At 49.5% G+C, this 143331-nt stretch overlaps 2 protein-coding genes and 2 non-coding genes across 4 annotated transcripts in view; 2 read left to right on the top strand and 2 right to left on the bottom strand.

Moving 5' to 3' along the window:
• Nucleotides 1-3184: 3184 nt before the first annotated feature.
• On the bottom strand, nt 3185-111823 carry SYNE3 (spectrin repeat containing nuclear envelope family member 3). The gene is made up of 18 exons (NM_001205869.2): nt 111788-111823; nt 64535-64692; nt 58804-58976; nt 57226-57535; nt 47308-47469; nt 44791-45138; nt 41746-41882; nt 38925-39099; nt 33804-33986; nt 32547-32690; nt 31555-31689; nt 29242-29403; nt 28910-29082; nt 28342-28474; nt 26042-26203; nt 21392-21541; nt 19579-19617; nt 3185-5596 (listed from the first exon to the last, which is right to left on the bottom strand). The coding sequence occupies exons 2-18, from the start codon at nt 64676-64678 to the stop codon at nt 5396-5398; spliced, it is 2931 nt and encodes a 976-aa protein (NP_001192798.1). The 5' UTR covers nt 64679-64692; nt 111788-111823; the 3' UTR covers nt 3185-5395.
• Nucleotides 111824-118519: 6696 nt separating this feature from the next.
• TRNAC-GCA (transfer RNA cysteine (anticodon GCA)) lies at nt 118520-118591 on the top strand. The gene has a single exon. It is a non-coding gene; the product is annotated as a tRNA-Cys (tRNA).
• Nucleotides 118592-132654: 14063 nt separating this feature from the next.
• Nucleotides 132655-132928, bottom strand: LOC112443325 (small Cajal body-specific RNA 13). The gene has a single exon (XR_003031662.1). It is a non-coding gene; the product is annotated as a small Cajal body-specific RNA 13 (non-coding RNA).
• A 1174-nt stretch (nt 132929-134102) lies between these two features.
• Nucleotides 134103-143331, top strand: part of GLRX5 (glutaredoxin 5) — a 9923-nt gene continuing 694 nt past the window's right edge. Inside the window, 1 exon segment of the mRNA NM_001100303.1 lies at nt 134103-134471. Coding sequence (NP_001093773.1) covers nt 134174-134471 — 298 coding nt within the window. The 5' untranslated portion in view covers nt 134103-134173.

Below are 143331 nucleotides of genomic sequence, written 5' to 3' on the forward strand. Positions count from 1 at the left end.
CATTTGGGAAGCCCTTCAACTAGCTAACCAGCTACCAAAGCAGCAGCAACCCAGGCCTGCCAAGGAAAGAAAAGCAGTTGAGGCTGAAGAGGAGATGCCTGGAGCCCATCATCCATGGTGCAAGTCCCAGCTCGACCACTCGCCCACTAGCTGGTTGCTTTTAGGGAGACTGCTAACCCTCTCTGTTCTCTGGTTTCATCACCTAAAAACAAGACCAGGACTTCATGCCATGGGCTTTTGGAAGAAGTCAGGGTCCGCTTGCAGGCCCTGTTTGTTTCTTCCCTCTCAGTTCCATCAGAACAGGAAGAAGGGCTGCCTCCCTGAGCTCTGGTTGCCGAGCTCAGAAGTAAACTTTCCTGAAAGGAAGCCTGGGGCCTTTTGGGAAAACTGAGGTCCCTCTGTAGGATTCCTGGCCCCCATCTGGACAAGGTGCTTGGGTACCAACCTGTAAGCAGCTGTCCTGTTACCATGACAACCAAAAGGCAGGCACTGAAGGATGCTGAATAGGCTGACTATTCTCAAAGGCTCTGGGTGCTCTGCCTGATCTGTTTTTAGATGGTGAGCTTTTTTCTTTTTAACTTCTTAAAAATGATTTCCACTTTTTCTCACTTTGACAAACAGGAGGCCTTTCTCTTATAATTGAAACTAAGAAGTGATGGTCTAAGTCTTCTGAATCTGCCCCTCTGCTGGAGGCGCCGTGGGCTCCATCAGGCGGATGCTGGGAGCCACCTGGGCTGTGTGTCCTCCCAAGTTCTCTTTTGGGGGCTTAGCTGGAAAATGGGCGGGGGGAAGCCTGGAAAAGCTCAGAAAGCTTCTCTTTTCAGAATGTGTCCCCAGGAGTAACTCATGTTCCAGAAGAAATTGAAGGAACTATAAATTTCCTGGGCTGAATTCAAACACAAAAGTGTTAAAAAGCTTATCCCTGGGTCTACACAGACAGGATGGGGTGGGGGTTAGGGGACTGCCTTTGCACACACTCTGGTCAAGAAGGGCACTTGATTTATTTGCAAGAAAGTGGGTCTAGAAGTGTCCTGAGTACAGAGGGAAAAGCTATGATGCCTTCCAAAGGGGGAGGGACTCGAAGGACTCAGGGACCCCCATCACCTGGGGAGGCAGGTAGGGGGCAGTGTTGATAAGGTCATTCTCACCCCTCAGTGATGAATGCCCCTGAGTTCTGTTGAGAGTGTGAAACCAAGACACAGAGGGTCAAGATGACTAGGCAGAGACACCTAAGTGATACCCCAATCCACTCAACCCCTCCTTCTTGCTAAGAGCTGCCCGTTTTGTTGGGGGGATGTATTTCCAGACTCCTTGCAAATGTCAAGGAACCATGTCACATGGTTCTGATCTATGAGATGTAACAGAAGTGTCTGGATGGGGCTTCTGGGAAAGCTCCTGAAAATTTTCTAGCCAGCTCATTCTCCTTCTTCCAATTGGAATCCAGATGAAAAAATCTGGAGGTAGAGCAAGCATATTGGGCCATGAGGTAATCATAAGGGAAATAAAAGAGAGCCTCAGAAACCTTGTTTCTGACATCTCTGAACTGAGGAAATGATACCAACAGCTGCCCACCTCTTGACTTCTCACGATGAGGGATGAGCAATATCCCCTGATTTAAGTGCAAGTTGGTAGAAGAGGTTCTGACGTTTATGGCTGACTCTAGAGATTCTGCCTCAAGACAGAAGCCCACCATCATCTTCCCAGAATATCCAACATTGCAAGTAGGGATGGGATGTTCCGGGGTTAATTTCCCCTTTTACCAGGGGCTGCTGGGACATGGCAGGTGACTTACCAAAGGTCACAATCTCTTAACACCAGAGCTCCAGCTCCACCTTGCTCAGCACTGAGCAGGGTCACTCTGTCACTCAGTGGGTGCAGAGATCTATCCTCACCTCTTGAACGAATTCTCTGAATTCACTGGGTGAGGAGGAGCTGTCAGGACCTCAGTTTTCTCATCTGTAAAATGGGCAAAAAGTTGGACCAAGACAGTCTATACCAACACTGGCAATCTAGCATTCCCTACTCTATCTGCTTTTCTGAAAAGTCCTGTGTGATAATTCAGCCCATCACCTGCTTTCTGGGGTTAGTTTGTCTCCCCTAGGGGCTGGACAAAAGGGAAGTGATTGGGGACACCCTAATTTTAAAATTAAAAAGGAGGCCAGAATTGAGAGTTTTCTGAGGGCACTAGGATTGGGTACAAGGATGTCAAACGGGTTTTTCTCACATGACAAATGTGAGTGATTGGCAGCAGCTGCCTGGACTGGTTTTGAGAAGGACTGTGAAGACCTCTGAGGTCCTTGGGGAGGGGAAGGGCTTGCTGGTCGATTATTGATGTCTGCCGTGGATGCAGTCATGGGGGCAGATGCCCATGTGTTTCATGCTGAACCTGCACCCATCGCTCACAGCCACATGCCCTCTCCTCTGTTGCTGACCCAGACAGGTGACAATCCTATTGGAGTGAGAGGAACAGGCGGAGCCCCAACCCTGGTAGCTGAGTTCCCACGAGAGAAGAAATTAGGGCACAGTCCTGACTGGGCCAGAGATGTGAGAGGCTTGCTGGAGATCACTGTGCTGCCCCAGTGGGACACACAGATAACAGACCCTCAAAGGAAGCCGCGGATTCACAGAGCAGGCAGGGACCCCTCCCCGCCCCACCCGCACCGCCCAGATAAGGCCACCCTGGGGCAGGGAGCCCGGCATCAGGTGATCGAGAGACAGCTCAGGAGGGCAGGGGCAGCTTTGATCAGGATCCCCTGTGTTTCTGTCTTCCTTCCCCTCCCCTTCCCTCCCCCACTTCTTCTTCATCTTCCTCGTCTCTCTCTCCCCGCCCCCCTCTCTCCATCATTTTGTCTCTCTCTCTCTCTCTCTCCCTCTTTCTCTCTTTCTCCCTTCCTCTCTCCCTGTCTCTGTCTCTCACACACATTGCACATGTGCACACACACACAACACACAGACACACACCACTGGACTGGGCAGTGAACTTGACACGTCTTACCACCTCTCATCCTCCAGGGGACAGACAAAAATACATGCATGAAGGTCCCACCGTGACACCTTCTCAAAAGGCACGTGAAAGCTCTTTGAGGTTGGTCCTCAGGAAGCTAGAACATCATAAAATTCATAATTATCTGCACCTACTTTTAAACAAAAGAGATAACACTTGAGAAGCACCAGTACACAATGGTTATGTCATATCACAACTGTCTTTATATGAAAGTAATGAAAATATCAATTCTCCTTTTTTTTTTAAAAAAAAAAAGTTATGCAAACAAGCTCTATGGTATCAAAGTTTAAAAAATATATGTTCATTTCCTCCCGCCAGCCCACACATTACAGATTCTCCCTCCCTGATACGTAGGACACGTGACCCAACTGAATTCATGTCACTCAAGCCTGTTTGAAGTTACAGATTTGGTGGGGCACGACAGTGAGCCGGGCACCACCCAGAGGCAACAGTGACCAGGATCGGCTCTGGCCTTAGCCGCCGCCACTGTGTGGCTCTGGGTAAGTTACTTCCCCTCTCTGGGTCTCCACCTGCATGGAGATGTTCAAAGGCCCCGCCACAGTCAACCCAGTCAGGATCTGGGCTCAGTCGCCTGGGCCGGAGGTCTTGGTTCACGCAGCCCCAGATTTTCCAGGAAAGCCGCCACCCATGGAGAATGGCCTTGTGGCTTGGTCTCTGAACATCTGGAGGAAAGCTCACTTTATACATCAGCCTGGAGGTCTCCTCTCTGTGACCCTGCTTTCCTGCCCTGTGAGTGTCCAGCTCTTCCCAGTTCTGCGAGGCCCAGAGGGCAGTGTGGGGGAGGGGGGCACAGTGCTGGGGGCCTGGACCCTCCGGGGTCTTCAGCTTCCCCTCTGTTTAAAGGCCTTTCTGCGTCTGTGACACTGGTTTCAAAGGCCTGAAGAATCCCCTCTTGGTCTCCTATGCATAGCCGAACAGACAAAATCAATTGGTAAAGAATGGTCACTAAGCATTTTTTAAAAAGGAAACTTTAGTGTTGATTTGGGGAAAATAGGATCCAGTGATGAAACACAGGAACCATTCCAGAACTCCCTGGGGAGGAAGGGATGTATTGGGTTGACCCAAAAGTTCGTTTGGTTTTTCCATAAGATGTTACAGACAACCCAAATGAACTTTTTGGCCAATGCAATATTTCCAGCCTCAAGGCCCAGGTGGCTCATGGGCCCGACTGCCAAGCGCTTGCAGAGAGGGCTTGGTTTGGGGCATCTGGACCCTGGGTCCCTTGTGGGCACCTGTGTGGGACATTCATGGCCCAGAGGACCCAGCTCTCTCCAAAGTCCCTTCTGGAAGGAGGAGAGAGCCCTCCAGACTGGCTGAGCTCTGCGGATGACCCCTCCTCTCTGTCTTGGACCCCCCATCTCTGGTCCCTGGTGGGTCAGATGCTTCCCTCTGTCCCTTCAGCCGGAGCCGTAGATGATGAAAAACTCAGCCTCGGCGCCATGGAGGTAACACATCTTTCCGGCACTGTCAGCCACTTGGGTGCTACAGACATTGTGCTTATCCTTCCACGTGGGAATCTTGACAATAAGCTCCTTCTCCTTCATTTTATTCCCAAGCAGAGCAGAGAACATGGGCAGCATGACCTAACCGTTCCCTGAGGACTCAGACCACGGACCTTTCTCACTGGTCTGGGCTATTCAGGCTCCCCGAAGTCCCCCTTCTGCTGTGCTTTGCTTAGCTCCGGGTGTGCTCCTTGGAGTTCTTCTTTCCTCCATTAATTTCACTCTCACTTGCCATGTTTCACTGCTGCTCCTGGGCCAGCCCCGAATCAGCCCTTTCTCTGCTTCTCACCCACAGCGTCTAGTCTGCAGTCACTCTGAAGCCTAGAGGAGCACGGCTGTCCTGACTGTACCTAGACCAAGAGTCAGTGGGCTCTGAGCGAGGGCCAACGCCATTCTTCCGTGTCGACGGCTCAGAGACCTCTTCACGAACATCTGGACATCGGGCTTGGTTTCTGGATAGGAGATGGCCATACAAGCGACATGTTCTTGTCCCTGCTTTCCAGGGCTGACTGTAGACCAAGGCCAAAATGCTACAAGATCCCATCGGACAAAAACACTGTTGGGAATTTTCCCAATGACAAATAGAGGTCATATGTGAAATGATACATACTGAGCATTTACATACAGAGCATATAAAAGAAATGGCTATGCATTATCCCCTCAGTCACACGTAGTACACATTTAGTATAAATAGACTGAGACAACACTGTATAAAAAAGTAATTTTGTTCTGAGAACATCGATATAGTATTTACATGGATGCAGCCCAGAGGGCTCTGGCCTGCCTCTGTTTCCAGGTCCCCCAGGCTGGGGCAACTGGAATTTTGGAGAAGAGCATCCCCCGAGTGCCCCCGGTGGGGCGAAGGGGGCTAGGTGGGTGGGGGCCCGTCGTAGCGGAGCATGAGCGTGAGGGAGCGGGCGAAGTTGTTGGCCAGGAAGCAGCTGCGGTTCTCTTCCCCGACCGGGAGCAGGAAGAGCAGCAGCAGGAAGAGCAGCAGCAGCAGCTGCAGGGGGAGCGCCACGCAGCATACCTTCCGGCAGAGCGAGCTGAGCCCTCGCCAGCGCGCGGCCTGCAAAATCAGAGCAGAAGACGTGAGCGGGCTCGGGGCTCCGCAAGGGAGGCGAGGGGCCGGGAGGGCCCCCGGGCGACATGAGGAGCCACACTGGCTCCGGGCTGACTCTCCAGCTGCACCCGGCCTCAGTTTTCCCATCTGTGAAGTGGGGCTAATGTCTGTTCTCCCAGAAACAAAGATCTCCAGTTTTCTCAAACCACTCAAGGCAAGAGAGGAAGAGGATAAAACAGTTACAGGCTTTGTCCGTTGTCACATTAATCTTTGCCTGGTTTATAAGAATCCTGGGTGTGAATCTGAAAAAGGTCATTCAACCTCACTAAACTTCAGATTTCTCCTCTATAAATAGGAGGAATAATGGCACCTACCTGACAGAGTTGTAGTGAGGATTCAATGAAACCGAGCCTGGCACATAGTAGGGACTCAAAGCTGCTGCCGTGATTATTATGCATCATTACTATCGTCACCATCTTTGGTGTGTGTGTTTGGCCAGTGGGGTGAAGCTACCATCTGCGGGGTTATGACTAAAGACCTCTGTGTCAGAATCCCTCCCAGGCAAGACCATACAGCAGCCCTGCAGGGGCCCAGTTGGCCTCGGATAGCCAGTGCCCCTCTGGGCTCACCATGTGCCCCAATGCAGAGCCCCCCTGTTCCCAGGAAAAACGGGTTGCTGGTGAAAGGAGGCTGTCCCCCTCATCTGTTACACAAGACACATTCAAGGGGGGAAAAGTCAGCTCTTAACACAAAAGTTCGAAAAAAGAACAATAAAAAAACACAAAAATTATTGCCACTATCTAGGTCACAGTCACCACCATCCCCACCATCATCACCATGATGATCACCATCATCACCATGACCACCAGCAGCACCGTCGCTGCCACCCATCACTGTGTTCTCCATCATCACTTTCTTCATCTTCCTCTCCCTCTTCCTTCTTCTTTTCCTCCCTCTCCTTGCTCCTCATCACCATCTTCATCATCAACACCCTCACATGTCCAAATACCTAATGAGCTTCTTTGCGGCAACATCCGTGAAAGCAGCCAAAGAATATTTCCCAAGTTCTCAAGGGACTGGCTGAGTTGCAGCTTCATGGGCATGCAGGGCCAACAGCTGTCCACTCAAAGTGGAGGCCCCACCGTCAAGGGACAGCATGGTGCAGGGCAGAGGCCCAGCTCTCAGGAACTTGGCCATCTAGGCTCCAGTGCACACTGTCCCACAATAGCTATGTGCCTTTGGGCAAGTCAGTAACTTCTCTGAGCCTCAGCTTCCTTCTCTGCAAAATGGGGATCAAACACCTACCTCTATTTTCCAGGTTTTGGCGAGGATGCAAAGTATAATTACACACCAATTAAAAAGTATATATGCTCTTATGACTAGTACTATTATTATAGAATATATCTACTAGCTCCGTGAGGAACCAAAGAGTCATTTTCCAGGGTACCAAGTCAAGTGATGATGATGATGGTACTGATGATGGTCACGAGGAGGAGGATGATGATGATGGTGACGACAGTGACGGTGAGGGTGCTGATGGCACGTGTGTTGATATCGGTGATGGTGATGATGCTGATGCGAAGGGTGCTGATGATAGTGATGGGGATACTGGTGAGGATGACGGCAGTGATGGTGGTGGTGGTGGGCATGGTGGTAACAGGAAACACGCAGGTGTTCCTGGGATGGTCTGACCTGAGCGCTTCTGTCTCTCTCCCTCATGCCTGAATGATCTCACCCACTCTCCTGTCCCAGCTATCTCCTCCAGGTTAATCACACTTGACCCTATGCCTCCAGCTTCGAGTGTTCTCACTCACCAAAGATCCCAGGCACTGATTTTATAAAAAACAGACTTCCTATAACCCACACAACAGAGAAGCACTCCTGGCTGGGTTTATCTCAGCAGTGACTTCAGGAGTGTGTGTGTATGTGTGTGTGTAATGCTGCTGCTAAGTCACTTCAGTCGTGTCCGACTCTGTGCGACCCCATAGACAGCAGCCACCAGGCTCCCCCATCCCTGGGATTCTCCAGGCAAGAACACTGGAGTGGGTTGCCATTTCCTTCTCCAATGCAGGAAGGTGAAAAGTGAAAGTGAAGTCGCTCAGTCGTGTCCGACTCTTCGAAACCCCATGGACTGCAGCCTACCAGGCTCCTCCATCCATGGGATTTTCCAGGCAAGAGTACTGGAGTGGGGTGCCATTTAAGTCATTTAAATAGCTGAATGATGTCCACAGAAGAGACAGACTTTCCCATAGCTTCCAGGCAGGGTCAGACCTGGCTGCCAAGTGCTCTTGACCCCCACTAAAGGGCTCACCTACTGATGCCTCAGTCTATGAGTGCTCTAACTTGACTGCTGACATTTCATGCTGACTTTGCCCGACTCCAAATCTCTGACCCACCCAAGAGAGCGAAAGAGGGTGAGACATAGGTACACCCTAACCTAGGTTCACACTACAATTGAAAACCTATAATTAATGGTCTCCCCAGTGGAGGTGGACTTCCCAGATGGCACTAGTGGTAAAGAACCCGCCTGCCAATGCAGGAGATGTAAGAGACATGGGTTCAATCCTGGGTCGGGAAGATCCCCTGGAGAAAGAAATGGCAACCCAATCCAGTATTCTTGCCTGGAGAATCCCATGGACAGAGGAGCCTGGCGGGCTACAGTCCACGGGGTCACAAAGAGTCAGAGACGACTGAAGTGACTTAGCAGTCAGTGAAGATCTGTGTCTAAGGGTCCTGTTTCTGTTTGCTTCTCCATTCTCAGAGCTACTACCTTGCTTATGTAAGTGAGGAGCTGTGCCTTGGCCACAATCCTCTGGGGCAAATGTCTTTGAAGGTCCAAAGTTCTCTTGCATTTATAAGTGTTGACAAAGAGTGGTCTTTTTCAATGACTCCTACTGCCTGTCATGTGTCTATTCACTTAGATCTCACATCTTCACTTTAAGGGACCTGGATTCTAAAATCCCCTTTAAAAGAGAAGACACATTTTAATACTATTGTCACATACTTAGAAAATACATATGTGAATGCACACACACAGACACACACATAAATAGGCATGAACTACTGTCTAAGAAGCCAATAAAGAAATGGACAGTCTCAGCTCTTTGCAGATCTGGGAGCTTCTCTGTGCCTGAGTTTCCCCATAGAAAGTACTACGTGTATTCTGTGCAGTTACAACCATCCACAGAGAGAAGGGGGCGAACCTTCCCTGGAGGTCCAGTGCTTAGGATCTACCTTCTAAGGCAGCAGGATGTGGCTCAGTCGCTGGTCAGGGAACTAGGATTTCACATACAACCAAACCCACGTGCTACAACAACTGAGCCCACGTGCTCTGGAGCCCACGTGCCACAACTAAAGAGAAGCCCACGTGCGCCAACAAAGGATCCTGCAGGCTGCAACTAAGACCCAATGCAGCCAAAAATAAATAAAGGAAATCAACTCTGAATATTCACTGGAAAGACTGATGCTGAAGCTCCAATACTTTGGCCGCCTGATGCAACGAGCCAACTCATTGGAAAAGACCCTGGTGCTGGGAAAGATTGAAAGCGGGAGGAAAAAGATTGAAGACAGAGCATGAGATGGTTGGATGACATCACTGATTCAATGGATGTGAGTTTGAGCAAACTCTAGGAGATGGTGAAGGACAGGGAAGCCTGGCATGCTGTAATCCAGGGGGTCACAAAGAGATGGACACGACTGAGCAGCTGAACCACAACAAAACTAAGAGAGAAGGGGCTTCCTCAGGACGTTCCCCACCGCTTAGGGCGTGGAAGTAGGTAGAGGGTCGACATCATGTGGTGGTGGGGAGGGAACAGGTCATATTACAGAGGGTGATTAAATGCTGAGTCCTTCAATATCTCCCATGAACCTGGGGCTCTAGAGTTTTGAGGAATCCTGGCAGGAAGAATTTATCACAGTAAGGGTGATTGAATCTTCTGCCATTGAAGAAAAAGGATGTGGGGGAAAGAAACGATTTGGAGTCCTGGGTTCTAACCCTGGCCCTGTCACTTCCTAGCTGTGTGACCTAGGACAAGTCACTCAGCCTCTCTGAGCCTCAGAGCCTTCTTCTACTGAGGCAAAGGGAGCCTGACACCTGCCTACCAGAATCACAAGGATAAATGAGGCAGCAGAGGCTACACTCACATGCATAGCTGGTGCTCGGCAAACACTCATTCCTTTCCTCCTCCAAGTGATGGGCCCCAGGGAAGACGGGTGGCTTCTACAAGCCCCCTAAGCTTCCCCTGCACCCAGGTTCCAAGGACCAGATCCTCGGCCCCATCAGAGAGAAAAACACTGCTCTCCCTAAATACCCTTCTTGGTCCCTTAAAGGCCCTCACATTCTTTGACCAAAGGGCCTTTGCAAAGCTTATACTTTCCGCTGGAAGACCCATTTCCTTTCTTTCTCCAATGCATCTAGTTCACTCCTACTGTTTATTCTAATCTCAATTTGTGAGTCACTTCCTCAGAGGGAACTTCCCTGCCTCTAAACCAAAAAAAGCCCCTTTACATATTCTCATGGATCAACACCTTTCCTTTGGGTTACTGATTTCAAAGTATGTGTTCCCCTTCAATCCTTGGAGGCAGGGTCTACACTAGTTTGATTCATTGCTGTATCTGCAGTAATGTTCAGTAAACATCTGCTCAATTAATGAAATAAAAGGCTCTTTCCCTTCCTGGGCGTCTGACTGTCTGCTCCTCCCTTAGTGCCATGATGTGACCAGGCACACGCTCACTGACCTGTCTGTGAACTGTCCACACCATCCCGATGGCTCCCCAGAACATTCGGACTCCACACGTTAATGAACAACACCACGCGTGCTCCAGCCCCACATTCAGCTCACCTCCACGCTCGCGGGTTTCCTGAGCTGCTGCCCAGCTCTGGAGGTACCCTGTGCCCATTTCTCAGAGGAAGAAACTGAATCCACGGGAAATAAGCAGCCCAAGGTCACAGGGACAGGCTCAAATTGTCGGCATGGCTCCTTCTCCCACCCTACATGGCACTTCTCATAAGAAACAGCAGCAAGGACTTCCCTGGTGGTCCAGTGGTTAGGCGCCTACCTGCCAATGCAGGGAACACGTTTGATCCCTGATCCAGGAAGATCCAACGTGCTGTGGGGTAGCTAACCCCGTGCCCCACGACTACTGAGCCCGCACTCTAGAGCCTGTGCTCCACAACAAGAGAAGCCCCTGCAGTGAGAAGGACGTGCACCACAATGAACAGTAGCCCCCGTCTGCCGCAACTAGAGAAAACCCACGCAAAGCAATACAGATCCAGCAAAGACAGAAATGCACGAATGAATGAACTCTTAAAATAGCAGCAACAATGACCAAAGTCCCCCTGGGCCTCCGTTGAAGCTGGTTTCACCCTGACCTGGGGCCCTGAGTGTGAAAGTCACGGGGCATCACCACTTGGGCTTTCAGGGTCTTTTCCGGGAGCTGATTGGGCCTCATTCTCCAGCTCAAAGATGCCTCCAGACCAGTGCCAAGAGCTCAAGGTGATGGGCAGGGGTCAGCTTTTCTCTGGCAATTCAAGATGGGCCCCACCAGTGGCCATCACTAACTCTCACTTAGCGATGAGCTCAGTCCCTCAAGGTCCCTCTCACTGATGCAGAGCCTCAAACTGGCTGGCTTCCCCTCCCTGGGTTTCCTCTAGAACCCAGAAAGGGCATCTCCCTGATGCTCCAGGGAGTCTGAGGGCATCACAGATCCCAGGCTGGGCTCCACCTACACACTTTGAATATCTTCTTCACTATGTTCTCAGTGCCGAAGCACTGAGTTAGAGCCCAAACTCACTTCCCAGGAGTGCTCAGAGGCTGCAGAGAGCTCCCACCCAAGGACAGAATGGTAGTGGCTGGGTGGGGCTGAGTTAACATTGTATCCTCCCCAGGGCAGCTCTGCATGTGATGGTCAGGCCACAGAACTGTGTTATTCCAGCCCCCTGGCTTGGTTTTGGGGAGGCCCAGAAAGTACAGTGACATAGAATCTGCCTGCCAATGCAGGAGATGCAGAAGATTTGGGTGGGTCAGTACGATCCCCTGGAGGTGGAAACAGCAACCCACTCTAGTATTCCTACCTAGGAAAATCCCATGGACATCGACAAAGAAGCTTGGCAGGCTATAATCTATGGGGTTGCAAAGGGTCGGACATGACTAAGCAACTGAGTGCACGCATGGCTTGGTTTTTGACCAGATGGCAGTGAGGCCATCTGAGCTGGCCTTTTGGGGCAGTTTGGTTAATCGATGAGAAGAACCTCTGGGTGAAACAATTGGAGCGAGGGGTGCTCTTGTCATTACTCAAGCGAAAATGGAGCCCCATTCAGCAGGAGATATATGGACACAAGGCTCCCTTCCCTGCTTTTCCTTCCCTCATCTTTCCTCATCTGACATCCATGCACCATCCAGGCTCTTCTGCGTCTAGGACAGAACTAAGGTCAGTGACAGTCCAGGGCGATCCAGAGGCATCCAGCTTGGAAGACTGTGTGGTCAGGATGCTTTGCTTATATGGAGACCGGGGTTTGTCTGGACGCAGGGAACACAGTGAGGTCAGCTTCAGACACGCTGAGTCTGAGCAGTCTCTCAAGTTGATGCCCTTCGGGTTTGGGCCTTGGGACTGAAGCTGGCAGGAGGGACCTGGACAAGAAATGGATCAGAGAGTGTGAGAGGCCTAGAGTCGGGGACCAGAGCTGGCAGGAGGGAACCGTCAGGGAGTGAGTCATGGGAGGGAAAGAGGCCCGGGGAAGCTGGAGGACGCGACCGTGTGAGAAAGAGGTGTTGTATTTCCAGGGTCGCGGAGCAGTTAGGACTCTTTAATTACAAAAGAAATGGTGAGAAATCCCTGCAGCTACCACCTTAGTCACGTGATCCAAGTCAGCATCTGCAGTCCTGAGGTGGGTGTATCGAAATCGCACTCTCCCAGTAAGATACACTAAAAACACGGCATCGCTTCTACAACACTCTTTCCAGAAATTCACAACAAGGAAACACCCCAGAAACCCCAAACCTGAGGGACATTCTATAAAATATCTGGCCTGTACTCGAGAAGGTCAAGGTCAAGGAAAACCGAGGACTGGTCTCGGGAGAGGAAACTAAAGAAGTGCGATGACTGAATGTAATGTGTGATCTCAGACCGGATCCTGGACTCAGGGGAAAGGGCTATGAGAGACTGAATGGTACATCCCCACAGAGGGATGTTATTCAGTGGAAAAAGGAAAGGAACTACTAGCCGCAAAAAGACACGGAGGAAACTCAAGTGCATATTGCTGAATGAAAGAAGTAACAAGGTCAGTGGTTGCTAGGGGCTCTGGGGAAGGGCAGGGGGTAAAGAGGAAGTTCTGGGGAGAAGCCTAAGGCGGTAACACTCGTCTGCAATGTCACCACGCACTTGTCAAAACCCACAGGATACACAACCCAAACAGTGCACCCTAATGTCAACTAGGAACTCCAGTTAATAATGATGATTTTTTCTTTAATTTTTTAATTTATTTGGCTGCACCAGATCTTAGCTGCACCATGGGGAACCTAGTTCCCTGACCAGGGACCAAACCTCTGCACTGGGAGTGCAGAGTCTTAGCCACTGGACCTCAAGGGAAGTCCCAATAATGATGATTTTTAAAACATCATAACAGGGACTTCCCTAGTGGTCCAGTGGTTAAGAATCCACCTTCCAGTGCAGGGGATTTGGGTTCAATCCCTGGTCAGGAAACTAAGATCCCACATGCCAGGGGGCAACCAATAAGCCTGTGCACCCCAACTACTGAGCTTGAGCACCTCAACTAGAGGGAAGCCTGTGCACTGCAACTGACACCCAACAAAGACGTAAACAAATTGTTGTTGTTCAGTCACTGTGTTGTGTCCGACTCTTTGTGACCCCAGGGACTGCAGCACGCCAGGCTTCCCTGTCCTTCAGTATCTCCCGGAGATTGCCCAAACTGGTATCCATTGAGTAGGTGATGCCATCCAACCATCTCATGCTCTGTCGTCCCCTTCTCCTCCCGCCCACCTTCCATCTTTCCCAGCATCAGGGTCTTTTCTAATGAGTCAGCTCTTCGCATGAGGTGGCCAAAGTACTGGAGCTTCAGCTTCAGCATCAGTCCTCCCAACGAATATTCAGGGTTGACTCCCTTTAGGATTGACTGGTTTGATCTCCTTGCTGTCCAAGGGCTCTCAAGAGTCTTCTCCAGCATAAATAAATATATTTTTTAAAAAATAACAATACTGTAGCTATTGTGAGAGAAAGTTATTGCCTAACATGGAAAAAACCTAGTGGTTGCTTTCCTGGATTCGGTATTACAATATTCCATCTGCTCTACCGGGCTCATTGTGAGGAGCACTATTATTTTATATACCACTAAGTGGAGAATCCCAGGGATGGGGGAGCCTGGTGGGCTGCCGGCTATGGGGTCGCACAGAGTCGGACACAACTGAAGCGACTTAGCAGCAGCAGCAGAAGCAAGAAAGAAAAAACCCACCGGTGAAGATGGAGCATCTGATTGGAGACCCCACATAAGGCGGGGGCACCGCAGGGTTGCACCTTCAGGGCCAGGGAAACCGAGGGCTAATCTCCCCCACACTGAAACAGGAAACAAGGAAATCCTAGGTCTTATCCTGGCACCCGGAGAGGGCGAGAAACAAAACTCTGCCCTGAGAACTTGAACCGGAGGCCGGAGCTCCCAGAGCTGGGTCGTCGGCACAGTCGGTGTGGTCCAAAGGAAAACAAAACAAAATACAGCCCGTGGGACGTCCCTGGTGGTCCAGTGGTTAGGACGCCCCGCTGCCATTGCAGGGGGCGGGGGTGCCATCTCTGGTTGGGGAACTGAGATTCCACATGCTGCACGGCGCAGCCAAAAAAAACCTCCAAAATCCAACCCTCACGCAGAGATTTTAATTTAAAGAAAGCTTAGGTGGAGAGTGTTCTGGGTGGCAGAGGAAGGCAAATTCCAGTTCTTACTGGACCGTAATAGGAAAGGCTTCCCTGGTGGCTCAGATGGTAAAGAACCCACTTGCAATGCGGAAGACCCAGTTCGATCCCTAGGTCAGGAAGGTCCCTTGACCCACTCCAGTACTCTTGCCTGGAGAATGCCATGGACAGAGGAGCCTGGCGGGCTACAGTCCACGGGGTCACAAAGACTCGGACACCACTGAGCGACTAACAGTGGCAACTCCAAAGATGTGAAAACGTGGGAAAACCATGAGTCTTAAAATCTGTGAAATACGGGCAAGTGGAGAAAATGTCGCTGTCCGGTCTCTCCCATCTGGACCCACCTCCCAGAGTCCACAGCACGGCATGCTTAGTGGCATCTGCCCTCCACGCCTGCACACGGGCTGGTGACCCTGCTTAGTTCACCCCGGTAAACGCAAACACTGGCGCATCCGCTCCTCAACTCGAAGGCTCCCTCAGGTAGGACCGCTCCCCTGCACCAAGGCAGGAATTCAGTTGACTCATAGCCCAGTCACAACTCAAAAAGCAATTGACCTTTCGTGTGTCTGAAAGCTGCAGGCAGACATATCCGGTGGCACGAAGCTGGCAAGTGCGTAGGCAGCTGCAAGTTTAATAAATCTTAATTATTCTGTTTATATAAACAAGCAGGCTGAAGCCACTGACGTAGCTGGAGCTTTCAGTGGCTTGGGGTGTGGAGAGAAAAAAAAAGTGTGGAGGGCCGACGGCTCATAAATAATTAGCTTTGGAGCAGGTTTTTTTTCCCCCTTCCCTTTGGACTAAAAATAATATATGAAATGTTTTTAAGTTGGCAAGATTACAAGACCAGAAGACAGTGTCTAGTTTCTACCTGTCAGACCTGTGTGCATCTGTGCACACCTGCACATGTGTGCATACCCTCACACACGCGTATGCACACCCCACCCGGCAAACAACGTGAGAATCGCACCAAGGGGAGGATTCCACCCCCACCCCCATCGATCTCCACTCCCAGAAGGGGCATTAGCCGTCTTCCGTCTGAAAGAGAAGCAGAACATTGTCTGCTAGCATCCAGGTCCTCATGTACGAAGCAATTCAGAAACTTCTGGTTTATAAGAACTTAGTTCTGAGGACCTGCATTTCATTCATTGGAAGACCATGGTTAAGAGCCTTGCGAAGGGGAACACACACTAATGGTGGATCCCGGATGCAAATCGAGAACATAAAGCAACGGTTCTCCAAGTCTGGCCCCTGCGAGGGCAGCAGCAGCATCACCTGGGACCTTGCTGGAAACGCAGATCCTCGGGGCACCCCAGACCTGATGCATCAGAAACTCTGGGGGTGGAACCCAGAAATCTGTGCTTAAACAAGCTGTGATATAAAGGGGCCCCAGATGGCCTCTGAATATTGGCCTCTGGGGTTGTTTGCTTCTTCACAGGGAGCTGAGACCCAAGAGCTCAAAAGCCAGCCAGCACCAAACTCAAAACTTTCACACATCCGTTTGATTTTAAATGTAGCCAAATAAGCACATTTGGGGGCCATTTAGAGCCTGCCTGCTTTGCATATCCCACAAAATGGAGTCCAACATCTGCCAGCTATCAGATCAGATCAGATCAGTCGCTCAGTCGTGTCAGACTCTTTGCGACCCCATGAATCGCAGCACACCAGGCCTCCCTGTCCATCACCAACTCCTGGATTTCACTCAGACTCACGTCCATTGAGTCAGTGATGCCATCCAGCCATCTCATCCTCTGTCGTCCCCTTCTCCTCCTGCCCCCAATCCCTCCCAGCATCAGAGTCTTTTCCAATGAGTCAACTCTTTGCATGAGGTGGCCAAAGTACTGGACTTTCAGCTTTAGCGTCATTCCTTCCAAAGAAATCCCAGGGCTGATCTCCTTCAGAATGGACTGGTTGGCTCTCCTTGCAGTCCAAGGGACTCTCAAGAGTCTTCGCCAACACCACAGTTCAAAAGCATCAATTCTTCGGCGCTCAGCCTTCTTCACAGTCCAACTCTCACATCCATACATGACCACAGGAAAAATCATAGCCTTGACTAGATGAACCTTTGTTGGCAAAGTAATGTCTCTGCTTTTGAATATGCTATCTAGGTTGGTCATAACTTCCCTTCCAAGGAGTAAGCGTCTTTTAATTTCATGGCTGCAGTCACCATCTGTAGTGATTTTGGAGCCCAGAAAAATAAAGTCTGACACTGTTTCCACTGTTTCCCCATCTATTTCCCATGAAGTGGTGGGACTGGATGCCATGATCTTCGTTTTCTGAATGTTGAGCTTTAAGCCAACTTTTTCACTCTCCACTTTCACTTTCATCAAGAGGCTTTTGAGTTCCTCTTCACTTTCTGCCATAAGGGTGGTGTCATCTGCATATCTGAGGTTATTGATATTTCTCCCGGCAATCTTGATTCCAGCTTGTGTTTCTTCCAGCCCAGCATTTCTCATGATGTACTCTGCGTATAAGTTAAATAAGCAGGGTGACAATATACAGCCTTGACGAACTCCTTTTCCTATTTGGAACCAGTCTGTTGTTTCATGTCCAGTTCTAACTGTTGCTTCCTGACGATAGATAAGATCAACCCTGCATCTGCGGCTTCCCTGGTGGTCCAGGGATAAAAGAACCCGCCTGCCAATGCAGGATACACAGGTTCGATTCCTGATTGGGGAAGATCCCATGTGCCGCTGGGCAACTAAGCCCATGCACCACCACTACTGAGCCTGTGCTCTAGAGCCCACGAGCCACAACTACTGAAGCCTGTGTGCCCTAGAGTCTGTACTTTGCAACAAGAAAAGCCCCTGCAATGAGAAGCCTGCACACAGCAACTAGAGAGTAGTCTGCACAGTAATGAAGACCTAGCATAGCCAAAAATAAATAAATAAAATTATTTTAAAAAAAACAAACACACCTGTAGCTGTAAAGACCACAAGCCACTGCTGTACTCGGACATTCCCTGGCCAGAAACGTGCTATTGTGCTGGGCAACACCAGCTGTGGGGAGAGCCTTTCTCCCATTCCCCTCTCCACCCCGCCCATCCCGCTGGCATGCACAGCCTACCCTGGCAGGCCTTTCTCTGGTAATCTACCCCAGGTACTTGCATCAGTGCTTGGTACAAAGTCAGAGCTCAGCAAACATCTGTGAAGTGAGTCAGTGACCGAGGAGACAGCCAATGAACACAGAGCTGTGAACACTCCATATGAACATGGTGACAGGCTGCCAGGGACAGGAGCCTGCCCTGGAGGGCTGGTGTCAGCCAGCCAATCAAGCCCCCACTCAGAAACACCAGGGGACCCAGAAACAACTCCCCCTGAACTCTGGCCTGGGAGCTTCTTAGACGGGGGCTCCCAACCAGAGCAGGACTTAAAGGGCAGGGGCTGGAGGCAGCCTGGCACCTGGCCCTGGGCCCTCAGGTGCCACCAGGCTCACAGGCTGGGCTGTGTGGAGGCCCAGTCTTCCTGATGCACTCCCCTACTTCACGAGAAGCCCTTTGCTCTTCTAGGGGAAACTGGGCTTCAGGCTCTCCTCTCAAGAAAGAACAACAGTTCACATGATCTTCAAAATTCATTCATGAAGTCAATAAAGTCAGCGTTGACAGTTCCATTTTACAGATAGGGAAAGAAAGTCCCCGGAGTCAAAGCAACTTGCCCAAGGCCACAAAACTGGGGGACGCCAGGCCCAGAGCACAGCGTTGGTCTGGTGACTGCCCCGTCCAGTCCTGGGGACACACACGATACTGCAGATGGAGACATGAACACCAGCTGGAGACCAAGACGTCTGGGTGGGCAGAGCCCCTGGGAACACAGACTCGATGGCCCTAGAGATCTCGAGGCCCCAGGGCTCTCGGGAGCAGAGCACGCCGGAGGCTTATGTCATCATGAGCCAGTGCTCAGCAGGACAACAAGCTCGCTCTTAGAGGGCTTCCCTGGTAGTCCAGGGGATAAGAATCGGTGCCAATGCAGGGGACATGGGTTCCATTCCTCGTCCGGGAAGCTCCCACGTGCTGCAGAGCAACTAAGCCCACGCACCCCAACTACGGAGCCTACGCGCTGTGACTCCTGAAGCCCAGGCACCTAGAGTCCATCTGGAACAAGAGACGCCACTGCAATGAGAAGCCCACACACCGCCACTCGAAAGCAGCCCCCGCCTGCCGCAACTAGAGAAAGCCCACACACAGCAACCAAGACCCAGTGCGTCCGAAAGCTCTCAAATACAATCTCAAACCGGAACTCCTTCAAAGCAAGCCTGCTCTCAGAAAAGGTGGTGCCAGGGACGCCGATGTACACTGGACCTTTCCACAAGTGGGGAGAGCCGCCAGGCCCAGGGATGCCTTCTCCAAGGCACCGTGTGGAAGGGCAAGAGTGGGCTTAGCGTCTGAGGCAGAGACCGCTCAGGAGCCGTGTGCCTCCAGCGAACACGTCACTGAAGTCTTGCCATTCCTTGCTTCATTCATGCCTAGCATGGTGGTAATGATGCCTATTGGATGTCTGGGGGACGGTGACGTGAAACGCCCTAGGCACGATCTGGCACAGTTCCTGGCACAGAGTGGATGGTCAACACGCAGCATTTATAGTAACAATCATTATTCCTCATTATTTCTGTAAGTACAGCTCTTACTGCCATGGCTCTGGCCAGCAAGCCCCCAGGGAGAGGCTCTGAGCACTTCTCAGAGGCTGGCTGGTCGAACATGACTGGCACAGCCCCCTTCCTCTTTCAGTCCCCATGGACCCCAGATGCTCGTCCACTACTCAGGCGGCCGCGAGGTCCAATGCCCTGGAGTGGCCCAGGTCTCCGTGGGCCGGCCCGATTTACGCCTGTTGTCACAGCGTAATCACTAACAGTGTCCTTGCTCACACCCCCGCGTCCTGTCTCAGCTGAGTACACGCTGTGCGTCCTGCAGAACAAGGACCCCCCGGGACCACCACAGGGCAGCCCAGAACTGAGTCTCCAGGAGCATTGCTCATGGAACCTTCCAGAAAGCCCAGGGGTCCTGCCCCAGCATCCCAGGCCCACCAACCCTCCAGATGCCCTGCCCTCTACCCGTGTGGAGCAGACGGCAGACACTGTACCTTTCGGAATCCAGTCGGCTCCCCTAGAGGACTCTGCGTCTGTTATTTTAGGGAAGGAGAGGAAAAGGGGAAAGGAAAAAAAAAAAAGAAGTTAAGTGAGTGAAACTTAAATCCCAGCAGAGCCTGTAATGGAATATTCATTTTGTCAGGGGAATGTTTCTTTAAAACTTCTGGTCATCTGGACAGGCTGAGCCAGCAGGTGATTCAATTTAATGAGCTTTTTAACGCACTTGGGGCCCAGGTGGGATCCTGTCTGGGAAGGCCTGGGCCAAGGCCACGGGCGCACGGACCTGGCTGGGGCTGGGCTGACACCTAGTGGCTGACGCGGCTGCTTTCAGGGCCAGCAGAGCTGGAGCCCCAAAGCTTGGAGTCCAGGGTCGGCGGGCTTAAAGGGCCCTCGGTGGCCATCCCAACCACCTTTTTCTTGGACTAACCTCCAGGCCTCAGTTTCCCTATCAGTTCTCAGGGGATAATAACAGTACCTCCTTTATAGGGCTGTAATGAGGATATAGATATATTCCTAATGGAATATAGATAGCATATTCAAAAGCAGAGACATTACTTTGCCAACAAAGGTCCGTCTAGTCAAGGCTATGGTTTTTCCTGTGGTCATGTATGGATGTGAGAGTTGGACTGTGAAGAAGGCTGAGTGCCAGAGAATTGATGCTTTTGAACTGTGGTGTTGGAGAAGACTCTTGAGAGTCCCTTGGCCTGCAAGGAGATCCAACCAGTCCATTCTGAAGGAGATCAGCCCTGGGATTTCTTTGGAAGGAATGATGCTAAAGCTGAAACTCCAGTACTTTGGCCACCTCATGCGAAGAGTTGGCTCATTGGAAAAGACTCTGATGCTGGGAGGGATTGGGGGCAGGAGGAGAAGGGGACGACAGAGGATGAGATGGCTGGATGGCATCACCGACTCGATGCACATGAGTTTGAGTAAACTCTGGGAGTTGGTGATGGACAGGGAGGCCTGGTGTGCTGCGACTCATGGGGTCACAAAGAGTTGGATACAACTGAGCGACTGAACTGAACTGAAATGAACTGAACTGAATGAGGATATAACATTTAATAAAGGCTACTACTAGTCTAGCTGTTATTGTTTTGTGTGAGATGGTGGGCCCCTAGGGGGCTTCCCAGGTGGCACTAAGTGGTAAAGAACCCACCTGCCAATGCAGGAGACATAAGAGACGTGGGGAGATGGGCATGGCAACCCACTCCAGTATCCTTGCCTGGAGAATCCCATGGACAGAGGAGCCTGGCGGGCTACAGTCAATGGGGTTGCAAAGAGTCGGACACGAGTGAAGCAACAGCATGCACGGGGTCCCCCAGGGGGAGGTGCTTCCTCAATGTCACAAGCAGGTCAGTGGAGGAGGCGGCCTAGATCCCAGGGGCCCTGGCCCCCACTCCAGTGTTCCCTGTGTGATGCCTCCATCAAGGTGTGTTTGACGCTGGCTCTGTCCCTGGCTATCCGGGTGAACTCGGGTGAGTTTTTAACTCCTCATAGCCTCATCCCCCTTCTGGCAATTGGACATGCAATCAATCTGGTGGACGGCTGCTGTGAGCACTGAACTGGGATGATGTACACAGAGGTTTCAGGTTGGTAGAGCAAAGCTGTCGTTCTTGGAACTCAGCCTCACTGGGTGGCAGAATGGCCAAATGACAAATTGCACGTCAAGTGCCTAGGACCCACGAGTCTCCATCGCCTCTCCCTGAGTGACCCCCTCGGTCCGGTCTGTCGAGGTATGGGGTGGAGTGAATGCAGATTGAGCTATGTCTCCCCAGGGCCTCGGACCTGTGCAGCCTTAGCACCTACCAGCAGGTGGCTGGAGTCCTTGAGCTTGGACTTGTACAGCATCCATCGGTAGCGTAGATCCTCTAGTTCGTCCGAGGACTCGCTGGCTGGCCTGAGACGAAGGAGGTTTTCAAAGAGATGCTGACCTTCTGGTATTCGAGCCTCCAGTTCCTAGAGGGAAAAGACAGGGTCACGTGCACCTTCCAAATGGCTGAGGAGGCCCCACCTTGTTGGTAAGGAGGAGCCAATCAAGTTCCATTTGCAGGGGCAGCCAACAGAACACATTAAGAGAGAATCTCATTGTGCAAATAAATGGAAGCCAAGGCCAGGAATTGCATTCAGCGTTGCAGAATGGACTTCTGCCTGAAAGAGGAGCTGCCGTGCTGACCTCCATGGTCACTTCTAGCTCTGGCATTCTATTATAAATACAACATAGATTTACACTATGTATGACTAGGGAAAGCGAAAGTTGCTCAGTCACTTCCGACTCTGTGACTCCATGGACTGTAGCCCGCCCGGCTGCTCTGTCCATGGAATTCTCCAGGCCAGAATACTGAAGTGGGTAGCTGTTGCCTTCTCCAGGGGATCTTCCCAACCCAGGAATCAAACCCAGATGTCCTGCATTGCAGGCAGATTCTTTACCCACTGAGCCACCAGGGAAGCCCTCTGGCATTCTAGAACCAAGTTCTCCAGAGGGCTTGACATAAGAGTTATCATCATTATAAAAGCTACCATTGTTCATCGACAGAGGAATGGATAGAGAAGATATGGTACATACATACGATGTAATATGACTCAGTCATTAAAAATTATGAAATAATGTCATTTGTAGCAACATGGATGGAAGCAGAGATTGACATACTGAGCGAAGTCAGTCAGACAGAGAAGGAGAAATACCATATGACTTCCCTTATGTGTGGAATCTAAAAAAAGAAATGAGTCAAAAGAACTTACAAAACAGAGAGAGACTCACAGACTTGAAGAACAAACTTGGTGCTAGGGGGAAGGATAAGGGGAAGGGATAATTCGGGAATTTGGGATGGACATACATGCACTGCTATATTTAAAATGGATAATCCACAAGGACCTCCTGTACAGCACATGGAGCTCTGCTCAGTGTAATGTGGCCGCCTGGATGGGAGGGGAGTTTCGGGGAGAATGGATACGTGTGTATGTATGGCTGAGTCTCTTCCTGTTTACCTGAAACTATCACAACATTGTTAATCAGCTAAACCCCAATATAAAATTAAAATTGGTTTGTTTGTTTTTTATAAAAAGCTACCATTGTTGAATATGTCTTTCTATTGGCATTTTCAATCCTGGCAGAGTGAGGTTGGGACAGGGCAGATTTTTCTATCAGAATACAGTACTGTGTCCCTGCCCCGGATGGCATCTTTTATCCTCAGGACTTCTGGGAGGTAGTGCCATGTGAGGATACGATCTGGGTTCTAAGTTCGAGAGCCTGAGTTTAAATTCTGGCTTGGCATCCAATATCTGTCCCATCCCACCAGCTGCATGATACAGGCACACAGCTTAGCTTCTCAGAGCCCTCGAGAGTGGGGACTCTACAAGAACAAAGACGCGTAACCCGGCGAACTGCAAGTCATCTCTGATACGCCTGGGGCTGGGTGGTGGTGGCAGGGGATGAGAGGAGTGGCTGAATATGAGGTAGGAGGTAGACAGGGAGAGCTAGGTAGCTGGGACCAAAGCTCCCACTGAGGACAAAACGTTAAAAACATTCTTAAGGCATCAGTGGACAGGGAGGCCTGGCGTGCAGCAGTCCATGGGTCACAAAGAGTCGGACACGACTGAGCGACTGAACTGAACTGAATTGAACTGAAGGCATCAAAGAGTTAACAACAACAACAAAAAGAGTGAGGCAAGACATGCGAAAGGTTAAGATGCAGAGAAGTAAGCCCAGTGCTCAGACCTCCTCTTGCACTTAGGATATTTGTTAATCTGGAAAAAACAGTTGTGAAACAGATCTATGCTTCTGGCAGCCTTGCAGGATTCAGGAGACAGAAGTCAAAGTCTGCGCCCTACAGAAGTGGAGACTCTGAAAAACTGCTGCCTTTAGCAGAAGCCCCTAAAGGTGAATAGGAAGTAAACCCACACCTTATTTGGATTTGCAGGCCAGTGCCAAGTCATCTCAGGAGTCCAGAGAGCTTCAAGTTTTGAAATTGGATTCAGTGGTTCTAGATTGATAAAAGCCCCCACTGGCCTGGCTATTGCAAACAAAATCCTCTTTGAAGGAAAGATTATTCTTAATCTCAAATTATTCTCGCACCTATTTGTCAAACACAATATCCAGCACACAATCGAAGCAATCACACACAGATATAAGACTCCGAGAAGAGGCGGAAACTGGGACTTCCCTGGAGGTCCAGTGGTTAAGAATGTGCCTGACAATGCGGGGGAAGTAGGCTCTATCCTTGGTCCAGGAAGGTCCCACATGCCCTGGACCAGCTCAGCCCGTATGGCACAGCTACTGAGCCCGAGCTCTAGGGCCCATGTGATTCACCTACTGAACCCACTTGCTACACCTTCTGAGGCCCATGTGCTTAGAACCTTGTTCTGCAACAAGAGAAGCCACCTCAGTGAGGAGCCCTCACCCCACAGCTAAGAGCAGCCTCTACTCACCGTAACTAGAGAGAGCCCAGGCACAGCAACAAAGTCCCAGTGCAGCCAAATGCAAATAAAATTAATGAATTAATGAGGAAGAGGCAGAGACAATACACAACAGAAACAGTCTTGACTTGAGATACCGAAATTATTAGACACACTTGCTAAACCAACTTTGTTTACTGTGTTGAAAGAATTAAAAGACAAACTGAAAATTTTCAGCAAGGCCCCAAAAGCTGTGAAAAGTGGCAAAGCAGATTTTAAAAAGCACTAAGGAGAATTTCTAGGAATGATAAATGAAATATTAAAAGCTAAGAACTTAATAAACATGTGAAATAGCAAATGAGATACAGCTAAAGAGAGGATTAGTCAAGTGGAAGATGAGTTAGAAAAAAGTATTCAGAAAGTAATATAAAAAAGCAAAAGGATGAAAAAGTACACAAGACACAGTGAAACACTTAGTGAGAAGAAAGCGCATATGTTTAAAAGGCATCTCAGAAGGTGAGGAAATAGGGGAAAAGGCAGAGGCCATATTTTGAGAGATAATGTTGCAGAATTTTCCAGAAAGATCCCAGGCCACAGATTCAAGAATCCAGATGAATCTCAAGCAAGAAAAATAAAAATAAAACCAAACTCTAAGGTATTAAGGTAAATTTCAAAAAAAATTAGGAAAAAGAGAGGTAGATTGGGGTCTGATTGAGAAAGGCTGTGGATGATAAACTTGGGAAGTTGAACTCTATCCTAAAAAGTTTTCATTACTGGGACAAGGTCATCTTTAGGATTCTGAAGGGTCACTCTGGCTACAGAATGAGTCATTACTGAGATGGGAACCCAAAAAGAATGAGGGAGGCCAGCTTGGAGGCTACTGTCAAGGTCAAGATAAAAAATGATAAATGTCTAGATGAAGACAGTGGTAGTGAGGGGAAACAGAAACAACGAACCCAAGAGGTGGAATCAAGAAGGACTTGGTGACTAATTCAACGTGGGAGTGGAGGAGAGAGATTTGTGGTAGAAGGACTGTCTTTCTACCCCCTTGCTATATCCATGCCCTTTGCAATATGGTCTTGCAATATGGTCTTCCCATCAAGAAGTGAAATCTGTTTTCTCTCTCCCTGAATCTGAGCTGGCATTGTGACTTTCTTTGTCCAACAGAATGCAGGAGAAGTGATGTGCCAGTTCCTAGCCTTGGTCTGAAAAGGCCTGCATGTTCCCACTCGCTCTCTCAGACCTGCCCCTGCTCTGGGAAGTCCAGGCTATCCCATAGGAGGATAAGAGATGTGTGGTCCAACCCACGCTCATCTAGAATAGCCCACCAACCTCCAGTAGTATAGCCACCCTGCTGGTCTATAAATCAGGGAGCCCAGCCAAGATCAGAAGCATTGCCCAGCGGACCTCAGAGTAAACTGCCAATCTTCAGAATCGTGAGTTAAACAAACAGCTGTTCTTTTAAGCTACAAACTGTTGGGATGGCTTGTTACATAGCAAGAGTGAACTGATTAGAAGAGTTGTGATTAGTGGTGATATTTTCCAAGTTGGGCAATACAGCAGGAGGCTTGAATGAATGGATGGATGGTTTTCCCATAATACTGGAAGCAAAAACATTTTTAAACTATTATTTACGACTTCCCTGGTGGTACAGTAGATAAGAAACCACCTGCCAATGCAGGGGACACAGGTTCGATCCCTGGTCTGGGAAGATTCCACATGGTGCGGAGCAACTAAGCCTGTGAGCCACAACAACTGAGCTCGAGTGCTGCAACCACTGAAGCCTGCACACCTAGAGCCCCCGCTCCACAAGAGAGACCACCGCAATGAGAAGCCCGGGCACAGCAACTGGAGAGCAGCCCTCACTCGCTGCAGATGGAGAAGGCCCACGCACAGCCGTAAATAAATAATCTTAAAAAATATATATTATTTATACATAAGCCATAACAGCTCATAAGCTAGGTGTGTGCTCTTTTTTTTTTTTTTGGTGAGAACTCTCTGGCAGCGAACACATCTTTGGGGGGCAAATCCTCTGAAAAAATGGGCTGTTCCTTGGGCACAAACCTGTAGCTTTGTTGCTCTGGTCCTCAAGTCCTCGGCGGTGGCAGTTTTCATGGCAATGATCCTAACCAGCTTGGAATTTTCCTCCTGCAACCAGTCCTCAAAGTTCCTCAGGGACTGGGAATAATCCTCATGGCTGCCTCCTTGCCCCTGGAGCAGACCTGCCTGCAGGAAGGCACAGCATGGTCAAAGCATCAGAATTTCTGAAAGCAGCCCGCTGGCCGTGTATCCTGGGAATTCCATCCAAGCAGAGGGTGGGGGATGAGGATGCCCAGAGGGAGATAAGAGGCACCTGGGGGGCGAGGGGATGAGGAAAGCATCTCTACTCAATGTAGACATGATTAGGGACCAAGAACATTCCTCATTGCCACCTCTTTGGTCTCCTGAAGGCTTCCAGCATCACCCCTTATCAGGACATCTACAATGTGATCACCTTCTGCCACTTTTGTCCCTCTTCAAGTTAGGTGGCCAGAGTGATCTGTCTAAGATGCAAGTCCAGGGACTTCCCTGGCGGTCCAGTGGTTAAGAATCCACCTGTCAATTCAGGGGATCCAGGTTCGATCGCTAGTCTGGGAACTCAGATCACATACGCCTCAGGGCAACTAAGTCATGAACCACACCTACTAGAGCCTCTGCTCTACAGCCCGCAAGCTACAACTACTGAACCCACATGCTACAACCACTGAAGCCCGCATGCCCTGGAGCCTGTGCTCTGCAACAAGAGAAGCTGCCTCAGTGTGAAACCCGTGCCCTGCAGCGAAGAGTTGCCCCTGCTTGCCACAACTAGAGAAAGCCCGTGCATGGCAATGAAGAGCCCATGCACTGCAACAAAGACCCAGTGAAGACGACAATTAGAAAACAAAAGTAAAAATAATAAATAAATAAAACACAAGTCCTCTCAGTCACAGCATCACTTACACAGCTGAATGGCTTCTCATACTCAATGCGGCCGGAGAGCCTCAATTCTGGCCCTGCCTGGCTCTGCGGCTCATGAGGCCTGCCCCATCGTCTGAGCCAGGGCCCACAGACATCCAGCACCCGGCGCTAGTGCCATCTCCCTCGGGTCCCTGCGTGCACAGTCTCGTCTGCATGGAACACACTCCGTTCTGCCTCTCCTTGACTCCCACTCAGCTGTGAGGAGCCCTGGACATCTCATTTCCATCTCTCCGGGGAGGGCTTCGCTACCCCAAGTCCTTCACTCTGCAGCTGGCTGCTGTGGCCCCTGGGTCTTCTGCCTCCATGAACCACGTGTTCTGTAAACCCTTATTCTATTGCTTTGCGGTTCCTGCTTCCCTGCTTCTCAAAATGTGCTCCAAAGCCTAGCAGGCTTAGCATCTCCTGGAAGCTTGTAGAAATGCAGGGTGAGGAGTCCCAGTCCAGACCTACTGAATCAGAATCTGCATTTTGGTACGATCTGGATGCACATGACAATCTGAAAAGCTCTGTGCTGGATGCTACGTTCTCTGAGGGTTGAATGTATCTCTGTTTTATTTACAGCTGTGTCCCAGCTCCAAACACAGTTCTCAGAACACAGAAAGACTCAGTAAGAGCTTTCTGGATGGGGAAATGCAAGAAGGAAGGGAAGAATGAATGAATTAGTGTACTGTCTTTGCAGAACAAGGGATGAATTTCTTCTCACTGTGGTTCTGTTTTTTAAAGCCTGTCAAGGAGAGAAATGGATGATATGATATAGTGAAGTTCGTTCTTTTTACAAAATGTAGTTTGTGTGTGTTGTGTGTTAGTTGTTCAGTCGTGTCCAATTCTTTGCGACCCCACAGACTGGAGCCCGCCAGGCTCCTCTAGTCCATGGGATTCTCCAGGCAAGAATATTAGAGTGGGTTACCATTCCCTTCTCTAGGGAGTCTTTCCAACCTAGGGATCAAACTCGGGTCTTCTGCAGTGCAGGCAGATTGTTTACCATCTGAGCCATCAGGGCACCAAAAACACCTATCTTGAGTACTTTTAGTTTGCAGTCTAGTGCTGCTAGGAAGCTTCACACTCTGACACTCTCTTCCCTGCAAGGGAAGCAGTCGGATTTTTTGAGGGTGAGGGCCTGCCTGCCCTGGAGATGCCCAGGACCTTCCTCAGTGCAGACACTGGGTCTGGGGTCCCAGAGTCCCTCTGCCCAGTGGCACAGGGCACTCTTGTGTCACCACTGGGCAGACTCACCCAAGACAGGACAGGGCCCAGTCCTGAGCTGAGCATGTGGCCCCAGATGGGGAGGGGGCTTTGCTGGTGACACCTTCCCACCATCAACTGACTCGGATCTGGGCCCTCCTCAGAAGCCCATGAGATGGACTTACCTGACGGCGATGCCGGGAAGTAAGATCCGTGGGGAGGATGAGAAACCCAGTCTTTGGGATGTTGTTGGTGAAAATCATTTTCTTCCCTGAATCCACTTCTGTCATCCTCTGCAGCTGCCGGTTTCTGGTGAGGCTGAGAAGTCAAATCCGCCCAGTCAACGTGATGACAAGATAGGGACTTCCCAGATCACAGGAGAAGTAACAGAACTGGGGAGGGAGGTGACTTCTGGTCCTAACAAGCCCATGCCTGTCCTTCAGGTTGGTCAGAAGCTCCCCAGGGCACCTGCATTTCCAGTTCCCTGCTCAAGACTCATGTAACTGTCATCAAGGGGCATATATCTATCGATGCAGGTGAGGCCCCAGCCAGCAGGGGCTGGAGGCTAAGCTGGGACGCTTCCCTGCTCTTACTGCCTCTACTTAGAATTGCCTGGGGATGCGCGGAGGCACCTGGCACCACGCCTGGCACACAGCAGAACCCCAGCCATCTGTTCTAAGAACACGGCTGAGCTCTCCCTACTGGGAAGGAGGGTTTTCCGAGACCAGGCTCCAACCCAGGAGGCCCTCTCACCTCAGCAGGCTCTCCTCCAGCTGCCTCAAGGCCCTCCATGACTCGGTCAGCTCCTCCAGCTCCCCCTGGACCAGAGCAGCTCCCTCCAGAGAAGACGCCTCCATCACCAGCCGGCCAAGCGCTTCCATCTCAAGCAGCTGGGCTTCCTTCTCCGGGAATTCAGCCAGCAGTCTCTAAAGGAGACACACACACACACACACACACACAGAGTTAAGTCCTGGGGTGGTGTCTGCTCCCTGGTATGAGAGTACCGTTCACCACCCTCTGCCCCCGAACCTGCCTTTGGGATGCAGGGGAGAGAATAAGCACCTCTGTCGGGAGAGTCATCTTACCTCAACTTCAGTCTCCTGGGACTGGGCGTCCCATGGGCCCGTGTCCCCACGATGAGCCTCCAGCTTCTGTGTGATCACAGAGATCCAATGCCGCAGCTTCAGCAGCTCGTGGTTGAAGGTGCAGTGTTCCCGCAGGCTCTGCTGGCGTCCTTCCAGGAGGTCCTGTGGAACAGCCCCAGGGGAACCCGGCTGAAACCCTCAGCTACCCCACCCTGCAGGACCCTCAGCCCTGCCAGAACCCCAGGGTGAGATGGTTTCCAGGGCTCCCCACCCATGAGAGGTTGATGTTTTCTGCACAGTGCAAGAAATTGACCCCAGAAAGACCAAGTCTGTTTTAAAGTGCCTCTAAGCCTGTTCTGCTTTCATGGGAAGTATTAGTCTGGGTGAGGGTGTGGGCGATGGGTGCTCTCATCCACCACCAGTGTGGGGTGTAAACTGGTACAACCACTTGGGAAGACCATCAGTCGGTGCCTACTAAAGCCGAACACAGGCATCTGTGCGGCACAACCACTTCACCCCTGCATGTAGCACAACAGGCGCGAACGGCACTTTGCGGCTGAAGAGAGCGGGTGTATTCTGGTCGCCGCCTGTGTCTTTGGCCATCTAGAAGCACTTACTTTATTGAAAAGCATTATTTTATTTTTTCATATAGTTGAATAGGAAATCAACCCTGACTATTCACTGGGAGGACTGATGCCGAAGCTGAAGCTCCAGTACTTTGGCCACCTGATGTGAAGAGCTGACTCGTTGGAAAAGACCCTGATGCTGGGAAAGATTGAGGGCAGGAGGAGAAGGAGGCAACAGAGGATGAGATGGTTGGATGGCATCACTGACTTAATAGACATGAGTTTGAGCAAACTCCAGGAGATAGTGGAGGATAGGGTAGCCCGCATGCTGCAGTCCATGGGGTCGCAAAGAGTTGACTACAACTGAGTAACTGAGCAGCTGAACAACAACAATAATTGATTTACAATGTTTCAGGTGTACAGCAATGTGATTTTGTTAAATTTCTATCAATATAAATATGTATACATCTATACAGATGTCTGTATATATACATTTACTTTTTCAGAGTCTTTTTCCATTATAGGTTATTATTAAGATATTACGGAGAAGGCAATGGCACCCCATTACAGTACTCTTGCCTGGAAAACCCCATGGACAGAGGAGCCTGGTAGGCTGCAGTCCATGGGGTCGCTAAGAGTCAGACATGACTGATCGACTTCACTTTCACTCTTCACTTTCATGCATTGGAGAAGGACATGGCAACCCACTCCAGTGTTCTTGCCTGGAGAATCACAGGGACGGGGGAGCCCGATGGGCTGCCGTCTATGGGGTCGCACAGAGTCAGACAAGACTGAAGAGACTTAGCAGCAGCAGCAGCAGCATTAAGATATTATTTTCTTATAATTTGCTTTTATTTCTCTTTTTGATGATAGAAAAAGCATTATATTAAATTTGTAAATCATGTGGGTAATTTGTACTATCTATGAATTTCAAGATTGCAAAGACGATGCCAGAAATACTTGTTATTAAAATAGGACACACAGGGTTCGGAAGGGTGAGAAATCCTGCCTTAAACTAAACACTTTCCTGAGCTGTGGATGCCTGAGAGCTGGCTTTGCACACCTGGGGCTCTTGTTACAAATGCAGACCCAGGACTTCACTTGAATCAGTGTTGTCAGGGTAGGGCTGGGACAGACATTTCAGCTTGTGCTCAGGACAGTTTTGAAGGAGCCATCTCACTCTCCAGACCACCTTGGGGTCCCACCGTTAAAGGGACATCAGTCCAGCACAGACACAAGAAGGATCCGGGTGGCCACTAGAGGGCGCCGCAGACAGAGCTCACGGCCACCGGGACCCAACTTGCAACCTGGCATGATGAACGCAGCAAACACGACGGGGGCTCCTGCGTGGGTGCGGCCTGCTCCGTGCTCTGGTCTCCTGGCATGTGCGGAATTGTATGTTTCATTTGTGGATGCGTATGTTTGACATGTGGAATCGTATGTTTAACTTGTTGCTGACTCATTGTGCATCTACCCACCGGCACTTAAACCCCAGGAAGGCGGGGGGCTCGCTGTCCTGCTGTCCTGCTCCTCCATCCTCAGGACCCAGCATCCTGCCTGGCATACAGGAGGCGCTCAATCATGAACGAATGAGGAAGGGATGAGAGGAAGGGATGAAAGGAAGGGAGAAAGAAAAAGAAGGGTTGGAAGGAACGACGGAAGAAAAGAGGGAGAAAGTCCTTAGGAGGGGCGGACAGATTCCAGGGACCTGGCCTCTGTTAACACAGACCTTCTGCTGGCCCCTTACCTCCAGAGACCTCTGCAGGGCCTGGTGGGCAGCGGAAAGCTGGTCCATTTTGTGCTGGTGGTTAGGGTTCCCCTGGAAGAGGGGCCTCATGGCCTCCACCTGAGACCCCAGGTCCATCTCCTCCTCCTGCAGCCCCTGCAGTAGAGGAAGGAATGAGTGGAGCATCCTTTCTCCTTCTTCTCGTGGAAGCTGATCAGGGTGGGGACCCTGAATGCAAAAGACTGGGAGAGTTCAGGGATGCTAGGAGTCCCCAACTCCATCGGCCACACCGTATGGCTGTCTGATGGGCCCACTCTTAGGACTGGTGAGAATTTTAAAAATGAGATGAAAATATTCTGCGACACCATGAAAATAAACTGCTAAAGACCAGAAGGCATCGCTGGGGAACAGACTCATATCTGGACTCCTACTTGACGACCATCTCTTCTTACGGAGAATCGCATCTTAGCTTTAGTTTTAAAGCCCCCAAATGCATCCTTTTTAATACCTTCCAAAGAACACTCCCAGTTTTGTAAGAGCTGCGCCTGGGTTTTAAAAAGATAACTGTTGTTTCACGTGCATTTTAAAAACCAGCCAGCTCCTCACCCAGCCAACAATGATTAGTGATCAGCCTACCTACAGTCCCTGTGTTTTAAAATATTTATTCTTAATCCTCAAAACACTTATTTAACTGAAGGCCTCTGGCCTCATTAGGAACAGTTAGCAAAGCAACTTTAGAAGCAAATATTCATGTTAGACTTTAGGACCACAGAGTAAGCAAAAAACTTCTCATTTTGTTGGGCTCAAGTATCAGTCATTTGGAGGCAGGCCAGGAACCATCAGGCATACCAGCAGAAACTCAGCTGAGATGAAAGGTCAGATCTCAGGGGCCAGAGAGGGATCACAGTCTCTGGCTTGGGCTGACTGCCGCTTGGCTGGCCGCTATGACTGCAAGGGGGCTGCTCCGGCACAGCTGAACATCTGAGTGGAGGTGACTCGGGTCAGACTCTTACCTGCAACCTCAGAAGCTGGGCCTGTTTCTCAGGAAGGTCCCGCCGAAGCCCATTCTCAGCTTGGACCCGGATTTGGAGGTCTGAGAGCTTTTTCTGCAAAGGCTCGAAAGTCGCCCCGAAATCTTTGTGCTGAGCAAGTAAGCTCTGCGGAGACACAACAGGCAGCACACAGCTCAGCCATCCCCTCGGTCTCCCTGTGGCACAGCCTGACACTCACAGACGGGCTGCTTTTTCTCCAGTCCTCTCCTGTCCGGCTCCTACTCACTCAGGAACCACCCCTTCCAGGAAGCCTTCCTGGAGTCCTTGAGAGGATCTGATGCCCCTCTGTGAGGATCGTTGTGTAATCACCTAACAATTGTTCTGCTTCTAGAATAGGTGCTGGCAAACTGCATCTCCTATCACATACCCCAAGTCCCACCAGAGGCCAGTGCTTGTAAATAAGGTTGTATTGACATGCAATCATGCCCATTCATTTACAGTTGATTTCTTGCTACACCAGCAGAGTTCAGAAGCTGCAACAGAGATCACAGGCCTTGCAGACCCTAAAATGTATGCTAAATGTCTGCTCCGTTGAATAAGTCAGACCATGGGTGTGGGGCTTTTCGCAGGTGCCTGGCCTCTGGTCAGTGTCCTAGAGATATCGCTTTGTCACTATCATCATTCTCAGATGCTTAGCAAATAATTGTTACCTAAAAGGAGAAACTGTCCGATACTTTGGCCACCTGATGCAAAGAGCCGACTCACTGGAAAAGACCCTGATGCTGGGAAAGATTGAGGGCAGGAAACAGGATGAGATGGTGGGATGGCACCACTGACTCAATGGACGTCAGTTTGAGCAAGCTCCAGGTGTTGGTGAAGGACAGGGAAGCCTGGTGTGCTGCAGTCCATGGGGTTGCAAGAGTCAGACACAACTGAGCAACTTAACAACAATAACAACAAAAATAGCTTCCAGCTCTCTGCTGCTTTAAAGTTTAAAAGTGTTTTTCTCTGCATCTTCCCATCTAACTGCCCCCCAGCTCTTTGCAGAAGACAATTTGATTTGATGAGTATAGAATGGGATTTGGGGGCAGAGGCAGGAGGCAGACAAATGAGAAGGATCCCACCATAATCCTACCCAGATGATATAGATGAGGGCTCTGAGGTTGTATGGAACAAAGGATATGCCCAGGACCACGCGGTGGTGAGTGGCAGGGCTGGGGTCAGGATACAGGGCTGTGCCTGCAGGAGGGCTGAGCGGAGGGCCAAGATGGGACTCACCTGCAGTTTGCTCTTCCTCTGCAGAAGGCGGTTGTGCAGCAAGTCTCTGTCCCTCACGGAAGTCGCCACCTCCTCCAGCAGGGCTGTGGCTCTCTCCTGGCCGAAGATGCTGCCCAGCAGGTCTTTCTTCAGCTGCAGCATCGTCAGCTGCTCCTTCAAGCGGGAGCTCTCCGTCAAGGCCGCCTGGGGGAGACAAGGCTTCCATGAAGGGGAGAGCTGGATGAAGCTGGGGCAGGAACTCACCTGGTCGGGCTGCACCTGCCTGGGAGGCTGGGCCTCTGTGCTGGTGGCCAAGGGAGCGGTGAATGCAAGGAGAAACAGGCAGGTGGGAAGGTGGCGGGAGGCCCTGAATGTCAGGGTCAGTCTGAGTCCCTTCTCACCCCCTACATCCATCTTGTTACCAAATCCCGAGCAAGAAGGCTGCCTCCTGTGAGTGTCAGAAATCTGTCTCCTCTCCATTGGCTGCCACTGACCGTGGTGCACTCTCAGCCTTGCTCACTGGGACCCCTGCAGCTCCTGACCATCTGCTGCCTCCCAGTTGCCCCCCAGATCGACTCTGCACCTTGCAGCCAAACCCAAACTGAACCAGTCTGATCCTCTACTCAATGATTCTCCATCACCGACAACAGAGGGCCATCCCCAAGTTGGCGTGTGGGACATTTTGAATACCAGACCACCTCACCTGTCTCCTGAGAAACCTGAATGTGGGTCAAGAAGCAACAGTCAGAACTTTACATGGAACAAACGACTGGTTCAAAACTGGGAAAGGAGTATGTCAAAGCTTTAGATTGTCACCCTGTTTATTTAACTTATATGCAGAGTACACCATGTGAAATCCTGGGCTAGATGGATCACAAGCTGGAATCAAGATTTCCAGGAGAAATGTCAACCACCTCAGATATGCAGATGATACCGTTCTAATGGCAGAAAGTGAGGACAAACTGAAGCGCTTCTTGATGAGAGTGAAAACACTGACTTAAAACTCAATGTTCCAAAAACTAAAATGACATCCGGCCCCATCACTTCATGGCAAATAGAAGGGGAAAAAGTGGAAGCAGTGATAGATTTTCTCTTGGGCTCCAAAATCACTGTGGATGGTGACTGCAACCATGAACTTAAAAGACATTTGCTCCTTGGAAGAAAAGCTATTACAAACTTGGACAGCATATTAAAAAGCAGAGACATCACCTTGCTGACAGAAGTCCATATAGTCAAAGCTATGGTTTTTCCAGGAGTCATGTATGGATGTGAGAGCTGGACCATAAAGAAGGCTGAGTGCCAAAGAACTGCTGTCAAATTGTGGTGTTAGAGAAGACTCTTGAGAGTCCCTCAGACAGAAAGGAGATCAAACCAGTCAGTCCTAAAGGAAATCAACCCTGATTATTCATTGGAAGAACTGACGCTGAAGTTGAAGCTCCAATACTTTAGCCACCTGATGTGGAGCTGACTCATTGGAAAAGACCCTGATGCTGAGAAAGATTGAAGGCAGGAGGAGAAGAGAGTGACAGAGGATGAGATGGTTAGATGGCATCGCTGAGACAATAGACATAAGTTTGAGCAAACTCCGGGAGATAGTGAAGGACAGGGAAGCCTGGAGTGCTGTAGTCCATGGGGTTGCAAAGAGTCGGACACAATTTAGCAACTGAACAACAAGCAAAGGGCCTAGGGGAGCATGATCAGAGGGAATTCAGGAAGGCCTTCCAGAGGAGGTGGCATCTCAGTGGGGTCGTGATGTGCAGGAGCTCATGGGGCAGAGAGAGGACCAACAGGGAACTCCACAGCCTCGTGTAACGGGCAGCCAGCTCCCATGCAGACAGCCTGAACTCTGCACAGCCCAGGCCCCACCTCCTCCAGGAAGCCTGCCCTGGTCACATTCCCGCCTGACACTCACTCTTCCTGCCCCAAAGCCCTTTGCCCGACTTCAGGGTCCTGTTGATCAACCAGCTTTTGGGGGTAAACATGTCTTGCTTCTCTCAGCGAGGGCTCAGGAGCCTGGAGGCCAGGGGTTTTGTCTTCGCTGGCCAGAGTCCTTCCACTTGATATCTGATGATGTTACAGAGACAATGAGCTGATCATGGGGCTGGGAGAGGAAAAAGTAAGGCTGCAGCCCAGGTAGGTGACCTGCTGATGACGTGTATAGCTTGCGGTCAGCCACACAGAGGCCAAGCCTCTTGAGATAAGGGGCCACCTTCATTCCCTTTTTGCCAGACTAAGACACAATATCACAAGGGTGAAGAATTCAGGCTAGGGAGTTGCAATCATGAGTTTGGATGGCACACTGACTTGGCCACCCACTCCAGTATTCTGGCCTAGGAAATCCCATGGACAGAGAAGCCTGGAGGGCTACAGTCCCTGGGATCCCAAGAGTCAGACACGACTTAGTGACTAAACCACCACCACCATCACTGACGGGGAGAACCTGGGTAATTCCAAGCCTCAGTTTCCTCATCGGTAAATGACCAATAGGCACATCCCAGCTCATGGGGCTGTCATGAGGCTTAAATGCCTAAAAGGCACTTAACACAGTGCAGGACCCTCACTGAACTCACAAGAAAAGATAGATCTTCTCAACCATTATTATTTAACCAGCTGTTCTGGGTTGAATTGTGACCTTCAAAAGAGAAATGGTGGGGGAAAAAAAGATATGGTCAAGTCTCAACTCCACTACCTTAGAATGCAACCTTCTTTGGAGAGAGGGGCTTTACAGAGGAGTCAAGTTAAAATGAGGTCAGTGATTGGTGCCCTTACAGAAAGGGAAGACTTAGATCCAGATGCATGCAGAGGAAAGAGGTGGTGGAGATATTTAGGGGGAGGATAGTCACATGATGACAGGCGGAGATCAGAGTGCTGGACCTACAAGGCAATGAATGTCAGCAACTGGCAGGGAGCATCAGAAGTTAGAAGAGGCAAGGGAGGAGTTTCCCCTAGAACCACTGGAGACAGCAAGATCCTCTTGATGCGTCAGCTTTGGACTTCCAGCTTTCAGAACTTTAAGAGAATGAAGTTCTGTTGTTTTCTTTTTTTTTATAAAAGCACCACTTTTTGGTGCTTTGTTACAGCAGCCCTAGAGAACTAACACACCAGCCACGCCCAGGTTTTGGCTGGAGGTTTGCTCATCCACAGGGCTTCCCTGGTGGCTCAGACAGAAAAGAATATGCCTGCAAGGCAGGAGACCTGGGTTCCATCCCTGAATCAGGAAGATCCCCTAGAGAAGGGAATGACTACCCACTCCAGTACTCTTGCCTGGAGAATTTCATGGACAGAGGAGCTGGGAGGACTGCAATCCATGGGGTCACAAAGAGTCAGACACAATGGAGCAATTAACACTTTCACTTTCAATCCACAAGCCGCTCTGAGGCTAGATGCAGAAGCTGAGTTGAGAAAAGAGAGGGGTGGGACTTCCCCAGCAGTCCAGTGGTTGAGACTCTGCACTCCCAGTGCCAGGGGTATGGGTTTAATTCCTGGCTGGGGAACTAGGATCCCACATGCCGCATGGTGTGGCCAAAAAAGAGAGGGCTGGCAGCTCAAGCCCTGACCTGTGAAATCCTTTCTGCCCAGGCAGGCCAGTGGGCGTGATGCAAGACACACTGCTGCTGCTGCTAAGTCGCTTCAGTCGTGTCCGACTCCGTGCGACCCCAGAGACAGCAGCCCACCAGGCTCCCCCGTCCCTGGGATTCTCCAGGCAAGAACACTGGAGTGGGTTTCCATTCCCTTCTCCAATGCATGAAAGTGAAAAGTGAAAGTGAAGTTGCTCAGTTGTGTCTGACTCTTCGCGACCCCATGGACTGCAGCACACCAGGCTCCTCCATCCATGAGATTTTCCAGGCAAGAGTACTGGAGTGGGGTGCCATTGCCTTCTCCGCAAGACACACTCCCAACCAGCAAACAGACTCCAAAGGTGAGTAAGTCAAAGTCCTGGCCCCACGTGTTCCAACCCACTGCTCAGTGAAAGTCCTGCCCTGGAGTCCTGGGTCCCACTCTAGAACGACAGGACCTCTCTCCTGCCTCAAGAAGGTCCCAGTTTGCTTTCTGCCCCAGTTGGAAGCACAGGAGGCAATATCCTGACACAGCAGGGAAAGTTAGACAGGCCTGGGTCAAAGCCAGCCCTGTCACTTAACGGCTGTGTTAACCTCAAGCAAGTGGCTCCTCAACAGTCAAATGATAAGAATCGTTCTGCTTGTTTCGCAAAGCTGTTTCCAGAAGCCAAAGTGTAAACAGGGCTGAGAATGTTAGCCAAGACTCTATAACCCACCATTCTGGCCCCAGCTCTGCTTCTCTTGAGCAGCAAGACCTTGAACACACTCTCTCACTTCTCCTTGGCCCAGATCCCTCATCAGTAAAATGAGGAGAATGGTAGCAATGGAAATAAAAATCAGTGTACATACATATTCAGTGTACATTCATTATGACAGTGAAAATTGCAAACAACCTCAACAATCGAATTGTGGCTACTTTAAAAAATAAATAAAAGGGCATGCCCCCAAATGGAATATTCTGCATCCATTTAAAGTGAATTATTGAGCCATGCTATTGAACCATTTTACAGGATGCTGAGAAAAAGCTCAGATGTGTCAACTGAAAATACGAGGACAAACAGCCATATATCATGAGCCCAATACACCTGTGAGGATGCACACAGGCAGTGCTGGCAGCCACCCCAAGACCATGAAGGCAGATGCAGTTTAGAGCTGGAAAGAGCCTGGGTTCTGGAACATACCACTGAGCTATCAAGCCAGCTCTGGAACCACCAGAAAGTCAGGTTTTCTGCCCCTTGTCACATGCATCCCAATGGGTACACAGTAAAGATAACGGCATGACATCCTCAGACTTCCAGCAGAGGACTGTCTGCAGCAGGGTCGGGAAGAGAACCGGCGTGGGCAGAGTCCTGGGGCCACACCAGGCACCAGGCTTCGCCTTTTCTCTAAGAATTGAGGGTGACTTTTGTCCCTGATAATTACAAGTGTGAACGTGGGACTTGCCAGACTGCTACAGTGAGCTCCACCCAGATACCCGGAGGACCGAGAGATATTTCTTTCCCTGTGGGGATGGCTGAAATGCCACATTTGGCTGGTGGTCTCCCTCAGGGGCACCCACCATCCCTCCCGACAGAACCAGGCTTACCTCGATCTGCGGCAGGAAGGTGTGGATGGAGGGCGGGTCTGGCAGGCTGGCGGTGACATCCAGGAGTCTCTGGGCCAGCTCCCTCCACAGCTGCAGGTCCTGGGGGTGCCGCTGGAAACGCTGCCACAGCTCCGTGGCCGCGGCGTTGCGCAGCCTGCTGCTCTTGGCCTTCATTCTGTGAGCACAGGAGAAGGGGCACCAAGAGAGAAGAGTGAGTCAGTCCAGGGGCCAGAGCTCCCCCCAGACTCCCAGAGCACCTCGAGTGTGCTGCTCCCAGGGCAGGCTCTTCCCTATTCCATAGGCTGCCATGGTGTCCAGGGGACCCTGAGGCCTAGGCTTTCCGGATACAAGTGCTCTGGAGGTAAGCCAGTCCTCCAACAGACATGCAGCCCAGCTTCCAGACTAGGGAAAGAAACAAGCCTCGAAGAGGAATTGTGGAGACCTCAGACTCAGACTGCCTGCCCCCAACAACTCACAAAAGCAAACAAAATCCCTTCTTGATAAGATGCCATTACACTGCTGCTGCTGCTGCTGCTAAGTCGCTTCAGTCGTGTCTGACTCTGTGTGACCCCAGAGACGGCAGCCCACCAGGCTCCTCCGTCCCTGGGACTCTCCAGGCAAGAACACTGGAGTGGGTTGCCATTTCCTTCTCCAATGCATGAAAGTGAAAAGCAAAAGGGAACACTAGGCCCAAATAATTCCTACAGATAATTTTTCAAATATAATGCCCATGGTGTAGCACAGGGAACTGTATTCAATAACTTATAATAGTCTACAACGAAAAGAATCTGAAAAAGAATAGATATATATGTATAACTGAATCACTCTGCTGTACACCTGAAACTAACAAAATACTATAAACCAACTACACGTGCCATGCCTTGCTAAGCCGCTCAGTCGTGTCTGACTCTTTGCAACCCTATGGACTGTACTGCGCCAGGCTCTTCTATCCATGGAGTCTCCAGGCAAGAAAACTGAAGTGGGTTGCGGAACCCTCCTCCAGGGGATCTTTCTGACCCAGGGATCGAACCTGTATCTCCTGCATTGCAGGTGGATTCTTTCCCACTAGCACCACCTGGAAAGCCCATATGTATATCCATATGTATATGTATATTACGTATATCCATATGTATATGTATATTATGTATATCCATAGGTATATGTATATTATGTATATCCATAGGTATATGTATATTATGTATATCCATAGGTATATGTATATTATGTATATCCATAGGTATATGTATATTATGTATATCCATAGGTATATGTATATTATGTATATCCATAGGTATATGTATATTATGTATATCCATAGGTATATGTATATTATGTATATCCATAGGTATATGTATATTATGTATATCCATAGGTATATGTATATTATGTATATCCATAGGTATATGTATATTATGTATATCCATAGGTATATGTATATTATGTATATCCATAGGTATATGTATATTATGTATATCCATAGGTATATGTATATTATGTATATCCATAGGTATATGTATATTATGTATATCCATAGGTATATGTATATTATGTATATCCATAGGTATATGTATATTATGTATATCCATAGGTATATGTATATTATGTATATCCATATGTATATGTATATTATGTATATCCATATGTATGTGTATATTATGTATATCCATGGGTATGTGTATATTATGTATATCCATGGGTATATGTATATTATGTATATCCATAGGTATATATATATTATGTATATATAGAATATCTAGCACCCAGTCATAGATAACCAGCACCTGCCACCTCAGCAAGAGCAGCAAAGGAGACCTCAGCCACCCTGTCCCACTGCCCACTAGCACCCTGGGGGGAACCAGGTCCCAGCTCTGGATGTATAGAAGGGTGGCCTGTTAACACTGTGGGGTGAGAGACACCCAGCAAAGGGGGAGCTCCCTGAGTTCCTTCTCAAGGAACCTCCTGTATCAGACAAGGGAATGAGAGATGCTACAGAGATGGGGGTGCTTTCCAGGGGGCTCAGTGGTAAAAAAAAAAAAAAAAACACACAAAAAAACCTCACCTGCCAACGCAGGAGATGCGAGTTCGATCCCTGGGTGGGGGATGATCCCCTGCAGAAGGAAGTGGCAACCTACCTCAGTATTCCTGTCTGAGAAATCCCATGGACAGAGGAGCCTGGCGGGCTATAGTCCATGAGGTCACAAAGAATCGGACACAACTGAGTGACTAAAACAACAGCAACAGAGATGGGAACCATTGGGCTGTGTTCCAAACCCCTCTGAGCCTCACATAGTAAAAAACAGGCACTGATTCCAAATTTACACTGTGCCCAGTTCCACACAGGGTGGATATGTGATCTGCTGGTCTTTGCTGAGCTAAGAGCCTTGAGCCCCGTCTGTGCCCAAGCCCATGGGCTGACGGGAGGTAGAAACTGGCCTGAAGTCAGGCCCAGGTGCTTCCATCAGTACCGCCAGCAGGTGGCGGCATGATGCTGGCCTAGAGGAACGCCCTCCCCTTGGACCATTACATAGGACACCAGTTTCTGGTGCAAAGTTGCATTAGGAGACTGAATGGAAATGAGTGAAAAAGCCACTTAGCACAGGAAAAAGCGAAGTTCAGGTCTCTTTCTGGAAGCAGAATGCAAAATATTATGGAAATGGGTTAGTGCCTGAGCTCAGGGAGACCCTATAACAGCCAGTCATTGAGAGGAGCAAGAATTATTGGTTATCAGGTAGTGAGAGGGCACAAGTCCGCTGCAGCTGGTGCCAGATGGGCAGAGGCCCCTGAGCGTGGGGTCCAGGCCTGCCCTCGGCCCGCCCGGTACCTCTGGTACTCCTGGATGGCAGCGACCACGCTGTCCGAGAGTGGCTTCGGGTCCTGGAGGGAGACGATGAGCTCCTTCAGCTGGGCCTGCAGCCGGTCTACCCGCGGCTCCTCCGTGGCCAGTGCCTCCCGGGTTGCCTGCAGCAACAGATGACACCGAGGGGCGGCGGGGTGAGGTTCTGAGACAGCAGGGGGCTGAACGTGGGCCGTGGGGGTGGGCCAGCCTGGGGGAACACGGTCGTCCAGGGCAGTGACGGGGGCCCCGAGAGCTCAGCCCCCCTCTGTTCCCACTCTGTGACCCCCAAATAACGTTGACTTCTGATGAGCTGGTTTTTCTCTTTCTCATCACCTACCTCATCACGTGGCCATGGACTGGCACCGAATCACACAGATAACTAACACCTAGGGAGCCGGGACAATGTGCTCAGTGCCCTGGAGTCCCCTTCACTCAAGTCTTGCCATGATCCTGGAGGGTAGTCCTCTGTGTCTCCACTTTATACGCAAGGAAACTCTGGCTAAGAGTTTTCTCACAGTTGCAGAGCTGGGAAACGGTGGACCTGATGTCGGAGCTGCCCCCCCGACACTTCCCACCTGCACTGAGGGAGACAGTGATCTAAAGATGCTTTGTGGGACTTCCCTGGTGGTCCAGTAGCTAAGATTCCATGCTCCCAAAGCAGGGGGGCGTGGGTTCAATGCTGGTCAGGGAGCTAGATCCCATATGCTGAAATTAAGATAGAGAAAGGTTCTGCATGCTGCAATGAACTGTGGTGGATTCATTTTGATATTTGTCAAAACTAATACAATTATGTAAAGTTTAAAAATAAAATAAAATTTAAAAAAAAAAAAAAAAAAGATCCTGCCTGCCACAACTACAAATAATTAAAAAAAAAAAAAAGGTGATTTGCGGATGCAGTTACTGTTGTCAGCAAGTCAACAGGATATTTCCACCCGGCAACCCCGAACCATGCCTCTCAACCGTTTGAGTGCATGCAGGCTAAGCTGCTTCAGTCATGTACAACTCTTTGCGACCCTATAGACTGCAGCCCGCCAGGCTCCCCTGTCCGTGAGATTCTCCAGGCAAGAATACTGGAGTGGTTGTCATTTTCTCCTTCAGGGGATCTTCCTGACCCAGGGATTGAACCCAAATCTCTATGTCTCTCCAGCACTGGCAGACAGGTTCTTTACCACTTAGCGCTGCCCGGGAAGCCCTGATCACATTTAGGCGCTGCCTTTTCCTGCTGTCCCAGGAAGTGATGAGTTCCACCTTGACCTTGACTCTTGCAGGGTCCACACTCAGCAGGAGGCAGGGTGGGGAAGTGGAAAGCGAATGGGCTCTGGCAGGACACCGGCTGGCCTGAGAACCCACTTCCCGGCTGCCATGGTAACAGGGAGCCACACCATTTGTCGGGTGCTGAGTACAGAGCAGGAGTGCTTCTTACAACATAAGCACTGCTTAAGTAGAAAAGTCCTCTACTAAGTCCTGAAATTCTCTTTCACTGATTTCCGGTTAGTCATATCTTGGTCATAACTGACCCCTGAATCGGGAGGGACAGACAATGCCTGTGGGAATGTGTTCAGCCTCCTGCTTTGGGAAAGGCCTCCTGAATCATAGCTGGGCACAGGTCTCCCCTGGTGGTTCAGCTGGTAAAGAATCCACCTGCAATGTGGGAGACCTGGGTTCGATCCCTGGGTTGGGAAAATCCTTTGGAGAAGGGAACAGCTACCCACTCCAATATTCTGGCCTGGAGAATTCCATGGACAGAGGAGCCTGGCAGGCTATAGTCCATGAGGTCACAGTCAGACACGAATGAGTGACTTTCATAGGCTGGTGACTGTCAGGACAGGGGAGTGTTGCTGAGGCTCTCCAGAACTTACTCTCCCCCCAACCTGCCGAGTTTGCACCCTTTGACCTTGTCCCTCACCTAGAGCTCCTAGTAAAAGCCATACACTCCCTGAGTGCTGATTCTCTGCTGTTCTGAGCACTTTTTGTCTTCACGCATTCATGAGGAATGTGAGAGGCAGGTCCTGTTATCATCACCAACACGTCACGTTTAACTGAGATTAAAGCAATTTTCCCAAAGTCAGAGCCTTGGCAAGGAGAGGAGCTGAGATTTGAACCCAGGCAGTCTGATCCACAAGTCCTCGCCCTTCACCGCTGCACCACACCACCCCTGCCCTGTGCCGAGGAGGACAATCCCACAGAGGATGCAATTCCCACCATGGCACCAAGTTGACCCTGGAGGTGAATCTGGTCTCCTGCAAGGCTGACTGGCGCTACGGTGTGTGTGTGTACCTTGTTTCTATCTACACACAAATATTTCTGCGCATGAGCAACATTAGAAGGGAGAGAAAAAAACAGAACAGTGTGGAGTGGAGGTAAGGCCCGAGGGCTTTTCTTTTAGGTATTTCTCCTAACGGAACTGACGAGCTAGCCTGCTGATGTAATAAGGAAAGAAAGGAGTGGTGGCAATCCTTACTTGAAAAATTTCTGTCCTCAAGCCAAACCTCTCACGAGTGTGCACGAGGGTGGGTGTGCACAGGGGGAGGGTGCTCTGATTGGATGCCGTGTTTGGGTTGGAACCCACTCCACCCTCCCCAGGACAGGCATCGTCTGCTCGGCCTCTTCAGAAATCCTGCTGTGTCCGCACCTCATCTTCCCTACACTGAGAGCCTTCCCTTGATGTCACAGTCCCTGCTCTGTGCTCAGAAAGTGTCCCCCTCCATATCCCACTATTAGGGATGGAAATGGCAAACTTGGAGTCAATACACCTCTTATTTACCCACCAACTTACTATGTCATCTTGGGGGTGTTGAGAGGGAAAAAAAAATATCTCTAGGTCTCAGTTTCCTCATCTGGAAAATGGGTACAAGCACTCAACTTGCCTACTATACTCGGAACTTAGATGATCCAAAATCAAGAAAACCAGAGCAAGCGTGCTTGAGACGTAGCATGATCTTTCCACTACATGGAGGAGCTCCAAGTGGGGATGCCTTGGGGCACACACAGCACCTGGATCGCCCCGTGGTGTCGCCAAACTCTGCTTACCAAGTAGAGTCTCCAGCGGGCCACCAGCTCATCCTCGGTCGCAGCCTTGGCCGTGGTCCCCAGGCCCTCCTCCGCCAGCCTCTGAAGGTCCTTCCTGAACTCTGTCAGCTCGGCCTCCAGCTGCCCCCTCTGCTGCTCGCAGGCTCCCTTGGACTTGACCAGGTCCCGCAACCTTCCCTGCTCCTCCTCCCAGAGCCCACGCAGCTTCTCCAGGACGTCCCGCATCTCCTCCAGGTCTCTGGTGATCTTCTCTGCACCCAGAGGAGAGGTGTTCTGGGTGACCCCCACGGCCTGCTCCTCCAGCCTCTTCAGGGACTCCTCACCCTTAGGAAAATCATTGGCAATGCCCTAGAGCGGGGAGAGGATGAGGAAAAAACATGAGGGGAAAAGGAAACATTTGCTGCGTTTCCCAAGCCCCTGGGAACATCATGCCAAGTGCTAATTCCTACTGCTGGGCTGGGGCCTGGGCACCTTTCCAAGGGGTGGACTGCCTGCCTTTATAACATGAAGGATGTAATTCCCTTCCCATGTCATTTACAAGCTATTTGATTAAGTCAAAGGGAAAGTCTCTGTTGGGTACTTCTCTGTTTTCAACACTCTCTGACATTTGTTAATCTTCCTTTCTATTTTATTTTAAATTTTTACGTACTAATTTTTGACTGCACCATGCAGGATGCAGGATCTTCGTTCACTGAACAGGGATGGAACCCATGCCTCCTGCATTGGGAGTGTGGAATCTTTAACCAACGGACCTGCTGTGAAGTCCCTAATCTTCATTTTTAACAAAGACAGAGGCAGCCTCAGGCTTGGAGCCTTCAGCTGGCAAAAGTACAGACCTAAATAGAACCTAACGACCCCATCTGGCGTCATTACATATATTTGTATAGTTATCTACTAATTATGAATGAGAACTGGTATTTCATTCATAACAATGATATAACCTCTCATTCAAAATAAATGTTCATCAACTTTTAACTTTAAAAATATAAACACTTTTATAAAACTTCCTAAATAAACACTTTTAAGTCTGGTTTACTTGAAAATACCTTCAAAATCTTTTTTTCACCTTTTATTGAAGTGTAATTTACATGGAGTAAAATACAGGCAGTCTCTGAGTTAAAATGGTTCGACTTAACGATTTTTTGACTTTACGATGGCATGAGAGTAATATGCATTCAGCAGAAATCTCACTTTGAATTTTGATTCTTTCCCACACTAGTGATAAGTAGCATGATGCTCTTTCATGATGCTGGGCAGTGGCAATGAGTGTAAACCAATCTTTTTCACTTTCACTATAGCATTCAATAAATTACTTGAGATATTCAACACGATCATAAAACAGGCTTCATGTTAGAAGGTTTTGGGTGAATGGCAATGTTCTAAGCACACTTAAGGTAGGCTGGGCTAAGCTATGGTGCTTCGTAGGCAAGGTATACTAAATGCATTTTCAGCTTACAATATTTTCAACTAATGATGGGCTCGTTCGAACACAGCCACGCTGTAAGCTGAGGAAATCTATGCAGCTCCTGAGTGTTACTGTTCAAAGAGTTTTGAGAAATACACATGCCCTTGAAGTTCACATTGTTATCAAAATACAGAGCACGTCTAACATGCCAGAAGATTCTAGAACTTCATCTATTTGAAATCATAGAGTAAGTTAATTTTTGAAACTGGCTTCTTTCACTCAGTATAATGTTTTTAGATTCTTCTATGTTGGCCTGTATAACAGCACTTTATTCCTTTTTACTGACAAATACACCTTTGTACGTGCTTCCCGGGTGGCAGAGTGGTAAAGAACCTGCCTGCCATTGCAGGAGACATGTGAGACGTGGGTTTGATGACTAGGTTGGGAAGATCCCCTGAAGTAGGAAATGGCAACCCACTCCAGTATTCTTGCCTGGAGAAAACCAAATAAACGGTACAGATGCTGTAGAACTGTGGCAAAAATTATAAAGTGGTCCTGGCATTATAGAAGAGAATCTCCCCACTCACTTTACAGTGGGCGTCAGAGCACATTTGAGGTCATGGAAGTTAGGGAGGCCAGAGTGGACGCAGCTTCTCCCCACTGCAATTTCCATGCCTACGCCAGGGTTTCTTATGCTCACATACTGACATGTGAGGTCAGATAACGCTTTGCTGCCGGGGGCTGTCCGGTGCATTGTAGGGTGTTTAGCAACATCTCTGGCCTCCATCCACCAGATGCCAGGGGCACTCCTGCCCCCAGCTGTGACAGCCAAAGACATCTCCATGGCCAGATGTCCCCACGTGAGACCATGCTGTCGCGGTCTTGGTGTCTAAACGTCCTGCTGGCTCAGAGATTTCCATAAAGCAGCTGAAGCCCCAGACACATTCTATACCAGATCCCATGCTTATCCTCATTCCGGGCCTGTATGTGGGGATGGTTGTATCTCCTGGGCTCCCCTCCCTCCCGGCCCCATCCTAGTAAATAAACCCTAACAGAGACCCACCAGCCCTGAGCATCCCTCCCTCCTCCAGCAGAGACTCGCGCGGGGTTACCTGCAGCGCCAAGAGACGGTCCTGGGTGCTCAGCCGGCACTTCCGCCCCATGCAGCCATCTACCCGCTCCACCACCGCCTTCAGCCACAACTGGAACTCGTCCACGCTCGCCTGGAAACACTCATGCTCACGGGTCACCTGCTCCAGAAAGTCCACTCTGTCCTGTGGGAGGGGAGAAGTGGGTCACCAGGGTCCCCAGCCCAGGCTGTCCTTGGCCTCCCAGGCCTGACTCTGTGTGTGTGTGTGTGTGTGTGTGTGTGTGTGTAGGGAGCATGTGATGCAACCGACCCTCAACCCCTTCCCTGGACACAAAGATCCCAGACACTCTTCTCTGCCTTATTAGCTAACAGCCAAGACACTTGGCTTTGCAGACCACAGCATGTCAACGTTGGGTCTGTCAACCACACAGCTGGGTCTTTTCCCTGCCACGTCCTCGGAATGCAGCCGTGGCAACAATTACATGCAAAGACCCTGATGCTAGGAATGATTGACAGCAAGAGGAGAAGGGGGGTGACAGGAGATGAGACCCCTGATGCTAGGAATGATTGACAGCAAGAGGAGAAGGGGGTGACAGAAGATGAGACCCCTGATGCTAGGAATGATTGACAGCAAGAGGAGAAGGGGGGTGACAGGAGATGAGACCCCTGATGCTAGGAATGATTGACAGCAAGAGGAGAAGGGGGGTGACAGGAGATGAGACCCCTGATGCTAGGAATGATTGACAGCAAGAGGAGAAGGGGGGTGACAGGAGATGAGACCCCTGATGCTAGGAATGATTGACAGCAAGAGGAGAAGGGGGGTGACAGGAGATGAGACCCCTGATGCTAGGAATGATTGACAGCAAGAGGAGAAGGGGGGTGACAGGAGATGAGACCCCTGATGCTAGGAATGATTGACAGCAAGAGGAGAAGGGGGGTGACAGGAGATGAGACCCCTGATGCTAGGAATGATTGACAGCAAGAGGAGAGGGGGGGTGACAGGAGATGAGACCCCTGATGCTAGGAATGATTGACAGCAAGAGGAGAGGGGGGGTGACAGGAGATGAGACCCCTGATGCTAGGAATGATTGACAGCAAGAGGAGAAGGGGGGTGACAGGAGATGAGACCCCTGATGCTAGGAATGATTGACAGCAAGAGGAGAAGGGGGGTGACAGGAGATGAGACCCCTGATGCTAGGAATGATTGACAGCAAGAGGAGAAGGGGGGTGACAGGAGATGAGACCCCTGATGCTAGGAATGATTGACAGCAAGAGGAGAAGGGGGGTGACAGGAGATGAGACCCCTGATGCTAGGAATGATTGACAGCAAGAGGAGAAGGGGGGTGACAGGAGATGAGACCCCTGATGCTAGGAATGATTGACAGCAAGAGGAGAAGGGGGGTGACAGGAGATGAGACCCCTGATGCTAGGAATGATTGACAGCAAGAGGAGAAGGGGGGTGACAGGAGATGAGACCCCTGATGCTAGGAATGATTGACAGCAAGAGGAGAAGGGGGGTGACAGGAGATGAGACCCCTGATGCTAGGAATGATTGACAGCAAGAGGAGAGGGGGGTGACAGGAGATGAGACCCCTGATGCTAGGAATGATTGACAGCAAGAGGAGAAGGGGGGTGACAGGAGATGAGACCCCTGATGCTAGGAATGATTGACAGCAAGAGGAGAGGGGGGGTGACAGGAGATGAGACCCCTGATGCTAGGAATGATTGACAGCAAGAGGAGAAGGGGGGTGACAGGAGATGAGACCCCTGATGCTAGGAATGATTGACAGCAAGAGGAGAAGGGGGTGACAGAAGATGAGACCCCTGATGCTAGGAATGATTGACAGCAAGAGGAGAAGGGGGTGACAGAAGATGAGACCCCTGATGCTAGGAATGATTGACAGCAAGAGGAGAGGGGGGTGACAGGAGATGAGATGGTTGGATGGCATCTCCAACTCAAGGGACATGAATCTGAGCAAATTCTGGGAGACAGTGAAGGACAGGGAAGCCTGGCGGGCTGCAGTCCATGGGTCACAGAGTCGGACACGACTGAGCAACTGAACAGCAACAACTACATATCACTACCACCCGAGCACTTCCCAAGGCACCGGCGCTGCCCTAAGACCTCTGTGTACATGATCACTACTGCAAGCTTCAGACTCCAAAATCACTGCGCAGGCCCAGACGGTGGCAGACTCTTTCTCTCTGGGAGATGGTAGATACCCCGGGGTTTGCCTGCCACATGATTTCTGTTGCAACTTCTCAACCATTTATGTGCTAGTTACTTTGTAGGACACAAGAAACCACAGGCAAGTCCATAAAGAAGGGTTGTATTCCAGTCAAATGAATAATGAACACTAAAGTTTGAACTTTCTACCATTTTCACAATTTATGAAATATTCTGTTTTACTTTATAAAAACTCTTTTTGGTTCACAGATCATAAAAATATCAGGCATTAGGCTGGCTTGAGCCCACGTGCCATAGTTTGCTGACCTCAGCTCTCAGCCATGGGGCCAGGCCGAGTTCAGGAAGGTCCTGACCTTCTATGATGCTAAGTCAACAATTCTCAACTGGGAAGGGTAGATAGACACGTGGATTTGAATAACCTCCCTGGCTATCTGTATGTGCCTTCACCTCCCGTGGAGAAGCTCCTCACCAAATCTAGAAATACTGATTCATTTAAACCATTTTTAAAAATATGTTTTATTAAGATAGTCTCTAGCTATTTAAGCATGGCTATGTGTATGCTCAGTCATACATGATTCTTTGCAGCCCCATGGACTGTAGCCCATCAGGCTCCTCTGCCCATGGAATTTTTCCAGGCAAGAATGTTGGAGTGGGTAGCCAATTCCTACTCCAGGGGATCTTCCTGACTCAGGGATGGAACCCATCTTGCATCTCCTGTGTTGGTAGGCGAGTTCCTTACCACTAGCACCACCTGGGAAGGCCCATTTAAACCTTTGCAACTACCATAGCAAGTGAGAAATAATCTCCCCATTTCAGGGATGGGGAAATCAAGGTACAAGATCAAATCTTTCAGTAAAGAGCTGAAAATTCTCTTATGGGAGTGAGGCTCAGAACTTCAACATTAGCGCTTGGTGGATGGGAAACGTGGGGCTGCTCGAATTCCGAAAGTGGACCGAGGCACAGTGTCTGGCTCTTTCAGGTCTCCCTCGCTGGCTCCTCCTCCCGGGGTTATTTGTATCCACCAGCATCCTTCCCAGCTTCCTCCCTCCACGGGAAGATTCATTTATAAAACAAAGTGGGTCAAGAATACTAGGCAGAGAATAAAGGCTGGGCCCCTGGTTGACGCCGACGGTGATAAATGTTGTACCGAAGCCAACTGTCCAAGAAAAGTGCCGGCTGGTGGCTTTGCGTGTGTGAAGGACGAGGTGCTGGCGCTCGGGGAAATCCAGAGTAAACAAAAGCCTCTGTGATGGTGAGCAGGCGCTCAGAGAGGAACGCGGCCGAGTAGGGCAGGCATCCAGCCGCGTTCCATGCCAGGCAGAACAAGATCACAGAACACAATTCAGCCGCGGCCCGGCGGGCCACGTCGGAGGAATGTGCCTGACAAATGAGAGAGCACTCCACCTCCTCTCATTAGACCCAACAATTAACCCATCTGTGTGGGCAGAGTCGTCAGGAATGTCAAAACCCAACCAATTAACAAGGGCAGCGTGGAATCATGCCTCTGCAAAGAGCTGCAGGAAGGGCCCTGATTCCTGGCCGAGATGCCAAACAGGGCCCCTGCCCCGGGAGGCAGGGAGGAGGCGGATGCTACTATTTGCCTGGCCCTCCAAAAACAGAATCACTGGATTGAAAACCACTGGCAAAGTAAACAAGAAGGCCCCGCCTCCTGGCAACCAGCCTGCTCTGTCCGTTCCTGACTTTCAGTTGCTTTCGGCTGACTGTGCCATTGCTCATCCCCAGGCTCAGCCCTTTGTCTTGGTCAAGAATCCACCCCATGCCACAGGGTGGTCTCAAAGGCCCCAGTCCAGAGTGGCCCCTACCATGTTTCTGTGGTCCTGTCCCTACCAACACCAGAGGCCTTGCTAATTAACATATCAGAAGTCAAAACTGGATTTTTAGAGGCAAAGATAATGGCCTGTTAACTAGCAGAAGAAATGATGGAAAGAACTCCTTGGTGAAAGCTGAGATGTTAATAGGACTTCTCTGGTGGTCCAGTGGTTAAGGATCTGTCTGCCAATGCAGGGGACACGGGTTTGATCACTGGTCTGGGAAGATTCCAGAAATGCAGTGGGGCAACTAAGCCCATGTGCCACAACTACTGAAGCCTGTGTGCCCTAGAGCCCATGCTTGGCAATGGGAGAAGCCCACACACCTAGAGAAAGCCCATGAGCAGCAATGAAGACCCAGGGCGGCCAGAAGTAAATAAATAAATAAAAGTAATACATACGGTATTTCCGATGGACTCAGATGCAGCTTCCCCAAATTCACCTGTTGAAGCCCTAACCCTCAAAGTGATGATATCTGGAGGTAGGGCCTTTGGGAAGTAATCGGGATCAGAGGAAGTCATGAGGGTGGGGTCCTCGCCATGGGATTAGTGCCTCTATAAGAACGGATATCAGAGGGCTTGCAGACACCTCCCTCTCCACTTTGTGAGGACACGGTGAGAAGGCAGATGTCCGCAAGTCAAGAAGAGACTCCTCAGTGGGAACCGAATCTGCTGACACCTTGAGTTTCAGCCTCCCAGGCTCCAGAACTGTGAGAAAGAGATTCCTGCTTTTAAAGCGGCTCTGTCTATGCTGTTCTTTTCTGTCTGGCCCAAGCAGGCTAAGACACTATCCCAGGGACCCTGCCCACCCTGAGAATAGGCCTGGACCTCTAGGGATCCCTGCACGGCTCTCGTCACTGGGGTAGGAGGATTTCAGTTGCCTCCTCAGGGTGGCTTTCTCATCTGCCTTTAACACAAAGTGAGGCCTTCATCAAATGTGCAGAGAGCAGGTGACTAGGAGGCATCCGGGTCACCAAGAACCTCAGGGTTACTGGACATGCAACGTACCCCACCCTGCATAGGATGGAGCCAGAGTGTTCTCCTTTTGTCTGGGGCTGAAGGCCCGGTATGGGGTATGCCTGGGAGGCTGATGTCAGGGGATGTGGGAAGGCTACTCCCTATTTTACTAATGAGGAACCTTGTAAGGGTGTTGCAAAAGTTTGCCCCTCTCTGTAGCTTCTGTCTTCTGAAGGTCACGGCGCCATCCAGAATCCAATGGATACTATGGTTGTTCTCCAGCAAAATGCACATTCACATGACAGCTTGAATACAACCTCAGAGGCTCTGCAGGGGCCGGCCCTGGCCCCTCCCCACCCAGCACCTTTCAACCTTCTGCAGCCTGCTCTGGGACAGACAAGAAACAGCTCCACGTTTGCCATCCCCATCCCAGCCCCCTTCCAAGAGCTACCTGGGCTTCCATGAGTTACAACAGAGCTCCCAAACTTCTGACATCCAGAAAGAGAAAATCAAGCATCTGTGAGCTTCAGCCAACAGCCCCAAAGTCCAAACCAAACTGCTTTCTTTCATGGGGTCCAATCATCCTGCAACACCCCCTCCCACCCCCCAGTTTCCACATCAAGGTCAGAATTCATCAGTTCATCTGGCAACTCCAAGGACTTCAGCCAAGGCGGCAGCTCCCCCTACGCCACCCCAACCCCATCCTTACAAGGCAGAGCCCCCACACTCCTAGCCCAGGAGGCTGCCAGCTGGGCTCTGCCTTGGGAAAACCCTTGGGGAAAAAACCTGCTCCCTCATCCAGGAACTCAAAACCTCCTGTGTACCACTGCATCCACTTTCTGAGCCTGACCCACAAGAGTTCCAGCTGCTCCCCTCCACTCTCCTCTGATGGGCACAGGTGCAGCAGCTCATCCAGGACCTGGGGTTCCACCAAAGGAAGAGCCCATGTAGGAAGTCGCCAGGACTTCTAGTTCTTTCTAAGGGCCAGTGGTATCCCACCCTTAAATTATTAAAAAAAATTTTTTTTATTATAGTTGATTTACAACTTTGTGTTCATTTCTGCTCCACAGCAAAGTGATTCAGTTATACAGATATATACATTCGCTTTCATGCTCTTTTCCATTATGGTTTATCACAGGATATTGAATATAGTTCCCTGCATTATACAGTAGGACCTTGCTGTTTATCTGTGGATTATTTTTTAAGTTAGAAAAAGGGGTCCCAATCACACACACCTTCTCTATTTACTACATAAGAAGACAGAGAGGATCAGTCAGTTCAGTTCAGTCGCTCAGTCGTGTCCGACTCTTTGCGACCCCATGAATCGCAGCACGCCAGGCCTCCCTGTCCATCACCAACTCCGGGAGTTCACTCAGACTCACGTCCATAGAGTCAGTGATGCCATCCAGCCATCTCATCCTCTGTCGTCCCCTTCTCCTCCTGCCCCCAATCCCTCCCAGCATCAGAGTCTTTTCCAATGAGTCAACTCTTCACATGAGGTGGCCAAAGTACTGGAGTTTCAGCTTTAGCGTCATTCCTTCCAAAGAAATCCCAGGGCTGATCTCCTTCAGAATGGACTGGTTGGACGTCCTTGCAGTCCAAGGGACTCTCAAGAGTCTTCTCCAACACCACAGTTCAAAAGCATCAATTCTCCAGCGCTCAGCCTTCTTCACAGTCTAACTCTCACATCCATACATGACCACTGGAAAAACCATAGCCTTGACTAGATGGACTTTTGGTGGCAAAGTAATATCTCTGCTTTTCACTATGCTATCTAGGTTGGTCATAACTTTCCTTCCAAGGAGTAAGCGTCTTTTAATTTCATGGCTGCAATCACCATCTCCAGTGATTTTGGAGCCCCAAAAAATAAAGTCTAACACTGTTTCCACTGTTTCCCCATCTATTTCCCATGGAGTGATGGGATCAGATGCCATGATCTTAGCAAGTGAGGTCAAAGACACGAAGGGACTTAGAAAAGGAAGCGATCGCCAATAAGAGCTGTGCTTTCTTTGATTTTTTTTTTTTGGGGGGGGGGGATCCGATGGAGGGAGAGTCCCCTGGAGGGACGATGAGAACCTCTGAGGTGATCATTTTTCAGAATTGGTGCTCATGGGTGCCCCAAGTATGTCCCTTCCACACACATGTGTACACACACACGCACACGCACACACACAAAGCCACTTTCCGATTCCTGCATGAGTAGCTCTCTGTTGATTGACACAAGAACCTGTTTCCTGTAAAGTCACAGCAAGGAGGCCATGCGCAGGCATCTTCCTTGCCTGGGCCTGCGGGGCAGACCTGGAGAGAGGATTGCTGTTAGGCTGGCTCTAGGCACTTGGATGCGGTGAGGGAGGGCCAACTGGTAACATTTCCTAGAGACAAGCTCCACCCACCTGCCTGTCCTCCAAGCCTCCAAGCTGCAGGGGCAGGGTTCTCATTCATTGAGTGAATGGCTCCCAGCACCTGCTGTGTGGCAGACACCATTGTTGTGGCTATTTTTTTTATCATAGCTACTGAGAGCAGATGTCATCCTTTATGCTGGGAAAATGTTCTCCAGCCTTCAAAGAGCTCAGATGCACCCTCATTCAGGGTGAGCGGCCCTGGGGCCACACAGCTGGGAAGCAGCAGAGCCTGCCTGGAACCCAGGTCCCTCCCCAAGCATTCAGAGGCTAGCATCCTATTCCTGCTCGCAAATTCCCAGATCTGGGCTTATTATAGAACCATCTCCCATAACTCGAAGGACCCAGGAGACTTCCAGCTCCAGCAACACAGGAGACTAGAAGCCTGAATACCCTTCTACCACAGCCAGAAATGCTGGATAAAATGTAGCAGGTGTGTTTTAAATGCAGAACCACACACACACACCCCCCACATGCCAAGGTAAGTGATTTCCCGTGGACCAGATGGAAAGGTGCTCCAGAAAACAGGTTACTAAACTCACAAGTGTGCTTGACATCTCCTTGGTTGCTCAGGTTGCGGGAAGAGGTAAGACTCTGGGTCCCGGAGGGTGGAGACCACTGCCCAAAGGCAGAACCCTCAGAGGCTCCCCCTCTGTCAAAGGGTGACTAGAGAAAAAACCTTCCCACCAGCACAATCCAGGAAAGAAGCACATGTCTTTCGGCCTGGGCTCTGTCTAAGAAAGCAAAGGAAGAAACATTTACCTTTCAGAGTATGCAGCCAGGAGCCTCTGCACCATTTTTGCTGGGGCTTCAAGTGCAGAGAACCCACTTGATTTAGGGACCCCCAAGACAATTTAGTGACATGAAAACAGAAATCCTGAAGGTAAGTTCCCACAGCACCCTGGCTGGAACAAACACAAGTTCTCTGAGTGCCAGACCCAGCCACGGGGTTCTGCAGATGGGGTTTAAATAGGATGAGCTCAGAGCTCAGAATTACGAAGCCCCCACAGAAACAATCCACCATGTTAGGAGACCAGACAGACAGAAGCATCGGGCTTGAACTTCAGCTACCTGAGCAGCCTGATGACTGTAAAATATGCATGCTTAGAATGCCTACAGATAGCATCCTTATCTGCTGCTGCTGCTGCTGCTGCTAAGTCGCTTCAGTCGTGTCCGACTCTGTGCAACCCCACAGATGGCAGCCCACTAGGCTCCTCTGTCCCTGGGATTCTCCAGGCAAGAACACTGGAGTGGGTTGCCATTTCCTTCTCCAAGGCAGGAAAGTGAAAAGTGAAAGTGAAGTCGCTCAGTCGTGCCCGACTCTTAGCGACCGCATGGACTGGAGCCTACCAGGCTCCTCCGTCCATGGGATTTTCCAGGCAAGAGTACTGGAGTGGGGTGCCACTGCCTTCTCCGATCCTTATCTGGGTGGAGTGCAAAGTTTAAAGGAAAAGGGACAATGGAACAAAGAACAGACATAATACAAAACCAAACAGAATTTCTTGAAACAAAATTGAACATAATAACTCAATGAACGGTTTAAACCAAGGCAAGAATGAGGTAAGACCAGTCCAAGTTGGATGCATGAAACAGGGCACTTAAAGCCGGTGCTCTGGGACAACCCTGAGGGATGCGATGGGGAGGGAGGTGGGTGGGGGTTTCCAAATGGGGGACACATGTACACCCATGGCTGATTCATCTCAACGTATGGCAAAAATCACTACAATATTGTAAAGTAATTAGTCTCCAATTAAAATGAATAAATTAATTTTTTTAAAAAAAGCATGAGATGAGAGATAGGGACAAAGAGTGAACAGAGGGATTGTGGGAAGAGAAAGAGAGCAAAGAAGAAGGACTAAAGAAAAGAGGAGAGAGGGAGGAAGAGGAGAGGAGAGACAGGCGGAAGTGAAGCTCACCGTCCATCAGTCAGTCAACACCCACATACTAAGTACCCACATGTGTATTAAGCATGAGCAACACTGGCCATCTGGATGGTAGATAATGTGGCAGTGGGTGGATGGATGGTGGAGGGCTGGGTGGATGGGTAGGGGGAAGATTGATGGGGGTGAAGAGACAGGTGACAAGCAGACAGCACGTACGTGGGTGAAGGGCGGACAGTGGGTGGTGGAGAAATGGATGCGTACATGAGTGCGTGAAGAGCACAAGGGTGGGTTGATGAGCAGGTGAATGAACAGACCAGTGGCTGAGTGATTAAGTGGCTGTATAGAGGAATAGGAGATCTGGTTAGGTCAGTGGGAAGGTAGATGGACGAGTTTGTAAACTGATGGGTGAAAAAGAGGGTGGGTAGATGGAAGGTTGGGTAGGTAAGCGGATGCAGTGGTGAGTGGGTAGACAGTGAATGGGAGCTTTGGGAGTTTAGTGGGGAGATAGGTAGTGAGTGGGTAAACATGGATAGGAGGGTAGGGAGATGGATGGATGGGAGGTGGTAGGTTGATAGTAGATGTTGGATAGGTGGAAGGATAGATGTTTAGAGAGCAAATGAGTGGCTGGATGGGTAGATGGGATAAACGGATGGATGGGTGAAGACAGCCCATCACTCTCACCCACCTGGGCTTTGGCCTTCACGGCGTCATACTCAGCCTTCATCCGCTGCTGGGCATCTTCGTCCACGCTGGGGTCCCCGATCCTGTTGAACAGGGAGGCCGCCTCCTCCAGCAGCCGGTCCAGGAGCACCGCCTGGTGGTCCGCGTTGCGCAGCAGCACCTGGGCGTGGCTCAGCTGCCACTGCTTCTCCTTCAGGCTGGACTGCAGCTCCACGGGGGGCGCGAGCGCCACCGTCATCTTCTGAAACCAGCGGTAGAACTCATCCCGGGCCAGCAGGTACTCGCTCCAGTGCAGCCACACCCACTCGATCCGGCTGCAGGCGGAAGCCACGGGCGCCGTGAGCATCCCCCACCTGGCTCAGGGCGGGGAGTCCGTACCACTGCCCCCTCCCCGGTACAGGAGGGTTGTGGGTGGGGGGCACAAGAACACCCTCTCAGGCCTCACCCTAGATCTACTAGACAAGACCCTCCTGTCTGGGAAGCAAGCCCCATGGGGCTGACCACTGGCGTAGCTCAGATTCCAGACCTGTTCTGAGAACCCCCAGCCTGCTGATGCCCTTGGCCACCAGAACCCCAAATCCGAGCCCGAAACTCCCATTAGTGATGCAGTGTCCTCCAGTCACTCTCTCTGGTGTTTGGACTCCGCACATAGCCACCCCGTCTCCTACTACATGGGTGCCCACTAGCTGTCCCAAGAAGGCTGCCATGGGGAGTGTGTGTATATCATCATTTGCAGAGGAAATAGAATCTGTGGGCTCATCACTGCTCAGTGACAGAGGGCTGGGGGCCTGTGTGTGGCTCCCAGGCACATCACGAACTCTGCCTCACCCGGCCTCTGCACCCGCCTCAGTTTCCCATCTGTAACATGGAGATGGGCTGTTGGTGCAGCCAACATCCAGCCACTTTGGAATTCCAGTGAAAGAGCTTGAAAAGCAGAAAGCACGGAAGTCCTCCCAGTCCACTCATTCTGATTTTATTAAGATGGAGAGGATGCTGGTAGCTTCTGCCCATCAAAGACCTCCTGTATGCCGAGGGCTGCGCCTGGCTCTTGACATTTGTATCTCCCGCCATCCTCCTAATAACTTTCTTTAAGAAACACTTAATGATATCCATTGTCCAGATGAGACGCATGAGGCTCAGAGAGGTCAAGGAGCTTTCCCGAAGCCACACAGCAAGTAACCAGCAGAGCAAAAAGCAACCTCAGGTCAGAGCCCACCCCCACCAGGCTGCCTGGTACAAAGAGAAAATCTGGACTAAAGTGCTAACAAGGCAACAGGGCTTCTTCCCCCCGGGGCCATTCGGCCCCTTCTGCTGGAGGGCGCACACCAGGCAAGGCTCCTAAGAACTCACTGTGGGCAAAACACGATGGGCTCCCACTGTCTATTATTATCATTAAGCCCGATTATAATTAGAAAGAGGCAGGCAGGCTGGCTGACATCCCAATAGAGCATCCTGTTCCCAGCCATCCCTGGACCTGAGAGCTGTCGCTCGGGCAGGGAGCCCCAGGCCAGCACAGGGGTGGGCATGGCGGGCCGGCAGCAGGCCTGCAGATGAAGGCCTGGCAGGGCCCCGACCGCCCTACCTGTGACAGTGGACCATGTGGGTGACCGTCTCCTCCCACTGGGCCTTGATGTCTCTCAGCCGAGCCAGGATCTCGGTCTTCTGGTCCTCGTGGCAGCATGCCAAAAGGGCTTCGGCTGCCTGCAGCACCACATCCACCTTCACACGGCCCTCTGGCTCCAGCTGGCATATTTTCTGTTGTGGACACGAAGCCAGTAGTTAGACAACACGACAACAGCCAGAGCCTTGGGAAGATGGTGGCATGATGCAGAAAGAGGCAGGACATGGAGACCAAAGGAGCTGGGGTTCGAATCACAGCCCCTGCCCCTTCTCCCGTGACCTTGGGCAGCCTGCTGAGGGGTCTGGGTGAGAGCGAGCTGTGATGGAGATTAATTAGCACAGAACCGGCCAGAGCTGTCTGATGATAGGAGTTCTTTTCCTTCCAAGGCTGGCCTATTTTCAGCTGTGTAAATCCAGACAAGTGTCACTGTCTCCCTGAACTTGGTTTTCTTGTCTGTAAAGTGGGAGTATAGTCATACTCAGCTCTCAGAATTTTTTTTTCAGACTTCACTGAGAAAATGCACCCAAAGTGCATGTCCCAGGATGCGGGGCCGTGAGAATCTGCCTCTCAGGTCTACTGCCCAGAGCAGGCTTGGCCAGGGCCCCCTGTTGAGACTCCAGAATTATCTCTGACTTTAGAGCTGGCACCAAGGCCTCAGTCCCTCAGCTGCTGCCACCAGTGACCACAAATAGGAACGTGAGGGCAGGCCTGTCCCTAGGGGACCCTGGGCTCCTCGGATGGGCTCAGGATGCCCCACGGTCTTACCAAACTCCCTTAGACTCGCAGGGCAGCCTAAGAAGCTCCTGTCCTCCTGGACTCGGGGTCAGACCTGCACTGGACTGACCTGGTCCCTCCCAGCCTCCCGGGTTCCCGCCTCATTTTCTCTCACAGATGATTCCCTCTTAAACTTCTTGCACATTTAATGTCATCTTGGCCTTGGCTTTTTTGGAGGACTAAGGCTGACACACAACATCTAGCAAATAGTACAACTCTGATCAGCATCAGCTACTGTCATTACTCATTGTTATTATTCCAGCTGTTTGGCAAATAAAGCCTGGCCCCTGTAGTCAAAACGCAACTGGACTCCAATTCTACGGCTACCTGTGTGACCTTTGGTAGGGCTGTGAAATGGGGGGAGACAATGGTTACGCTACCCAGGGTTGTGGTAACCTGTATGATAGGAGAGCCATTAGCACATGGCCTGGCCCACACTGGATACTCCATCACTCCCCACAGCTGTTCACTGTTACTGCTACCTTTTACCTGCCTTTTGATTGTATTTGCTGACAGCACAGCCTTTGCCTAAAGCTCCAGCTGTTCCCCAGCCTGTCTCCCTGAGGCTGGCAACTGGATTTCTCAGACTGATGTCCCAGTGGGCTGGCCCATCTGAGCCCTCCCTGTGGGTGGGGTTGGGGAGGGCCTCCTGCCTTGTACCATGCTGCCCCACTGATAGCCGTGAGGCCCCAGGCAGGTCACTCAATCACTCTGAGATGGTGATAACAACACCCTGCTTTGTCCACTTCATAGGGTTATAAAATTACTTTTTAAAAACACTATTAATTAGATCATTGATACTTGAGTATACTTTTATGAACCGTTGAGCAATTATGAGAAGACTCTTGAGAGTCCCTTGGACAGCAAAGAGATGAAACCACTCAATCCTAAAGGAAATCAACCCTGAATGTTCACTGGAAGGACTGATGCTGAAGCTGAAGCTCCAGTCCTTTGGCCACCTGATGCAAAGATCCAACTTATTAGAAAAGAGCCTGATGCTGGGAAAGATTGAAGACAGGAGGAGAAGGGGACCACAGAGGATGAGATGGTTGGATGGCATCACCGACTCGATGGACATGTGTTTGAGCAAGCTCCGGGAGATGGTGGAGGACAGGGAAGCCTGGCGTACTGCAGTCCACGGGATCGTAAAGAGTCAAACAAGACCGAGTGACTGAACTGAATTATGCATATGCATGTGCAAATGGGCAATGATCCCAATCCTTTTTGTTACTTAATATGAGACTTCCCTGATAAACTCAGTTGGTAAAGAATCTGCCTTCGATGTAGGAGACCCCGGTTCAATCCCTGGGTTGGGAAGATCCACTGGAGAAGGGAAAGGCTACCCACTCCAGTGTGCTGGCCTAGAGAATTCCATGGACTGTATAGTCCATGGGGTCGCCAAGAGTTGGACACGACTGAGTGACTTTCACATGAGAATGGTTAATGATGATGATGATAACAATCATGAGAGTATAGAGGGCTTCCCCGCCTACAGGTATTAACAAAGAGTGAGATTAAGCAAGCTCCTTCCAAGGGCTGTGTCTGTGTGCTCTGAGTGGGGTGGGGTTGGGATCTGCAGGGTGAAGAATGGGGAGATTCCTCAAAAGAAGGAAACAGCTTATGTTTGGGGTTTAGGAGCCAGGCGGAGCAGCAGGATTTGCAGGTCCAGAAGGTAATGGGGGCAGCAAACACCCAACAGGGATCCCCAAGTCCCGCTCAGCAGCGAACAGCAAAGGGGAAGACAGAGACACCATAGTGACTGGCGGCTCCAAGGTCACCATGGAATGTTCTGGACTAAGTAAGATCATCACCCAACCCCTGCCCAGAACATTCCACACCACTCGGGAGCAGGGCTCCCACAGGGTGGCGGAGGATGAATATCTTGTCAACCAGGGAGACCTATTTTGATTAGAAATAATAATAATAATTAAGAATCTGATTTTTCTGTGCTGGGGGGCAACTGAGCCCATGGGCCGCAACTACCGAGTCCTGCACACTCTAGACCCGCACACAGTGAGAAGACCAAGCACCGCAGTGAAGTGCTCACCACATCTAGAGAAAGACCATGTGCAGCAATGAAGGCCCAGCACAGCCAAAAATAAATTAGAAAAAAAAAAAAAGAATCTGACGTTTCTGACACCCAGAGCTGTGGAGACCGGACATCCACTCCTAAGCTGGCAAGATGGGCACCATAGTGATTCCAGTTTTACCAGCGGGGTGCTGGGAACCCGCAGACACTTCTCTGCAGAGAACCATTCTCTGCAGCACTTCATGAGGCCCCCTCTACAGCTGCTGCCCAATTTAAGCTCAGTCAGAACCCAGCTCTGTGAATGAAGAGAACGAGCAGCTTGGGGAAGAAGCGAAGTTCAATCTCTGCTACACCAGAAGGAACCAGCCAAGCCTCGAAAGGCCCCGTGAGGTCAAGGGCCCCTCCCCCAATGTCCAGTGTCCTGAGCATGTGAACTGCCCCAGGCCTCTGGACCTTTGCCCTCCGATTTCTGGCCAGGGAGGTACAGGCTGGACCAGGCGGACGTGGGAGACCTCAAGATTCACTGCCCTTTGCAGGGGGGTTTGCCTGTTGCCTCCTGCCAAAGAGAGTGGAGCTGGTCACAAAGGCTGGCAGCTCACAAGCCCCACCTGGCCTGATGCAGAAACCTCTGGCCCCAAACCAGAATATCAGCCAGAGGCAGGTCTGCTGCGGGCCTGGGGACCAGAGGCTGGGGCTGAGCTGAAACAGCTTTTGAGAAGCAGATTCCACTTCCTTCGCTGCCCAGTGATTCTGCTCTTTGGCTGGTGTGCGGTTCTTCCACAGCCCATCCCCAGCAAGGACGAAGTCCAGGAGAGCTTGCCAAGAGACTCGAGCCAGCTGGGATGGCATCACAGAACTGCAGCCGCAAAGCAATTCTGATTCAAAGGAGCCAGGTGAGGGCAACAGTTAGGTGGGGCTGGGTGGAGGAAAAAGCTCAGTGAGAGGAGAAGCAGGTCAGGAAAGCTGGGGGAATGTAGTGAGTGCTTTCCCTCTATGCAGTCAAGGCCAGACGGGCATTCCCCTGAGTACTAATGCTGAGTACTATGCTGGGTGCTATGCTGAGTACTATGATGGGCACTCTCCTGAGTACTGTGCTGAGTACTATGGTGGGTACTATGCTAAGTTCTATGCCGAGTACTAGGATGGGTACTATACTGAGCAATGTGATGGGTTCTAGAATCCAGGATGAAAACAAACATGACCCAGTGCTTGCGGGCTGTGGTGGGGTCTGTAGACAAGAGCACAGACGACTATAAAAGAGCCATAAAAGACCACAAAAGTGGAGCTCCAAGGAGGGGTGTGGGCAATCCAAGAAGCCTTCATGAGGAGGCAGCACTGTCACCGAGGGGGTCTGAGCCCCGTGGGAGAGCACAGGGTGGGGTGCCCAGGATGCGGCTCCTTCCACCTAGGCTCCTGGCCCAATGTTCAGGGTTTCACCCGATGGAAGTGCTCCTGAGGCTTCCGGGGCCCGTTCACTTGCCCTTGCCAACAGCCCTTCCGTAAGGATCACCTTTGCCTTCACCTAACTAAGCCTGACCCACCACCACGGGGTGATGAGCTGCCCCCAAACCATGCAAGGTGCAAAGGGATAGCGTGCTAAGACAGCAAGTGCCGTGCAGGGCTGTTCACAGACAGGGAGCATCAGGAGCTGGGACTGGGGCTGGGGGAGAGGGTCAGAAAAGACTCGGGCAAGGTGGCAGGCATTTCACTTCACGTTGCACACTCAGACCCAAACGAAGGGATTCCAAGCAGAGGCGACAGCACACACCAAGGCTTGGTGGCAGGGAATCTAGGCTTCCTGCCAACAGGAGAGGATGGGTGCCTGGGAGGTGGGCTGGCAGGGGAAGCCGAGGCTAAAGAATAGGGTCGTGTAGATAGATGGTGGAGGACCTTTGATGTCAGGTGGAGCTGGCTTTTCTCTGGTGGGCAATGGGGAGCCACGGAAGGTTGCAGAGGAGGAGAATAGTATCATGAACCCGTGTTAGGGACGTACCTCTTCCATACTTGTGTGGCTGCTAGACTACATGTATACCTGTCCCTGTGAGGCCATAAACCCAAGCATAGCGTGTGCTGCATCCCTTCCACTGGTCCAGGCTCCTACATGGAGATGGCCAGTGATGCTCTGAACTCAGCCCTGGGTTCAAGCCCTGACAAGAGCAATTCCTTTCATTCTGGCCCATCGCTGTGTCTAGGGATCCATTTCATTATTGAAAAGTGGGGACACTACATCACAATCTCGGGGCTTCTGGGAAGCAAAAGGTGAAAGCTGACAGCACAGGCTCGAGCACTTAATAGCAGCTGAATGAACGTCACCGCCCTTCTCCCACTGACCTGGCAGAGGCACCCATTGATAAACGACAATCGGTGATAATGATGTGATAATGCTGACAAAGGCTGAGACTGACAAGGGAAGGGACTTTGGCTGCCAACTCCTCTCCCCACCAGGCTTGCCCCCTCCCTTCAACCCTGGCCTTCCCAATCTCTGCCTTGTGCCAGGTGGTGGGTAGAGCCGGACTCCAGCCCGAAAAGAGCCAAGGCAGGGACCTCAGGCAGAGGGAAGCAAAGATGGGGTGGGAAGCAGGGCCGGGGCCAGCTAGGGGCAGAGACCACCTGGCTGCATGGGGCCTCCTGGCAGGACGGGCGAGCCAGAGAGTGGCCTCTGGAGCCTTACAATGAAAGCGCGATCCTAGGACCCTCGGCAGGAGCGTGTCAGAAACGTCACGTCCACCTCGTGGCTGAGAACCTGCACTTAAACCTCAGAGACTCCAAGACAGCAGAGTTTGAGAAACACTGGTCTGTCCACTTCTCAGACCAGTGGGTAACCTGAGGCCTGAGACGGAGGGACAAGGCCAAGGCCGCAGGGTTATCGAGGCCACAGCCTCCGCATACCTCAGTCTCCCGCAGCCTGGCCTCCAGCGCCGTGCGGGGCCCCTGGGTGTTGTCATTGATCTGCAGCCGCTCCTGCACGGCCCTCATCCACCGGCGGGCATCCTCCACGCTCCTGTCGAAGCCCTCCTGGGGCTGCTGAGTCATGGCACCTGCGGGGGCTGAAGACAGGACAGGTGAGATCAGACAGACAGGTGAGAGTGCTTGGGGGCGGGGTGGGGGGAACAGGGAGGCAGGGGGGAAGGGGGTGCTGTGGAGGGGCCCCGGCTGGCTGATGGGTGGTGGGCAAGGATAAGGGAGGCTGGCCCTGGGGGTGGGCCCAGACCCCCAACCCCCAACCCCTTCCTGATGCTCTGATGCTTGACACTGGTGACACAGCCAGAGGCAATTGTGTTTGTCAGAGAGCCACAGGACACGAAATGATCCGAGAAGGAAAAACAGGTCTGGCCTCTCGGGAGGGGCTGGGCAGGGAGAGCAGGCCCAGTGTGTTGGGTTGGCAAAGACTCTGTCCTAGCTTCCCTGCGCCCCTCTGATGCTACCGTGGGACTCAGGAGCCACTCTCTTCTCTTTGGTTTGAAACCCTTTCAAAAGCCGGTCCTAAAACATGCACAGGCTGAGATGTCTGTGACAGATACTGAATCTTGATTGGAATGGATCAAAACCCTCAAACTAAAAAAAAAAACACAATTTTTTGGCATCGGCCAGGCTGACACCAGCCCCTAAACCTCAGCTGGAATGAGCATCTCAGGCCGGGGACCCCCTGCAAGCCTGGTGTCTTGTTACTTCTACTGCTTCACCAACCTGGGTCCCAGGCAGATACTGGCTAAGCACTTTCACTGACCTACATAACCACCTGGGGTTTCCCCAGGGGGCGCAGTGATAAAGACTCTGCCTGCCAATGCAGGAGACTCAGGAGATGAAGGTTCAATCGCTGGGTCGGGAAGATCCCCTGGAGGAGGGCACGGCAACCCACTCCAGTATGCTTCCCTGGAAAATCCATGGACAGAGGAGCCTGGCAGGCTACAGTCCATGGGGTCACAAAGAGTCAGGCACGACTCAGGCTCAGTTGACTGAGCACAAAACAGCATACACAACCTATACCTGGCAGCCACTGACAACCCACTGACTTTGCCTTTGAGCTGAGACCCATTGCCTTCAGGGACACCCGCCCCTGGGCAGAGGTCTTCCCGGCTAAACCAATCCCTTTGCCATCCTGCCCCCTCCTCTCTTACCTTCTAGCTGTGGATACAAAGTTTCAGATTTTTCTCCTGTAATTTTCTTAAAATCCCATTAAGCCCAGGAAAAACTCTTCTGTGTTTCAGTTCTAGTTGTCTGCTTATGGCAACTATAACCCACTTCGGATTAGTTATTTATATCTGCATCTTAGGTGAAAGGATTGTGTCTAGCTTATCCTCCACTCTCCCACAATGCCTTGCACAGAGTAAAGCCTCCATCAATGTTGAAACAGCCCTGCCTTGGCATAAACTGTCATGCACCCCACACCAACCACAGTATTTGTTAAAATGGCCAGACAAAACTAGGAACAACCCAGATGCCCAGCAACAGGAATAATTAAGGGAAGTATCACATACTTGTACTTCAGAATATTATGCAGCCAACAAAAAGTAAGCTTGAAATGAATTTGTGATGGAGAGTGCTTAGGCTCTAATGAGAATATAAAAAAAATGCAACAAAATTTATCTTTAGCAACCCTGGCTCAAAGGGCTTCCCAGGTGGCACTAGTGGTAAGAAACTCGCCTCCCAATGCAGGAGACACAGGAGATGTGGGTTCAATCCCTGGGTCGGGAAGATCCCCTGGAGGAGGAAATGGCAACCCACTCCAGTATCCTCGCCCGGGTTGTCCCATGGACAGAGGTGCCTGTCGGGCTATAGTCCATTGCAAAGAGTCAGGCACGACTGAGCCCCGGGTCTACAGCTAATAAAAACAAAGGGACTTCCCTGGTGGGCCTTGCTTCCATTGCAGGGAGCGTGGGTTTGATCCCTGGTTTCAGAACTAAAATCCCACATGCTGCACGGCGTGGCTAAAAAAGTAAAAAATAACAACAAACAAAAAGACCAAAACCACAAAAGATTATGCCTAGAAAAGGCTGGTCAAGTCTCATCATTACAAAGCCCATTCCTGGCGGTCCAGTGGTTAGGACACCACGTTTCCACCGCAGGGGGCACGGGATTGATCACTGGTCAGGGAACTAAGATACCCACAGCCTCACAATGCAGCTCAAACAGACAAAAAACAATGTCCACGTGATGAACTGGAGAGAGGGGTGTGGGCAAGTGGCAGAAGCCACATCCCACGTGACCTCAGGCCTCTTTGCTCCCAGCATGCTGTCCGTGGAGGCCATGTGGTTAAGGACCATTGTCTGGTTGATGGAATCACAGTTGGAAGCTTTTCTGTTTCCTTATTTTTCTTCTCAGGCACTTTGTGAATTTTCCAGAAAGGGCAATCATTAAAATGAAAAAAAAATAAAAGAAATTCCTTAACATTGGCTGAATTGTTTGTTGTTTCTCAATCATCAGTTGGTTGTTCAACAGGGGTTAACTGGGAATCTGGGCATCCTGCCCCACCCCGGCCCTGCACTGGGAGCTCTGCCATCAGACGGCAAGATGCACGCTGGACAAGGGGAAGGCAGTGGGGGGCCCAGGGTGGGCTTCCCTCTGGGACCTGGGCTCCCAGAGCTCAGTCTCCCAACCTGTTGTTTCTCCTTCAGAGCTGTTTTGATGTTTTTCTAACAACTTAATACGTTCCCTGCAGCCACCCCCTGCCTCTGAAAGCTTCCTTTGAAAAGCACATTAGAATGTGCAGGCGTTTAAATTGGTTCATTGTGGCTTTAATCTCTTGTCTGATGTGTGACTTGACTGGCTTCCAAAAGCTCAGCTTTTATGTGTTTAAAAAGCGATGAATGGGAGGAGCAGAAGCAAGCTCCCAGAGTTTCGGATGACAAGGCACAGGGAAGCTCTAAGCACCACAGGGCACTGTGGTTTTGGAGACTGCTTCTTCCAGTTGGAAATGCCTGGGGCCTGGGAGGCATGGTGGTTTGGAGACCTGGAAACACGTCGCATAGTACACTAGGGGTCCAGCAGGGTCGGGCAGGGAGCAGAGGGGCCCCAGACCCACGAATCAGTCTCAGAGGCGGGCTTCTAACCTCGGATGGGGGGTCACTAATGGTAAGCTTGGTGAAGCTGCAGGCAGAGTTCAAGAGACCAGGGTCTGTTGGCCGGTTCTGCCAAACCACGTCATTCCAGGTCAATGAAACACACAGGAATTAAGCACATGCCCCTAGCTAGGCTTGATGCTACAATCTAGGGAGCAAATAAGTGGGCACCATCCCTGCCCCAGGAAGTTTCCAGAAGAAAAGTTACATTTGAACATGTGTAAGGGCTGCAGCCAGGTTGAGGATTTGAGGCGAGAGGGATGGACTGTTACTGTGCACCTCTTCTCATAATGAAGGCTTTAAATGCTGAGACTAAAAGCTAGAATTACAAGGAAACCAATCATATTAAAATGTAGTCAACAAAATACTGAAAAGCAGGAATTTCCTGGCAGTCCAGTGGTTAGGACTTCACGCTTTCACTGTTGAGGGCCTGGGTTCAATCCCTGGTTGGGGAACTAAGATCCCTCAAGCTGAGTAGTGCAGCCAAAATAATAAAGAAATTAAATAAACAGAATTCACAAAGAAAAAACAATTATTATAAAATACTAAAAATAAAAAAAATACTAAAAATCAAATTCATCACACACACACAATCTTATCAACACACTAAATCACAAGATCTAATAACAATGGGCCTAATAACTACCAGGCTTTTGAAATAGTGATGGGCATAAACTACATTTCGAGATATCTACAATGATCGCAATGCAACATAAAAATATATGTGACAAAGTACAGCCAGGCTATTAGCAGAGTGGGCTTGGTTTTGGCTTGGCCTCCTGTGCAACTGAAGAAACTGCCTCAGTCAGAGGTCAGCAGTAATTCAATCTGTTGCCTTCCATCAGTCCATGGACTTGGGTAAGAATCCTGCTGCAAGCCTTCTCACGGCTGACAGGAAGGACAGCCTATTTCCTTACGGAAATTTAAAAGTTTAAGACTGGACTTCCCTGGTGGCACAGTGGCTAAGAATCTGACTGTCAATGCAGGCGACACGGGTTCAAACCCTGGTCTGGTTAGATTCCACATGCCTCGGAGCATCTAAGCCCGTGAACCACAGCTACTGAAACCCATGTGCCTAGAGCCCGCGAGCTGCAACAAGGGAACCCACCGCCACGAGAAGCCCTCGCATCACAACGAAGAGTAGCCCCCTCTCGGAGCAACTAGAGAAAGCCCAAGCAAAGCAACGAAGACCCAGAGTGGCCAAAAATACTTAATTAATTCAAATTATTATTTTTTAATTAATTATTTATTTGGCTCTGCCGGGTCTTAGTTGCGGCATGTGGGATATAGTTCCCTGACCAGGGAACACACCTGGCCCCCTGCTTTGGGAGCGTGGAGTCTTAGCCACTGGAACACCAGGGAAGCCCCGAAATTATTTTTTTTTAAGTAAATTAAAAATAAAATTTTAAACTTGAAAAGTAAATGTGCAGCTCCAGAAAAACCCACTCACAATTGGTTCATGGACCAAGAAGACCTCCCTCACCAGGAAGGTCATGGACTTCCCTCTGTGACCTCAATGGACTCCAATAAGATTCTGCCCAGCCCCCATCCCTCCTGGTGGGAACCAGAGGGGGCTTCCCGAAACACCACGTCAGCTAACCCGTGCCCTGTTTACGAGATACAGTGAGGCGTGGTCTTCCAACCGACCCCCAAGCCCTGAGCCTGATCCCATTTCCAGCCTTGCTTCCTACTGTATCGCCTCACAGCAACCCCAGGGCAAACTTGCGGTTCTTCACTCCTCTCTGACACAGCCAAGACCAAGACTGTCCTCTGCTCCCTCTGCTAGAAGCAGGCCCCTCCCCAGAGCCTTGCCTTCCGGCACGGGGCCCCAGAGCATCTGTGGTTGCAAGCTACACTTTCTGGGCAGGCCGCCTCCCCTCTTGCCGCCTCTCCACCTCTGCACCCCAGTGCTAGTGAACCCAGTTACCAGCCCTTCACTAATGTCGACTGAAGAAGCAAAGAAGCCAAGGAAATGGCCCATAGACCTGGGCTGCGCAGGACGAGAAGGCTTCCAAAATGCGGCGGGGAAGGTAGGAGACAGCCCTGGGCTTGGAATCTGCACACTGACCCTGAGCACGTACGTCTGACTCTGGGCCTCAGTGTCCCCATCTGCACACCTGAGTACTGAACAAAGGATCTCTGAGGTTGTGGGTTGGAAGGGTCCATATTACTAAGGTCTCCATGAGCCATGCCAAGTCCAGCTCTGAGCTGGGTCTAGGGACCAGCTTCCACCCTCAGACTGTCAGCCTGCTCTGGGCTCTGGCTCCCCTCTCCAACCAAAGAGCCCCTCCTCAGCCAGCACCCCTTCCAGCATTTGGCCCCTCTAAGGCAAGCCAAGATAAACTGCAATGCCTGCCTTAAACTCCCAGGGCTACATGTAAGCTCTGAAGGAGATGGTCCTGCTGCTGCTGCTGCTGCTGCTGCTAAGTCGTTTCAGTCGTGTCCGACTCTGTGCGACCCCAGAGACGGCAGCCCACCAGGGTCCCCATCCCTGGGATTCTCCAGGCAAGAACACTGGAGTGAGTTGCCATGTCCTTCTCCAATGCATGAAAGTAAAAAGTGAAAGTGAAGTTGCTCAGTCATGTCCAACTCCTAGCGACCCCATGGACTGCAGCCTACCAGGCTCCTCCGTCCATGGAATTTGCCAGCCAAGAGTACTGGAGTGGGGTGCCATTGCCTTCTCTGGGAGATGGTCCTACGGACCTTTTATATTGGGCTTCCCTGGTGGTTCAACAGTAAAGAATCTGTCTGTAATGCAGGAGACATGGGTTTGGTCCCTGGGTCAGGAAAATGCCCTGGAGAAAGACATGGCAACCCACTCCAGTATTCTTGCCTAGAGAATTCCATAGACAGAGAAGCCTGGAAGCGACTTAGCACCCACGCATGTCCACCTTTTATATAGGGGGTGGGGTTCTTTCGTAAAGGATCAGGTAGTAAATATCTTTAGACTCTGCAGGCCACATACAGTCTCTGCTACATATTCTTCTTTGATTTTACAGCCCCTAAAAAATGTAACGGAGAAGGCAATGGCACCCCACTCCAGTACTCTTGCCTGGAAAATCTCATGGATGGAGGAGCCTGGTGGGCTGCAGTCCATGGGGTCGCTGAGTCGGACACGACTGAGCGACTTCACTTTCACTTTTCACTTCCATGCATTGGAGAAGGAAATGGCAACCCACTCCAGTGTTCTTGCCTGGAGAATCCCAGGAATGGGGAAGCCTGGTAGGCTGCCGTCTATGGGGTCGCACAGAGTCGGACACGACTGAAGTGACTTAGCAGCAGCAAAAAATGTAAGACTCTTGGGATTTCCCTGGTGGTCCAGCAGTTAAGAATCCACCTTCCAATGCAGGGGATGTGGGTTCGATCCCTGGTCAGGGAACTAAGATCCCACACGCCGTGGGGCAACAAAGCCCACACACTGCAACTACTGAAGCCCACATGCCTCAGTGAAGACCCAGCGCAGCAAAAAAAAAAAAAAGAAGAAGAAGCCCATTTCACGTTCACCACACCAAAACAGACCATCAGCCAAATATGGCCCATGGGCTAGTTTGCCAACCACAGTCTTAGATGCTCCAAGGCTACAACCAGCAGCTGCAGGAGCCACAGAGGCCAGCAGGCACAGTTAGCTGGTTAAGCCACCCACAGGCACGTGTCCTGGAAGTGGACAGACGTTTGAGGCCAGAAGGACCTATCACTGGTCCTGGTGGTCTTGGCCCCACTCTTCTGGAGCTGTGTGACCTCTGGCCAGTCACTTAACTTCTCTGAGTTCCCCCTCCTCACTCGGAAATGGAGTGTCTGAGTCTGTTTGGGCTGCTATAATAAAATATCACAGCCTGGGTGACTTATAAACAGCAGAAATGTACGTTTCACAGTTCTGGAGGCTAGAAGCCAGAGATCAGGGCTCCGGCTTGGTCGGGGGGGGGGTCCTCTTTCTGGTCGAAGACTTATCGTATCTTCACGTGGAGGAAGGTCAGGGAGCACTGTGGGGACTCTTTAAAAGGACACTAATCCCATCCATGAGAGCTCCACCCTCACGTTCTAATTATCTTCCAGATGCCCTAACTCCTAACACCATCACATTGAAGGTAAGGATTCCAGCGAAGGGTTGCTACTGCTAAGTCACTTCAGTCATGTCCGACTCTGTGCGACCCCAGAGACGGCAGCCCACCAGGCTCCCCCGTCCCTGGGATTCTCCAGGAAAGAACACTGGAGTGGGTTGCCATTTCCTTCTCCAATGCATGAAAGTGAAAAGTGAAAGGGAAGTTGTTCAGTCGTGTCTGACTCCTAGTGACCCCATGGACTGCAGCCTACCAGGCTCCTCTGTCCATGGGATTTTCCAGGCAAGAGTACTGGAGTGGGGTGCCATTGCCTTCTCCGGTGAGGTGTTGGGAAGGACATAAATATTCAGACCATAGCATGGGAACAAAACCTAGATCTGATGAATGAAAAAACCTCCCACCCTGGAACACACTCCATCCTTGGAAGCAGTTCTTTTTAACCCCCAACTCCTCTGAGTCAGGTAGAGGGCGTTCCTTCCTTAGGAAGCTGCATCCAGACAGTGGCTCTCACACCATCCCATGGCTGGGTGTAGGGTAGGATGCAGGTGAGTGGGCATAGACGAATGCGTCTGTGCATCTCTACAGCTGCTGGGTCCCGCGGATTTGGATGAACCAGGTGATGCTCTAGCCCAGAGGGTTCTGTGTCCAGTGAGGGGACCACAGTGAGCTTTGAGAGGAGGGGAGTGCAGGCTGAGTGGGAGGCATTGCAGTCTGGGATACTGGAAAGACTCTGGACACACTGTGGGACGGGGAGGCTGGAGCATGAGGATCAGGGGGAGGAAGAGGGGTGGGGGGCAAGAGCCAGCTCAGAGCCACATCCAGGCTGGCCCCCAGGGGCGATCGGGAGCCAACACATACCAGGCGGGGGTGAAGAGACTGATTCTGAGGTTCAGGTGAGTCACCTTGGCCAGGGTAGGTGCAGAATGGAAGCCCTTGCTGATGGGGTCAGTGGAGGCACTCTCAGGCGGGGGCGATGGAGTCAGGCAGAGTCAAGGTGCTGAGTCAAGCAGCCGCAGGAGGCTGAGGATGACTCGGGAAGGCCTCTGGGAGCAAAGGGAGAGTTCTCACCTCCCGTGACTTTGTCCTTCTTGGATTGGTTGAGTGGACACAGGATTAAAAAAAAAAAAAGGAACTATGCATTTTTCAAACATTTTGCCAAAAAAAAAAAAAAAAATGTACTAGGCATTCTTTAAAAAGCTGTTTCCATTTCCATGCGGCCCCTTCTTGGGCCACAGTCCAGCCCTGGGGTGTGGCTGCAGGCAGCAAGGCAGTAGGGCTCCGGGTGTGCCTCTGGGCTGTCCCCGAGCAACAAGAGACAGGATGCAGGCCCCTTCTGGTTCAGACTGGCGCTGGTCTGCCAGAGGAGACGCTTGGAAAGGAAGCAGCCTTGGTTTTCAGCATCCCGTTTGGTTATCACAAACAGCAGCCGGAAGAGAAATGATCTTTCTTCCTTGATGACAGACAAGGCAGGGCGGGGCAGACGATGGAGCAGAGGAGCAGACTCAAGGCAGGGCATGTGCCTAGATGGATCCCGGGTCAAAGGCACCAGCCTAGGAGATCAGTGCACCCACAGGAGGTGGACAAGACCCCCACGTGTGGCAAAGGACACAGCTCTCCCAGGAATGGACTGTAAGGCTGTCCTTCAAAGGAGGCCAAGACAATATCAGAATCTGAGCTCCAGGCCTGGGCCATCATGTCAAAGGGGAGAGCTTAGTTAGAGTCTCAGGAAAGGCTCAGGCTGAATGAGGAGGCAGAAATGCTCAAGAAGTGTGTGGCAGGTAGAGGGTGCTGGAAAACATGATGCGGACTTGAAAATGAAAAAGCCAACCTGCGAAGAGAAGGGTGCTGCCATTTCTGTAATGATGAAAGGCCTACGTCGTGCTAAGCACTTGTCCACAAGTCATAGGTCATGCAGGAGGCAGCAGAGGTTGAGCAGCAGGGCCTCCTCTGGGACTGAGAGAAGAGCTATATAGTCAAAGCTGTGGTTTTTCCAGTAGTCATGTACAGATATGAGAGCTGGACCATAAAGAAGACTGAGCATAAAGAGTTGATGCTTTCGAACTGTGGTGCTGGAGAAGACTTGAGAGTCGCTTGACAGCAAGGAGATCAAACCAGTCCATCCTAAAGGAAATCAATACTGAATATTCATTGGAAGGACTGATGCTAAAGCTGAAACTCCAATACTTTGGCCACCTGATGCAAAGAGTCGACTCATTGCAAAAGACCCTGATGCTGGGAAAGATTGAAGGCAAGCGAAGGGGACGACAGAGGATGAGACGGTTGGATGGCATCACCAACTCAATGGACATGACTTTGAGCAGACTCTGGAGACAGTGAAGGACAAGCAATCCTGGCGTGCTGCAGTCCAGGGGGGTCACAAAGAGTAGGACACGACTTAGCGACTGAACACTGGGGAGAGCTCCTTCCCCGCCTCCCCCATCCACAGCACCTTTCTCTTAGGATCTGGGGATAGTTGTCGGGCACCTCCTCAGGACCAGGCACTCAATGGGCACAACCCTAGATAAGAACACTGAGGCTGGAGTGACCAGTCCAGGGCACAGCCCATCGGGGCAGCACTGAGCTTTGAACCTTGTTCTGTTGGATTCTAAAGCCCCTGCTCATCTCATCTCACTAAACCATCCTGCTTCTAAAACCAAGTCCAACCCCTCTGCATGTCAGGGCAGCTGGCAGAACTGTCCCGGGAAGGATGGTGACTCTGATTGAGCAGGGTCCAACTAGGAAAGGTGAATCCATTCTGAGTCCAGCTGCAAACCAGAGGGGCCTGACAACATGCAGGTAAAGGAGCTGAGAAGTCACCAGGAGACAAAAGGGAACTCGCGTGCCATTCAGTGATCCAGACGCTCTAAGAATCCTGCCTAAGACCTAGCCAAATCCCCATAGTGAATGCTCCTAGAGCATGACACCAGACCCCTCCTAGCAAAGAGAGGGGCAAAGTCCGGTTCCCAGAGTGAACTACCGGTTGACTATTATTTGGCTGACATTATTAGTACCATTTTATAAAGCTGGAAACTGAAACTCAGTAAAGCAAATAGCCTGCCAGAAAGTGGTGGATCCTAGATTAACAATAATTGTAACAGCCCACATGTGTCTTGCATTCTGTACGTGCCTGGGTCTATGATAAAGGCCTGACAGTTATTCATTCATTTATCCTACAAAGACCAGTGAGATACTTAGCCCAACTTTATAAGGAAATTGTTACTTGCTCAGTCGTGGCTGATTCTTTGTGACCTCATGGACTGTAGCCCACGAGGCTCCTCTGTCCATGGTATTAATATTTTCCAGGTAAGAATACTAGAGTGGGTTGTCACTTCCTTCACCAACCCAGGGATCAAATCCGGGTCACCTGCATTGCAGGCAGATTCTTTCCCATCTTAGTCTGAGGATCAGTGATACTAAGAACAATGCCCAAAGCCAGATGGGTGTTAAATATTGAGGGCAGGACTGGAACCCAGAATGGCTGAGTCCAGAGCCTATGTTCTTAAACACCATGGTGCCATCTAGCTTCCATGCCCCTGCCTGTACCTCCCAGAACCTCTGAGGTCATCTTCTACGAGCATCTGAGCTCCAGGAAGGAGACTGCAGTGTGGAAATCTGGGCCTCTCAGCTTAAGAATCTAGACCTGGAGATTACAGACTGAGGCCTGAACTGCCGGGCAGCCCCAGTCCTGTAATGCCCAGTCACTCTGGCCCTCTGCCAATCCAGCTGCCCCCTGGCATTCAGCTCTAGAATAAAGAAGCTTCAGGATCCAGACCTGAGTAAACCCCAGCTCCCACGGCAGGACCTAGAAGCAGTTAGAGCCCGGTGTGCCTCCTCCGCCAACCTGGCCAGGGGCCCCACCACAGACTGACCCAGAGCCCTGGCATGGGGCTCACTCCCTTTCCTGTGACACGCTCGCCTTTCCCGTGACTCACTCGTGCCCTGCCACACAGTTTCCACCCTACTTGCTCCCACTGCTCTCACATTTGCAGATGGAATTTCAGGAAGCAAGTGGACAGCTGGTTTTAATCCCCGAGCCTCTTCCGAGTGGATTCCGGGACCTCTTTTTTGTTTACTTATTGTCAGACAACGTTGCAGAGAGGCCAGGGCTCAGAGCATCGTTCAGAGCACCAGGGTGGTCCTCGGCCCTTCTCTCTCACCTGGCATTCGTGGAAGGTGATTCTGAGAGCGAGTGTGTAAAAAGCAGGGGCTGGAGGGACTTTCCTGGTGGCCCAATGGTTAGGAATCTGCCTGCCAATGCAGGGGTCATGGGTTCAATCCCTGGTAGGGGAAGATTCCACATGCCTGAGGGCAACTAAGCCCGTGAACCACACCTACCAAACCTGTGCACCTAGAGCCCATGCCCTAAAATAAGAGGAGCCACCACAATAAGAAGTCCACATGCCACAACTAGAGAAAAGCCCATGCAGCAACAAAGACCCAGTGCAGCCATAAATAAATGAATATCAGGGGCCAGAACTCTCCACAACATCTTAATGGGTCACTGGACCAGGAATTCTCACATCATCTTATTGAAACTTACAACCAGCCTCCAAGGTAGCTGAAGCTAGAGTTGGGAACAATTGCTGGGCTTTATCCCATCAGAGGTAACCACCGGCTTGGGGAGACTGGGGACTGGATGGATCAAAGCCACACAGACTGCAGGGTTCCACAGCCCATCCTCGTCCAGGGCTTTGTAAATGTTAATACAAGAAACGTCATTTAGGAATAGGGTTGTGGGGTCCACTTTACAATTCTAGCCGCAAAGGGGACAGGCCAAGAGTTCCCACAAAGGGACTGCTTTCAAGACAAGTGCTCTGTCATCACTGATAAATGGTGTTTGGTACCACTGTTCTCTGGCCCACCTCCTTTCCCAGGCAGCTGACTATAAAACAGTATTTCCAATCACTGAAATTAACAAAACCCGAGCACTCCATCAAAAGGCACAGTGTGGAGGACCTAGGATTTCTACGCAAGAAATGCTGGCCTGCTGACCTGGCAATGCATGGTCAAATATGAACCTCTGGGAGGGAAGAGAATGCGCAGGGCAAGCATGAGAGAAGGAGGGACAGAAGGCTGGACTGCCCAGAGAGGAAAAGCGTCCCTGGGCAAACCAGCGACTCCGAGGGGTGGAGCTTCGGATCCTCAGGCCAGGTGTGATTGGCTCAAGCTGCCGGGAAGGCAGCCAATCAGAGGGTGCGAACCGGAGGGCTCCCTGCGGCGATCCAGGAGAGCATCCTACCTGCTGGGGGCTGCGTGGAAGGGCAACCAGAGGACGGGGAGGCAGGGACTGGCCATCAGCTGCGGGTCACAGAGCGGGGGTGGGCAGGGCATCAGGGACTTAGTCTGGGCCTGGCAAGGACGCTGAGTGTCGCAGAGGGCAGGCATGAGGATGGGCAGGCCAATCAACGCTGCCCATTCGGACTCTGATTTGGAAACAGGAGCTTTGGGTCAGTTTGGTTTTTCAGTTCTGGTGAGTCAGTTTTGGCCACACTGTGGGTCGTGGCCCAACCCCAGACCTTGGCAGTGAAAACGCCAGCTGCACTCCCGAGTACCCTGTAGATGAACTCTCCAAGGGCCTAGAGAAAGAGCTCCATCTGGCCCGTGGCAAGGCGCATCCCAGGTACTGCCCCAGCCTCCAAGGCCCCCTGCCTGGAGAAGACCTGGCCAAGCGGGTGGAGAGCTTCCAGGATGCGATGTTGACCCCTTGTCCCTGCGCCTCCCCTCCCCCTCCTTCCCCACTGGCCCAGGGCAGTGTTCTCCGTGACAGCATGGCAGTGACAGATGCTTAAGACCCCCACCCCCACCCGGCCACCACCACCAGGCCTCTCTCTTATTGGCCCTGGGAATCGAGAGCCCATGCCAAGCCCCCAGCGCCTCAGACCTTCTCCTCAGGTAGGAACCTTCCCCCAGGAGGGGCGATTCCAACAGTCACCCCTGAACCCCCCAGACTTGCCCTATCTTTCTAAGCAGCCCAAGGGAGCGGGTTCAACCACAATGACCACACACACTTCCTGTGGCCCTCAAACCTGAATAACACATCAACAGACCTAAATGTCCTGTGACAGATAAATGGATGTGGATAGAGAAGATGTGGTGTACATATATTATATGTAAATCTACATATGCCATAGGATATTCAGATCAGATCAGATCAGTCACTCAGTCGTGTCCGACTCTTTGCAACCCCATGAATCGCAGCACGCCAGGCCTCCCTGTCCATCACCAACACCCGGAGATCACACAGACTCACGTCCATCGAGTCAGTGATGCCATCCAGCCATCTCATCCTCTGTCGTCCCCTTCTCCTCTTGCCCCCAATCCCTCCCAGCATCAGAGTCTTTTCCAATGAGTCAACTCTTCGCATGAGGTGGCCAAAGTACTGGAGTTTCAGCTTTAGCATCATTCCTTCCAAAGAAATCCCAGGGCTGATCTCCTTCAGAATGGACTGGTTGGATCTCCTTGCAGTCCAAGGGATTCTCAAGAGTCTTCTCCAACACCACAGTTCAAAAGCATCAATTCTTCAGCACTCAGCCTTCTTCACAGTCCAACTCTCACATCCATACATGACCACAGGAAAAACCATAGCCTTGACTAGACGGACCTTTGTTGGCAAAGTAATGTTTCTGCTTTTTAACATGCTGTCTAGGTTGGTCATAACTTTCCTTCCAAGGAGTAAGCGTCTTTTAATTTCGTGGCTGCAGTCACCATCTGCAGTGATTTTGGAGCCCAGAAAAATAAAGTCTGACACTATTTCCACGGTTTCCCCATCTATTTCCCATGAAGTGGTGGGACCGGTTGCCATGATCTTCATTTTCTGAATGTTGAGCTTTAAGCCAACTTTTTCACTCTCCACTTTCACTTTCATCAAGAGACTATTTAGTTCCTCTTCACTTTCTGCCATAAGGGTGGTGTCATCTGCATATCTGAGGTTATTGATATTTCTCCTGGCAATCTTGATTCCAGCTTGTGTTTCTTCCAGTCCAGCGTTTCTCATGATGTACTCTGCATATAAGTTAAATAAACAGGGTGACAATATACAGCCTTGACGTACTCCTTTTCCTATTTGGAACCAGTCTGTCCATGTCCAGTCTGTTCCATATCCAGTTCTAACTGTTGCTTCCTGACCTGCATACAGATTTCTCAAGAGGCAGATCAGGTGGTCTGGTATTCCCATCTCTTTCAGAATTTTCCACAGTTTATTGTGATCCACACAGTTTATTGTGATCCACACAGTCAAAGGCTTTGGCATAGTCAATAAAGCAGAAATAGATGTTTTTCTGGAACTCTCTTGCTTTTTCCATGATCCAGCGGATGTGGGCAATTTGATCTCTGGTTCCTCTGCCTTTTCTAAAACCAGCTTGAACATCAGGAAGTTCACGGTTCACATATTGCTGAAGCCTGGCTTGGAGAATTTTGAGCATTACTTTACTAGCGTGTGAGATGAGTGCAAATGTGTGGTAGTTTGAGCATTCTTTGGCATTGCCTTTCTTTGGGATTGGAATGAAAACTGACCTTTTCCAGTCCTGTGGCCACTGCTGAGTTGTCCAAATTTGCTGGCATATTGAGTGCAGCACTTTCACAGCATCATCTTTCAGGATTTGGAATAGCTCAACTGGAATTCTATCACCTCCACTAGCTTTGTTCATAGTGATGCTTTCTAAGGCCCACTTGACTTCACATTCCAGGATGTCTGGCTCTAGGTCAGTGATCACACCGTCGTGATTATCTGGGTCGTGAAGATCTTTTTTATACAGTTCTTCTGTGTATTCTTGCTATCTCTTCTTGATATCTTCTGCTTCTGTTAGGTCCATACCATTTCTGTCCTTTATCGAGCTCATCTTTGCATGAAATATTCTTTGGTATCTCTGATTTTCTTGAAGAGATCCCTAGTCTTTTCCATTCTGTTGTTTTCCTCTATTTCTTTGCACTGATCGCTGAAGAAGGCTTTCTTATCTCTTCTTGCTATTCTTTGGAACTCTGCATTCAGATGTTTATATCTTTCCTTTTCTCCTTTGCTTTTCGCTTCTCTTCTTTTCACAGCTATTTGTAAGGCCTCCTCAGACAGCCATTTTGCTTTTTTGCATTTCTTTTCCATGGGGATGGTCTTGATCCCTGTCTCCTGTACAATGTCACGAACCTCATTCCATAGTTCATCAGGCACTCTATCAGATCTAGGCCCTTAAATCTATTTCTCACTTCCACTGTATAATCATAAGGGATTTGATTTAGGTCATACCTGAATGGTCTAGTGGTTTTCCCTACTTTCTTCAATTTAAGTCTGAATTTGGCAATAAGGAGTTCATGGTCTGAGCCACAGTCAGCTCCTGGTCTTGTTTTTGCTGACTGTATAGAGCTTCTCCATCTTTGGGTGCAAAGAATATAATCAATCTGATTTCGGTGTTGACCATCTGGTGATGTCCATGTATAGAGTCTTCTCTTGTGTTGTTGGAAGAGGGTGTTTGTTATGACCAGTGCATTTTCTTGGCAAAACTCTATTAGTCTTTGCCCTGCTTCATTCCGTATTCCAAGGCCAGATTTGCCTGTTACTCCAGGTGTTTCTTGACTTCCTACTTTTGCATTCCAGTCCCCTATAATGAAAAGGACATCTTTTTGGGGTGTTAGTTTATTACTCAGTCATAAAAGAGAATGAAATAATGCCATTTGCAGCAACATGGACCTAGAGATGATCATACTAAGTGAAGTAAGTCAGAGAAAAACAAATATCATATGTTATCTGTTACATGTGGAATCTAAAAAACGACACAAATGCACCCATCTACAAAACAAAACAGACTCACAGACACAGACTTACAGTTGCCAAGGAAGAGCGTGGGGTTGGGGAGGCAGTTTGGAGTTAGCAGATGCAAACTATTATATGGAGAACGGATAAACAACAAGGCCTTACTGTGTAGCAAAGGAAACTAGATTCTACATCCTGAGATAAACCATAATGAAAAAGAATATTAAAAATGTATATAACCGAAACCCTAACCCTTATGGCAGAAAGTGAAGAACTAAAGAGCTTCTTGATGAAAGTGAAAGAGGAGAGTGAAGAAGTTGGCTTAAAGCTCAATATTCAGAAAACTAAGATCATGGCATCCAGTCCCATCACTTCATGGCAAATAGATGGGGAAACAATGGGCACAGTGGCTGACTTTATTTTTCTGGGCTCCAAAATCACTATAGATGGTGATTGCAGCCATGAAATTAAAAGACGCTTACTCCTTGGAAGGAAAGTTATGACCAACCTAGACAGCATGTTAAAAAGCAGAGATATTACTTTGTCAACAAAGGTCTGTCTAGTCAAGGCTATGGTTTTTCCAGTGGTCATGTATGGATGTGAGAGTTGGACTATAAGGAAAGCTGAGCACCGAAGAATTGATGCTTTTGAACTGTGGTGTTGGAGAAGACTCCTGAGAGTCCTTTGGACTGAAAGGAGATTAAACCAGTCCATCCTAAAGGAAATCTGTCCTGAATATTCATTGGAAGGACTGATGCTGAAGCTGAGGCTCTAATACTCTGGCCACCTGATGTGAAGAACTGACTCATTGGAAAAGACCCTGATGCTGGGAAAGATTGAGGGCAGGAGGAGAAGGGGACAACAGAGGATGAGATGGTTGGTTGGCATCACTGACTTGATGAACATGAGTTTGAGCAAACTTTGGGAGTTGGTGATGGACAGGGAAGCCTGGCATGTTGCAGTCCATGGGGTGGTGAAGAGTTGGTCACAACTGAGTGACTGAACTGATATAACTGAATCGTTTTGCGGTATAGCACAAGCTAATGCAACATTGTAAATCAATTATACTTCAATTAAAAAATATATAGTTGTGAAAAAAAATTTTAAAGGAAAATTGCTGCTGCTAAGTCGCTTCAGTCATGTCTGACTCTGTGTGACCCCAGAGACGGCAGCCCACCAGCCTCCCCCGTCCCTGGGATTCTCCAGGCAAGAACACTGGAGTGGGTTGCCATTGCCTTCTCCAATGCAGGAAAAGTGAAAGGGAAGTTGCTCAGTCGTGTCTGACTCCTAGCGACCCCATGGACTGCAGCCCACCAGGCTCCTCCATCCATGGGATTTTCCAGGCAAGAGTACTGGAGTGGGTTGCCATTGCCTTTATGGCCGCACAATAATATACTTTCAGAACCACCCTTATCAAGACCGTCTTCAGAAATGAGTACTTTCTACTAGGTGAAAATGTCTCTCAATTCAAAAGCATTGCATGAAAATAGGACTTTTAATTTTTGTCTTTTATTACATAAAAAATTCAAAATTTCTCAGAGAACTCTTAGTCTCTGGAGAAAACTTCTTCATATCCCAGTCTGAGAAGCCCTGCCCTGGAGGATGAAGCCAGCACTCCTCGGGGACCCTCAGGGATGAGGCTCCCACCTAAATTACAGCCCTAACTCACCAGGATGCTCCTGGTCTCTAAGCTCCATCTGCAGCACAACTACTGAAGCTTCTAGAAGTTTCGAGTCTTTGTGATGCCTCCCCAGCTTAGTTCTGCCTGGTGAGCCTCCCCTTCCCCAACACAAACCTCCTTCTAGATGACTATTCTTTCAAGATTCAGTTCATAACAAGTAAAATGGAGAAACCTTTCCAGCCTCCTTCCCCTGCAAAGTAACAGCTCCCTCCCCCTTCCATTGGGTCCCCACGGGACCCTATGCATGTTGTCAATTACAACCTGTTTACTAAACACTCTAAATCCTCCCATGCTCCCCTCCCAATAACCCCCAGGAGGTAGCTAATATGATCAGTTCCATTTCACAGTGAGAAAACCGGGGTTTAGGGAGGCAAGCCATGGATCCAGGACCAGACCCAGAAGTTTGACCTCACTGTTCATGCTTTACTGTTCATAAAGTGAAAGTGTTAGTCGCTCAGTCGTGTCCAACTCTTTGGGACTCAATGAACCGTAGCCTGCTAGGCTCCTCTGTCCATGGGATTCTCCAGGCAAGAATAGTTAAGTGGGTTGCCATTCCCTTCTTCAGGGGATCTTCCTGACCCAGGGATTGAACCTGGGTCTCCTGCATTACTGGAAGACTCTTTACCACCTGAGCCACCAGGGAAGCCCTTTCTGTTCATAACTATTGGCACAAACAAGTTCTCTGAAGGAGGGCAGGGTTGGATTCATCCTACTGATTGATTGCAGATGGGTGGCTTTTATTTTTAACAGTTTAAAAATAATTGGGAGTAAAACTGATGAACAAGAAACTTATCTCTTAGAAAAGACCCTTATGCTGGGAGAGACTGAAGGCAGGAGGAGAAGGGGACAACAGAGAATGAGATGATTGGATGGCATCACCGATGAGTTTGGATGACATGAGTTTGAGCAAGCTCCAGGAGATGGTGATGGACGGGGAAGCCTGGGGTGCTGCAATCCACGGGGTTGCAAAGAGTTAGACACAGCTGAGCAACTCAACAACAACAACAAACACATTTCAACTGTACAATTTGATAGTTTCAACATCAGTTCAGTCGCTGAGAATCCAACCATCTCATTTTCTGTTGTCCCCTTCTCCTCCTGCCTTCAATCTTTCCCAGCATTAGGATCTTTTCAAATGAGTCAGTTCTTTGCATCAGGTAGCCAAAGTATTGGAGTTTCAGCTTCAACATCAGTCCTTCCAATGAATATTCAGGACTGATTTCCTTTAGGATGGACTGGTTTGATCTCCTTGCAGTCCAAGGGACTCTCAAGAGTCTTCTCCAACACTACAGTTCAAAAGCATCAATTCTTCAGTGCTCAGCTTTCTTTATGGTCCAGCTCTCACATCCATACATGACTACTGGAAAAACCATAGCTTTGACTAAATGGACCTTTGTCGGCAAAGTAATGTCTCTGCTTTTTAATATGCTGTCTAGGTAGGTCATAGCTTTTCTTCCAAGGAGCAAGCATCTTTTAATTTCATGGCTGCAGGCACCATCTTCAGGGACTTTGGAGCTCAAGAAAATAAAGTCTGTCACTGCTTCCATTGTTTCCCCACCGATTTGCCATGAAGTGATGAGACCAGATACCATGATCTTAGTTTTTTGAATGTTCAGTTTTAAGCCAACTTTTTTTTAACATATATACCTTTTAGTTTTAACATATATACCTTTAAAACCACCACCCCAATCAAAGATAACAAACAGCCAGCAGCACAAAAATTCCCTGACCCCATTTAATCACCCCTCCCTCCTGCCCACACCTTGCTCCAGTCAACCACTGATGTGCTTCCTGTCACTAGATGTTAGCTTGCATTGTCTGGAGATTTTTACATAAATGAAATTATATATATATATATATATATGTAGTGAGGGGGGCAGGGGGTGTGGGTCTGGCTTCCCCAACTCAGCACACTTACTTTGAGATTCATTCATGCTGTTGCCTCCTTTCAATGTCCATTCCTTTCCATTGCTCAGTTCTATTCCATAGCATGCAGAGACTCGCTGATCGACTGTTTTTGTTCTTACAAATAAAGCTGCTCTGAACACATGTGTATAGACATACCCTTTCATTTCTGTTGCAAAAATACCTAGGAGTGGAGTGACTGGGTCTGATGGCAGGTATGTGTGTACGTTTTTAAGGAACTGTCACACTATCTGCCAAAGCGGCCACACCACTCTTCACTCCCATCAGCAGTGTGTGAGAGTTCTCGTTTCCACAGAGCCCTCGATGGTCAGTCTTTCTCATCTTAGCCCTTTTAAACCAGCCGTGATGATATCTCATTGTGGTTTTAATTTGCAGTCCCAAACGGTGAACCATATGATTGCCTTTGTGTCTGTTCTTTAGGACAGTGGTTCCCAACCTTTTTAGTGCCAGAAATCAGTCTCGTGGAAGAGAGTTTTTCCACGGGCCTGAGTCGGGGGTGGTTTGGGGATAATTCTTACAAAGAGCTCTCCACCTAGATTCCTTGCACTCACAGTTCACGGTAGGGTTTGAGCTCCTGTGAGAACCTAACGCCTCTGATCTGACAGGAGTTGGAGCTCAGGCGGTACTGAGAGTGATTGGTGAGCGACCTTAAACAGAGGTGAAGCTTGCCAGCCCATCTGCCACTCACTTCCTGCTGTGCTGCCGGTTCCTAACAGGCCGTGGAGCAGTACGGGTCCACGGCCTAGGGGTTGAGGAGTCCTGCTTCAGGACAACTTCCTAAGCTCCAGACTGCGCTCAGCACTTCCCAGGCACCTCCTCCTTTAAGACTACTGGTGTGCCCAGCGCTGGGCCTGCTGGATGGAGGCTGAAGAAGTAAGGAGCTGAGTGATGGGGAGACACTAGCCAACAAGAACCTGCTCCAATTTCAAGGGCGCTGCCAGCTGACTCCTAAACCAACAGCCAGGAGTGTGGAAAAATAGATAAACAAACAGTCCTTCACGTGTGCATGCAGCTCTCAGAGCATCCCAAAAGTGCTTCCATGGGCCCCTAATTCCATGCTTCTGTGTGTCCCTGGTTCGAAAGGAACCTGGGTGTCTACTCAACAACTCATGCAGCTGCAATGAGGTCTCCGGCTGCCATGGGGACTCTTAGCATCAGGGATGGAAATCAACAACTTCCATGGAATGCTCAGGCAGCTGTTCTCATTTGAATGTGAACTGTGTCTGGGCCTGGCCTCTGATCATCTTGATCACTGCTGTCTTGATCAGGGTACTTGAGATGGACACTCACACACAGTCAGTGCTCACAAGTATACATGAGCAGATACTTAAATCTGGAAAATATCAAGACTAATATTTACCACCTTTGGCTGTTAGTAGGAAATTGATAATTGCTAGTTCTGTTCTTTTTTATTAGAAAGAAGAAGCATGGAGCCAGAAGGAGCATCTCTCTAGCCTTATTTGGTTCTTGATACACACATGCTTCAGGTTCAGGGAGACTGGAGAAAGGCAGGGATGGGGGGAGGGTGGCCATCAGCACAGACTGCTAACCCCCATCAGAGCCTTCCTTCAAGCCACGGCTGGGGACAGAGCGGGCCCCAGGATGGGATTAGGGCGCCCTGGGTCCAGTGCAGGCTCCACCACCCACCAGCTCCCAAACTCCAGCCTTCCTATTGGTCAAGCAAGAGCAAGAACTCACTTGCATGCCATCAGAGATGTGGGAGCTTGAAACTGAAAAGTTGTTTTGAACACATCCAATTCATCTCCAGACTTTTTTTTCTTTTTAACAGAATAGCAGTTAGGAAGGAGAAATATATGCTGCCAAGAAGCCCTGCTGTATTCAAATGCACAGAACTATAATAATGACCCTCAGGCAACCTGCAGGCTAATTGTACCAAGTTACCATGTTACACCGCATAATAACCAGGGGCTATACTATGAAGTGGACCTAGCATACCGGAGTCAAAGCTACACTGTTCCAAGCTCCAAGCTACAGTTCCAACCTGTAATAACTAGAGACCTTAATAAGAGCCGCCTCTTTGTGCCAGGCCATGTTGTAAAATACGTAATGTTTTAGAAAGAAATAGCCTACCAGGAAGGTACTATTACAGGCCCCATAGTGTAGATAAGCTCCAATACTTTGAAAACTTCAGTACTTTGGCCACCTGATGTGAAGAACTGACTCATTGGGAAAGACCCTGATGCTGAGAAAGATTGAAGGCAGGAGAAGAAGGCGAAAACAGAGAATAAGATGGTGGGATGGCATCACCGACTTGATGGGCATGAGTTTGAGTAAGCTCCGGGAGTTGGTAATGGACAGGGAAGCCTGGCGTGCTGCAGTCCATGGGGTCGCTAAGAGTCGGACACGACTGAGTGACTGAACTGAACTGATTGTAGATAAGGGCTTCCCTGATAGCTCAGTTGGGAAAGAATCCGCCCGCAAAGCAGGAGACCCCAATTCGATTCCTGGGTCAGGAAGATGCTCTAGAGAAGGGATAGGCTACCCACTCCAGTATTCTTGGGCTTCCCTTGTGACTCAGTAAAGAATTCTCCTGCAAGCACAGAGATGTTAAATGCTTTCCCCAAAGCATCCAGAGCGGGATTGAAACTTGAGCAGCTTGGAGCCTCCCCGCACCATCTTTCTTAAAAAAGTTTTTATTTTATATTGGAATATAGTTGATTAACAATGTTGTGTTAGTTTCAGGCGTACAGCAAAGTGATTCAGTTATACACATACATGTATCTATTCTTTTTCAAACTCTGTTCCCAGTTAGATTATTAGAGAATATTGAGCAGAATTCTCTGTGCTAAACAGTAGGCCCTTGTTGGTTTTCTGTTTTGTTTTCTTTTAAAAAAAGCAGCGTATACATGTTCATCCCAAACTCCCAGTCTACTCATCCCCGCCCAGAGCCTTCCCTTTAACCACAGTGCCTTGCCTGGAGACAAGTGGTCAGCGGTCACCTGGTCAGGGCCTTAGGACTCATTAGATGATGGTAAGAAACAGCTGCTGCTGGATGGATGAAAGGGCTGTGACATACACTATACAGTTCACCCTACTGTTCCCAGATACTGCCTAGAGCACCGCCAGCGTTCACATCTGGCCCAGGCCTGTGGCCCAATCCGCTAAACCAAGTTTCACCATCCGCCCCTGCCCCTCCTTGCACCTGCAGCCAACCAGCATGCCCAGCTCACCTCCACGACCGTTGTTGATGTTTGTCTTTCCATTAGACTGCTGCTCTCAAGGGCGGAGGCTGTGTCCCACCTGCTCTGTGTACCCAGGGCTGGAGCACAGACAGCAGGCAGAAGGATAACAATGATGCTTACTCAGTGAGCCTTACACTAACTTTCTTGAAAAAGCAAGGTTGGCTCCCATGAGGTCAGACCAGGATAGGGAGTTCCTGAAACTGTCCCAAGAGGCCTAGCGATAGACACCTCCAGGAGCCAATGAAAAGTACTGTGGAAACCTCACTGCATTTCATCATGTAATAACTGGGCCACTTCTTGGGAATCCTCTTATCTAGCTGTGCCATTTTACAGATGGGGAGACTGAGGCTTAGAGAAGGACAGAGACCCACCCAAGATCTTGCTGTAGCTCAGTGGCAGAGTTATGGCCAAGATGCATCTTGGTATAAAAACATCCCGGGTCTCTGAAGGAAAACATTATATTTCTTCAAAATAACCCACAGATAAGAAACAATCAGCTCTCATATTTACAGACAATTCATTTTCAACAAGTGTACCTAGACAATTCAGTGGGGAAAGAAGAGTCTTTTTAATGAATGGTGCTGGGACAAATGGATAGCCACATGCAAAAGAATGAACCTGGGTCACTGCTGCTGCTGCTGCTTCTAAGTCGCTTCAGTTGTGTCCGACTCTGTGCGACCCCATAGACGGCAGCCCACCAGGCTCCCCCGTCCCTGGGATTCTCCAGGCAAGAACACTGGAGTGGGTTGCCATTTCCTTCTCCAATGCATGAAAGTGAAAAGTGAAAGTGAAGTCGCTCAGTCATGTCCAACTCTTAGCGACCCCATGGACTGCAGCCCACCAGGCTCCTCCATCCATGGGATTTTCCAGGCAAGAGTACTGCAGTGGGGTGCCATTGCCTTCTCCAACCTGGGTCACTACCTCACACTATATACAAAAATTAACTCCAAATAGATCAAAGGCCACATTGTAACAGCCCCAGCTATAAAACTCACAGAAGGAAACATAGGCGTAAATGTTCATGACCTTGGATTAGGCAAATGATTTCATAGAAGTGACAGCAAAAGTACGAATAACAAAAGCAAAGAAATAGACAACCTGGACTTTATCAAAGTTAAAAACTTTTGTGTTTCAAAGGACACCATCCAGAAAGTGAAATGACAACCCACGGAATGGAAGAAAATTTTGGCAAATCATATGCTAGAAAGACAAAAACCCAATTATCAAATATGCAAAAAATCTGAATAGACATTTCTTCAAAGAAGACGTACATACGGATAGTCAATAAGCACGTCAAAAGATGCTCAATATCATTAGCCACCAGAGAAATGCAAGTTCAAACCAAAAGGAAATACCATTCACTCTGGTAACAATAGCTATATTCTCCGGTAACAATAGCTATAATCAAAAAGACAGACAATAACGAAGTATCGGTGAAGATGCCGAAAGTGGAACACAACTGCTGGTGAGAATATAAAAAGTATAGCCACTCTGGAAAACAGTCTGGTAGCTCCTCAGATGATTAAACATAGGGTTAGCACGTGACCCAGCAATTCCTCTCCTAGGCACACTCCCGAGAAATGAAAATATAGGACCCCAAAGACTTGTACACAAATGTTCATCAGAACCAAAAAAGTAGAAACATCTCATATGTCCATCAACTTACAAATGGATAAATGTGTTATATTCATATGAAGGAATATTACTCATCGATAAAAAAGGAGTAGTGTAGTGGTGGGGCTACAGCATACAGGAACCTTGAAAATATGAGGCTAAATCAAAGAAGCCATCACAAAGGACCACGTATCGTATACTTTCACTTATGTGAAATGTGTAGAACGGGCAGGTCTGTAGAGACAGAAAGAAAATGAGTCCAGCCTAGGGCTGGAGTTGGGCATGTGGAGGATGGGCAAACTGGGCATTGTGTAGGTTTTGGGGGGAAGGTAGTAAAAATATTCTAAAGATGATTGTGGTGATGTTTGTACAGATTTGTGAATATACTACTGCTGCTAAGTCGCTTCAGTCGTGTCTGACTCCTAGCGACCCCATGAACTGCAGCCTACCAGGCTCCTCCATCCACGGGATTTTCCAGGCAAGAGTACTGGAATGGGGTGCCATTGCCTTCTCCCATGAATATACTAAGAGGCATCAAATTGTGCACTTCAAATGTACCCATTTAAATTGTATATTTTGAAATATATATCAATAAAATGATTTCTTTTCTTAAAGAAACAATCATGACTTTCCTTGTGGCAAGAGGTTAAGAATCTGCCTGCTACAGAAAACAACAAAATTCTGTAAAGCAATTATCCTTCAAAAAAAAAAAAATAAATTTAAAAAAATGGTGAAATCCATTAAAAAAAAAAAAAAAAAAGAATCCACCTGCCAATGCAGGGGACACAGGTTCGATCCCTGATCCCGGAAGATTCCACGTGCTGAGGAGCAGTTAAACCCATATGCCACCACTAGAAAAAGACCATGCAGCAATGAAGACCCAACCCAGCCAAAAGTAATGAAGTAAATTTAAAATAAATAAAGCCAACCTTAAAAAAAAAAAAAAGACAAACGTAATGTTTAAAAAAGGACGCTGTGTCAGAGAGGCAGGTGGGGGGAGTCTGAACAGCTCAGGATTCAAAGGGGTGCACCAACTTTATTGTGGGCACTAGGGAGCTGGTGAGGGTCTGTGAGCAAGCGAGGGGCAGGCTCTGGCCAGTGACAGACTCACAAGCAACAGAGGGCAGCCTTTGACCAATTATCTGGACACAGTGTTGCCCTGAAAAGGCTCCTAGCAACCTGGCACCTTCACTCAGCTGCTGGGAAATACCCCTTGAAGTGCCGTTTACCCCCAGGCATTGTTTTTATTGGAAACCTGCTCATCGACAAAGAAACCAGAGTTCAAGTCCAAGGATCTTTTCCTGCTGGCAGCTGACTGCAAGTGCAAGCATCTGATGAGCAGTGGGGGGCAGCTGTCCCTCCCCAGGGCGTCTGCCCCCGACTCCGGTCCCCACGGCCCCTCCCAGCAAAGCCCCCAGTCGCTCACCACAGCCAGTGCTGTTTGGTGGGTAACCAGTGTTCCGCCTGCTCCCCCCCGTCCCCACCCCGGGTCATCTGTGACCCTATGATTGCGCTTGGGTGAGTGTCAAGGTCCTCACGAGTCTTGACCTTTGGATGACAAAGGAAGCCCCTGTGTGTTGGGGAAGATGTCACCCAGAGTTCCCGTGTATAAGGCTACCTGCTGAGTGGCAGGCGCTGGGCAGACATGATGCATCAATTACCCAACAACCCCCAAGGAAGGGGCGACCGTGTGACCTCACAGATGGGGAAACTGAGGCTCAGAGGGGCTGGCTCTCGGGCTCAGGCCAGACAGCTACTGAGGCGGGAGTGAGCCCAGGCCTGTGGGGCCCCAGTGGCTGTGCCATGCTGCAAAGTGACCCGCAAAAGGAGGAAGTGAGTCAGGAAGGCGAAAGAAGTGGGGGTTCCTCTTTGAGTCAGAGGAGGATGGCCCATCCCACACTCGACTGGTGCGGAGGAGGGGGTGGGGGTGAACCCCAGTGGATCAGACAGACAAGGCGCTGAGCCCAGGCTGGGCCCTCTGAGCACGCCTGAGATGGAGCACAAGCCAAGAGCTATGCCTGGCTTGCGGGGGCTTCGATGGGCCTGGTGACACCAAGCCTCTCAGTGTAGTCTCGAAACGAATCAGATCAGACAGGGACACCAGCCAGGCTGCGGGGGCCTGGCCTGGGCTTCCAGGAACTGGCCGAGAAAAACCGAGTTCTCTCTGGCTTATCCCCCTTTGTGTCTCTCGCTCCATCCACGCGTGGGTGATGATGAAAGCTGTGCCCTCAAAGGACCCGAGTGAGCAGGCAGAGGGAGGCGGCCATCTCATCTCACCCAGAACCACACCCGGCCGACTGCTCTCTGCTCCAGAGCTCGGGAGATGCTCAATTCATTTAGTGACAAATCTGGTTTCAACACCTGCTCTACACCAGATCCTGTGGTTGGTGCTGAAAATCAGAGCGGTGAACAGAACCAACCAGATCCTGCACTCTTGGGTGACCTGATAGCTCAAGCCGGAAGGTGGGCACAGTGTTCAGAGTGTTCTCAACACACGAAGTCTCCCTCCTGTCCCCACCTCTCCCCCAATCTCTGCAACACAGCATTTCTCAGCCTGCGACCCTCTGAAATCCACCAGCTCACTTCCCAAACATCCCGTGAGTAGCACTCACTAAATTTACTTTTCAAAATGTCTCTGTGGACCAGAGGTTTTAACCTGCCTCTCCCAACAACCCCGGGTTTCCCCAGTGGCTCAGTGGCAAAGACCCCACTTGCAATGCAGGAGATGCAGGAGACATGGGTTTGATTCCTGGGTCCGGAAGATCCCCTGGAGGAGGAAACGGCAACCCACTCCAGAATTCTTGTTGGGAAAATCCCATGGACAGAGGAGCCTGCCAGGCTACAGTCCATGGGGTCACAAAGGGTCGGACACAATGGAGCGACTAAGCATGCACCCCCAACAACAGGTGGGACCCCTGAGTTGGGCTATGTTGGCTCCGTGGGCCCCTACAATTTCACACAGCATTTTGTGCTTATGTTTGTTCTCCTGGCAAGATCTACAGGTCCCATGAGCTTCCCAAAGTTCCCTGACTAGGGCTACACCCAGCCCCTGGTGTTAATCATTAACATTTCTCCTTGTAAATGACCCAGAATATTCCCTGAGGAGGATGTCACAAACTTTCCTTAACCGTTGCCATTTTGCTGGACGGTTATGTCCCATTCTGGTTGTTTCTCTCAGTTCAACTAGAACATTTCCCAATTTATCACCGATTTAACGTTTGCGCAAGATCAGTACTCCTTTGGCCACAAAGGAGAGCCTCATCTATTCTTGTATTATCCCTCCCAAACGGCATTTTTCTGAACATCATTTTTTTCCTCAGTGTCAGCAGCTGGCCTTCTTTTGGGGGCTGTTTTCCACGAAGAAACAAAGTTTGTGGTCACATGGCCGTAGCTGCCTGGCCTGTAATAAGGCCAGGGACTAAGCAAATCTGAGTGATGTGGGGTGGTCCAGCTGGGCTGGGCTGGGCTGGGCCGGGCCGGGCAGGGTGGGGCTCGCTCCTGGTGAGTCACTGGGCTGGACATCCCCCTCCACCCCCACACAGCCACAGTCACAAAGGCCTGCCTCGCCCAGGACTCTTCCTGACAGCTGCCAGGAGCATAGACTCAGAGTCACCTGGCCGAGCAGATTCAGACCCAACTCTGCTGCTGAAAAATGAGGTGGATTTGAGTCTTCTGACTTCACTTTCCCATCTGTGAAATGGGAGTAATAATTGTATGAACTTCTTATCATTGGTCTGATTGAGCTATATTGATAAAGAGTGCTGGTAAGCAGTAGGCATTATTTAAAGTGTTTTAGATAAATACAAATCTGCAAATTGAGGGGAAAAAAGATGTCATTTAACTGTCCAGCAAAAGGCAAATGGTTAAGGGGATTTGGTGACATGCATCCCGTTGAATTTTCTGGGCCATTTACACTGAGAAACGTGATATGAATACTACTGCTGTGTCTGAAGAGAAAAAAGATCACACTGCAACTATTTACAGTCACCAAGACATGGAAGAAATCTAGATGTCCATCAGCAGGTGAATGGATAAAGAAGATGTAGCATACATATACGCACAGACACACACCCACAGACACAATGGAATACTGCGGCTGCTGCTAAGTCGCTTCAGTCGTGTCCGACTCTGTGCGACCCCCAGGCTCTGCCGTCCCTGGGATTCTCCAGGCAAGAACACCGGAGTGGGTTATCATTTCCTTCTCCAATGCATGAAAGTGAAAAGTGAAAGTCAAGTCACTCAGTCGTGTCCAACTCTTAGCGACTCCATGGACTGCAGCTCACCAGGCTCCCCCGTCCAAGGGATTTTCCAGGCAAGAGTACTGGAGTGGGGTGCCATTGCCTTCTCCGCAATGGAATACTGCTCAGCCATAAAAAACAATGAAATAATTGTTGGCTCAACATGGATGGACCTAGAGATTATCACACTAAGGCAGACAACAACAAATTCCAGGTGATATCACTTATATGTGGATTCTAAAATACAACACAAACGAACTTACTTACAAAACAGAAATAGACTCACAGATCTAAAAAAACCAAACTTACGGTAACCAAAAGGGAAACGGGGGTGAGGAATAAATTAGGAGTCTGGCATTAACAGATACAAACTACTATATATAAAACAGATAGGTAACAAGGTCCTACTGTGTGGCACAGGGAACTATAATCAGTATCTTCTAATAAACTATTGATACAATGGCAAAGAGTATGAAAACGCATATGTGTATTTATATATACATAGGTATATACATTGGAGAAAGAAATGGCAACCCACTCCAGTATTTGTGCCTAGGAAATCCCGTGGACAAAGTCTGAGCCTGGTGGGCGACAGTCCATGGAGTCGCCAAGAGTCAGACACGACTTAGCAACTGAGCAGGTGTATCTGCGTGCATAACCGAATCACCTTGCTGTACAACAGAAACTAACACCACACTGTAAATCAACTATACTCCAATGAAAACTCTTTGCCCTCTGGACCAGGGGTTGCAAACTTTTTCTGGAGTGGGTGAGATAGTAAATATTTTAGGCTTTGAAAAGCCAGATGGTCTCTGTCACAATTATTCAAATTTGCAGCTGTAGTGTGAAAACAGCCATAGACAGTATGTAAATGATGAGTGTGGCCGTGTTCCAATAAAACCTTGTTGACAAAGTCATGTAGCATTGGGACAGTGGGCTGCAGTTTGTCAACCCTTGCTGGGCAAATTATACAAAAACTGTGTCCAGAAAAGATAAAGATTGAAAGGAACACGGAAGAAAAGGAAGAAGTTCTCTTAGAGCACTGGAACCACAGGTACATTTTTTTACATGTCAATTTCTTTAAGGCTGGTAGCCATTTTTAAGAAAATTAAAAAACTTTAAATCTGGGTACAAGCTATCAATAACAACAAATTAAGAGATTTCACAGTTCCATTAGACTTTTAAAAATAAGTTAAAAGGGGGAAGCCCAGCTTTCATATTAAGCTGCACAGAAAAGGTGGTCTGTGAAGTGTGGCCACCATGGGACTGAATCTAGCTTCTCCATCTACTAGCTGTGTGACCCCAGGCAAGTTTATTATCCTCCCTGTTCCTGTTTCCTTGTTTGTAAAGTGAGGGTACCAATGGCACCAACAAGCATGCAAAGGCCCGGCACTGAGCCTGGGGCGCAGTAGACCCTCCATATAAAGCACCACCTCTCAGATCCACAGGACTCACACAGGCCAGATTGTGCTGACCGTGGTCTCTATCATCCCCAGAAACGAGGTATGCTTTACTTCCCAACCACAGGAAAACCCCTCCTATGGTTTTCAGGTTTGGGTTACAAAAGGATACATAGCAACTCGAACTCCACTTTCATTTAATAAATCATACCCCACAGGACTTCCTCTGGCAGTTCAGCGGTTAAGACTGCCTTTCAAGGCAGAGGCTGTGGGTTTAATCCCTGGTCAGGGAGCTGAGATCCCAGATGCCTTGTGGCCAAAAAACCAAAACATAAAACAGAAGCAATGTTGTAACAAACTTAACAGGGACTTTAAAAATGGTCCACATCAAAAAAAAAAAAAAAAAAAAACCTTAAAAAAAATTTTTTTAAGTCAATAGCGCCCCAGTTGTGAGAAGAACAGTCTAAGGAAGGCAGTTGGTAATAGTTAATTAGTGTTAGTTGCTCAGTCATGTCCAACTCTGCGACCCCATGTACACACCATGTGGCCTCTCCCCTTGGTGCTCTTCTTTGCCTGCCAGCATTCACTCATCAGCTCCACATCACTACCTCCAGGAAGCCCTCCAGGACTTTTTTAGAGGGTAACAGGCTGAGAACTAACACTTGAGCGTCGTCCAGGGGTAAATCCCTGTGTCAGGTGTTTGCACACAGCTCATGGAGTTCTCCCAACTCCTGTTAAGTAAGAATGATGGTCTTCTTTACATACAGAAATCAAGGTCCTTACATGACCTGCCCAAGGTCACACAGAAGGCAATCAGGCTGCCTCATTCTCCCCAGCAGCCCTTCAGCAGAGCCCGGGAGTTTAAAACTGTCTCCCTTCTGCCGGAGCTGCAAGGTGGTGTCCGCTGAAGAGTCCAGAAGAGCCCATCCTCTGCACCACGAACCCCTGCCTCTCGTCTGGACGCCTCAGAGCACCCCGAGACATTCCTCCAGGAGGCTTCGCCTCCCTGGAGTCCAAGGTCAATCGTTAGCAGGCTGTGCAGATTATAATTAGCACAGGCCGGTTCCTGCCAGAGCTTCAGACACCAGGTTCACAATGTGTTTCTGTGAAGCCAAGGGCATCAGCCTTGGGGACTCGCTTGTTCCTCCCTCTCTGTGGGGGAGGGCACCATGAGGGGGTCACCTGCGGGGGTTAGCCACGTCCATTGTAGAGGCAGAGGTGCCCCCTTGGACGTCAGCACCAGGAACTACCAGCACCCTGGGAGAAGCCACAGGGGGCTCTGGAGCAGGGTGTCTCCCAGGAAAGGGGTGCTTGGCCCTTCTGGACTCCACTCCTCCCGCCCGACGGGCCTGTGTCTGTGGCTGAGCTCCCCATCAGTCCCAGCAGACTATACCCTACTGTGGTGTGCAGTGCCAGACTTATCTCCCTCCTTATGCCCCTGATGCGGGGGCCTTAATCCCTCTCCCTGGAGGAAACTGGGCTCTCTGACAACCCCTTAGCAGAGCCCCCAGCCCTCCTCCTGCTGCAGGGCAAGGTCACCCACCCAGCGGGGGAGAGGGGCGGTCAGCACGTGAGCCTGGCTCTTTGCACTCCCACTGCAAGGGCCCAGGGCAGACACACAGGGCTCCCCCCACCAGGCACAAAAACACCACGTGGCCTAAACTGCGTTTCCTTCCTCTTGCACAATGCTGGCTTTGTTGGATTTTTTCCCTTTTTTTCTTTTTGATGTTTATTTATTTCTTCGGTTGCATCAGGTCTTAGTAGCGGCAGTCAGGATCTTCGTTTCATCACGTGGGATTTTTTTGTTGCAGTGCGTGGACTCTCTAGCTGTGGCTCTCGGGCTTAGTTGCTCCACAGCAAGTTGTACCTTGGTTCCCCGACCAGGAATCAAACCCACATCCCCTGGGCTGCTAGGTGGATCCTTAACCACTGGACCAACAGGGAAGTCCCCTTTAGTGGATTTTCTTGCAGGGACTGATAGCCTACCAGCTTTGCATGAAAGGCAAATGCCACCCTCCTGAGTTGACCACACTCAATAGTAGGGCTGCCACCACCCAGGGGAAGGTGCGTCCTTTCTGCGTCCATGGGAGGCAAGCCACACACGCTGGGGCTGAACCACTTCCCCTCAACGGACCTGCGGCCTCCAGCCCACCAGCAGCTGGTCAGGGCTGGGTGATGCCGCTTCTCCTTTGCATCTTCTTCACAGCAGGTGACTTCCTGATGGTGTCTGTTTACTTATTGCTTGCTGGCTGAAGGCTGATGGTTCTAGAATCTTCTAGAATGTAAGTTCCATCAGAGCAAAATATCGTTGTGTCCACTCTCCCATCCCTGTCTAGCATAGCATCTGGTGTGCGGCAGGCGCTCAGCAAGGAGGTGGTGAGCGAATGAATGAATCTCTGCTCTGTGTATTCAGCACCTCTCGTTTGTTCAAGAAACCTTTACAGGTGCCAAGCAGTGCAGCAGAGAAAACACAAAACTAGGATCTTCCCCTGGGGAGCTCACCACAAGTTGGGGGGGAAGATGCACGAACAGAGAAATTAGGGGGTTAAGATTCTGCTCAGAGGGGACACAGCATGGTAAGACTGCCGAGGGTGGGAAGGGCATGCAAGACAGGGAACAGCATGTGCAAAGTAGCAAAGCATGAACTGGCTTCCGAGTAATATATTTTTTTTTGGCGGTGCTAAGTCTTCGTTACTAAGAGCAGGCCTTTTCTAGCTTTGGCAAGCAGGGGCTATGCTCTCGCGGTGCACGGCCTTCTCACTGTGGTGGCCTCTCTTGCAGCTTTAGGGCACGCAGGCTTCAGTAGCTGTGGCACGTGAGCTCAGCAGTGGCGGCTCCCAGGCTCTAGAGCACAGGCTCAGTAGTCGTGGCCCAGAGTCTTAGTGACCCCTCAGCAGGTAGGATTGAACCTGTGTCCCTGCCTTGGCGAGCAGATTCTTAACCACTGGACTACCGGGGAAGTCCGCAGCTGAGTGCTTTGTCCCCAGCATGGAGGAAACGGAGGCAGAGAACCTCAGCTCTCAGTCCTTCGTCCCTACAACATTTACTAACCGCTCTGTGCACGGGGATAGACAGGGACCACCAGAGGACGGGGTGGTTCCTGCCTTCATGTGCTCACAGACTTGGGGACAGCAGAGTCCTTCATCTTTTGTGCACAGGGGCTCACTGCCCATCATGACCCAGGCTGCCCAGAGCTGCAGTCAGGATGGCAGGACTCTGACTAACTAGGAGGACCCACCCATCCCGGTTTGCCCAGGGCTTCCCTGAAACTCCAGTACTTTGGCCACCTCATGCAAAGAGTGGACTCATTGGAGAAGACTCTGATGCTGGGAGAGATTGGGAGCAGGAGGAAAAGGGGATGACAGAGGATGAGATGGCTCAATGGCATCACTGACTCGATGGACGTGAGTCTGAGTGAACTCCGGGAGCTGCTGATGGACAGGGAGGCCTGGCAGGCTGCGATTCATGGGGTCGAAAAGAGTTGGACACGACTGAGCGACTGAACTGAACTGAACTGAACTCCCTGGCTTTAGCCCCTAAAAGTCCTGGGTCCCCGGAGACCCCTCCGTCCTGGGCAAACGGAACAGCTGGTCACACTTCCACCTTTATGTCCCCTCCCAACACCCATCCGCCCACACTCCTGACACCCCTCCCCCTCTCAGCCACTGACAGGTGGGGGCTGGGTTTCCAGCAGCCTGTGTCAAGGGCAGCTTTTCTCCAGGTAACCAAGAGGGAACAGAGGGCACAGTGATGGGTGAGTCCAGTGCCTGTGTGTCCTCCCTTCTCTGATCAGCCCACCTCCCCCAGGGGCTGCAGGCTCTGGGATCCCGTCACTGTTTCCCTTGTCTGAACTTTATCTCCAGAAGCCTCCCTGATCCAAGGTCAGGCTTCCTCCCTAGCATTCCGTTGTGAGCTCAGAGACCCACACCCACGGTAGGCGCCCGATGCACACGTTAAGCTCAAGCAACAGGCAGCTAACGTTGCCTTTTCCATCATCATTTTACAGAAGCGAAAACCAAGGCATAAAACTGGTCAGGAACCCACCTCTGGTATTTACTTCCCAAGACCCTGATGATTCCATTCTTCATCCAGCCTTCCAGAACCTTCCCCACTAGCTCTGCAGAGACACACACCACAGATGCTCTCTCCCAAGGGGACTCAGAAAAACGTAAAAAGTCTTGCACGGATGCCTGTTTCCAGGCTGGGGCTTCTAAACCAGAGCTCCATGCAGAGCAACAAAATTCCCCCTAAGATATTCACAGAGCCCCTCAGCCTGGTGCCTCCTCAAGCTGTTGGAGGGCTGTGAGGTCCCCCAAATGAGACTGGTCTCCCCAAGAATCTGAGGCACAGCGTGGAGAAGTTACAAGAGTCCAACTCTAAAGGAAAGGATGATTAAATTAACCACCTCCAATAAGACCTTAAAGAAACTAGATTTATTCTCTGCTCTGGTCCCCTGCAAGGGCATCACATAGAAAAAGCTAGATCTTTCAAGACACCATCTTCTAGCTCTACCATTCATTTTTGGCGCACATCCTTGGACGAGCTCTGTAACTTCTCTGGGCTAAGCCTCCTGCCCAAGTTTCCACAGCCAGCCCAGGAGTTCTCCCATCAGTTTCCTCCCCTCTTCACGCTAGACCTGATATTGCTGACAAACGAACTAAGTAACTAACCCTTGGGCTCCTCCTCCATAAAGCGCCAAATAAAACCTACTGTGCAGGGTTGCTGATAAAGGAATAAAGTGTCCCCGGCCACCTGTACTCTTGAACTCCATGGAAGTGAGAGCACACAGCTAAGGCTAACCTTTCTGAAGGGTGTGCTCTCTCTGTGCCAGGAGTGAGCTAAGTCTTGTAACACTTACTTCCTCAGTGTGGTCCTTCTCACTACTATTGCGTCTCTACAGATGAAACTACTGAGGCTCAGAGAGGCCGAAGCTTTTGAGCTTTTTTAAAAGGCTTTAGCCTTGAGATACTGAAACACCCACCAGGTGGAAGAAGTTAATTCCATGATGACCAGACTGTAGCCATGACAGAAGTTGATCTATCTTCCACAATTCCCAGTACCAACCTCAAGAAAATGGGAACAAACTGGGAATTCCCTAGTGGTCCAGTGATTAGGACTCGACACTTTCACTGCCAATGATGTGGGTTCCATCCCTAGTTGGGGAACTAAGTTTCCACAAGCCGTGCAGCATGCCAAAAAAAAAGAAAGAGAGAAGAAAGAAAAGAGGAACTGACCCTGGACCTGAAAATTAACTGTACTTAAATCAGTCAAGATAATGCTGATCAGACCATCGCATGACCACCTTCAAGATGATTGTCAGAGCTGACTACTGTACTGCATGTAGCCCCTAACCTCATGTGTACCTCTGCAACTCCCCTTTAGAAGTTTCTGCCCCTGGTTGACTAGGGGAAGTCAGTTCTTTGGGACATGAGTCCACCTTCTCCCCAGGATTGCCGGCTTCCTCTAAAAAGTATCTTTCCTTTTACACAATACCTGTCTCTCAGTACTGGATTCTTCATCGATGAGCAGCTGAACATGAATTCGGCAACAAGATCATGGTAAGTTTGCACTCTCCAGGTTTGTGTAGCAAGGTCTCCAGGAAAACAGCCTTGGTGAGTGCTAGACCTGGGCTCAACTCCTGGGTTGGGAAGCTCCCCTGGAGAAGCAAAGGGCAACCCACTCAAGTGTTCTTGCCTGGAGAATCCCAAGGACAGAGGAGCCTGGCAGGCTACAGTTCACGGGATCACAGGAGTCAGACACGACTTAGCACTATCTTCTTTAGAGTGCTGGACAGGGAGTTCCCTAGGTTTCCTCTAGGATTGAGGGAGGTGGTGATGGAGGACACATGCATTGCAACAGAGCACCAGGTGAACTGTCTGGGGGTGGCCACTGAGTAAAGGAAGACAGTGGGACCCTTTTGCTATTCACCCTCCAGTACACTCCCCGGCATGAAAACTCCCAGGTCATCTGTCCATGCTTTTAGGCAGCTATGATGAGCGCCCCTTGGACCTATCAGGATGTCAGGCCTTGAGGGGCCCTTGGAAGTCATTTAGTTCCATGTTTTTACACATTTTGGCCATTTGCACATCACATCCATGCTTTGGGCTGCATCTGGGGATGCCTGAACTATTATTTTTCTCATTCATTTGTAAAACGCTTAACCCATTGAAACTTAAAATTATTTCAAGAGGGGACCTTTTATTTTTACCTTAAATAGAAAGCCAGGGTGACAGTCAATTGCCATTATAGAACATCAAAAGGAATAAATGCAATGAATATAAACACTGTTTACATAACTCTATCTGGTAGTCAGGGCATGGAGACAGATGGACAAGTGTCAGAGAGGTGTCAGGCCAGACCAGCTCCACACCAAGATGGTCTCCGTACAAAATCCAGTGCTTCCCAACCATTCTGGTGCAACAGTACCACATGGGAAGCTTTTACAAAATACAGATAAGCAACCCCAAGTCCAGAGAGTCACCCATTAGCCTAAGGTGGCATCCAGGTGATTATAAGAACATCGGATAATCAGAAAGATTAAAAGAAAAAGTCAAAAGGAAGATGGAAAAGGGAATTACATCCCCTGTGCTCTGAACTTGCGCCACCACAGGCATCCTGTCAATTACAGGTAGCCCCTGCCTCCCACATCCAAACTCAGAGCTCTGACCTAGTTTGAGCCCCTGTGCTGTATTGAGAAGGACCCCGAGGTCGGGCTGGGAGTAGGACAAATGGAACTGGAGTGGTGACATTGACATTTTTTTCCCATAGTTAATTCTATGAAAGAACAAGATTGCATTGGCTGTTAGGAATGGCTGGGACCTTGGGAGGGAAAATGAAAGACTGAGGAATGCGGTCTGCACCCTGTACATCCCGAGTCCTCCAAAGCAGACAGCCTCGGCTGGGTCCACTCCAGCCACTCACGCACCCACGGATGGCCAAGAACACCTGAGCCTGGGTTGACTCACCAGCAGCTGTGCCAGATCCAACGAGCCCCAGTGCCAGGGTGAAGGCAGGTGGAAGTGCCGAGCTCACTTCCAAGTGACCCACACTGTCACCAAAGTCACCTCCCAGCAAGGGAGCACCTCGGAGGAACAGGGAGTGCTCAGAGAGTCTGGAGAAGGAAATGTCTGGGACTGGGACTAAACACCAGCGTGGCGCTGGGAATGCCTCGTCCAGCTGTGACCACGTCAGGCCCTCACAGCAGCTGTGCAGGGAGGGTATGACCAGCCGCCTTGGACCATCGAATTAGCCAGGCCCACAGGGCTTATGTGACTTGACAAGACCACACTGCAGGTGGTAGGATTAGGATCCCAGCCCAGGTCTGTCTCATCCCATCATTCCAGGCTGCTGGCCCCACACCTCAGGGCAAGGAGCAGAAGAAAAATCAGGCAAAGTAGAACTCTCCATTGCATAGGAAGGCAGGTGACACCTTGCTCTGTGGGTGAAACCATTGATTTAGGATCCCTTTGCAGCTCATGACACAGGCTCACACATACCAAGCACAATTAGGAGTGTAGCACTCGTGCCCCCACTTTACAGACAAGGCAGTGTTAGTCGCCCAGTTGTGTCTTGACTCTTGGCGATCCCATGGACTGTAGCCCACCAGGCTCCTCTGTCCATGGGACTCTCCAGACAAGAATACTGGAGTGGGTAGCCATTCCCTTCTCCAGGGGATCTTTTCAACCCAAGGATTGAACCCACGTCTCCTGAATTGGCAGGCAGATTCTTTACCATCTGAGCCATGGAAGCCCAACCGAGAAGGGAACTGAGGCCCAAAGGGACAAAATTGAAAGGCTCACTATGGGCCCCTCCCAGCTCCCCGAGCTTTGCGCCCTCTGAGCCGTGGCCCAGGAATGGGGCAATCTAAGGCACACACCTCCCCAGCCAGACTCCTCCCGCCCAGGCCAAGGATGTGTTCATCTCACTCAGGCAAATTGAAGGGACGTGGGTGCCCAAGGAGAGCGGCTTCCAGGCCGAAAGGCCCAGATCTCAGCCACAAACATGTGCCTCTATGGCTCCTTAACCAACGTCAGCTCCAGCCAGGAGCTGCTTCCAACAGCGGACAAGTAGAGGAACTTCCGGGGACTCCCCTCCCCTCCTCAAGGGGGCATGTCGCCAAGGAAAGATATGGCCTTCAGGTGGTTTTATCCAGAAGGAAGTGGAGATAAGACACCACAAAATGGACTTCTTCAAAAATCCATGTCCTAAAATTACTTCTGAGCAAAGTTGAGTTTGAAATCAACAGATAAAAAGGCAAGTTACGCAAACCAGGCTCAATGGCTGCCTGGTTCTGAGGAAAGGAATTTAACCCGGCAACCCCAAACTGGCTCACGTCCAACCTACAACAACCGCCGGCTGTGGTCACCAAGTTCTTGACAGCTCTTGGGTCCAGGCTGGAAAAGGGTGTGGGCAGAGCAGGGTGTTCCAAGGCACGCCCCACCTCTGGGGAACCCGGGGCATTCCTGGACCCTTATGACGCTGGCCACTCAGGTTGGGTTTCCTTTGAGGAATGGCCTGGCAATGTGAAAGCCTTTGGGAATTGCAGAGAAAGAACTAGAAGCCTGGTAAGGAGGCCTGAGCTCTGGGTCTGACTCACCGCGTCCTGCCCAGTGCACACTCCCAGACTGGAAAGGCCAATGAAGGCTGATGCCTGAACCCTGGAATCAGATAACATGAGTTCAGTTCCTAACTCCACTGTTAGCTAGCTGAGGACAGGTGAGTCAACCTCATTGTAAATGGTACTATCAGAGCACACGTCACGAAATTGTTAAGAAAATAGAGAAAATGAAGAGTCCAGGAAGGGCTGCGTGCATGGTGAGTCACTTCAGTCCTGTCTGACTCTTTCCAACCCTGTGGACTGTAGCCCTCCATGCTCCTCTGTCCATGGGAGTTTCCAAGCAAGAATACTGGAGTGGGTTGCCATGCCTTTCTCCAGCAGATCTTCCTGTCCCAGGAATCGAACCTGTATGTCCTGCATTGGCAGGCAGGTTCTTTACCACTAATGCCACCTGGCAAGCCCTGGGTAAGAGCTAACCAGATGCTAACTGACAGACAACCAGGCGAGGCAGCTTACAGGGTACCCTGTCCACTCCATCAGCTTAGACCTTCATTCATTCATTGATCCATTCATTCTTCCATTCCATAAAGGTGTGTTGAGCTGCTATTATGACCAGACTGCTCTCAGGGCAGAAAAAAACTCACCTCCAGGCATTTTCAGTTAGATGAGATAGAAGACAAGCTCCACAATTTAGTAAACAATTTAGATAACTTCAGGTAGTGATAAGTGCTAGAGAGACAAAGAAACAGGGAGACAGGGCAGAGCGGTGTGGGGGCTGGGACCTGGGTAGGCTTACTGGGTGGGCAGAACAGCCTCCTGGAGGGTGTGGCTGTCAGATGAGATTTCCGTGAAAAAAAGGAGCAGCCTCCCTGAAAGGTCTGGGGAGGCACTCTTTAGGCAGAGGGAGGAGCAGGAAGGAAGATCCAGTGGGCAACGCTGGGCATGCTGAGTACAGACAATGAACAGCAGGTATGTGTCCCAGAGAAGCCAAGGGATGTACCCAGAGTTTCAAGGCCAGTCCCCAGAGAGGCCAGGCAAGTCGACTGTTCTCCAAGGAGATGGCAGGAAGAGAAGAAAGGGACGACAAGCGGATGAGATGGTTGGATGGCATCACTGACTCAAGGGACATGAGTTTGAGCAAATTCCGGGAGTTGGTGATGGGCAGGGAAGCCTGGCATGCTGCAGTCCATGGGGTCACCAAGAGTTGGACATGACTTGGCGACTGAACAACAACAATCAAGGAAATGGTGCCCTGAGGAGGGCCGCAAAGGGAGCTGGTGGGTGACACCTTCTCTCCCCAGCCTCAGGTCACGTCTCTGGAACCCACCTTTCTCTTCTGTGTCCTGGGAATTACTCTGATGTGCCCTGCCCACTTCATTCAGGGGTGCTGTGAGCATCAGCTCCCCTCAAGTTTGTAAGATCTTATTTTGTGGTGTAAAGACTTTTCATTAAATAATAATATGCTCTCTCTCTCTGGCTGGGATGTGTGCATAAATAATCCTGTGACCCTGCCTTCAAGGACGTCCTAAGCTAGTTGGGAATCAGACATGAAAACTGAAAATTATCTATCACGTGCAAAGTGTAATGAGACCATGAAAACAGAACCTGTCTGAATGGTTGAGGATGGCTTTTCGGAGGAGGTGAGATCTAGCCAGGTGTTCGCTGGGGAAGTAACAGCTGGGCAGAGGTAACAGCATAGGTCTGGAGGTGGGAAAGATGAGGATAGGTATGGGACCTCCTGGGACCTGGAGGTAGCCCAGTGGTGGAAAGCATGAAATAACAGCCCGTAGGCTGGAGGCCTGGGACTTAATCCTTAGGTCAAGGGGCTCATCGGAAGCAGATAAGCAGGGAATCACCTGATTAAGTGACCTGGCCTCTCCTGGTGGGAGAAAGGGGGCAGATTGTAGCCGCCAGGCTGAAGGTCCCCAAACACCTACTTCGAGGCTGTGGCTCCTGAATGAGAGGAAATATCCAAACTTCAAGACACCTTGCTCAGTCGTGTATGACTCTTTGTGACCCCAGACTGCAGGCCGCCAGGCTTCTCTGTCCATGGGACTTTCCAGGCAAGAATACTGGAGTGGGTTGCCACTTCCCACTCCAGGGTCAAGGCATCCTAGAGATCTTCTAACTCCAACCTCCCATTTTAAAAGTTAAAGAGCAGGAAACAGAGACTGGCCCAGGTGAAGGTCAAGTGGGTCTGTGAATGGCATGCTCTTCGCATCATCACAGACAGGCCAGCTCTTTGTAATAACAAGGAAAGAGGCCCCCCCCAGCCCCCCACAGTGAGTCAGTCCTGTTGCATTATTTCAGCAAATGTCACTAGGGAGGCGCGCAGACCTTTTCAGGTCTCACATTAAACTCCTGACTTAAAAGTTCAACCAGAGGCAGGGCCCCGCTACCCACCCCCACCCACCCAGAAGATCAGCCTCCCCATCTTCACCGTGCAACCATCCTAAACTGTGTTACACCAAGCAGACTTTTAGGGAAGGTGGTTGGTTGTAGGGGAAAGGGTATGGGTCCAGGGGCCAGAAGACACCGTCTCAGGTCCCAGATGGGCCCTGAGGCGTGTAAGACACTTGGGCCAGTCATTTCTGGAGACGCAGTGGCAACTCAGTTTCCCCAAAGGTAAAACGATGGGCTCCTATAAGATTTTCTCTCAGGTTCTGGCTGGTTCTGGCATTTTTTTATTCTCCAGTGCAGCTGTTGCTACTAAATATTTCTTGAACATTGCACACACAAGCTCTCCAGGCCTGTGCAGTAAAGGTTTGTTTCCTAGTCTCTAGGCTACCTTCCTTGTGTCAAGTTCTTTCATCAGGTCCTCACAAAAGCCCTGCCCTCCAGGGAGGTATCACCAGCCCCACGGGCCAGCTCCGGCTGACCCAGGACACAGAGCAGTGCTGGGATCTGGCCCCAGGTCCCCGCTGCCCAGGTGAACATATGTGTCCAGGCACAAGGGCTCCCTCCAGGGAAAGCCAACCCCTAAAGCTTCAGTTCTGAGACACCCACCCTTTGAGTCCCGTTGGTCAGGACAGACACCTCTGCACACAGAAGAACATCTTTGAATTGGGCAGAGAGAAGGTGGCCAGGAATCACTAGGTCCCAAGATGGGATGGTTTCCCCCATTCTCAGCACACCCTGTTACAAAGAGAGCAAGTCTGGCTGAAAAGCAGGGAGCCTGCTGGTTAGCGCCTTCAGCATTCAGAGCCTCCCTGGATCTGGGTCCACAAGGCTGGGCCATGGGGCTTCTGGCTTCTGAGGAGTGAAAGGCGTGCTCATACACAGCACATTTTTAAAAAGTCTCCTGGTAGTCACATTCGTTCTCCCTTGGAGTGAAACTCCTGCCCCATCACACATCTGCTATGTGATCTGAGGCAAGACAGTTAGCATCTCTGAACATGTCCCCATCTGAAAAATGGGAATCACCACATCCATGGCACTAAATTGCTTTGGTAACTTACAAATATACCAAGCACGCCCTGCGAAGAACAGGAGGAGTAAGGGGAGCCCTAAGAGGGCTTCTAGGAGGAAAGGCACTGCTTGTAAATTTCCTTTGATGATGCTCCTGTCCACCTAAGCCCTGGAAGTGCTGTGGTCATCGCATGTTGTAGCTCTCTGCCGACTTTTTAAAATTAAAATGATCACATCAATTTAACTCAGATATAACCTCCTGGTTATATTATATTAACCTCCTGGTTTCCCTGCCTGGAGGAGGCAGTGGCCCTTGCCGTAGCGGCACAGGTGTGGTGGGTGGTGTCCTCATAAGAGTCACACGGGTGTGGCAGCGAACTGTCTTCTCTAACTATGTGCCTCGCATTCCCTCGGCCGTGAGACCAGCAGATGGGTCCACAGCACCTAAGGTTCCGCCAGGCTAAACGAGTCAGGATTTTCTGACTCAGAAGCACAATTCGTGAGGCCAGGGCTGTAAACATTCCTGTTGATCATCTGAGATGTAGAGCATTAAGGTCACTTTCTTGTTATGGCTTCAGAAGAGGGAGGTTACTGCTCCTCAATGAGAAATCATGTGTCTGCTATACAACAGGATTTGTGTCGGTTTTTTTTTTTTTTTAATCCAGCCAGAATAACATTTGAATCTGGGAAGAGTGATTTTCTAAGATAGCTTTGTGAAAATGCTCCATATTATCTTCTAATTTTATTTGTATGTATGATTTGATATATGAAAGTGAAAGTTGCTCAGTCATGTCCGACTCTTTGCAACCCCATTGACAATACAGTCCATGGAATTCTCCAGGCCAGAATACTGGAGTGGATAGCCATTCCCTTCTCCAGGAGATCTTCCCAACCCAGGGATCGAACTGAGGTCTCCTGCATTGCAGGCAGATTCTTTACCAGCTGAGCAACCAGAGAATCCCTTGTATATGTATATAATGTATATTAGATACATGTATATTGTACACATTGTGTATATATAAATATATATAGTACACATTGTACATGTATATAATGTATGTATATTATACACATTGTATACGTATATAATGTTTTTCTTATTTTGTAAGTGATGAAGCATAAATTTTAAAAAGTTTATTTATGGCTACACAGCATGCAGGATCTTTGTCCCTAACCAGGGATCAAACCCATACCCCCTGCAGTGGAAGCGAGGAGCCTTAACTACTGGACCTCCAGGGAAGCCCCAGAAATATTTTTTGAAAAGGCCCACAGGCCCACAGAAACAGGGAATCCCACTGAGAAGGGAGTCGACTGATCCTGTACCCTCCTCCTACCAAAGATTGTTTGCGTTATCATTCCCTTGCCTTTTTTTTTTAACCTGCTTAAATCTGTGAAACACTATCTCCATAGAGAGGTGTGCATGAAATATACCTCCTAAGCAATTACAAAGTCAATTCCCTAGTAACCACCCCCTTCTACCATGACCCTCTCAGTCCCAATCTCCTCTCCCCCAACCAAGATGATACTTGACTTTTATTCAAGGTTATCACTTTCTTGATTCTTTACCATCATTTCACATCTCATGTATATATATCACTAAACAACTCGTGTTAGGGTGCTTGTGTTTTGACCTTCCTAATTTCCTGAGCGGCTCTCTGCCTTTCCCCTAAGTCTTTCAAAGTATTTTGGGGATGCTAGGATTCCCTTCCTGGAGAAGGCAATGGCACCCCACTCCAGTACTCTTGCCTGGAAAATCCCATGGACGGAGGAGCCTGGTAGGCTGCAGTCCATGGGGTCGCTAGGAGTCAGACACAACTGAGCGACATCACTTTCACTTTTCACTTTCATGCATTGGAGAAGGAAATGGCAACCCACTCCAGTGTTCTTGCCTGGAGAATCCCAGGGACGGGGAAGCCTGGTGGGCTGCCATCTATGGGGTCGCACAGAGTCGGACACGACTGAAGCGACTTAGCAGCAGGATTGCCTTTGCCAAATCTGCAGCCCAGAAATCCAAGCGAGAGATGCAGGCCACACTACATTGTTACAATGACATTAGGAGGATCAGCATTAATAAAAACCAGGATAATGCCTCTTTCTGGCGTGTTCCCACCATCCTGGGCATTCTGCTGAGCGCTGTCCCCAGATGTCTCACTCACCCTCCCAGCAATCCCACAGGGAGGTGTTGGGACCTCTTAACTCTGTTGTAGAGATGACAAAACCAAGGCTTCCACTGCCAGGACTGTCCCCCATGTACTTCCTAGCTGCTCTTTGCAAGGGAATTCATCCCGAAGTCCTGAAGCAAAGATTCCTTGGGGGATGGGCAGAGGTGGGGAGGGTGGCTACAGACTTCCCTAACTTCCAGTGGCTCCCCCAGGTTCTTCTCTCAGTGATCCAGCTGGGCTACTTTTAGATGTTATAGGGGGGGAAAAAAAAAAGGTTTGGAATCCACTTCTTTCAGCAAATGCCAAAGTCTTAATGGCAACTGGATCCTGCCTCATCAATACTGTTCTCCCGATAATTAACATATAAGATTGTCCTGAGACAGGCGGTGTGGTTGGAGTGAAGAGCATCAAGCCCTGGGTTCAAGACATGTGGTGGCCAAAGGGAGGGGCCTAGGAAGGGATGGAGTGGAAGTCTCTGGAGCAGAGTTGGACACGATTGAGCAACTAACATTTCCACTTCACTTTCATGATAAACCATAATGGAAAAGAATATATATGCATAACTGAATCACTTTGCTGTGCAGCAGAAATTAACACAACATTGTAAACCAGGTACACTTCAATTAAAAAAAGAAAGAAAAAGAAAAGAGGCTACCCTGAGTTCAAATCCTGACCCTACCACTCCTGGCCTTGGAGGAGTCTCTCCCCTCATCTGTGCCTGGGATGTAGTACAGGAGTGGCAGCCTGGCCTGCAGTCAGAATCCTAGGAGATGAGAGACGGGAAATGCTTCCTGAGCCGGGAGTCCCCTGGAGTGCCTGGCTGGCCCCTCTCTAATCTCTCCGCCCGGGTCAAGGACCAGCTTTCATGACTGGAAGAGCTCAGAGGGAGGTGATCCAAGGCCACCCGCCATTTGACAGACATGGGGACATCAAGGCAAAGGGGAAGAGGGCAGAACTGAGGAGGGGAGGACGCTCAGGTGTCCCAACCAGACCCCCGCTGTCACCCCGAACTGTGACACCTGCTCCCAGGGGCTGAGTCTGACATCCCACACAACGCTCCTGAAGGCGAGTCCCGTTTAATTCTCTCAGCAGGTGCTATGGTCATCCCACCTCTCAACAAAGAAAACTGAAGCTCTGAAAGGTGAAGTGACGTTTCCACGGTCACACAGCTGGGGAAAGGTTAACACAGGGCTGGGCCAGCCAGTCTGACACATCCACCCTCATTTCTAACATCTGAGCCACACAGGAGGCCCCTCTGCCCGCGGGGCTCCCAGGGGCTCCAAGCCGCTTTGGAGGTGACGCTGGGCCTGCCCGCTCTGGCCTCCCCAGAATGGAGGTCACCCCGCAGCCAAGCCATGATCCCCCAAAAGCCCCCGCCCCCGTTTCTGTATCCGGAGGCCACCTAGACAAGGACAGGTCCCCAGCTGTGGCAGAACATGCAAAGCACCCGGGCTAGAGGTTTGTTCCCATGGAGACGGAAGGAACTCAAACTTCCCCTGAAGGGTGCCTGCAGGGGCTAGAGGCCAGCCTGTACCCCCAGGCAGAAACCTGAGCCCAGATTCTCACCACTCCCCCTCTGAGCCACCAGCGAATCCTCAGGGCCTATCCTCAGGACCCCTAGCAAGAGAGGAATGAGTTCCAGAAATAAGCCTTCCTGGCCCACACCCGCTCCAGCTGCCCTCCAAGGGGCCTCTCTGGCTGCAAACGATGCCCGGGGGCCAGCGGGCTTGGCACAGCTGTGGCCGTCTGCCTGAGCACAGTCCTGCCTGAGGAATGCACAGAGCTACACGTGTCAGAGAGACCCGCGTGGGGCACAGTTCCAGGAAACAGAGCAAAACCGCCTGTTTGCACGGCGCACCTCCCTGCTCTGCCTCCCAGCTCCTGATCACTGATCGCGCCATTGGCTGCCCCCCAGTTGTGCAGGAGGTGAAGCTGGACCCTTGCAGAGTTAAGTTCTGTTCTTGGCTGTGTGGCTCTGGGCAAATCACTGGCTCTCTCTGGACCCGTTTCCTCTCCTCTTAAGGTTTGAAGGAGGCTGTGCCGTCAGGCTCATAAAAGCAGCGATTTTGTGACATGCTCCTTTTCTAGGAGGACAGTCACTTTTCCCACTGTCTCCTCTTTTCCTCATTCCAAGAAATGTGGCATGCCCCTGTGGGCATGTCAGGCTCCCCAGCTGGCAGCCCTTGGCTGTAAAAAGCCCATCACTAGTGCCAGGAGGAACCTGGGAGAGGGTCCCAGGGCAGTGGGCCAGCGCTTCAGGGCCAAAGTGGTAAAACAATGATATTCGTGATCACGCCACCGGAGTTGTAATCCCCGCCTTAGAATTTTGGAGCGGAGGTCAGTGGGCTGTGCAGGGCACTCATTACCAGTGGGTTGGCCAAAGGGCTATATCCACCAGGTCCGCTGTTCGGAATCTGAAGATTCTTAAGAGGAATCTGCAACCATCTGGGGCTCCTTCAGGCCCTACAGGAGATTTCTGGTCTCACTCTCCCCGCCTTTAGAGATACTGGGATGAGGCTCAGAGAGGCGGAGAGGCTTGCCCAGGGCTGCACAGCCCCGGGAGATTCTGAATGAAACCGGTCTTGCCTGCGAGTGCGACTTCCCCTTCCCACCGAGGGTGCGGGGATATCTCAGGCAGGCACTACGGAGCGAGCTCGCGGTGGCCGAGAGCGGGTATTCCTGCCGGCGTTCACCGCCCGGGTCGGGGACACGCGGCGCAGTGACAGGTCCGCTTGCCCCAAGCGGAGGCAGAATGAAGACTGGAGGCGGCGCCCGACCCTGCGGGGACGTGCTGCCCGGGGCTTACGGGCTGCTTCTTTGGGGAGGGTCGGGGAGCGAAAACGTTCGGGGATTTCGCAGGCGGCAGGAAACGGTTGGGTTTAAACTAAAAATACGCGCCCGCCCGCAGCTGTCACACCAGGGCCCCCGCCCCCGCGCCCCGGCGCGCCTCTCCAGGTCCCCTTGACTTTCGGCGATCACGATTCCTGGCGTGGGGTTGGTGGGGGGTGGGGGGGCGCGCCAGGGCTGGGCCAGGGTGGGTGTTGAGGATCCGACCCTCCGGTCTCTGTTCTGGTCCCCCGGCCCCGCGCCACTTACCCGGACGGGAGCTTGCAGGAGCGCGGCGCCGCGGGCAGTCCGGGCCGAGCCACCTTCCTCCTCCCTGCGTCCCGGGCGGCTCCGGAGCGGGGCGGGGCCGGGGCGGGGCCCGGGCACTCGCCCCCGCCCCGCCCAGTCCCCTCCGGACCCGCCACGCGAGCCGCCCCCAGGGCCCAGCTGAGGCCGCTGGGCGGGCGAGAAAGAAGAGTGCGGCGATCCGCGCGCTCGGCGGAGGGCCCCGGGGCCCGGCCTCAGCTCGGCGGGAGCCTTCGCAGACCCCCTTCCCCGGGGGCAGGGGGGAAGAGAGCGCAGTCATGAGGACTCCCCACTCTCACCCCTGGTCACGCGCCCAGGGCTGCCCTCTCCGGCTCGGGAGCCGCCCTGAGTCCCAGCCACCCTCCTGCCTCCGCCTGGGTCTCATCCTTAGAGACGGTGCGGAGCTGCCTCTCCCCGGGGGTAAAGTTCGATCTGCCGAATTCCTCTGTGTGCCTAGCCTTAGGGAGGGGGTTGGGAGCCTGGTGGGTCTTGTCCTCTCTGAGCCTAGGTGGGGGCAAAGGCTGGGACACCCCCTCCCGGAGGCGCGAAATCCAAGGAGGAAGTGACACCTATCAGCCAGCCTGACGGTGGGGGCGCCCCATCCGGCCCCTCCCACTCCACCGTCCCCGGAGCCTCCAAGCCAGGGATGTTCGCGTCCCAGGCTCGGGTAGGAGGACCCCAGGATACCGAGGGGAGGCGATGGGGGCTGAGTTACCAGGAATGTGAATCCCACCCGTGATCGACCTCCCACAGACCCCAGGTCCACGAATGTGCCTCTCCTCGGTCTCCCCGTGCGCCCCGCCCCCAGCGGACACTTCCTCCGACGCTTCTGCGAATCCCAGATCCAGGGACTCCCAACTCTTTAGCCTCTAAATCTTATCTGCCTTTGCCTTTGTGCTCCCAGCACTTGCAGGCCTTTGGACCGTCCGCCCCGCCAGCGCTGATCTTTGTCAGAGTAGTAATTAGAAGTTTGCACGAGGGGTTCCGTTTCCTTTGAATGGGGATGAAAGCAACTCACACGAAGTTTACAACTTGCAGAACCCTTATACCACGTGGACTCCAGTCTTCACAATTTAGGTGTGGCCGCGCCCATTCTGCAGATGAAGAGTTAGATGGTTGTTGTTCAGTCCCTCAGTCGTCTCCTACTCTTTGAGGCCCCATGGACTGCAGCAGGCCAGGCTTCCCTGTCCTTCGCTATCTCTGGGAGCTTGCTCAAACTCATGTCCACTGAGTTGGTGATGCCATCCAACCATCTCATCCTCTCTCGTCCCCTTCTCCTCCCACCTTCAATGTTTCCCAGCATCAAGGTCTTTTCCAATGAGTCAGCTCTTTGAATCAGATGGCGACAGTATTAGAGCTTCAGCTTCAGCATCAGTCCTTCCAATGAATATTCAGCATTGATTTCCTTTAGGATTAGGGCTTCCCTGGTGGCTCAGAGTCTGCCTGCAATGTTGGAGACCCTGGTTCGAGCCCTGGGTCAGGAAGATCCCCTGGAGAAAGAAATGGCAACCCACCCCAGTACTCTTCTTGGAAAATCCCATGGACAGAGGAGCCTGGCAGGCTACAGTCCACAGGGTCGCAAAGAGTCGGATACAACTGAGCGACTTCACTCACTCTTTCTTTAGGATTGACTGGTTGGATCTCCTTGCTGTCCAAGGAACTCTCAAGAGTCTTCTCCAGCACCACAGTTCAAAGGCATCAGTTCTTTGGCGCTCAGCCTTTTTTATTGTCCAGCTCTCACATCTGCACATGACTACTGGGAAAACTATAGCTTTGACTAGACGGACCTTTATACGGACCTTTGTAGTCAAAGTAATGTCTCTAATTTTTAATATGCTGTCTAGGTTGGTCATAGCTTTTCTTCCAAGGAGTAAGCATCTTTTAATTTCATGGCTGCAGTCACCATCTGCAGTGATTTTGGAGGCCAAGAAAATAAAGTCTGCCATTGCTTCCATTGTTTCCCCATCTATTTACCATGAAGTGACAGTAACTGTCCCAAATCTAAGGCTTCCCAGAGGGTGGTTCCTCTTTTGGTTCCTTAGTGAGGCTGGTAGGCTCTCTATCAATGTTTGTTGAATAAATCAGTGTAGAAATCAGTGTCCTAAGATTAAATTGTAAAGCAAGACCAGTTTGTGTGTGTGTGTGTGTGTGTGTGTATTTTCCAAATGGAGGGCAAGGCAAATTGTTTTCCAAGTGCCAAAGCTCAAGAGTTAAGGCTGGGTTAACTAGCTTGAGTTAAATGCCTGAGTGTCAGCCACACCTCCTACTCAGAACCCATTTACTAAGTTGTAATTATTCACAGGGTCAGAGGAGATACACACAAAGGGCCTCTTTCATCCTTGCCCTTTGATTGTTCTAGATGTCCAATTGAGTTTCCTATTATCACTCTGACTCCTGTGGGGTGCTACCACAGGCTTTGGGGTTACAGCAGTCTAGCTGAAGGTACAGACAGCGTTCAACAATTATTACAATCCTGGGCATCTGGATAATGTGCTTTGCTTTCCCAGTGCTTCCACATGTATCTCCTCGTTAAATCTCTGCCAGGATCCTTTCGGTAAGTTATGAAAAGTTTAATGAGTTCTCCTCTGATGGAAAGAGGTCAGGTGATTTGCACCAGGAGGATGAAGACAGCTCTGACAACGCTCCTGAAAGGTTGAGGCTGAGAGGGTTTGTTGCACTGGGGAGCCAAAAGCTCAGGCTCTGGTACCAAACTGCCCAAGTTTGCAACTTTCAGCTCATTACTCAACCTTGGTTTCCTTTTCTGTTAAATGGGTCTAATAATAGCAAGCTCTCTTGAATGGTTTTGTGCCTGGTATTGTGAGCACCCAGCTCACGTGAACTGTTCTGGGGGCCATAGGCTCAGGATGGTTCGCGGTAGACAGCTATTCAGTCTTTTTTTTGTTTGTATTCTGAGCCACATGGCTTGTGGGATCTTAGTTCCTGAAAGAGATTGAACCTGGGCCCCCAGCAGTGGAAGTGCAGAACCTTCACCACTGGACTGCCAGGGGATTCCCTATTCAGCCTTTCATCAGACATTTCCTGAGCACTACAACATGTTAGTCCACAGGAACATGGAGAAGGATGAGTCACCCGGAAGGAGGTCACAGGGCAGGGATTCTGTGTCCAAGGGGCTGTCGCCTGAACAGGGTAGTGTGGTATAGAGACAGGCTGTCCCTCTCACTACAGAGCACCAGCCAAAGCTGAAAGAACCAAATCCCAGGCCTAGTTCTGCTGCTTGACTGAGGGAACCTTAGCAAGTAACCTTGTAGGACCTTCTTGTCCCATCTGTTAAATGGGGATAGCAATAATATTTCATAGGCAAGAACATACGAGATTAAAATATTTTATAAACTGCAAAATACCATGCAGATGTTACTAGTTTTATTATTATTATTAGCTTTAGCTTTACGGGGCTTAGTGCTTTTCAGGATAGTCTCCTGTTTCTTTCTTTAAGCCTGACATAAAAATGAGACCCTCCTTGTTCATTCTCTGGCAAACTTAGGCCACTCCAAACAGTGCATATGGAAGAGGAAAAAGTTGAGTAAGCAATGTAGGAGAACGGGGGTTTTGCAAGTAGGAAGGCTATAAAAACTTCAACTCGTTTGTCTTTTCAGCATTACCCACTGCTACAGAAAAGAGTGAAGCTTATCTGGAAAGAAAATTCTGGCAAAGACGACGGGAGAGCCCCTGTGCCGTCTCTGGAGTTGAGTACAGGAAGCCCCACCCTGGGCCTGCCTTTCAGAAGTTCAGAGAGGGAACCACATGGAGGCCCTAAAATGATGCCTTTTGGAAATTCTGACTCATTTGGTGGCGGGGGTTATTTATGCCACATTCAAAAGGTCTCCCAAGGAGTGAAATATTGACTGTTCTTCCGCCATGTCTCTTCCCTGTGGTTAGCGTCTCCACCACCGCACACCCAGAAGCAGGGGCCAATTTCAAAAGCCTGGAGAAGTTATTCTGGTTTGTTTCACATTTGTCTCAGCTCACTAACTCCGACAGCAATCCTGTACAAGTCTTATTTCATGTGATTCTTAGTTGTTTGTGTGGTCAATCTCTACAGAAAGAGTACAACAAAAGCTGGAATGAGTCTTCTGGCGAATCCAAACCCTTGTGTGCGAGTGGGTAAACTGAGGCAAGAGGACAGGAAGGACGGACCCTACCTATACAGTCCCAAGCGTGGTAACTGGTGTTCTGGAGATTTATGTTCCCTTTGGCCTGGAGAATTCCGTGGACTGTATAGGCCATGGGGTCTCAAAGAGTCGACACAACTGAGCTCCTTTCATCTTTCACTTTCACTTTGTCTCATCTCTAGGTTGGGGGGATCCATCCCTTTCCATCCCCTCCCCCTTAGTGAGGACTCACATTAGTGCTGCTGGCTAAGCATAGATGGAAAGCTTGCACTGGGGTAGCCATTTCTGGGATGCCTCATCAGAGCTGTGCCCATCTGGGCGTGGAAAGCTGGTTCTCACCCTGGCTCTGCTGGCAGCTGCTTCTTTCTTTGTTTCCTCCTTTGCCACTCCTCCGAGTGTTCGTCTGTCTTTTCCCCTCTAGTCCTACTGTGTGCTGGTAGGGTGAGCGGACCCACCAGCCCGGTTTGTTCATCTCTCCCAGTAGTCTGCCTTCCCCACTGGCAGCTGTGCCACCCCATAACTAAGTTCGGGAACCAAAGTAATTCAGACTCTTTTTCCAGATGCACGAATTGTGGTGCTTTTATAAAAGTAAAATACAACGTGTATTGGAAGCAAGGACTGGATTCTGGGATGACTGGGTTCTAGCCCTTGTAAATGCTGTTCAGTAGCTGTGTAACTTTGAGCTATGGGTCATTTCTGAGTCTCTGACTCTGTGAAATGGGAGAACTGGAAAAGATCATCTCTAAGTTACTCCTCTCAATTTAAAAAATGATGTGAATCTTTTTTTTTTTTTTCCAAATTTAACTGATTTATTTATTTGGCTGTGTTGGGTCTTAGTGGCAGCATGAGGGCTCTTTGGTTGCGGCACACAGATTCTCGAGTTGTGACAAGCGGATTCTGGAGCTTGGGGCTCGGCAGCTGCAGCGTGTGGACTTAGCTGCTCCCCAGCATATGGGATCTTAGCTTCCCAACCAGGGGTCAAACCCACATCCCCTGTAGTGCAAAGTGGATTCTCAACCACTGGACCACCAGGGAAGTCCCCAAATAATATGCATCTTGATTGTACTGGATAATAATACCATTTAGCATGGCTATTAAAGACTACTATTATCTTACACTAAAGCATAAGTAATGACAGAAATAAACATGTTAAGGTAAAATGGACAAACTTTATTCTTAACAAAATAAAATCCTTCTGAAAGAGCCCAGCCATATTTCTCTCATCAGTGGGCAAGCCAATCTACTCTCTCTGCTTTTTGCTTAAGGAACACCTTAAGTGGTTTTATTATTATTATTTTTTTACAATTACATGAGGTAATTGTGGATTATGCAATTGTAACAGATTATACAGAGAAAGTCCTCCGCACCTTTTACCGAGTTTTCTGCAATGGCAACATCTTGCGAAAGTAGCTAATACAATATCACAACTAGGATATTGACACTGACATCAAGATGCAGAGCATCTCCATAACCACAAGGATCTTTCCTGCTGCTCCTGCCTCCTGCCCTCATCCCCTCCTTCACCCCTGGCAACCACTAACCTGTTCTCATTTCTATAGTTCTGCCACTTCAAGGATGTTATACAAATGGAATCATAAAGTCTGTAATCTTTGGGAACTGGCTATTTTCACTCAGCATAATTCACTGGTGATTCATCCAGGTTGTTGCTGTATTAAGAATCCACATATCTTTATTGCTGAGTCTTTTTCCATAGTATAAATGGACCATAGCTCATCTAACCATTTACCTGTTGAAGGACATCAAGGTGGCCTCTGCTGCTGCTGCTGCTAAGTCGCTTCAGTCATGTCCGACTCTGTGCAACCCCAGAGACGGCAGCCCACCAGGTTCCCCCATCCCTGGGATTCTCCAGGCAAGAACACTGGAGTGGGTTGCCATTTCCTTCTCCAATGCATGAAAGTGAAAAGTGAAAGTGAAGTCGCTCAGTCGTGTCCAACTCTTAGCGACCCCATGGACTGCAGCCTACCAGCTAGTTTGGGGCTATTTTGAATAAAGCAGATATGAACATTTAGTACAGCTTTTTGTGTCAATGTAAGTCTTCACACTTTTAAGTTTTAACCGGTATGGTACCTGTACACAATACCACACCACCAATTTCTGTCCCATTTATTTATAGTGATGAACACACTCCAAAGACGTTGAAGTGTCTAGTAATTGCCCAGGACCAGGCTGTGAGTTGCGGAAATTCAACAAAAGCAAACTACATGGTTCCTAACATTAGGAATTTGCAACCTATTGTGGAAGCAACAGTAAAACTGAAACACTGAAGTAACATTGAAATAACAAGACAGCACTGCACATGATCAGATGCTTGATGGCAGGGTTCAGAGTCGACTCTTACAAGAATCCAGAAACAGGAGAGAAGAGTGAAGGTCGCGTGTTTGGGCCCCGGGCGTTGTGGATAAGGTGAGATGTGAGTTACATCTTGAATGATGGAGAACAGTAACAATATTTAGCATTTATTAAGGGATTACTACGTGCCAAGCACTGTCCTAAACCTTTATACCTATATTAACTCATTTAGTCCTCATCAAGGTCAGTCAGGGATTCCCTGGTGGCTCAGATGGTAAAGCGTCTGCCTGCAATGCAGGAGACCCGGGTTCAATTCCTGGGTTGGGAAGATCCCCTGGAGAAGGAAATGCCAATCCACTCCAGCACTCTTGCCTGGAAAATCCCATGGACAGAGGAGCCTGGTGGGCTACAGTCCATGGGGTTGCAAAGAGTCGGACACGACTGAGCGACTTCACTTCACTAAGATCAGTCAGTCAGTTCAGTCGCTCAGTCGTGTTGCAGCACGCCAGGCCTCCCTGTCCATCACCAACTCCTGGAGTTCACTTAAACTCATGTCCATCTAGTCAGTGATGCCATCCAGACATCTCATCCTCTGTCGTCCCCTTCTCCTCCTGCCCCCAATCCCTCCCAGCATCAGGGTCTTTTCCAATGAGTCAACTCTTCGCATGAGGTGGCCAAAGTATTGGAGTTTCAGCTTTAGCATCAGTCCTTCCAAAGAACACCCAGGACTGATCTCCTTTAGGATGGACTGGTTGGATCTCCTTGCAGTCCAAGGGACTCTCAAGAGTCTTCTCCAACACCACAGTTCAAAATCATCAATTCTTTGGCATTCAGTTTTCTTCACAGTCCAACTCTCATATCCATACATGACCACAGGAAAAATCATAGCCTTGACTAGACGGACCTTTGTTGGCAAAGTAATGTCTCTGCTTTTGAATATGCTATCTAGTTTGGTCATAACTTTCCTTCCAAGGAGTAAGCGTCTTTTAATTTCATGGCTGCAATCACCATCTGCAGTGATTTTGGAGCCCCGAAAAATAAAGTCTGATACTGTTTCCACTGTTTCCCCATCTATTTACCATGAAGTGATGGGACCAGATGCCATGATCTTAGTTTTCTGAATGTTGAGCTCTAAGCCAACTTTTTCACTCTCCTCTTTCACTTTCATCAAGAGACTCTTTAGTTCTTCTTCACTTTCTGCCATAAGAGTGGTGTCATCTGCATATCTGAGGTTATTGATATTTCTCCCGGCAATCTTGATTCCAGCTTGTGCTTCTTCCAGCCCAGTGTTTCTCATGATGTACTCTGCATATAAGTTAAATAAGCAGGGTGACAATATACAGCTTTGACGTACTCCTTTTCCTGTTCGGAACCAGTCTGTAGCTATTATTATCTAATTTTACAAACAAGGGAACACATCTGTCATGAGGCTGCCCTGAGCTACAACCCAGGTACTGTTATGAATAACCACTCTTACGGTTCAGCTCACGACTGTTATGGATAACTGCCCCTACTCTCTGCCTGGTAGCAATAGTGGAGGGCCATTTTCTGGTCATGATTGAATTCCAATCTGTTTCTTAGGTTATATTTTTACACAGAGCCACACTGAACCCCAAATGTTACAGCTCTGGCCCCACTAATGTGATGAGTTCCTTATGGGTCCACGTTATTGATGAGAAATTACTTTGTAAAGAATAGCACCAGCCTCAGTAACAGAAGAGAAAGCCTGTGCACAGTGCACGCGCTACAAGAGGGAGAGAACCAGCCTGGAGGTCTGCTCTGTGTGTGTGTGTGTGTGTGTGTATGTGTGTGTGTGTGTATCAGCGTGTGCAAACAGCAGGGCCAAACCCTCCAGTCACACTGCTTAGCTGCAGTGAGAAAAACATCAGAGCTTCAGCTTCAAACGTACCGGGAAACTCGCAGGGCTGGCTGAGATCATTTCTAATAATGACTGTGGTTTTGTGTTCTCCGAACCGCTCTGTACCAGGGAAGTCACAGCCACGCTTAGCGATTTCCTTGGTTGCTGAACAGGTGGGATGTGTGATTACTCTTCGTAAACAGACTTGACTGCTGCTCAGCCTTCCAGCTTCACTGTTTTGGCCTGAACAATGGCAGCACAGCACTAGGAACCTGGTTTCTTTGTTCAGTTTTGTTTTGAAACCTAAATGCAACCTTGAGAATGTCAGTGTTGCCAACCCAGGGGTGGTCAGGAGAGGGAGGGAGAAGGAGAGGGGTGGGGAGGGGGCAGGCATAGCAAAGGGGCAAGCTCACGGAAGGAAATCTTCTGCCATGGTACCTCGGGCTCAGCATCCCCTGGCTGGCTGGTCCAGGGTGGGCCATCTCCCCTCCCCTGTCTCCACATCTAGAAAATGGGGCCGCTTTGTGTCCCGACTTCCCCATAGGAGCTGTCCTCAGGATTGCAGAGAATAAGGGCCATGGGAATGTGTTATGAACTTGAGGTTCTGTGCAAGTGTGTGCTGTCATGGGAAATGGAATCCTCCCATGACTAGCCTTGCCAATCAGAGTTCACGACTGAGACCGACTCAGGAAGAAGCTGTGGGTAAGGAGGAATCTCCACTAAGGAGGAAGAGAGAACTTTTCTTGTTTTTGCTCCCTGGAGACAGGGTTTTGAATTCTGCTGCAGTGTTCCCTCCTTGCTTTGGGCAGGCTTGGCTGTCCTGAACGTGTGGTATTAGAGGTGCAGTGTAATGGGCAGCATGCCCAGGAAGCAGGGGCGGCGGGGGCCTGCACCTGACTCAGAGCAGCCAGGCATTTGTGCCCCTCCCCCATCAGCACCATGCAAGCGGGCTGGGCTCTACTGGGGGAAGCCCACATCTGGGGCACAGCTGGCCCCTCTCCTGGACTGACAGAGGCTTGGGTCAAACAGGTCCACATGCCTGTAAGAAACCTGTTGCTCTTGATGACAACTCTTGATGTTTTCCCAGCCGTGAAGGTCATTTCACCGCAGAAGCCTCTTTCCATCAAATGTTAGAATCCTGCTGTGAACTGGCCCCAGACACATGCTGAACGAACACTTTTCAAACCAACCACCTCAAGTCCTTGCTCTGCATGAGGCCCAGCACCTGGCCTACGATCTTAAAAGAGCTTTAATACTCAATTTTTTTTACTGCTGTCGAGATGGTCTGCAGAGAAAAACGGCAAGGGGCACCAAGCACACCTCCTGGCTCTACAAAAGCCGGACTCGGGGGACAGAAGCAGCCCCTGTAAACGGGCAGGAGAGAGAGCAGCGCACACACCCTGTGTCCTTGGGTATTTACAGGTCCTGCTGGTGCAGCGCCAGTGGCGTTAGTTCACCGGCTTCAGCAATCAAGGCTGTTTCATCATCCAAGCTGAAATATTTGTGTCACTGGTGAATCTGGGCAAAGGCCGAGACCCTGTCTGCTCAGTTTACAGACTCTAAGACAGCCTGACACACAGGTGCACAGACACAAATAGCAGCCAGAAGACTCTAGAAATTCCCTGGCTTGGTTCCTTCGTGTTCCAGAGACTCAGAGGTTGGGGAGCTGCCCAAGGTCGGGGAACACGCGCACCGCCCCCCTGCCCCCCCATGGCTCAGCCCACAGTCACACTTACCTCCACTGCCAAACCCAGGGGACACTAGGTTCTTACCTGGCCTCTCTTGTCGCTCTGACCGCCCTGATGGGGCCTCTCTCCTGGAAGGAAGCTTGTTTCACCTCTGGCCTCTTTTCTAGTCTTCAGGCCTATCCTTCCCTAACAGCATACATCTCCCAGCTTGCATCGCTGGTTTTCCCCTTTCTCTTGCTCTCTCTGCCCAAATCTTTCTCTTTGTAATATCTTACTTTGGCTGCACTGAGTCCTGGTTGCAGCACTCAGGATCCTGATCTTTGTTGTGGCATGCAAGACTTCTTAGTTGCGGGGTGTGAACTCTCAGCTGCAGCGTGTAAGATCTAGGTCCCCAGGGGAACCTGGACCCCCTGCATCGGGAGCGCGGAGTCTGGTAGCCACTGGACCACCAGGGAAGTCCCCAGATCTCTTTGATTATCAGATCCAGACCTTCCGGGGCAATCATCTGAGTAATTTCCCCCGGTATTTCAGATATAACCTAATGACTTAGATAGATGCCCCTCAGACTCCTCAGACTCAGAATGTCTGCAAGTACTTGTGCCTCACTCCTCCAACCCTTCTTCCTCTGTTCCTCTTGTTCTCTAGCCAGGAGGAGCTCCAGGGCTAAGGTAGAACCTGGGGGTAAGCCTGAGTCCCGCCTCTTCTTCCCAGCCCCCTCCCCACATCCAGCCAGTCACCAGAGGACACCAACCCAGCCTTCAAAGTGTGGGATGTGGCTTACACGGGTGACCTTCACTCACGGCACACAAGCAGAGCCCAAGAACCGCTCCATCTTCCAGTGGTCTCGACCAGTCACCCTCGGTCAGTCTGGGCCACCTCCAGTTCATCAACATTCCTCAGATAAAATCAGTCGCTCAGTTGTGTCCGACTCTTTGCAACCCCATGAATCGCAGCACGCCAGGCCTCCCTGTCCATCACCAACTCCCGGAGTTCACTCAGACTCATGTCCATCGAGTCAGTGATGCCATCCAGCCATCTCATCCTCTGTCATCCCCTTCTCCTCCTGCCCCCAATCCCTCCCAGCATCAGAGTCTTTTCCAATGAGTCAACTCTTCGCATGAGGTGGCCAAAGTACTGGACTTTCAGCTTTAGCATCATTCCTTCCGAAGAAATCCCAGGGCTGATCTCCTTCAGAATGGACTGATTGGCTCTCCTTGCAGTCCAAGGGACTCTCAAGAGTCTTCTCCAACACCACAGTTCAAAAGCATCAATTCTTCGGCGCTCAGCCTTCTTCACAGTCCAACTCTCACATCCATACATGACCACAGGAAAAACCATAGCCTTTACTAGACGAAACTTTGTTGGCAAAGTAATGTTTCTGCTTTTGAATATGCTATCTAGGTTGGTCATAACTTTCCTTCCAAGGAGTAAGCGTCTTTTAATTTCATGGCTGCAGTCACCATCTGTAGTGATTTTGGAGCCCAGAAAAATAAAGTCTGACGCTGTTTCCACTGTTTCCCCATCTATTTCCCATGAAGTGATGGGACCGGATGCCATGATCTTCATTTTCTGAATGTTGAGCTTTAAGCCAACTTTTTCACTCTCCACTTTCACTTTCATCAAGAGGCTTTTTAGTTCCTCTTCACTTTCTGCCATAAGGGTGGTGTCATCTGTCTATCTGAGGTTATTGATATTTCTCCCGGCAATCTTGATTCCAGCTTGTGTTTCTTCCAGTCCAGCGTTTCTCATGATGTACTCTGCATATCAGTTAAATAAACAGGGTGACAATATACAGCCTTGACGTACTCCTTTTCCTATTTGGAACCAGTCTGTTGTTCCATGTCCAGTTCTAACTGTTGCTTCCTGACCTGCATACAGATTTCTCAAGAGGCAGGTCAGGTGGTCTGGTATTCCCATCTCTTTCAGAATTTTCCACAGTTTATTGTGATCCACACAGTCAAAGGCTTTGGCATAGTCAATAAGGCAGAAATAGATGTTTTTCTGGAACTCTCTTGCTTCTTCCATGATCCAGCAGATGTGGGCAATTTGATCTCTGGTTCCTCTGCCTTTTCTAAAACCAGCTTGAACATCAGGAAGTTCACGGTTCACATATTGCTGAAGCCTGGCTTGGAGAATTTTGAGCATTACTTTACTAGCGTGTGAGATGAGTGCGAATGTGTGGTAGTTTGAGCATTCTTTGGCATTGCCTTTCTTTGGGATTGGAATGAAAACTGACCTTTTCCAGTCCTGTGGCCACTGCTGAGTTGTCCAAATTTGCTGGCATATTGAGTGCAGCACTTTCACAGCATCATCTTTCAGGATTTGGAATAGCTCAACTGGAATTCTATCACCTCCGCTAGCTTTGATCGTAGTGATGCTTTCTAAGGCCCACTTGACTTCACATTCCAGGATGTCTGGCTCTAGGTCAGTGATCACACCGTCGTGATTATCTGGGTCGTGAAGATCTTTTTTGTGCAGTTCTTCTGTGTATTCTTGCCATCTCTTCTTAATATCTTCTGCTTCTGTTAGGTCCATACCATTTCTGTCCTTTATCGAGCCCATCTTTGCATGAAATGTTCCTTTGGTATCTCTGATTTTCTTGAAGAGATCTCTAGTCTTTCCCATTCTGTTGTTTTCCTCTATTTCTTTGCACTGATCGCTGAAGAAGGCTTTCTTATCTCTTCTTGCTATTCTTTGGAATTCTGCATTCAGATGTCTATATCTTTCCTTTTCTCCTTTGCTTTTCGCTTCTCTTCTTTTCACAGCTATTTGTAAGGCCTCCTAAGACAGCCATTTTGCTTTTTTGCATTTCTTTTCCATGGGGATGGTCTTGATCCCTGTCTCCTGTACAATGTCACGAACCTCATTCTATAGTTCATCAGGCACTCTATCTATCAGATCTAGGCCCTTAAATCTATTTCTCACTTCCACTGTATAATCATAAGGGATTTGATTTAGGTCATACCTGAATGGTCTAGTGGTTTTCCCTACTTTCTTCAATTTAAGTCTGAATTTGGCAATAAGGAGTTCATGGTCTGAGCCACAGTCAGCTCCTGGTCTTGTTTTTGCTGACTGTATAGAGCTTCTCCATCTTTGGGTGCAAAGCATATAATCAATCTGATTTTGGTGTTGACCATCTGGTGATGTCCATGTATAGAGTCTTCTCTTGTGTTGTTGGAAGAGGGTGTTTGCTATGACCAGTGCATTTTCTTGGCAAAACTCTATTAGTCTTTGCCCTGCTTCATTCCGTATTCCAAGGCCAAATTTGCCTGTGACTTCAAGTACCAGGCTCATTTCTCGAGAACTCTGCAGCGGACACCCTAGCTATGACCTTCTGTCATCCCAAGGACAAAATCCTAACCCCCAGCTACACTCACTTGCCGGCACGTCTTCTAGAGAAGCACCCTGGCCCCCACCTGGGCCTTTGCCTTGCCAGTTTCCTCTCCCTGGAATGTCCTTCTCTTTTAAATAGCAGCTCTCTACCCTTTGTCAACACTCAGTTCAAACACCACCGCCTCTACTCTCTCTGAGGCCCTGCTGTGCTGGGCCAGGCAGCCCCACCCCCTGCTGGTGAGATTCTTGCTGTAAGGCTGAGGTCCTGGGGAGTGGGCGTGTCCTACTCCTCTGTGTCCTGCTTAGCACGAGCTCTACGCTACTGGTTCTGCCCCTCCTCTGGCATCTGTGGATCCGGGGATCTGAGATACTGCTCTACGTTGTTTACAATGTCACGTGTTCTCCATTCTAGAAGTATGTGTTGTGCACACAGAAGGACCAGGGTGGGAAAGAGTTCCACTGGACTAGAAGCTGAAGGTCTGTTGGGGTGGGAGGGGCATAAAATTAAACTGTGATACATCAAAAAGCCCTGAAAGGTTCTGGTCTGCAAAAGTAGAGGAATCGGGCTGGGTGGGAGGGCAGTGAAGTGGTTCTGTCCTTTGATGCCTCTAATGGTGTATCCAGCATTTGTGGAAGTGCTTTATGGATGGCTGGCTAGCTGAGCTCTTAAGCCCAGCATGTGATTTGCAGTTTAGAAAAACCCAACTTTATGCCAATATAATTCAATACCTCACCACCTAATTAAACATATTAAGTAATTTTAAGGTGCTCATCCTGGACTAATATGAGATATATAACAGGAATAGAATAACACTGTTTTTCTGGCATTAATGAGGGAAGAAAGTATGCCTCTGAAATTTATTTTTTAACACAACCTACTTAGACCATGTCTTCCCTGGTGGCTCAAATGGTAAAGCGTCTGCCTACAATGCAGGAGACCTGGGTTTAATCCCTGGGTCGGGAAGATCTCCTGGAGAAGGAAATGGCAACCCACTCCAGTATTCTTGCCTGGAAAATCCCATGGACGGAGGAGCCTGGTGGGCTACAGTACATGGGGTCGCAAAGATTAGGACACGATTGAGCGACTTCACTTAGACCATGAGTCTGTATACTTTTTGTTGGCAATCTAACATACACTACGTTTCCTTGACTTCTTAACCGAAGTACACGGAATACCATTTTCTTGTCTGGGTGACTTGGAATTACCACACAGGGGCTCTAACGCTCAAGGAATTGTGACACGCGAGGACCATGAACCTCCGCTTACACCCAATGCTTCCAGAATGCAGCTGTCCAAAAAAGAGAAAAATCCCCAAATATCTGCTTCTCAGTTTTTAAAAATCTCCTGTTAGTCATGGGTTCTTCCTGCGTTTAGTGTTAACCTTTTAAATTTACTTCTAATCTGTTGTGGCTGTAATATTAGAAAACTAAGCAAGTATACTGTTCCCTAAAATACGCACAAGTCTTGGAAAGGAACCAACAGCCTCTTCCCAGAATCTGGCAGCTCCCACACTCCCGTGCCCTGACAGGGACAGCACTTACTGGCTTTTGCTGCCCTGCTTCCTAAGGAAGACTAGTGCCCCCTACCTGCCTTGTGGGGTAAGGCCAAGACTCGGTATGAAATGCTCCAAGTTTCTCAAAGAATAGAATGATTCTGAGAGTTGTGCAGTATGGGTGAACCCCCCGGGCCGCAGCTGCACAGTAGGAAGAGATGGACAAGGCGACAGCTCAGCCGCTGGCCTGGCATACAGGCTTGGAGTTACACCGGGTGCAGATCTGGATGTCTGGAGAGGGGAGAAGGCTTGGAAATATGTCACCTTCTCCTCAGGGCTTTATTATTTTTTTTAATAATTTTTATTTACTTAATTTTTGGCTCTGCTGGGTCTTTGGTGTTTCTAGTGCTTTTCTCTGGTTGTGGAGAGGGGGGCTACTCCCAGTTGGGGTGCTTGGGCTTCTGTTTGTGGTGGCTTCTCTTGTTGCGGGGCACGGGCTCTAGGGCGCTCAGGCTTCAGTAGTTGGTGGAGCCTGGCTTTAGCTGCTATGAGCTTTGTGGGATCTTCCGAATGAGGGATGGTATCCCTGTCTCCTGCACTGGCAGGCAGATTCTTTATCACTGAGCCACCAGGGAAGCCCTCCTCCAAGTTTTAATACAAAATTCTCTTGGTGACCCAATTTTGTAAGTGCAGCCTATGCAAAATGCTCCCCCCTTCTTTATTATATTATTTTTCTACAAAGTGTAATTGGTTAATAATATAGTCTTTTTATTAAAGCTCTAAAACTCTGGCTCACGGAAATTTGTTATCAAATTAATTCTATCTCAGTAGGTTACACTTTCAAAAACTGTCAAGTTTAGAATTAGCAAGTGGCTAATTTTTCTGGCAAGAAGAGTAGAAAAAATATTATTTAAAATCATTATTTTTCCTGCAAAAGGAAAATAAACAGTTAATGTCATCCCACTTCCAAACCACTCCCCTACTCTGAGAAACAAGGGTCCTTTGCTAGCTACTCTGGTGAAGGAGGCTAGAGCTATGGATGCCCAGGAGAGCAAGATTTAACTCTGAAGCATGTAATTATTAAGGCCCAAAGGCTGAAGTATGAAGTGAAATTCTGACTCAACATAAAGAGTAGTTATGGCCTTGGTAATATATCTTAGTCATCATTCAAAGGAAAACAATAAAATTTTCTCAGTGTTCGTCTGGCTGCGAGCTCAGAGATTATCAGAGGGAGACACAGACTCCTGCCAACAGATAAATCGTCCTAATGCGCAACACACAACAGCCCTGGCTCCTTGCTGCTGAAATTCTGTGGTCTAGGCACCTTCTCAGAAGTCTCTGGAACATAGTAACAGTTTGAGTTATGGAATCTACCTGTTAATAAAGAAACATAACACAAAACATTAAAATGTTTCACTAAACAGCTAAGCAGAATTCAATTCTTTTATCACCTTTACTCAAGTCTTAGCACGCTTTATGATTAACTTTTAATTTTTAATATGACCTTATAGGAGATATCATTTGGGTTCTTTCCCTCGAAATGAAATAAGGTTCTGAATAGACAAAAGTCCAGCAGATGTCTGATTTTAAAGGCCTATGTGTAGCCAGGGAGTTCAGTCCTCACTCAGAGAGGAGCATAGGGCTAAAGGGGAACAACTTTCAGAAGTGAAAAACTATGGGTTATTTTTTTAATCGGAGTTTTGCACTGAAATTATTGTCATTTTAGTTTCAAAAAGCATAAAAATCACATTTGTGTCCAATACATACTCATATCCTGGAGATAATTCAGGAATATTTAATTTTGTTAGACTTACTGAATTTGTTATAATTCTGAATTAAAATTTTTTAAAATGCTTATGAAGGTAAAACAAAACAAACTTATGAACCCGAAGTGCTCAAGTTTGTCAAAAAGATGTTACTAACAAAGAGTGAAAAGAGAATTTAGGAGCCCAAATGCCCGAGAACAATTATCCAGGTCTAAGGCAAGTTTCAAATGAATTCCTGTGCACAAAACCTGTTTGTCGTGCTACACACACACAACAGTATTTTGGGGGTAAATGTCTAATAGCAGAGGAATAGAACGCAAAGAAATTCATTAAAACTCTCCAGTCCTTGTATAAAGACACCACCCTTGTGGCAGAAAGGGAAGAAGAACTAAAGAGCCTCTTGATGAAAGTGAGAGTGAAAAAGTTGGCTTAAAGCTCAAACATTCAGTTTTAGGCCAGCTCTTTTACTCTCTTTCATGTTATTATGACTAGATAAATGCTACTGACATGTAGGGCCATGTAGTAGGCCATGTCTTCCCCTTGCACAACAGGTGTGTTTTCTTTGGTGCTAATAACGATCTTGTTGGAGGCCTGGAGTGCTGCAGTCCATGGGATCACAAAGAGTTGAACCCAACTGGGCAACTGAACAAAACAATACATGAAATACTGATCTAACCAGTTATGAGACAACTGAATGAGAAAGTAATGGGAAGAGATATGCATACGTGGAGGAAGTTAAATCCTCATCTTTCTTAGTGGGAGGGCAACAAACACCTGAACATTGAAAGTTAAGAAAGTAGCTAAGTATACAAGTTCTTTATATAGGGATAAGCACCAAGGAAATTGACTAAGAGATGAAAGTTATCACCTAATGAAAAAGCTTATAAAACCTACTTGGTTCTTTAATCTATATGCATATCTAGATTTGATTAAATAAAAAGTGAACTAAAAATGAAACAACAAAGCTCAACATTCAGGAAACTAAGATCGTGGCATCCAGTCCCATCACTTCATGGCAAATAGATGGGGAAACAGTGGAAACAGTGTCAGACTTTATTTTGGGGGGCTCCAAAATCACTGCAGATGGTGACTGCAGCCATGAAATTAAAAGACGCTTACTCCTTGGAAGGAAAGTTATGGCCAACCTAGATAGCATATTCAAAAGCAGAGACATTACTTTGCCAACAAAGGTCCATCTAGTCAAGGCTATGGTTTTTCCAGTGGTCGTGTATGGATGTGAGTTGGACTATACAGAAAGCTGAGTGCAGAAGAATTGATGCTTTTGAACTGTGGTGTTGGAGAAGACTCTTGAGAATTCCTTGGACTGCAAGGAGATCCAATCAGTCCATCCTAAAGGAGATCAGTCCTGAGTGTTCATTGAAAGGACTGATGTTGAAGCTGAAACTCCAGTACTTTGGCCACCTGATGTGAAGAGCTGACTCACTGGAAAAGACCCTGATGCTGGGAAAGATTGAAGGTGGGAAGAGAAGGGGATGACAGAGGATGAGATGGTTGGATGGCATCACCGACTCAATGGACATGTTTGGGTAAACTCCAGAAGTTGGTGATGGACAAGGAGGCCTGGCGTGCAGCAGTCCATGGGGTTGCAAAGAGTTAGACACAACTGAGCAACTGAACTGAACTTTGCCAATGTCATAAATATATTTATCACAAATCAAGGAAGGGGGAAGATGTGAGGGGTGGGCAATTCCAGGGACAATCCCAATAAGCTCGTACAAGATGCTCAGGACTAGAAGCCAGACCCCACACTCTACATCCCAATCCCAGAACAGAATCAGGTTCTGCTGTGACACCCAAGCTTTCATAAAAGCTTCTTCAAGGATTCATTTTCACTTGAATCTCCGTTTGCTTTAGACTGAACTAACTCAGTTTACAGCATTTTTCTTCATTTTACCCAGATGGAGAGCATTACCTTTGCGGCAGAGAAGGGGGTGCCTGAAGAAAGCCTCCTTTCCTGCCTCTAAGCTGAGCCCACATGATGTGAGAAACTGCGATTAGCAAAACTGAGGCCACTCCCATGGCCAGAGAAGTATTTATAAACCCAGCTGTCTTGTCAGATAGAGGTAGTAAAGGTTGCAAAGGCATTTCTATCTTTGCCTTACGAGTGAGCAAAACTCCTCTTGGGAGGCTGGGCACTGCCACACATTTTTCTCACACATAATTTTTAGGGAATCAAGTTAATTCCAGGATCGCAGTGATGCTCTAAAATGACTCAAGAGCTAAGGTCATCACGGAGAAAGTTCCCAGGTTCTGGCTCAGGTCCGTGGAAATCTGGGTCTTGAATGCTATTCTAGCTCAGGAATGTCTGGGGGCCCCAACCATCCTGCAACACAAGCAGCCACTTTTCCATTAAAATGACACAGAATGCTCTGGCCAGCTCAGACCTACTGGACATTTCTGGGTCATGTATCCTCTACAAAATAACTACACCCTGTCAGAAGGCAGCATGAACCTCAGGACTGAAGATATGGTATGAAAACACTAACACGCCAAGTGTTCAAATAAAGTTCCACCTTTAGGCTGGGTAATCCTTTTTCTTTAGGGCTGATATATAGGAAGAAACGATGTCAAATTTGTAAGGTTTTAACTATGGGTTCAACCGGTGCATTTGCTTTTGGAGTCGGTAGAAAGGAGACATTTTACTAAATATAGTAAAACCTTATCTATAAATAACCATCGGGAAGAAAAACATTTTTAGGATGCCTGAGTCAGCATGTTTACATAGTAGATTATTTAGTTTGGGATCAAATTACACTTTGTGACCCAAATCCCAGGATTCTCCTAAGTTTTCTGTACTTCCCACTCCCACCTCCCTGTTAATGTCCACAAGGGAGAGATCACAAACGGACAGAGGGTGACGTCCCCGTTCAGAACACCCAAATGCACGTGCATACAAATGCAAACTCCTTACAACTGTTTAAGAAGTGTATTTTTGTCATAGGTTCACTATAGTCTCTAGTGAGAAAGCTGATAATTCAGATGCCAAATTATATACAAGAGGCTGGTGCTTTGGAGGAAATATTTTGAATACGATTTTCTTTGATTCTTTAAATCACTGATGTTTGGTGCCAACACCTGATGAGTGGTTTTAAGTGAAAGACAGAAAGGAATATATTCAACACATACAACATTTTATACTTTAGGTTACTTTATTAAAAACTTACATTTAGGTGTATTGCTTCAATTTCTTTGGTCTGGATAGGTGATCTCTCTCCCTTCATCATCCTATCAAAGCCACCCCACCTAGCTCTTGGAAAGAACTCCCACTTGCTTTTCCATGTCCTTGCCTTTCACGGACGGTCTCACCATACTTGACTGTAACCAGCAACTCTATCGTAATTTTGGAAAACATAGGGTTCATATTCTTCCTGCTCAAGGATTATTCTTAGTCTTTAATGACAGCTATATTCTCAACTTAATAAAATGTCTGTCAGTTGTAACAGGCAAAGCCGATATTACACACCAGGCAAAAAACAGGCTACTCCCCACGGCTCGGTTTTACATTTCGGACCCTCACATAATCAGTTTGCAAATTCTTCTCCCTATTCCAGTGAACACAAGCAGAGAATCAGGCAGCTTAGAGTAGGCAATTTACAATTTAGGTTTTCTGGAACAAACTGTCAATATTTATTTAAAAAAAAACAAAAACAAACAAACAAAACTTACTGTATTGGGTTGGCCAAAAAGTCCGTGCGGGTTCTCTCAGCTTACAGGAAAACTGAGTGAACTTTCTGGCCAACCCAATATGAGTAAAAGTTAGGTGACCTTGCAAATGATACAGTTCCTAAAGTTATGAGCCACAGATGCTGGACTTCTGGAACAACAGTTAAACTTCGGCATCACATCACTTCCTGTATTATTTCTGTTCATGATGTCTGTTCCTCTGATTTACCTGGAATCAATGACTCTGGGGGAGAAAAAAAGGATTCTTTAAGAAGCTGATCAATCGTGGATCCCACATTAGTAAAGTACTAAACATCAATACCATCGAAGGGGGGTTAAATAAATATGTCACTGGGGAGCATTTCTCAGGAAAGTCTTGAGTGTAATTTTCAGCTTATGGGGCTCAAGTTTCATGCTGAATGATTATTTAGAAGATACTCTTGCTGAGAGCACATATTCTAATTTTCAGATTTTTAACCTTGAATGCAGAACGAGGTCACCTCCAGCCACCCTTTTAAAACATTTAGGGTTTTTTTCTAAAAAAAAAAAAGAAAGGAAAAGAAAGGTAATTTGTTAGCAGTACTTAAGTGTCCAACAGAAACCACTTCGTCTGTTAAACAATATCTGACTGCCAGTTTTCTCTTCCTGTCGGTTGATAGACAATGGCATGGCACAGCCACCATCGCCGTGGCAACAGCACTGGGAACTATCAGAGGAAAATTGCACATGGCACTGCCGGCCCTCGAGCAGTCATGCCTCAGCTTCCTCTGGAGGATGCTTTCTCTGCAAGTCTGGGATGCTCCAGGGTACCATCAACCCAGTGCGACGCCGAGACTACAGATCACGCGGCGATTTCACGGAGCCCCGCTCTTCGGCGGTCACTCTTGTCACCAACGTGAGCACCCGTTTTCAATACTGAAGCTGCAGCGGTGAATGAAGTCGAAGTCTGGGAGGGAAGGCAACAAGCAAGCTAATGATGCACGACAAGGTGCGACATGCACAATGAAGAATGGAGAAAGCGGTGGGCCTCGGGAGGCTTCCTTTCCCTCCCCTGTATCCCACATTGCTTTGTGCCCGCCTCTCATTTGTCAACCTTTGGGCACAGGTCTCACTGGACTTCTCGCCCCGGCGCAGTGCCTTGCACGCAGCAGCTGCTCGGAAAACGTTTCTCGAACGAACCAATTCCTTTCTTAAGTTTCCCATACAACACACCTTTCCTGGGGCCCAGGCCCAGGGGCTTAAGTAGGCTGGGAAAGTCAGCGAAGCCCCGACCACACAGACGAGAGCGTCTCGTGAACTTTAAAAGTCAAAAACTATTTTAGTGAAATAATCGAAGTGCAGACGCAAGAAATGGTCTGGGTCTCCTACATGGGCAGCGGGACAGCCGGAGGGCCGGGACTCAAGCCCCGCGCGCCCCGATCTCGTAACCCCGGCCCGGCCGCTAGAGGCCCGCACGGTCCCCGCTCCCGCCGCGGCCTCACGGAAGCTCCGGCAGCTCACCTAAGCGGACAACACAGGACCGAGAACAACTCCAGCCCCTCCAACAACGCGAGCTCACCACCCAGGTACCGGCCAACCGCACTGCCGCGGCAACGCCGAGGCCGCCGTCTGCACCGGAACCGGATCCCTCATCTGGACGTGACCCTTTCCCGGCGTTCCGCGGAGCTGCGAAAACCCCGCCCAGCGCCTGACCCAGTCCTCCCTCAGTATCCCAGCAGGCCCGTCTACCCTTCGGAGGGAAGTTGTCTTTCTGGTTTCACCTCTCCTTACCGCGGAACGTCGTGACACTGATGGACATCCACTTTGTCCAATCAACTGAAGAAGCGGTTGCCGACGGCCAATGGTAAGGGGGTGGGTGGTGGCTCAGACATAAAGACCACCTTCACCCTGTCGGGGCGGGACGAGCAGTCTGATTGGTAGAATTAAGTAATTGCGGGCCAGAGCTCTCCAATGATGGAGAGCTATTCGGAGCCGGTCCAATGAGGGCTTCCGGGGGGCGGGCCGAGCCGCCGCGGGCCGGGTCCCGGGAAGGCTCCGGCTGGCTAGCCCAGGTCGCCGGCGGTCTAGGGCTGCGGCCAACGTGCCGGGATGAGCGGGTCCCTGGGCCGGGCGGCGGCGACGGCGGCGTCGGCTCTGCTCCGCTGGGGGCGCGGCGCAGGCGGCGGCCTCCGGGGCCCGGGCGTGCGGGCGGCAGGCTCGGGCGGCAGCGGCTCGTCGGAGCACCTGGACGCGTTAGTGAAGAAGGACAAGGTGGTGGTCTTCCTCAAGGGGACTCCGGAGCAGCCCCAGTGCGGCTTCAGCAACGCCGTGGTGCAGATCCTGCGGCTGCACGGCGTCCGCGACTACGCGGCCTACAACGTGCTGGACGACCCCCAGCTCCGGCAAGGTCAGGGCTGGCTGCGGGCGGGGCTGGGGGGCGACCTCCCTTGGCCGCTCTGCGGGGCCGAGGGTCTGTCGGGCGGTCGGTCAGGGTACGGGTTTCCACACCGCATTAGAGCATCTAGAGTAGGGGCACGATCGAGTTGAAACTGGGTTTTGAAGATCTGAGGCTCTGGGCCAGCCTGTGCAGCGGGTTTAAGTCCTAGCTGTTCTCCGATTCTCACTGTGAGCTGCAATAGGCGTTTCAGGGCGAGTTCTCTTCGGGTGAGTCCAAGGAACATGGTCAGCAGCCCGACTCCCAGCTTTGCAGGAGTGGGGAAGTGGGGCAAAGGGATACAGGCAGAGGCCCTAAGGAGTAGTCACTTGGGGACAATTTGAGGGAGTGTCCTGTCCCGTGAATAAGGGGCAGGTACTGTTGATGGTGCGGGGAGGGCCGAGGCTGCCCTTTTTTGAGGCTCGGGGGTTCAGAGATTGGCCTGTCGTGCCTCAAGGCTAGGGGATGGGGGTGGTCAGGGACCGTTCTCTGTCGTTGCTTACAAGGAGGGGTTTGACTCCGCTTTTGGAGTGGATTTAGCTGACGTCTGCTGCTGTGGGAGAAAAAGACATGAAAATTCATGTTCAGATACTCAAGGATGGGGGGGATTTGTGGGAGATAGGGTATCTTAGAGAGGTTTGTGGGGAGCGGGATGAGGAATGACTCCTGAGCCCTAGCTAACTCAAGCTGGCAGCTCCAGGAGCCAGTCAGGTTCTGGGGCAGTCTGCAGAGTCTGTGACTTGTCACTGGCTCTGGAGGGAGGGAGGAGGGCCCTGACAGTTAATTAGCAGCTTTGCTGTTGAGTCTCCTGCTGTGAACCTTACCTGCATTCTTCTGTTTGCTGTGCGTTGAGTAGGAGGACTGGAGAAGGGAATGGCAACGCATTCCAGTATTCTTGCCTGGAAAACCAGGCCTGCCCTTTGGCTGGGGTGGATGGGGTTGGCAGAGAAATGGGGGACTGTCCCTGTACCCGCTGAAGGGTGGCATTCCAGTTAGACTTTTCAGTGACTGAGTTCTCCCTGAGTCTTCCTGAGGTTGTTTAGTGACAGTGTCCTAGAGAGAGTTTTAAGGTACCAAGTTCTGTGGTAGTCTCCATGCCACGTTCTGTATTTTGCTGTTCTGCATTTGAAGTTGTCCACCATCGTCATTCCAACATGGACGAGACAGGCTGGTGTCAGGGAAAGGCTTCAGGTTAGAATCCTGTGGCCAATCCATTCTGCAGCCTGAAGCAAGTCACAAAACTGCATTTTCCCTTTCAATATTATGAGGATAATGAAACCATCTGTGCCAAAGTTTTTGTGAGGAACAAAGAGAAAGGAAAACTTTTAGAAAGTGCCCGTCATCTCACCTGGCACAGGAAAGGCACCCACTAAATGGTAGCTGTTTTATTATTAGCACTTTATGACTTTAAAAGTGTTTTTCCCCACGTTATCTAATCCCTATAGAACTCTTGGTTTTGGTGGGTGGAAATGAGGAGTGAAGGCAGCTTAGCATTACCAGAAGGTACGGGATCCCAAAGAGTCGGACTCAACTGAGCGACTAAAAATAAAAAAAAGTAATACTACCATGAATTATGCCCACGATCCTTTTGCCTTCCTGGTCTACTGGAATGCTACCAAGTGGCTGGCTTTTTTCACATACAGGGTGAGCTACAGTCTTCATCCAGCAGCAGGGTGTCTCTGCTTATAAGATAAGATAGGAGTAACTGCAGTCTCAGCTGGGACCTTGCCTCGCCACTATGGCCCTTAGTAAAAAGTTGTGTTGTTGTTATCTTGCTTAGCATAAAGTTTTGAGAGCCTCCTGTTTGTGACTTTCAGTTCTCCTGTTTAATATAACCAGTGGATGGTATAACTGAATCCCTTTGCTCTATACCTGAAACATTATGCATCAACTGTACTTCAATTTAAAAAAAATGTTTTTAAATATAACCAGAGGTAGGCCATTCTGCAGTCTGGCCAGTGAACTTAAAGTAAGAGCAGGAGTGAGAATGTTTTTGCTAAGAACACTTCTGTGTTTGACTTTCAGTCTTTTGTTCTTAAGTGTTCAAACCATAGCAACAGGAATTTAACCCTTAAATGTCTTGACCATTGACCTTCATCAGACCATTACTTTCGTTAGTAAATGTGTTACATGTATATTGAACATAATACATGTCTTTTGTTGCCTAGAAAAGTAAGCATTAGTGTAAGTCTCAACCTCCAGACTTAGGGCAGAGCGGTGTAAGCAGGTTTTCACAGCGAGGATTAGTTTAGCCTGGGTGAGGCTTTGAAACTTGAAGACTCCATCTTTTTGCTTGCCATAGCTTTGAGTTTATCGTGAGAGACTGACAGGCTGTCTGATGCTTGCTTTTGCCAGCCAAGGATATGTCTGTGCGCCTTTCCCAGACCCAAGGTCACTTCTAGTAACAGGAGAGTTCAGTTCAGTTCAGTCGCTCAGTCGTGTCGGACTCTGCGACCCCACGGACTGCAGCACGCCAGGCTTCCCTGTCCATCACCAACTCTCGGAGCTTGCTCAAACTCATATCCTTCGAGTCGGTGATGCCATCCAACCATCTCATCCTCTGTCGTCCCCTTTTCCTCCTGCCTTCAATCTTTCCCTAGAGGGCAGACAGAATGAAAAGCACAACCGGAGAGGGACTCCTGCAAAACTGGCCTTTCCTGCTTTCTTGTGCCAGAAGAGCCCAAGCTGGAGGAAGACTCTCAGACACTGTCTCCTGGTTCTGGGCGCTGGGTCCGGGGAGTGTGGTGCCCAGAGGTGTCAGGCTGAGACCTGAGACCCAGGGAACCAGGGTGACTGTGAGGCAGCTTTACACTTTGTCCTTCCTCAAGTTTTTTTTTTTTTTTTTCCTTTTTTAAAACCTGGAGCACACATCGAAGACAACCACAGTGGGGGACCCAAAGGGATAGGGACCTATATCCCACCCCTGGTCTTAACAAAGACTAGTCTTTACTTTCGGTTGCAAAAGAAACATGTGCTCATGGGAGAAACTTGGAAAACAATGATGAAAACCTAAAGCAAATGAAAATCCACTGTAATTCTGGTGGAAACCATAAACCATTATTATTAACATTTGGATCTACCTTCTAACAGTTTTATTTTTTTTTTTTTTAGTAGAGTTGAGATCACACGTGTCTATATGTAGCGTTCTGCCCTCCTGAGAGCGGGGAACGTGTCTTTTGTGACTCCCGGAGCACTGTGTGTGTTACTTGTGCAAAGCGAGCTTTCAGTGAGTGTCTCAATGAAAACTGCTTCTTTTCTTTATCATTTTATCATAAACTCTATTCCATGCTCGTAAAAACATTATGGACACTGGAATTTCTGCCTATTCAGATTACTCTTGTATTCTTCACATAGAGAGCAGTGTCTGTTGAATGAATAACCATCATCCTTTGTCGAATGGTTCTTAAGCATTTGAAAATACACTCAGCCTCGCCAGTGTCCAGGACTTTAAGGCCGTAGTAAAGCTATGATGTTAGCAAGAAGTCAGATCAGGAGTGTGCGTATGTGTCTGTGGAGGGCGGGTTGTATGCTGCAGACAGGGAGATAACGTGTGCCCACCCTCTGGAGGAGAAACTCTCAGTACCTGGGCAGGTTGAAGGTGAACCGACCTGAAGACCCATCTGTTTCACTCTCGGGTATTTAGTCTACAGCAGGGATTGACAAGCTTCCTTTGTGAAGAGCCAGAGTGTAAATACTTTAGGCTTTGGGTGCCCAGTGGTCTCTGTTGGCACCCGTTCAGCTCTGCTGTTACAGTGTACTGCAGTTAGGGACGACGCCTAGACAAAGGAGAGAGGCGGAGTTCCAATAAAACTTTACTTATAAAAACAAGGAATTGGAATGGACTTGGCCCGAAGGCTGTGGTTTGCCACCCCTTGGGCTGGAGAGACCGTCCCCTGCCTGTGAACTCGGAGACTCCTGTAAGGATGTGCAGCTTCTTTGTAGTAATGAAAAGTGGGCAAGAAAGGATCTTGGTCTCTTAGCAGCAGACTGAAGAAAGCAACTGTGTCATGTGATGGGAAACTAAGCTATGGTTAAAAAATTAATTAGATCTAAAGGTATTTAATCTGACTGAATCTAAGAAAAGACAATGTTTAGCCAAAAAGGTGGCTCAGTGGTAAAGAATCCACCTGCCAATGCAGGAGACTCGGGTTCAGTCCCTGGATTGGGACGATCCCCTGGAGAAGGAAATGGCGACCTGCACCAGTATTCTTGCCTGGGAAATCTCATGGACAGAGGAGCCTGGCAGGCTACGGTTCATGGGGTCGAAAAAGAGTCAGACATGACTTGGTGACTAAACAGCAACCGGTTGCAAAAAGGTAATTGTGACTTAATGCCACGTGTGTATATAAATGTTCAAAATGTGACGCGGTCCCACGGATTGCAGATCTGTGTGTCATGCAGGTGGGGCTCACAGGTGGGCAGGAGTAACTGATGCCAGCCCCTGGCCAGAGGCCACCTCTGGTGGTCAAGAACCTGGCCTTTGGACTCCCAGGCACCGGGACACAAATTCTAGCTCCACTATATGCTAGCTCTGTGACACTGGTTACGTTATTTAACCTAAGAGCCCTTATTTGTTCATCTGTAGAATAAGGATAGTTATACCTACCTCTGTAAAGGTGAAACGAGATTAGAGTGTGAAAAATGTAAGAGTATGAAACTCAGGAAGCCGTAGCTCAGGAGATGGTATTTTTATTGCTGCATGGAGTGCTTCGTTGGTGTCCCCGCTTTCTTTCCCTCTGTTTTCTCTGCTGCATATGTTGTCAGAAGAGCATCACTGTGAATGGGGTAGAGGATACTGACATGGAGAGGGTAGCCACAGGGCGCCTGGCACTGTGGGAGCTTAATTCCTTTCACCAATTTTAACTTATTTAATCTTCATAATAAATCTGTGAGGCAGAGTTACTCCCATTTTAAGGCTAAGAGATGCGATTTACCTGAGGCTGTATCTACAAGCCAGCCAGCCAGGCTGACCCCTGAACCAAAGCCTTGTTCCTCTCGTGTGCCTGTTCAGTCGTTCAGTCGTGTCCCACTCTTTGTGACCCTGTGGACTGTAGCCCACCAGACGCCTCTGTCCATGGAGTTTCCCAGGCAGGAATACTGGAGCGGGTTGCCAGTTCCTCCTCCTGGTTCCTTCTTGGCACTGTGGTTTACTTTTCCTCTCCTGAAGCTCTGCTATTTTTGATGCTTTTAGCTCACATTATCTCAAGCAGTCCTACCTGCTTAAGTGCTTAAGTACTCTTAAGTTAGGGAATATGGAGAACTACATGACTCCAGAGGACGTGACGTCACCTCACCAAGGAGTAGAGTCCCCTAATTGGCAGAGTTGGAATTAAACTGCATCAGACTCTGAAGCTCCCATCCTGAAAATCTACCGGGAAAAAGGAAAACTGCAATCACGGTGCTCCTATGGTTGATTGTCCAAAGCAGGAATGACGTCCAGTGTTCTGAAATGTCAAGAATTTTAGAAGCACCTTTTGAAAGTTCTGGAAGGGAATTTTCTAGAACGTTTTCTCCCCTCTGACTTGATACTTTGGAATATTAAAATTTTTGGTGGAGCAGTGGGTGTATGTAGAACTGATTTTGTAAGAGACTCCTAAGTCTCAGTCCTGGTTTTACCTGTTATGTAACTTTGCATTCAGCATTTTCTGTCACAAACAGAATCACATTTTATCATCTATAAAGTATGGTTATCATTAAGATTCATTCTTGGCTATGATTTTCTAATTTTTCAAGAATTGCTCTCTGGTTTATTCCAAGCAATAGATGCAAGAACTACACAAATATTCACACTTACATTGTAGTCACTGAAAATTTAAAGGGTGAGAAAAATTAGCCATACTTGATTGTGACTTCATAGAATTTTAGTTTCCAATTTATGATTTATAGTGTTTTGTTTTTGGGAGTTTCTCACTTCACTCTCTAAGAAGCAGTTGGGTATTTCCTTTAATATTTAAACTTGTAATCAGACTTTTTAAAACATGGAAAATGGCATCGTTTTTAGGAAAGATGTCAGAGCTTTGCTTTGACATCAGCTACCAACAGCACTTGATAATCTAAAAATGAAAGAAGCAGGTAAGTTTAATTATGATAAACTGTCAGCACTGTCGGAGAAGGCAGTGGCACCCCACTGCAGTACTCTTGCCTGGAAAATCCCATGGACGGAGGAGCCTGGTGGGCTGCAATCCATGGGGTTGCTAAGAGTCAGACACGACTGAGCGACTTCACTTTCACTTTTCACTTTCATGCATTGGAGAAGGAAATGGCAACCCACTCCAGTGTTCTTGCCTGGAGAATCCCACAGTGCCATCCTGTGCTCTGAGGTGGGGGCTGTCACAGTGCCATCCTGTGCTCTGAGGTGGGTTCTCCTACGTTCTTGAAGTGTAAGTGATCAGGACAGTCACGGGCCACGGGGTTTGCAAGGAATCAGTCTCCCTTGCACGTGACTGTGTTGGATATTCAGGGTGGGCCAAAAGCCCGCTTGTTTTGGCAGTTTTGGTGGTAAGAGTGGATTCCCTTCCTTCCTGGCCGTTGGGCTGCATGGTCTGCAGCAACATGATCTTCAGTGACTGGGACAAGCCTGATGCTGTGGCTGAGCATGGTACAACCATGGTTGAGCATAAACACAACTGATGAAAGCAAATCATTCTTTTACTCAACAAAGGTTATATTTTAAAACATCATACTTTTTAGGGTTAAACATGTGGTTGTGGGTGGCCTTCAGATGGCAAACTTTTTCACCTTTGGAGTGTTTCAAAAATTGTAGGCACTGGGACTTCCCTGACGGTCAAGTGATTTAAGACTACACTCCCAGTGTAGGGGGCCTGGGTTCAATTCCTGGTCGGGAAACAGATCCTGCGTGCTGCGAGGCACGGCAAAAAAAAAAAAAATTACAGGCGTTCACCAAAAGAATCAGTGCATATTTATTGCTATGGAAAGCTTAATGCACGTATTATTAATTGGGGGAAAAAACTCATAGTGTTGTGCAGATAAATGGTTTGTGTACATAAATGTAAAAGATGTTTAAGAAAGTTTAGAAGAGGTAAAAAGTTCATGTTAAACGATTCCTAATCCTCCCCGTCATAAATAAAAAAAATGAATTATTGGAAACATAAGTAAATTCTGATAGTCTCTTTGTGTTTGAGAATAGAGTTTTTTTTAAAAAAATCCCAAACACACAACTTAATGCTAAGTAATTATTTATGTAGTACCAAGCATCAGAGCAATGAACAACCTGAATTCTTCAGAGTATTCCAGTATGAAGACATTCTGATGGTTCGTGGAATTTGCCCTTTATTGATAATCTCCAAACCTCCAGCTGACTTTTTTTTTAAAAAACAGAAACCCAGAGTGGCTTCGAAGGGAACTTTTCAGAGCCTATAATGTTGTAACCATTTCTTCATCCTTGAAGTCTGTCTGCAGAAGAAAGATAAAACTCTCCAGTGGCAACCTTCTAGCGCTGTCCTGGTGAGCAAAGTTGCTGGTTTTTTTTTTTTTAGGAGGCAGTGACTTAAAAGAGAAAAACATAGGGTATCTTGGGACTGTTATTTGTAAAATAACTCCTATTGGCCATCGTACTTGGTCAGACACATCTGATAATAAACGACGGGGCATCAAGCAGAAGGTTTTGTATTGTTTGTTTACATAAAACCACCACTTGACCGATTTCTAAAATTTGCCTAATACGATCTTTTGCTTGAAGAATCTGTTGACTTTTCTGTTTCATTTATTTGTATGTTTAAAAAAGTACACTTCAATCTCAGGCTCTGAGTCAAAAAGAAATTAAAAGATGAGGAACTCAGAAAAGGTTTTTTTTTTTTTGTTTTCTTTAATGTCTTAAGATTGAAACCACATTTCTTTCGTAACCATCGCCCTCATGGCCCAACTCTGAACAGAATCGTCAGATGGTTGCCCTGTCCCAGGAGGCGTGTCATCTCGCTGTGTCCTTGGAGCCACCGTCCTTGTCTGTTAGTGCGGGGAGGGGGTCTCCCTTGGCCTGTGGCCCTGCGCCTGGCCCAGGGCACGGGCCTTTGTGAGCCCTGGGCCTTCCCTTCATTTTCCTCAGTCCCGACGAGTTCTGGGCTGAACCAGCTCAGCTGTCCCATCTGAGGGGCGGAATAGGGCCAGAGCCACAGTCTATAGACATAGGAGATGGATTTTTGCTCGGTTAAGAGAATCATTCAAGATAAAAACCAGTGACTCAGTGTCTTGCTTCACCAATCAAGACAGGCATGAAGAACTCTAGGTGGGGGCTGCCCAGTCTGCCAGTGAGTCACTGTGATGGGCCCACGCTCAGTCGTCCATTTGGAATTGAAGTTGTGGCATTTCTCTTTTTATTTTGCAATGTGGCTGGCACAAGCACGGGGAATATCACCTGTGTGTCTTGTGTAACTTGCATTAACTAATCAAGTACTCTGCCATTATCCAGGGTCAATTGTGAGTCAGGTCATTTATGAGAGTTTTCCTTACCTGATTCTCGTAAAAACTTTGTGGGATGAAGGTAGAAACAGGATGGAGGCCTCTCAGTTTATTTATAATTGGAAGAGTCAGGGTTTTTTTGTTTGTTTGTTTTGTTATTTATTTGGCTGTGCTGGGTCTTAGTTGCAGCGTGTGGCAACCCTTGAACCCTGGCCCTCTGCCTTGAGAGCTCAGAGTCTTAGCCACTGGACCTTCAGGCAAGTCCCAAAGAGTCAAGGTTTAAACAGAAGTTCACTGGACTCTAAAGCTTATGCTGTCCCCAGGGATGGGGAGCAAGGGAGGGACACGGGGTGTTCTGCTCAGAGCAGGGAGACATGTCATCATGCAGGTTCATCTTTGCTCATTCCAATGACCCTCC

This window comes from Bos taurus, chromosome 21 (assembly GCF_002263795.3).
Source record: "Bos taurus isolate L1 Dominette 01449 registration number 42190680 breed Hereford chromosome 21, ARS-UCD2.0, whole genome shotgun sequence".
Taxonomy (NCBI): Eukaryota; Metazoa; Chordata; class Mammalia; order Artiodactyla; family Bovidae; genus Bos; species Bos taurus.

What these genes read in the sequence shown, in the direction of transcription:
- SYNE3 (NM_001205869.2), bottom strand. Translation starts at nt 64,678, where the DNA reads ATGACTCAGCAGCCCCAGGAGGGCTTCGACAGGAGCGTGGAGGATGCC. An exon ending in CTTCCCGGCATCGCCGTCAG is followed by an intron (nt 26,204 to 28,341) that starts GTAAGTCCATCT and finishes GCCTTCCTGCAG; the next exon opens with GCAGGTCTGCTCCAGGGGCA. An exon ending in AGCCGACTGGATTCCGAAAG is followed by an intron (nt 5,597 to 19,578) that starts GTACAGTGTCTG and finishes CTGATTTTGCAG; the next exon opens with GCCGCGCGCTGGCGAGGGCT.